Genomic DNA, 144,179 nt, shown 5'->3' with positions numbered 1-144,179 from the left:
ACTTTATTTTTATTAATGAATATTACTTTGAATATTCATTCGAGGACTTATGACTCGGTTTATTTTATTTGATTAATAATACTTTGAATATTCATTCGAGGACTTATGACTCGGTTTATTTTATTTAATGAATAATACTTTGAATATTCATTCGAGGACTTATGACTCGGTTTATTTTATTTAATGAATATTACTTTGAATATTCATTCGAGGACTTATGACTCGGTTTATTTTATTTAATGAATATTATTTTGAATATTCATTCGAGGACTTATGACTCCGATTATTTACTAAATAATATTCTTTATCTTATTAAAGAATAATGTTTCGATAATCAAACTTATTTTCGATTATTCAAATAAAGATAGTACTTTCGTATAAGTATATCTTTGGTTATTTAATATTCATTTCAAGTATGAGTTTTAAAACTTCTACTTCAAATTATTTATATAGAGATTATCCTTATGGGAATATTATTTAAATAATAATATTCAGATATTTTCTAATATATCGGGACTGATTTATGTCATTAAATCAGCATTACTCCAAACATTCTTAAAAGTTTTTTCGAGTCTTCAAAATGATTTTAAAAGTTAGAGCGGATCCCAAAACTCATTTTTATATTTAAGATCTTCCTTTCAAAGGGGATTTAAATACTCGCTCAAAACCTGAGGGATCCGGCTCTGTGGTGTATTTATATTTGCAACAAGATTGCTGTTTTGATAAATGAATTGATTACTTACCCAACGTTCGGGAAGTAAGTCCATCTATTGAGTCGGCATAAGCAACATGGGCTCAGTGGGCGTCCATGAAAGTGTAAGTGGCTCAGTGGGAGTCCATCAAATGCGTAAGTGGCTGAGTGGCAGTCCAGCATAAGGTCCTATTGCGGCCAGGGTGATGACCAGTGGGGAATTCGTCCATCTACTAGTAGAAAAGGTTACTTATTGTTATCTTTGCCTGATCAGCAAGATATCAGGTTTATGCCAAGGTTTTCTCCTTTCCAAATTCATTGGATATTACAACTCTGTTTATAATTTTCATAAAAGAGGTATTTAAGGAGTGTATGAAATGTATATATATATAGGTGTATATATATATCGGGACTTAATGAAGTATCTCGTAACTTCATTATTTATAATGATATTTCAAAGATTGAATCTATCCAAGTCTTTTCTTGTAGTCTCATCTATGTGATGAACTTTTGAAACTGATTATACCTTGAACGGTGGTAGTTCAAGTAGTATTGGGAAAAGATATAAGTATATTGGAGTATCTTGTAACTTCATCTTTTAAACTTATATCTAGTAAATGATTATCTTATGCATGTCAAAGATTTTCAGAAAAATGTTGAGACAAGATTAGATATATGAGATCACCTTGCAACGATATTTGTATACAGTTATAAACTGGAACTCTGTGTATATTATACATGTCAGAGGATTTCAAAGATTGTGAAAAGTATATATATATATATATATATATATATATATATATATATATACTGAATATTTTGCGACTTGGTCGCGTTAAGATAACAAACTTGGTTCGTTTCTTTTTGACCAAGACTTTCATGAGTACTATGAGAATGCTCATATATTTTTAATTATTATACATATTATTTCGGTGGGCTTGTTGCTCACCCTTGCTTTCTTCATTCATCACACAACAACAGATAGACAAGATGAACTGTAATAACCCCAATTTTTGGAAATTTTTGAAACCCTTATGAATAGTGTTTTTGCTGAATGGGAAAACTTTTCATATCACACTATGTAGGGGTTCTGGTATGGATATTCTGAGATTTTATTAGTACTTTATATGGGATATAAGTGTATGTAAAGATCATCAGAATCCAATTCCGAACACTTTGATTTTTCCCGGAAATCCATTAGATACGGAAAGAATTGAGTATAAGGTAACATGATAAAAAGGATTTAAATTAAAGGATTATAAGAGATGATCATAAAAAGGAATATAATATATTGAGAAAGGTTAAGGGAACCTAAGTAATAAGATCCCGGGTATGATCCCTCAAACGATAAACGAAAACGAAAGTTAAGCGAACCGTATAACAGATCAGCGGTCATTAGGCAAACAATTAGGAAGTTAATTAAAGGGATTAGAGAGGATGATGTCACCCAACCAATGAGAAGAGGATAAGGAGGGGAAGATGACATCATAGCATGACATAAGCATGACATAAGGAGGAAGGAGATGTGGATGGTTATTAACCACACAAAAATCAAGGTTAAATTGGTAATTAACCAAAAACAAATCAAACATTCAACCAACCAAGCCAAACAATTCATTTTTCATCAAAACAAGAACACAAGGCATTTTATTTTCTTCATGCTCTCGGCTTTTTACTATTTCAAAGAAAACAAAATTCAAAACTCAAGATCAAGGCTTCCTAAATTGGTAAGATAATTCCTTAGTCATCCTTATGCATAGTTATGGCTATCTTATGAGTTTAAGCCTTCAATTATTTCTCAATCTTCTTTAAGAAATAAATGAAGAAGACAATGAATAGTGACTTCAAGAATTTTAACTTGATTTTATTGTTTTTCCTTTAAGATCCAAGCTTTCCTAAGACTCCTCAAAGCTTCCTAGCTACTCACACCATTTCAAGGAAGGTATACCATCTCCAAACCCTAGCTTTAATTTGTATATTAGGTTGATTATGGTTGTGAGGGTAAAGAGTAGCTTGAAACTTGTTTGTTTAAGAGTTTGGGTTGGAATGGTGGTGATTGATTTGTTGAAATCTTAAGATTTGGTTAAAGAATGTAGTATAGTTTAAATTCAAGTTTTAGGAGTAAGTAAATGGATTATAATGAGTTGGTCTGGGGCTGTTGTAATGTATTTTGGATGGAGTTTGGATTGGGTTGTGAATTGGGGTTGAATTGTGGTTGTTTTGAGTTGGTTTAAATTTGGGAAATCGCGTAAACATAGTCGTCGTAATGTCCGATTTACTTTAGACTGCTTTTGTTCATAACATTTGGACCCGAGAACTCCCTGCTAGATTTTGACCATTTCCATGTTTAGATAGTTCATGTTACGAGCTTCGTTTTGATATGTGGTTCGTTGGATTCCGATGAACGGTTTAGGAGAAACGGCCGTTTTAAGTAACGACATTTCGCGAACGAACCCTTACCCCTCGCCTTACTTTGAAACATAGGTTAAAGACCTTAAAGGACTAATTGAAGTATGAAACATTTATGTAAGGTGTAATAGGCAGTTGGTAAGACACTCGCGAAGGAATCGCCTTAAAACTCGTAATGGTTAAATTATTAAAAATGGTGGAGCCGAGGGTACTCGAGTGACTTAAGAGAATCAGTAAGCGCAAAACGAGCGTTAGAGTCTGAGTTGGTTAGAGTATAGATTTACAAGTGACTTTGGTTTAATTCCAACTTACTTATTGATTATAGGTTACCAGACTCGTCCCGAGCCATTCGTAACCCTCAGTCGCTCAGGCAAGTTTTCTACCCGTTATACTGTTGTTGTGATGTATATATGTATATGCATTATCTTGTGATAGATGCATGTTGGTTAATTAGCAAATTTTGCGATATATTGAAGCATGCTGATATGGTATATATATGCATGCCTGTTTCGTATTCTTGCCATATATATCTGTTGGTTCAGTTGATAATACTTATGCTAGAGAATAGCGGTAATTTGCATATACCCTTAGTATAGGGACCCAAAGGTGAAAACATTTTCTAAAACCGGGAGTCGAGGATCCCGAGTAGATTATATATATATATATATTTATATATATATGGTTATAGTTTTTAAAACTATTAATCGAATAAGGTTTATTCGATAACTTTATTTTATTAATGAATATTATCTTGAATATTCATTCGAGGACTTATGACTCCTTTATATTATTTATTGAATATTACTTGGATATTCATTTGAGGATGTATGACTCCTTTATTTTATTTAATGAATATTATTTATAATATTCATTCGAGGTATTATGACTCAGCTTATTATTTAATGAATATTATTTCGAATATTCATTCGAGGGCTTATGACTCAACTTATTTTATTTATTAAATATTATTTGAATATTCATTTGAGGATCTATGACTCCGATTATTTGCTGAGATATATTCTTTATTTTATTAAAGAATAAGGTATCGATAATCAAACTCACTTTTGATCATTCAAATAAAGATAGTACTTTCGTATAGGTATATCTTTGGTTATTTAATATTCATTTCAAGTATAAGTTTTAAAACTTATACTTCAATTATTTTTATAAAGATTATTCTTTATGGAAATATTATTTAAATAATAATATTCAGATATTTTCTAATATATTGGGACTGATTTATTTTGTTAAATCAGCATCACTCCAAACATTCTTAAAAATGTTTTGTGAGTCTTCAAAATGATTTTTAAAAGTTAGAGTGGATCCCAAAACTCATTTTTATATTTAAGATCCTCCTTTCGAAGGGGATTTAAATACTCGCTCAAAACCTGAGGGATCCGGCTCTGTGGTGTGTTTTATATTCGCAACAAGGTTGCTGTTTTGTTAAATGAATCGATTACTTACCCAACACTCGGGAAGTAAAATTCTTGGAACAAGTCAATCCATTAACAGGCATCGCCTGGGAAATATCGGTGAGTTCTCCTTTCCAACTAGATACGACTTCTTGGTGGAGCCGTATCAACAAGTTTCTACTTGGGGAAAGGGGGAACGAGCTTTACGTTTCAGAGTCATGGATTTCATCTGAACTAGGAGTGGCGTAAGTGGTCGAGTGGCGCCGGCCCAGCCTTATTATATTGACCCAAATGGCCTGGAAGTTCCGCTAAGGCGGTCCATTCCTTAGGAGTTCAGTGTTCGGTTGACAAGTAAATCCGACAGGTTTTCCTCTACATGTAGAAAATGGTGGGGTTGCACTACTACGACTGATCATCGTAAGTGGTCTTCCTGGCGCGGCAAACTCCCGTAATGAGTTCATCATCCAATTGGATATTTCTGCAACACTACCCGGAGCACTTCGATAGAAAGGCTACGGTTGGGCGATTGTTGAGTGTTGGCAGGGTCAAGTTTTCAAAATGATGTTTGTATCAAATGAAGTATCTCATAACTTCATTTTATTTTGATGATATTTTAAAAGTTGAATCTATTCAAGTATTATCTTGTAGTCTCATCTATGTGATGAACTTTTGAACTAATTATAACTTGAACGGTGGTAGTTCAAGTAGTATTTGGAAAAGATATAAGTATATTGGAGTATCTTGTAACTTCATCTTTTAAACTTATATCTAGTAAATGATTATCTTATGCATGATAAAGATTTTCAGAAAAACGTTGAGACAAGGTTAGATATATGAGATCACCTTGCAACGGTATTTTTATACAGTTATACACTGGAACTCTGTGTGTATTATGCATGGAAGAGGACTTCCAATATTTTTAAAAGTATATATATATACTGAATATTTTGCGACTTCATCGCATTAAGATATCAACTTGGTTCATTTCTTCTTAACCAAGACTTTCTTGAGTACTATGAGAATGCTCATATATTGTAAGTTATTATAAATATTATTTTGGTGGGCTTGCTGCTCACCCTTGCTTTCTTCTTTCATCACACAACATCAGATAGGCAAGATGAACAGGACCAAGCTCCCAATTCACGAGCGGATAGGAAACGTTCTGCAGTTTCCTATAGGCGTTGATGTCGCTGTAGCTGAGGTAGGAACTACCAATAGGCTAGGCTTTCAACTTTTGATGTATCAGATTATGTATATTTATGAATTGTAATAATGGCAAAGAAATGTAAATTTATTCAGAAAACCTTTTAAGGTGTATTGGCAAATAATTGTGGAATAAAATGACTTGTGATTATTTTTGGATGTTCATCTCTGAGACTATAATGTGTGGTGTGTGTGTTTATTGTGGGGCACAGTACAGAGTAGTTGATTAATTATTAAGATTGGGTGTTATTAAGGGAAATGGAACTCGTGACAACCCGGATCCCCGACCCCGGATTTGGGGGTGTTACAGAAATGGTATCAGAGCTAAGCGTTATAAACCTCAGAGATGATGTGACGTAAAGATAATAAGTTCACTAAGATAATAAGAACTCTTGCCAAGTTCATAGTCGGGCTACCTAACGTAGTACTGACAGTTAAAACCCTTATGGGAACCCTTATAAATATCATGATAGAAGCGTAGTTCGTTATCATATATGGTAGCGGGACTCTGAACCCTGAGGTTGAGGAGTAACAGCGCGATGATGTTTTATTACTAATTGGAGATCGGATTGTGGATCCGATAGAGCGTCCTAACGCAGGATCGGATGATGTTGATATTGAGGATGTAGCGGTTGAGGATGTTGTCCTAGAAGGGATTGTTGCTGAGGAGGATCCCGTGAAGGATCCTGACAAGAATGAATAAAGGACCACTGAGGAATTGATTACCATGGTTAGGGCAACTCCCAGAGGTAGGATGGGAAGGTCACTACCAGAGGTTCGTTCAAGTTTGTAAAGATAGTAGCCCCTTTAACGCGGCTTACTCGTAAGACTGAGAAGTTCGAATGGACAAAGAAATGCGAGAACAACTTTTAAGAACAGAAGCAAAGGTTGGTGACGTTCCCTATGTTGGCGTTGCCGGATGGAAAATGAGATTTTGTGAAGTGTAGTGACGCTTCGCATAAGGAATTAGGGTGCTTCTTATACAGCACATCAAGGTAATCGCGTACGCGTCAAGACAATTAAGGGAATATAAAATTCGATATCCCCGCCCGTGAGCTTAGGCTCGTGGCAATAGTTTTACCCTAAAGATTGGAGGCACTACTTGTATGGAGAGAAGTGCGGGATTTACACAAACCATAGGAGCTCTAGTATATTTTTACGTAGAAAGAGCTCAACATACGCCAGAGGAGGCGGTTAGAGCTAATCAAGAATTATGATTGGGAGATTCTTTATCATTCGGGGAAAGCCAATATGGTGGCTGATGCCCTTAGTAAAAAGGAGAGACTCAAGATGATAATGTCTTTTGGAGAGTTTATAAGAGATTTTGAGAAAAAGGAAATAGAAGTGAAGGTAACCGAAGCCGGTACCGAAAAGCTGTTTGAGATTGCAATACAGACCGAATTATCGGAAAAGAACATATTGTGCCGGAAAAAGTGATGAATGAAGGCAGAGAGCCAACAATTAGATAAAAGATTAATACCGAGAAAAATGATAAGGGAATAATGAGGTATTCCTACAGAATTTGAGTTCCAAACGTTCAAGAGCTTAAAGATGAAATCTTAGATGAAAGCTAGTTTGAGGAATAAGATTTAGAGCAAACCCTGAACGTGATAGTCAGGGAGGTCGCCATCAAGATAAAAAGGAACCCATAACATAATGAAGTGGAAAACAAGGATTTTTAATGTATAAGATAACCCTGATTATGGGAGAAGGTTGAAACATTTCATACTAAGGAAACAGAAAGTCGAGTAAGGAAAGGAGACCCGAGACGGTACTCCTATACGGCAATTTATGGACCTGTCTAGACAGAACTTAGACTATTATCCCCAACCACCACCCTGAGGAAACAATGCGGTGAGAAATTCTTTCAGGACCTTTAAGTCGCTAAGCTCTCCGAGTTCTAAGGAACAAGCTGACCCAGTCGAGGCAAGAGCCTGGCTAAAGGAAATATAGGAATCATTTGAGATTCTATATGATTGACGAATCACAAAAGAGTGTTTTTGTCACTTACCCTCCTAAGAGAGAGACCACCCGCTGGTGAAAGGCCAAGGAAGGCACGGAGCAAGAGATTATAATAAACTGATTTAAGTTCAGTCAATTGTTTTCAGGAAAGTATTTCCCAAGGTTATGGAGATAGTGTAAAAGCTTTAGAGCCAGAACAAAGGCAGACGAGTATGATGAATTGTGAATCTAAGTTGTAAAAGTTGTCAAGATTCGTTCTAAGGGCACGAATCCAGAATGACGGGATGTTTCAAATCAATGCTTATGTTGTGTTGGTTCATGAAATAATGATAAGAGAAAGGAAAATAAAAAGAAATTGAAGTGGAAAGGAATATAACGGTAATAGAGTTTGAGGAATGATAAGGGAGTTGGGTATGAGGAAACCCTAAAGACTCATAGCAATAGAAATAGAAAAGTATGTAATCGTCAGGATGAGGGTGATTCACCATGAGTTAAAATTGATGGTTGAAGGCATAAGAGATACATATAGTTTACCCCCTGTAAGTTGGGAGGATTTGAGGAAACCTTGAGATAAATTGAAGGATAAATAATGAGACGCGGATAGACTGAGGAGACAAGGAAGTAAGAAATTAGGAAAATTGGAAGAAGGAAGTGACCTTCAAGAATGTGAAGTGAAAGACCGGTGGCTTTATACCCAGAAAGGGAGACACCAGGTATGAAAGATATCCCAACATTGAGGTAACTGTTGAGATAAACAACAAAAGTAAATAAGGAATTATTAAGAAGAAGATCACGTTGAACACGACCAATATCTTCCAGAACATCCTTGTTATCGTTACCAAATTAGGCAAGAAAAGCGGATAACCGTTGTTATCTTTTGAAGGCCATATGGGTTGACCTCAATTTGAATACAGATGTTATTGTGAAATTAGACATGTACTATCGAGGTGGGAATGATTGAATAAGACACCCTTATCAGGGATATATGACTTGATTTATCCATGGAAGGATGCATGTACCTTTTTAAAGGTAGGAAGTAAGGATAGAACATCGGTAACTTAAAATGAATCCTAGGGGAATGCATAAAGGTTGGCATTTCACCCTTAATAGGGACAGTATGAGTTTTGACAGTATGATTTGGAAAGGGTTAAGGTAACAACAACCTTTAAGGATCAGTGGAGAAATTTTTCAGAAGTATATAGACAATAATTCTGGTATTAGTAAATGGTGTTTTGATATGCCCTGTATCTAGGGAATACAGGAGGAACGATTCAAGGATAACCTTAGAGGTTTTACAAGGAAAAAGGTAATATTCAAAATTCTCAAGAATAAAAATGTTGATAAAGGAAATGTGACGTAATTATAATGATGCCAAGTGGGGCACGTGTTAAACCACGAGAAAGTATGGATCGAACCAGTAATGGTCGAAATTGTTCAGGGCAGTTAGGACTTAAGATAAAAGATGTTCTAATTATGACTGAGAGTCAGTCGTGATAGTGATTAACCTCTAAAGACTGAGGCAATAACTTATGGAAAAATGGTGATATTTTTTTTTACTCACCAGATTGTAAGGAAAACATCTTCACATAAGCAGTAATTGAAATGAGGTAGAAAATTTATTTGGAGGTGGTTAAAATGACATTGACTGTAAGGAAATTTTACTATCAGGAAAGGCCAAAGAGGTGGCCTACACTTTAAAGGTAAGAGGATAATTATAGGCGCTTGTGCCAAAGGAATACAGTGATGATGGTTAAAGTTATGCAGATTGTATTATGGTTTGGAAGATTGATATTCCTTCTGATGACTGTGCAATACCCAACCGTAATAGTAGTTGGTAAAGCTTTAATTCGTGTAATCGCCATGAGCGGGCTATCTATCTCAGAAGATACTATCTTGAGATAAGACAGGACCATGTTTCAAAAAGGACTAGACGAACCCTTGAGTTAAGTCTTCTATTTAAGGCATACGAGTAAGAATGGTATTAACGTGCTATCGTTGCTTTGATTGAAACTCTTCTGCAATTTTATCTGCTTCATGTCATGTATGTATGTCAGGATCAGGAGTGTTCTTCATGAATCATGAATGGTGATTATGTTACCTCCTTAGAAGAATTTTATACGACATATATGGACTCCGTATGGTTAGATATTAAGATTTCATGGAAAGTGAATGATGACAGTAGGTCAGTGGTGGACCATAGTAAGGCAGCAATGATTCTGCGAGTAATGAGCTGATTACAACCATGAGAGTTGTATTGGAATGGATGTTGAGATTAAGTACCGCTAATCGGGTTGTGGTAGTGTATAAGTTATCATTGATAGACTAATTAAGTAGAGTATCTACCTATTGAATATTTATTCCCTCTTATGAAAAGAGAGTCGTATTACTATATGAGGAAGGTTGCGGTGCAAGCTTAGGACTCTAGTAACGATGATGTCTAGAATGAGATCTCAGATTCGATTTTCGATATCGAGGGAGTTTCAAAGGTGATTGTGTATAAGCTCGAGGAAGAGCACGGGTCCATAGAATGATGGACGGAATAGCAAAAAATATTTAGGCATGTGAAATACGATGCTATAATACTTGATGTCGATATAAATACATATATGTTTTGTTCTCCTATGACAAACCTCTATAGTTCAGAGGTAGGTTCCAAGCCAGATATTTTGTGGCAGTAGATTTTTTTCATATATACAATTCTCTTCAATTCGTTCTTTTCTCTTCTTTTGATTACATGTAAGCTGAGAAGAACAACCCTTCCAGAAAGGGGAGGTATTGCCGAATGACTATCTATCTGTGTGATAGAAGCCTAGTAGGATACCATCTATTGTTTAATTGCTTGTCAAGTACTAAAGGCTGGCCACCTTCTGTACTAACTATGCGATATAACAAGTGTTCATGATCATAGTGATCTCTCAATAAATTCTTTTACTTCTATATGAAGGATTAAGCTTTCGAAAATAGAAACAGCTGAAAAAGGAGTAATAAAGTTGTGGTAGTATTCGGAATGGAAACACATTCGTGATACTAAGGTTGATGTGGTTATTAAAAGGTTATAGAACGCTAACGAGCAGAAGTATAACCAGTATAATATTAAGAACGGAAGGTAGTAGCAATTACGAACTGGAAAAGAATGGGTATTGAGAAGCAAAAGCTCTAATGCTAAAAGTTATAATGAGAGTCTGTGCAATAGACTTGAAAGAAATTGGAATGATCACTTAACACGGATTGAGTTTCTTACGACAATAGATCATATGTCAGCTATCGAGATGTCATCTTATGAGATTTTTGAGGGAAGACAATGTCGATCCCCCTTATGTTAGGATGAAGTTGTAGAGCGCAAGATGCTCGGACCCGCAGTAGTCCAAAGGACCAAGGATATAATAGACCTAATCAGAGGACGGCTGGTAGTAGCCCAAGATGGACATAAGAAGTATGTTGATTTGACACGAAAGGACAAGGAATAGGAAGTAGGGGACCTAGTGTTGTTATAGGTATTTCCTTGGAAAGGAAGGATGAGGTTCGGAAAGAAATGAAAGCTAAGTCCACGAATTGTTGGACCCTTGGATATATTAAGACGTATTGGGAAGATAGCATATGAGCTAGCCCTAACCCCGAACATGTAGCAGGTCGTAACGTGTTTCACTTATCGATGTTAAGGAAGTGTAATTCAGATGCCAGATAAATAGGGGCATATGAGCGCATAGACATGCAACCCGACGTAACCTATATGGAGCAACCAGGAAGGGTTATAGAGTGAAAAGGAACAAGTGCTTAGGAGAAGGATTATCAAGCTAGGCAGAGTTTGGTGGTGGGACCACAATGTGGGAAAATTTACTCGAGAGTTAGAAAGTGCAATGCTAAGAGAGTATCCCTATTCATTTTCTATCTGATTCCGGGACGGAATCCTTTTAAGGAGGGGAGACTGTAATAACCCCAATTTTTGGAAATTTTTGAAACTCTTATGAATAGTGTTTTTGCTGAATGGGAAAACTTTTCATGCCACACTATATAGGGGTTCTGGTATGGATATTCTGAGATTTTATTAGTACTTTATATGGGATATAAGTGTATGTAAAGATCATCAGAATCCAATTCCGAACACTTTGATTTTTCCCGGAAATCCATTAGATACGGAAAGAATTGAGTATAAGGTAACAGGATAAAAATGATTTAAATTAAAGGATTATAAGAGAGGATCATAAAAAGGAATATAATATATTGAGAAAGGTTAAGGGAACCTAAGTAATAAGATCCCGGGTATGATCCCTCATACGATAAAAGAAAACGAAAGTTAAGCGAACCGTATAACAGATCAGCGGTCATTAGGCAAACAATTAGGAAGTTAATCAAAGGGATTAGAGAGGATGATGTCACCCAACCAATGAGAAGAGGACAAGGAGGGGAAGATGACATCATAGCATGACATAAGCATGATATAAGGAGGAAGGAGATGTGGATGGTTATTAACCACACAAAAATCAAGGTTAAATTGGTAATTAACCAAAAACAAATCAAACATTCAACCAACCAAGCCAAACAATTCATTTTTCATCAAAACAAGAACACAAGGCATTTTATTTTCTTCATGCTCTCGGCTTTTTACTATTTCAAAGAAAACAAAATTCAAAACTCAAGATCAAGGCTTCCTAAATTGGTAAGATAATTCCCTAGTCATCCTTATGCATAGTTATGGCTATCTTATGAGTTTAAGCCTTCAATTCTTTCTCAATCTTCTTCAAGAAATCAATGAAGAAGACAATGAATAGTGACTTCAAGAATTTTAACTTGATTTTCTTGTTTTTCCTTTAAGATCCAAGCTTTCCTAAGACTCCTCAAGGCTTCCTAAGGCTTCCTAGCTACTCACACCACTTCAAGGAAGGTATACCATCTCCAAACCCTAGCTTTAATTTGTATATTAGGTTGATTATGGTTGTGAGGGTAAAGAGTAGCTTGAAACTTGTTTGTTTAAGAGTTTGGGTTGGAATGGTGGTGATTGATTTGTTGAAATCTTAAGATTTGGTTAAAGAATGTAGTATAGTTTAAATTCAAGTTTTAGGAGTAAGTAAATGGATTATAATGAGTTGGTTTGGGGCTGTTGTAATGTATTTTGGATGGAGTTTGGATTGGGTTGTGAATTGGGGTTGAATTGTAGTTGTTTTGAGTTGGTTTAAATTTGGTAAATCGCGTAAACATAGCCGTCGTAATGTCCGATTTACTTTAGACTGCTTTTGTTCATAACATTTGGACCCGAGAACTCCCTGCTAGATTTTGACCATTTACATATTTAGATAGTTAATGTTACGAGCTTCGTTTTGATATGTGGTTCGTTGGATTCCGATGAACGGTTTAGGAGAAACGACCGTTTTAAGTAACGACGTTTCACGAACGAACCCTTACCCATCGCCTTACTTTGAAACATAGGTTAAAGACCTTAAAGGACTAATTGAAGTATGAAACATTTATGTAAGGTGTAATAGGCAGTTGGTAAGACACTCGCGAAGGAATCGCCTTAAAACTCGTAATGGTTAAATTATTAAAAATGGTGGAGCCGAGGGTACTCGAGTGACTTAGGAGAATCAGTAAGCGCAAAACGAGCGTTAGAGTCTGAGTTGGTTAGAGTATAGATTTACAAGTGACTTTGGTTTAATTCCAACTTACTTGTTGATTATAGGTTACCAGACTCGTCCCGAGCCATTCGTAACCCTCAGTCGCTCAGGCAAGTTTTCTACCCGTTATACTGTTGTTGTGATGTATATATGTATATGCATTATCTTGTGATAGATGCATGTTGGTTAATTAGCAAATTTTGCGATATATTGAAGCATGCTGATATGGTATATATATGCATGCCTGTTTCGTATTCTTACCATATATATCTATTGGTTCAGTTGATAATACCTATGCTAGAGAATAGCGGTAATTTGCATATACCCTTAGTATAGGGACCCAAAGGTGAAAACATTTTCTAAAACCGGGAGTCGAGGATCCCTAGTAGATTTTATATATATATATTTATATATATATATGGTTATAGTTTTCAAAACTATTAATCGAATAAGGTTTATTCGATAACTTTATTTTATTAATGAATATTATCTTGAATATTCATTCGAGGACTTATGACTCCTTTATATTATTTATTGAATATTACTTGGATATTCATTTGAGGATGTATGACTCCTTTATTTTATTTAATGAATATTATTTATAATATTCATTCGAGGTATTATGACTCAGCTTATTATTTAATGAATATTATTTCGAATATTCATTTGAGGGCTTATGACTCAACTTATTTTATTTATTGAATATTATTTGAATATTCATTTGAGGATCTATGACTCCGATTATTTGCTGAGATATATTCTTTATTTTATTAAAGAATAAGGTGTCGATAATCAAACTCACTTTTGATCATTCAAATAAAGATAGTACTTTCGTATAGGTATATCTTTGGTTATTTAATATTCATTTCAAGTATAAGTTTTAAAACTTCTACTTCAATTATTTTTATAAAGATTATTCTTTATGGAAATATTATTTAAATAATAATATTCAGATATTTTCTAATATATTGGGACTGATTTATTTTGTTAAATCAGCATCACTCCAAACATTCTTAAAAATATTTTGTGAGTCTTCAAAATGATTTTTAAAAGTTAGAGCGGATCCCAAAACTCATTTTTATATTTAAGATCCTCCTTTCGAAGGGGATTTAAATACTCGCTCAAAACCTGAGGGATCCGGCTCTGTGGTGTGTTTTATATTCGCAACAAGGTTGCTGTTTTGTTAAATGAATCGATTACTTACCCAACACTCGGGAAGTAAAATTCTTGGAACAAGTTAATCCATTAACAGGCATCGCCTGGGAAATATCGGTGAGTTTTCCTTTCCAACTAGATACGACTTCTTGGTGGAGCCGTATCAACAAGTTTCTACTTGGGGAAAGGGGGAACGAGCTTTACGTTTCAGAGTCATGGATTTCATCTGAACTAGGAGTGGCGTAAGTGGTCGAGTGGCGCCGGCCCAGCCTTATTATATTGGCCCAAATGGCCTGGAAGTTCCGCTAAGGCGGTCCATTCCTTAGGAGTTCAGTGTTCGGTTGACAAGTAAATCCGACAGGTTCTCCTCTACATGTAGAAAATGGTGGGGTTGCACTACTACGACTGATCATCGTAAGTGGTCTTCCTGGCGCGGCAAACTCCCGTAATGAGTTCATCATCCAATTGGATATTTCTGCAACACTACTTAGAGCACTTCGATAGAAAGGCTACGGTTGGGCGATTGTTGAGTGTTGGCAGGTTCAAGTTTTCAAAATGATGTTTGCATCAAATGAAGTATCTCATAACTTCATTTTATTTTGATGATATTTTAAAGGTTGAATCTATTCAAGTATTATCTTGTAGTCTCATCTATGTGATGAACTTTTGAACTAATTATAACTTGAACGGTGGTAGTTCAAGTAGTATTTGGAAAAGATATAAGTATATTGGAGTATCTTGTAACTTCATCTTTTAAACTTATATCTAGTAAATGATTATCTTATGCATGACAAAGATTTTCAGAAAAACGTTGAGACAAGGTTAGATATATGAGATCACCTTGCAACGGTATTTTTATACAGTTATACACTGGAACTCTGTGTGTATTATGCATGGAAGAGGACTTCCAATATTTTTAAAAGTATATATATATATACTGAATATTTTGCGACTTCATCGCATTAAGATATCAACTTGGTTCATTTCTTCTTAACCAAGACTTTCTTGAGTACTATGAGAATGCTCATATATTGTAAGTTATTATAAATATTATTTTGGTGGGCTTGCTGCTCACCCTTGCTTTCTTCTTTCATCACACAACATCAGATAGGCAAGATGAACATGACCAAGCTCCTAATTCGCGAGCGGATAGGAAACGTTCCGCAGTTTCCTATAGGCGTTGATGTCGCTGTAGCTGAGGTAGGAACTACCAATAGGCTAGGCTTTCAACTTTTGATGTATCAGATTATGTATATTTATGAATTGTAATAATGGCAAAGAAATGTAAATTTATTCAGAAAACCTTTTAAGGTGTATTGGCTGATAATTGTGGAATAAAATGACTTGTGATTATTTTTGGATGTTCATCTCTGAGACTATAACGTGTGGTGTGTGTGTGTTTATTGTGGGGTCACAGTACAGAGTAGTTGATTAATTATTAAGATTGAGTGTTATTAAGGGAAATGGAACTCGTGACAACCCGGATCCCCGACCCCGGATCTGGGGGTGTTACATGAACAGGATCAAGCTCCCAGTTCGTGAGCGGTTAGGAAACGTTCCGCAGTTTCCTGTAGGCGTTGATGCCGTTGTAGCTGAGGTAGGAGCTACCAGTAGGCTAGGCTTTCAATTTTTGTTGTGCCAGACTTATGTATATTTATGAATTGTAATAATGGCAAAGAATATGTAAATTATTCAGAAACCCTTTTTATGGTGAAATGGTTTATAATTGTGGAATAAAATGACTTGTGTTATTTTTGGTATTCATCTCTGAGACTATAACTTGTGGTGTATGTGTGTATATTGTGGGGTTACAGTACGCAGTAGTTGGTTGACTGTTAAAATTATGTATTGATAAGGGAAATGGAACTCGTGACAACCCGAATCCCCGACCCCATATTTGGGGGTATTACAGAAATGGTATCAGAGCCAAGCGTTATAAACCTCAAAGATGATGTGACGTTAAAATAATAAGTTCACTAAGATAATAAGAACTCTTGCCAAGTTCATAGTCGGGCTACCTAACATAGTACTGACAGTTAAAACCCTTACGGGAACCCTTATAAAATTATGATAGTAACATAGTTCGTTCTCGTATAGGGCAGCGGGGCACCGAACCCTGAGGTTCAGGAGCATCAGCATGAGGATGTTTTATTACATATTGGAGATCAAATTATGAATCCAATAGAGTACCCTAACGAGGGACCGGATGAGATTCATATTGAGAATGTTGCGGTTGAGGATGTTATCTCAGAAGGGATTGTTGCTGAAGAGGATCCCGTGGAGGATTCTGACGAGAATGAAGAGAGGACCACTGAGGAATTGATGACCGTAGTCAGGGCGACTACCAGAGCTAGAATGGCCGCGAGGGTGGTATTAGAGAATGAAGAGTTACCAAGGGCACAAAGGATAATGAGGACAGAAGGAGTGGGGCCTTCCACGACACCAATTATACTAGTATCAGACCCTCTTCTAGAGGTTCCTGTAGACATCCATGAGGTTCCACCAATTCCTGTTCCCTCCCCTGTACAGAGTCCAGCACCTACTGAGGAAATGCCTCCTTTATCTCCTGCACCATTGTCACCTGATACCGTGCTTGGTTATCCATTTGGATCTCCTGGGTCTGCACCACCTGCACCCCATGGACTGCTAGATGCTACCACTCAGGCTTCTCTTATCGCCGATTATTATATGACTTTGGGTGGCCTGTCTGAGGCCCGTAATGTTAGGAGTGATCTGTTGGATCGACTTACTGCACCAAGGATTGAGGGCGGGGTACTTCCGGCAGGATTAGCTTATAGCATGGAAAGGATTGAGGCTACCACCCGAATTACAGCCAGAGGCCATCTTGAGGGTCAGATTGATCCAGCTCTACTTACGACTATCTTAGACCTCATCACCGCTTTAATGGAGCAGGTTAATTTGTCGTGCATGCCCGCATTTCTTGATCCATGGTAGTGTGCAGGGTCTGATCAATCAGACAAGAATTACATGCAGCACCACTTTTGGAGGATTAGCCTAAGTTATGAATGATTAAGTTTTTATTGACTAGATGATTATATGTGGTAGTACTTTTAGGATAGAAGCGATCAGGCCAAATGATGTAATTCTCTTTTATGTGTTTAGTTGTTGTACCCTTGAACAAATGGTTATGTATATATTCGTTCCTTTCAGTTCATATCAGTTTATTTGTGATGAGTTCATATTGTTAATTGCACTATTAACACTTAAGAGTGTCATGAAGCTTATAGAACTTGAGAATTCATAAATTGCGATCATGTAAGGACTGAACGAGGGAAAGGATTAAGCAAAGTAAGTAAGACAAATATAAAGAGATTCCCAAATTTTTTTTTTCAAGCATTATGCCCCCACGAGGAATAAGATTTAGGGCAAACCCTGAATGTGATAGTCAGGGAGGTCGCCATCAAGAAAGAAAGAACCCATAATATAATGAAATGAAAAACAAGGATTTTTAACGTATAAGATAACCCCGATTATGGGAGAAGGTTGGAACATTTTATACTGAGAAAACAAAAGTCGAACAAGATAGGGAGAACCAGGATGGTACTCCTATTGGGCAATTCATGGACCTGCCTAAACAGAACTTAGACTATTATCCCCAACCACCACCCTGAGGAAACAATGCGGTGAGAAATTCTTTCTGGTCCTTTAAGTCGCTAAGCTCTCAGAGTTCCAAAGAACAAGCTGACCCAGTCGAGGCAAGAGCTTGGCTAAAGCAAATATAGGAATCATTTGAGATTCTAAATGAGTTACGAATCACAAAAGACTGTTTTTGTCACTTACCCTCCTAAAAGAGAGGCCACCCGCTGGTGAAAGTCCAAGGAAGGCACGGAGCCAGAGGTTATAATAAACTGATTAAAGTTCAGTCAATTGTTTTGGGAAAGTACTTCCCAAGGTTATGGAGATAGTGTAAAAGCTTTAGAGCCGAAACAAAGGCGGACGAGTATGATGAATTATGAATCTAAGTTGTAAAAGTTATCAAGATTCGTTCTGAGGACACGAATCCCAGAATGACGTGATGTTTGAAGTAAATGATTAGTGAGTTCATGAAATGATTGTAAGAGAAAGGAAAATAAAGAAAAAAAAAAAGAAATTGAAGTGGAAAGGAATATAAAGGCAATAGAGTTTGAGGAATGATAAGGGAGTTGGGTATGAGGAAACCTTAAAGGCTCGTAGCAATAGAAATAGGAAAGTATGTAATCGTCAGGATGAGGGTGATTCACCATGAGTTAAAAAAATTGATGGTTGAAGGCATAAGAGATACATATATTTTATCCCCTTTAAGTTGGGAGGATTCGAGGAAACCTTGAGATAGTTCGAAGGATAATTAATGAGACGCGGATAGACTGAGGAGACAAGAAAGTAAGACATTAGGAAAATTGGATGAAGGAGTGACCTTCAAAAATGTGAAGTATAAGACCGGGGGCATGATACCCAGAAAGGGAGACGCCAGGTATGAAAGATATTCCAACATTGAGATGACTGTGAGATAAACAACAAAAGTAAATAAGGATTTATTAAGAAGGAGTTCACGTTGAACACGACCAATATCTTCCAGAACATCCATGTGATCATTACCAAATTAGGCAAGAAAAGCGGATAACCGTTGTTATCTTTTGGAGGCCATATTGATTGACCTCATTTTGAATAAGGATGCTATTGTGAAATTTTGTATAGACTATCGAGATGGGAATGATTAAATAAGATAATCAATCAAGGATATATGACTTGATTTATCCATGGAAGGATGCATGTACCTTTTTAAAGGTGGAATTAAGGATAGAACCTTGGCAACTTAAAATGAATCCTAGGAGAATGCATAAAGGTTGGCATTTCGCCCTTATTAGGGACAGCATGAGTTTTGACAGTATGAATTGGAAAGGACTAAGGTAACAACAACCTTTAAAGATCAGTAGAGAAATTTTTCAGAACTATATAGACAATGGTTCTAGTATTAGTAAATGGTATTTTGATATGCCCTGTATCTAGGGAATACAGGAGGAAGGATTTCAGGATAACCTTAGAGGTTTTACAAGGAGAAAGGTAATATTCAAAGTTCTCAAGAATAGAAATTTTGATGAAGGAAATATGACATAATTATAATAATGTCAGGTGGGCACGGGTTAAACCATAAGAAGTATAGATTGAACCAATGAAGGTCAGAATTATTAAAGCAAGAAGGGCCCAAGATAAAAGACGTCCTAAGTATGATCGAGAGTCAGCCATGATAATGTTTACATTTAAAGACTAAGGCAGTGACTTATGGAAAAAAATGGTAATTTTTTTTTACTTATTTTATCACAAGGACTTAAGAAAAGCATTTTCACATAAGCAGTGATTTGAAATGAGGTAGAAAATTTAGTTGGAGATCGTTCAAAAGATATTGATTATAAGGAACTATTACTATCAGGAAAGGCCAATGAGGTGGCCGACACTTTAAATGTAAGAGGATAATTATAGGCGCTCGTGCCAGAGGAATACAGTGATGATGGTTGAAGCCGTGAAGGTTGTATTATGGTTTGGAAGATTGACAGTCCTTCTGATGATTGTGCGATACTCAACCGTGATAGTAGTTTGGTAAAGATTTAATTTATGTAATCGCCGTGAGCGGGCTATCTATCTTATAAGGTCATATCTTGAGATAAGCCAGGATTATGTTACGAAAGGACTAAACGAACCTTTGAGTTAAGTCTTCTATTGAAGGCATGTGATTAAGAATGGTATTAACCTGCTATCGTTGCTTTGATTGAAACTCTTTTGCAATTTTATTTGCTTCATGTCATGAATGTACGTCAGGATCTGGAGTGTTCTTCATGAATCATGAATGGTGATTATGTTAACTCCTTAAAAGATTTTGATATGGCAGATATAGACTCCGTATGATTAGATATTAAGATTCCGAGGAAAGCGAATGACTACAGTAGGTCAGCAATGGACCATAGTAATGCATCAATGATTCTGCGAGTAATGAGTTGATTACAACCATAAGAGTTGTATTAGAATGGATGTTGAGATTGAGTACCACTAATCGGGCCGTGGTGATGTATAAGTTATCATTGATGGACTAATTAAGTCGATTATTTACCTATGAATATTTATTCCTTCTTATCAATAAAGAGTAGTATTACTATACGAAGAAGGTTGCGGTGTAGCAATGGATTCCAGTAACGATGATATCTAGAACGAAATCCCTTATTCGAGTTTCGATGTCGAGGGAGTTTAAAAAGTGAGTGTTTATGAGCTCGAGCAAGAGCATGGGTCCATGGAATGATGGACGGAATAGTAAATATTCTGGCACGTGATATGCGATGCGATAATACTTGATGTTGATATATATACGTATATGATTTGTTCTCCTATGACAAACCTCTATAGTTCAGAGGTAGATTCCAAGCCAGATATTTTGTGGCACTATATTTTATATATATATAATTCTCTTCAATTCGTTCTTTTCTCTCCTTTTTATTTTGTATAAGCTGAGAAGAACAACCCTTCCAGAAGGGGAGGTATTGCCGAATGACTATCTATCTATGTGAAAGAAGCCTAGTAGGATACCACATGTTGTTTAATTGCTTGTCAAGTACTAAAGGCTGGCCACCTTTTGTACTAACTATGTGATATAACAAGTGTTCATGATCATAGTGATCTCTCAATAAATTCCTTTACTTCTATATGATTGATCAAGCTTCCAAAGATAGAAGCAGCTAAAAAATGAGTACTGCAAATGTGTTGTCTCCAAAAATCGAAATGCGTTCGTGATACTAAGGTTGACGCAGTTATTAAAAGGTTATAGAACGCTAACGAGAAAAAGTATAACCAGTACAATATTAGGAACGGAAGATAGTAACGATTACGAACTGGAAAAGAATGGGTATTGAGAAGCAAAAGCTACAATGCTAGAAGCTATGATGAGAGTCTGTGCAATAGACTTGAAAGAATTTGGAATGGTCACTTAACACGGATTGAGTTTTCTTACAACAATAGATGGTATGTCAGTATCGAGATATCACCTTATGAGATCCTTGAGGGAAGACAATGTCGATCTCCCGTATATTAGGATGAAGTTGTAGAGCACAAGATGCTCGGACCCGAAGTGGTCCAATGGACCAAAGACATAGTGGATCTAATCAGAAGACGGATGACAGCAACCCCAGGATGGATAAAAGAAGTATGCTGATTTGACTCGAAAGGACAAAGAGTATGAAATAGGGGACCTAGTAATGTTAAAGGTATCCCTTGGAAAGGATTAATGAGGTTCGGAAAGAAAGGAAAGCTAAGTCCACAAATTGTTGGACCCTTGGATATATTAAGACGTATTGGGAAGTTAGCATATGAGCTAGCCCTACCCCTGAACATGTAGCAAGTTCATAACGTGTTCCACGTATCAATGTTAAGGAGGTGTAATTCGAATGTCAGACAAATAGGGGCATATAAGCGCATAGACATGCAACCAGACGTAACCTATATGGAGCAACCGGGAAAGGTTATAGATTGAAAAGGAACAAGTGCTTAGGAGAAGGGTTATCAAACTAGTCAGAGTTTGATGGTAGAACCACAATGTGGGAAAATTGACTTGAGAGTTAGAAAGTGCAATGCTAAGAAAGTATCCCTATTCATTTTTATCTGATTCCGGGACGGAATCCTTTTAAGGAGGGGAGACTGTAATAACCCCAAAATTTTAAACTTTTTGTAACCCTTATGAATAGTGTTTTTGCTGATTATGCTGAATAAGAAAACTTTTCATGCCACACTATGTAGGGGTTCTTCTATTGTTATTCTGAGATCTTATTAGTACTCTATATGGTATATAAGTGTATGTAAAGATCGTCAGAATCCAAATTCGAACACTTTGATTTTTCCCGAAAATCCACCAGATACCGAAAGAATCGAGTATAAGGTAACAGGATAAAAATGATTTAAATTAAAGGATTATAAGAGAGGATCATAAAAGGAATATAATGTATTGAGGAAGGTTAAGGAAACCCAAGTAATAAGATCCCGGGTATGATCCCTCAAACGATAAACGGAACGAAAGTTAAGCAAACCGTATAACAGATCAGTGGTCATTAGCCAAGTAATTAGGAGTTAATCAAAGAGGTTAATGATGATGATGTCATCACACCAACAAGAAGAGGACAAGTGTGGGAAGGTGACATAGGAAAATGACATAAGCATGACCAAAGGGAAGGAAGTGTTGGTTGATTATAAACCACACAAAATTTACCATGTTTAAAAGGTAATTAATCAAAACAAAAGCAAAACAACCAACAAAATAAATCACAAATCACAAAAACACATTTTCTCCACCTTTCCAAGCAAGAAGCTCTCGGCTTCTTCACTTTTTCAAAGACAAGAAAATCAAAATCCAAGTTCCAAGCTTTGTTAATTAGTGAGGTAATTATCTAAGGTTCCTTGTACATAGATATAGATATCCTATAAGTCTAAGCTTCAAATTCCTTTACAATCTCTTCCTAAAATGTATGGAAGAAGAGAGTGAATAGTGTTTTTCAAGAACTTGAAACTTTTGATCTTGTGTTTTTGTTTAGATATAGCTTTGGTAAGGATTTTCAAGGGTTGTTCCAAGCTCCTTAGTTACTTCTACTCACCAAGGAAGGTATAATCTCATACCCTAGCCCTAATTTTGAATATTTAGAGTTTTTATGCTTGGTTTAGTTCTTGGGAAGTATGACTCATGTATATTTAGAGTTGGGTTGGATTTATAATGAGTTTGGAGTTGTAAATCTTGATTATTGGTTAATGAACTTAAGTAAGCTTTTAGTTCATGATTGAGAAGTAGTATAAATTGGAGAACTTGAGGTGTTGGGGCTGTTGTAGTGTTGTATGGATGGAGTTTGGTTGTAGTAATGATTGTGGGATTGATTGTGGATTGATTTGGAGTTGTACAAATTTGGTAATCGCGTAAACATAGCCGTCGTAATGCCTGATTTACCTTAGACTGCTTTTGTTCTTAACATCAGGACCCGTGAACTCACTTTGAGGTTTTGACCATTGCCATGTTTAGATAGTTCATGTTACTAGCTTCATTTTGATATGTGGTTCACTTGAATCCGATGTACGGTTTAGGAGAAATGACCGTTTTAAGTAACGGCGTTTCGCGAACGAACCATTACCCCTCGCCTTACTTTGAAACCTTGGTTAAGGCCCTTAAATGACTAATTGGAGTATGAAACATTTATGTAAAGTGGATTAGGCAGTTGGTAGGGTACTCGCGAAAGAATTACTTTAAAATTCTTAATGGTTAATTTATTAAAAATGGTGGAGCCGAGGGTACTCGAGCGACTTAAGTGAATCAAGCGCAAAAGCGAATGTTAGGGTTCACTTGGTTAAAGTCTAGTTTCTTAAGTGACCGGGGATTAATTCCGACGTATGTTGTTGTTCATAGGTTATCGGACTCACTCTAAGCTTAAGTCTATCCGGGAGCACTCAGGCAAGTTTTCTACCCGTTATATTGTTGTTGTGATGTAAATATATGTATATGCATTATCTTGTGATAGATGCATGATGGTTAATTAGAAAATCTTGCGATATATTGGAGCATGCTGATATGGGATATATGCATGTCTGTTTCGTAATCTTGATATCTATCTGTTGCTTCCAATGCTTATAGTTGCATAATACCTATGCTAGAGATAAGCAGTAATTGTGTATACCCTTAGTATAGGTGACCCAAAGGTGAACATTTTTCTAAAACCGGGAGTCGATGTTCCCGAGTATAATATATATATATATATAGTTTTCAAAACTATTAATCGAATAAGGTTTATTCGATAACTTTATTTTTATTAATAAATATTACTTTGAATATTCATTCGAGGACTTATGACTCGGTTTATTTTATTTGATGAATAATACTTTGAATATTCATTCGAGAACTTATGACTCGGTTTATTTTATTTAATGAATAATACTTTGAATATTCATTCAAGGACTTATGACTGGGTTTATTTTATTTAATGAATATTACTTTGAATATTCATTCGAGGACTTATGACTCGGTTTATTTTATTTAATGAATATTATTTTGAATATTCATTCGAGGACTTATGACTCCGATTATTTACAAAATAATATTCTTTATCTTATTAAAGAATAATGTTTCGATAATCAAACTTATTTTCGATTATTCAAATAAAGATAGTACTTTCATATAAGTATATCTTTGGTTATTTAATATTCATTTCAAGTATGAGTTTTAAAACTTCTACTTCAAATTATTTATATAGAGATTATCCGTATGGGAATATTATTTAAATAATAATATTCAGATATTTTCTAATATATCGGGACTGATTTATGTCATTAAATCAGCATTACTCCAAACATTCTTAAAAGTGTTTTCGAGTCTTCAAAATTATTTTAAAAGTTAGAGCGGACCCCAAAACTCATTTTTATATTTAAGATCTTCCTTTCAAAAGGGATTTAAATACTCGCTCAAAACCTGAGGGATCCGGCTATGTGGCGTATTTATATTCGCAACAAGGTTGCTGTTTTGATAAATGAATTGATTACTTACCCAACGTTCGGGAATTAAGTCCATCTATTGAGTCGGCATAAGCAACATGGGCTCAGTGGGCGTCCATGAAAGTGTAAGTGGCTCAGTGGGAGTCCATCAAATACGTAAGTGGCAGAGTGGCAGTCCAGCATAAGGTCCTATTGCGGCCAGGGTGATGACCAGTGGGGAATTCGTCCATCTACTAGTAGAAAAGGTTACTTATTGGTATCTTTACCTGATCAGCAAGATATCAGGTTTATGCCAAGGTTTTCTCCTTTCCAAATTCATTGGATATTGCAACTCTGTTTATAATTTTCATAACAGAGGTTTTCAAGGAGTGTATGAAATGTATATATATAGGTGTATATATATCGGGACTTAATGAAGTATCTCGTAACTTCATTATTTATAATGATATTTCAAAGATTGAATCTATCCAAGTCTTTTCTTGTAGTCTCATCTATGTGATGAACTTTTGAAACTGATTATACCTTGAACGGTGGTAGTTCAAGTAGTATTGGGAAAAGATATAAGTATATTGGAGTATCTTGTAACTTCATCTTTTAAACTTATATCTAGTAAATGATTATCTTATGCATGTCAAAGATATTCAGAAAAACGTTGAGACAACGTTAGATATATGAGATCACCTTGCAACGATATTTTTATACAGTTATAAACTGGAACTCTGTGTATATTATACATGTTAGAGGATTTTAAAGATTGTGAAAAGTATATATATATATATATACTGAATATTTTGTGACTTGGTCGCCTTAAGATAACAAACTTGGTTCGTTTCTTTTTGACCAAGACTTTCATGAGTACTATGAGAATGCTCATATATTGTTAATTATTATACATATTATTTCGGTAGGCTTGTTGCTCACCCTTGCTTTCTTCTTTCATCACACAATAACAGATAGATAAGATGAACAGGATCAAGCTCCCAATTCGTGAGCGGTTAGGAAACGTTCCGCAGTTTCCTGTAGGCGTTGATGCCGTTGTAGCTGAGGTAGGAGCTACCAGTAGGCTAGGCTTTCAACTTTTGTTGTGTCAGACTTATGTATATTTATGAATTGTAATAATGGCAAAGAATATGTAAATTATTCATAAACCCTTTTTATGGTGAAATGGTTTATTAATAAAATGACTTGTGTTATTTTTGGTATTCATCTCTGAGACTATAACTTGTGGTGTGTGTGTGTATATTATGGGGTCACAGTACGCAGTAGTTGGTTGACTGTTAAGATTAAGTATTGATAAGGGAAATGGAACTCGTGACAACCCGAATCCCCGACCCCGGATTTGGGGATGTTACATGGATGCTCCTTTAAAGGAGGACACGCCCTCAAGAAATGGAATGATGAAAACAAAAAAATTCATGGGAGATTGATGCTCTTCCAAGGAGGACGCCCCATATGTCTGCTGATAAAACCGGACCGGCCGAGGATAAAATATATATTCCCATTGATAAGGATGATTCGAGCAAGTTCTTGAAGATTGGATCTCAACTAAGCCATGAGATGAAAGAAAAGCTCACCCAATTTTTGATAAAGAATCTTGATGTCTTTGCATGAAGTCATTTAGATATGGTTGGGATTGACCCAAGGGTAATGTGGCACCATTTGAACACCTTCCCTAATTGCACGGGCATACAATAAAAGCGTCATCCGATGAGTGGGTAGGGGGAAATTTCTTTGAAGGAGGAAGTGGATTGATTGCTGGACGTTGGGTTGATCAAGGAATCCTTTTATCCAGAGTGGCTTGCAAGTCTGGTGCTTGTGAAGAAACCAAATGGAAAGTGGAGAACATGCATGGATTTCACAAATCTGAATAAAACTTCCCAAAGGATAGCTTTCCACTTCCACGGATTGATCAGTAAGACGTGCAACAGCAGGGCATACTTTTCTTAAGTTTCATGGATGTGTACTCTAGCTATAATCAAATTCCCATTTACGGACCTGATCAGGAGCATACATCCTTCATCACTGATAGAGGGTTGTATTGCTACATAGGAATGTCATTTTGCCTGATCAATGCAGGTGCAACCTACCAACGATTGGTAAACATGATGTTCAAGAATCAAATTGAGAAAATCATGGAAGTTTATGTGAATGATATGTTGTTCAAATCTAAGGAGGAAGGTGATCATGTAAAATACCTGAGGGAGATGTTCAACATCTTGAGGAGATATCGCATGAGGTTGAACTCGCAGAAGTGTGTGTTCGGTATTGAATCGGCCAAGTTCCTTAGATTCATTGTCAATCATAGGAGAAATGAGGCTAATCCCAAAAATATCAAAGCACTGCTTGACATGAAGTCCCCCTAAATATGAAACAAGTGCAAAGCTTGACTGGATGTATTGTTGCATTAAATCGCTTTGTGTCCAAATCATCTAAAAAATGTAAAAAGTTCTTCAAAACAATCAAAGATTGGGGAAAGACTTTGCGTGGACACCAAAATGTTAAGAGACTTTCAAGAGGATAAAGGAACATCTAGTACATCCTCCCATGTTATCAAAGCCGGTAGATGGAGAAACTTTTATTTTCAACTTGGCCATTTATGATTATTCAATCAGCGTTGTGCTGGTAAGAGAAGAAGATGGACAACAATCACCAATGTACTATGTGAGTAAGAGGTTATATAACGCTAAGACTCGTTACACCAATATGGAAAAATTGGTTTATGCGTTAGTCCTTGCATCGCGGAAGTTGCGCCCATATTTTTACCTCACGAATTTGAAGTCCGCACAACATATCCACTGCGGCAAGTCCTTCATAAACCTGAATTATTAGGAAGGATGTTAAAATAGGCTGTGGAATTGGGGTAATTTGACTTGGAATATATGTCGCGTATGGCTATCAAAGGACAAGCTCTAGCAGATTTCTTATTAGAATTTGACTCTAAGATTAATAATAGAGCCCTGGTAGCTTTACATCCACCTTGTCCTGAAGGAAATTCTGACCTATCACCGAAAGAAGTGCTTATGCATCCTTAGTGGATTTTGCTTGTGAACGGTGCAGTTAATAATGAAGAAGAAGGTGTGGGCATAGTACTTGTATCTCCGGAGGGACATCATCTAATGTGTGCTATATACTTTAGATTTTGTGCAACAAATAACGATACAGAGTATGAAGCTCTGATCAATGGTTTGAAGATATCTTTGGAGATGGGCTTTATGAATTTGATCCCCAAGAGTGATTCATAATTGGTTTTGAACCAAGTGAATGGGGGATTCCAAGCTCGAGGACCCCGAATAGAATTGTACTTGAGGTGTGCACACCGGTTACTTGTAAAATTCAAGGAGGTAAGGCTGGAATGTGTACCACGAGATAAAAACAGCAACGCGGATGCTTTGGACAAAATGGGATCTCAACAGGAAGTTGTACTGCTATGCTCAATACCCTTGAAAATTCAAGAGGTTCTAAGAATTCCAGAGGTGGAAGTGATGCAAGTAGATGATACTCCTGAGGAAACATGGTTGACACCCATTCTAGCTTATATAAATAAGGAAGCACTCCTTGAAGAGAAGTTTAAGGCTAGACGAATTTGATATCAGGCTGCAAGATATGTGGTGTACGATGGAATATTATACAAAAGAGATTTCAATCAGCCATTTCTTAGATGCGTTGACGAGAAAGAAGGAAATTATATCTTGAGAGAAGTACATGAAGGAATCTGTGGCAATCACTCGGGGGATAGCTTGTTGGCAATGAAGATATTACGCCAAGGTTATAATTGGCCTACCATAAAAGAGGATGCTGTAAAATTTGCTAGAGCATGCGATCAATGTCAATGCTTTGTGAATTACTCATCTTTGCATGCAATGCTCTTGACATCTATGATGAGCCTGTGGCCATTTGTTATGTGAGGGATTGATCTTATTGGGTAACTCCCAAAAGCTAAAGGGGATATCAAGTATGCAGTGGTTGCGGTTGACTACTTCACTAAGTGGGTCGAGGCTATGCCATTAACAACCATCACTGCTAAGAAAATAAAAGAGTTTGTCTTTAATTCCATTGTATGCAGATTCGGGATCCCATACAAGCTTGTTTTTTATAATGGGAATCAGTTTGATAGCAAGGAGCTTCGAAAGTTATGTGAGGATTTGAAAATCAGGAAGGAGTTTTCGGCGATATATCACCCACAGAGTAAAGGACAAACTGAAGCTGTCAACAAGATCATAAAACATACTCTCAAGACCAGGCTTGGGGAACACAAAGGGAATTATCCTGAAGAACTTCTGAAGGTTTTATGGTCTTATAACACGATTCCATGATCCACTATGGGAGAATCTCCCTTTATGCTTACTTATGGATATGAGGCTAAGGTTCCCGTGGAAGTTGGTTCGGGATCGCTTCGCAGGGATTATTATGCAGAAGGAGACGCAGAGGTTAATTAGAGGCCTCACTTGGATCTCTTGGAGGAAGCAAGGGAAAACTCTCAACTGAAGCTTGCGGTGTATTAACAACGTGCAGCAAGGTATTACAACAAGAAGGTAAAGGGACAACAGTTGAAAGTTGGGGATCTAGTGCTCAGGAAAGTGATGCCAAATACAAAGAATCCTCATCATGGAGTAATTGGAGCAAATTGGGAAGGATCATACAAGATCAAATCAATATTTTGGAAAGGAGCTTATCATCTTGAAGACTTGGAAGGAAAGTTTGTTCCGCGAGCATGGAATGCGGAACACCTTCGAAAGTATTATCAGTAAGGTGCGGCTACAGCCCCTTACCTATTATTATCTATATTTCCTGTTGATTTAAGTAGGGCTATGCCTGAATACTAAACTAGAATTTTTAATCGCAGCGGAGGCATGGTAAAACACTTTTACACATATAAAATCCAAATAAAAGCATATAAATCGTGATTAAAACATATGAATCGATTACTAACCTTTAATAGCGATCCAAAAGCAACGATCGGAGATCCTTAGCAGCTGCTCCTCAAACGTGAAGCTCTCCACCGGTATCCACCAAGAAAATGACGTTAAGGAGGAGGAGGAGGTGGAGAGAATTAGGTTTTCTAAAAACTTTTGGGTTCGGGTTAGAATAAAAATAGGGTTTATAATAGTATATTTATAGGCAAAATTTTCAGCTGAAATTTTCCCATAAAATATTATTATTATTAACGCATTTATTATTCTCATTAATAATTAAAACACCTTTTAATTATTAATCCTTTTTCTAAACACTTTAGAATTAATTCTCTCTCTTGATTTAATTTCCAAAAATTAAATTCTTAATTAATAATATTAAGAACTTTTCTTAATTAATTTATAATCAATTAAATCTCATTTAATCAATTATTAAATTTGCCAATTAATTATTTATTTCATAAATAAATAATTATCAGCCATTATTAATTAATTCCTCCACCATTAAATCATTTTCCTTTTATGGTGTGACCCTGTAGGTTCAATATTAAGCCGGTAGTAGAAATAAATAATAATAAAACTATTTTATCATTATTTATATAAATTCTCTAATTTATTAAATATGATTAATTAATTAATCATATTTATTCTACATCGTGAGGGATACTTCTCAGCATATCGCGACTATCCGGATAATACGAATTCACTGCTTAGAATACCAAGAACCTATTCAGTGAATAGTTACCGTACAATAAACTCCTTCTACCCTACAATGTCCTGATTAAATACAAGGCATGGATCTCGTGTCAAGCCTATCTAATTTAATCACTTGCTTACCATTTACTATGCTTAGTTCTATGCAAATTAGAAACTCCTTTCTAATTTTATTCACTCTGGCCAGAGATTCCTGAACTAGCATAAGTGGATCAGCCTTGAACATTCGCTTCCTTCACTGGAAGGGGTAGATCCTTTATTGATCATACACTATCTTCGTGTACAAATTCCTATACCCAGTAGAGCCCTAATAATTGTCCCTGGAGACTAAGAACTAAACCAAAGCATAGTTCAGTGTACACAAGATAACTATGATGACCTCAAGTCTAAGGATACTTGTACAACTATCACTATGTGAACAACTGCTGACACGTGAGTGAACTACATCAGTTGTTCAGTTGTGCGAGTCATGTTCAGTGAACTTATTCTATAATAAGCACCTACATACGAGCTATAGTGTCACCACACAAATGTCTATGAGAACAGACATCCTTCATAATGAAGCAAGCATAGTATGTACCGATCTTTGCGGATTATTAATTACCAGTTAGTAATCCTATGATCAAGAACTATTTAAGTTTAGAGTTTTCATCTTTTAGGTCTCACTATTATGATCTCATCATAATCCATAAAAAGCTTTACTATAAACTATGGTATATCTTATTTAAACACTTAAATAGATAGAGCCCGTAATAAAAACAAAACAAGTCTTTTATTAATATCAATGAAATCAAAACAGATTACATAAAAGTTATTCCTAAATCCTAATACATGATTAGACTTAGGACATATTCCTTTCAATCTCCCACTTTTACTAAAGCCAATCACTCTGGTATCTATTACCCATCTAGTCTTTATGACGATCAAAGTGACTTTCATAAAGTAGCTTTGTGAGTGGGTCTGCTATGTTGTTATGTGTGTCAACTTTATTTCAATACAACACAAGAAATGTTATCGCGCTCCGACTAAACCTTTTGTAGACACATGGTTCATCTACGTTTTTCATAAAACCAAACTCTTTGATTGTCTCATCAAAACGGATGTTCCATCTACGAGATGCTTGCTTTAAACCACATATGGTTCGCAGCAGCTTACACACTAGGTTTTCATTTCTCTTGGAAAGAAAACCATCTGGGTGTGTCATATACACTTCCTCCTCAAGTTCCCCATTGAGGAAGGCCGTTTTCACGTCCATTTTCCAGATCTCATAGTCGTAGTAAGCAGCAATCGCAAGCAAAATCCGAATTGATTTTAACAGGGCAACAGGCGAATAGGTTTCATCAAAGTCAATCCATTGTCTTTGATTAAATCCTTTTGCCAGTAGCCTAGCCTTATAGGTCTCCACCTGGCCATCTGCTCCAATCTTTCTCTTATATACCCACTTGCACCCAATAGGCTTAACACCTTCAGGCGCTTCAACCAGAGTCCATACTTGGTTGGTATACATAGATTTCATTTCGGATTTTATGGCACTATGCCATTTCTCTGAGTCAACACTACTCATAGCCTTATTATAGGTCACAGGGTCGTCATCATCAATGATCGACAACTCATTGTCATTCTCAATGACAAGGCCATATTACCTCTCAGGTTGGCGAGACACTCTCCCTGACCTACGAATGGGCTGTTCCACAGAAGGTTGTTCAGTCAGAACAGGTGTTTCCACTTGATCCGTAGTAGTTTGTGCTTCTTGAACTTCATCAAGTTCAATTTTGCTCTCACTGTTTCCTTCAAGGATAAACTCCTTTTCCAAGAAGGTAGCATGTCTGGAGACAAACACCCGATGATCGGTATAAAAGTAATACCCTAAAGTTTCTTTAGGATATCCCATAAAACTACATTTTACGGATCGATATTCCAGCTTATCTGGGTCAACTTATTTGACATAAGCTGGACATCCCCAAATCTTAACGTGTTTAAGACTCGGTTTCCTTTCTTTTCATATCTCATACGGAGTTTGAGGAACAGATTTGGAAGGCACCTTATTCAGTAAATATGCTGAGGTTTCCAGTGCGTAACCCCATAGGAATACTGGAAGATTTGCATAGCTCATCATGGACCGAACTATGTCTAACAAAGTTCGATTTCTCCTTTCAGATACCAATCTGGAGGCGTCCACTGGGAGACTATACCATTTACTTTGAGATAATCCAGAAACTCTCCATTCAAGTATTCACCACCTCGATCTAATCGAAAAATTATAATACTATGTTTGGTTTGTTTCTCCACTTCATACTTATACTCTTTGAACTTTTCAAAGGCTTCAGACTTGTGTTTCATCAAACACATATCCGAATCTAGATCTATTATCCATGAAAGTAATGAAGTATGAAAATCCACCCATGGCTTGCGTAGACATTGGTCCACATACATCTGTGTGTACCATTCCTAGCAAATTTGCAGCCCTCTCTCCATGTCTACTAAATGGAGACTGCAGTGCCACAATGAAGTGAGATTTTCATCATCCCTTTTCTTTTATTAGTTTGTTCAATCTGATGTAAATTATGTCATATTTATACAGACCATTATTTAAAGTACCACGTCCATAAAGAATATTATCTCTAAGAATAGAACATTCATTATTCTCAATAATAAATGAAAATCCAGCCAAGTCTAACATGGGAATAATATTCCTCAAAATCGAGGGAACAAAATAACAATTATTTAAAAAACAATAGTCTTGCCCGTAGGCATATGTAAATGAAATGATTCTACATCTTCAGCAGCAACTCTTGCTCCATTTCCCATCAGTAGAATCACCTCCTCTTCCTCAAGAGTCCTACTTCTCCTTAGTCCCTGCAACAAATTGCAGATATGAGAACCACAGGTGGTATCTAATACCCAAGTAGAAATTTGATTTAATGACATATTCACTTCTATCATGAACATACTTGAATCAGAAGCGGTAGTCTCACTACCCTACTTCTTCTTCAATTCTGCAAGGTATACCTTGCACTTCCTCTTCCAGTGCCCCACCTTGTTACAGTGAAAGCAAACAACTTTGCTCTTGGGGTCTTCAGCTTTTGGTGGAACCGGCATTTTCTCACCTACTTTCTTCTTCTTGGAAGGGTTCCTCTTCCTTTTCTTAGGATTGGAACCTTCACCAATTAGAAGAACAGAACTCTTCTTAGGGGGAAAATTCGATTCCGCAGTCTTCAACATATTGTGGAGTTCAGGCAGGCTGACATCCAACTTATTCATGTGAAAGTTCACAACAAACTGCGAGAATGAACTCGGAAGCGATTGCAAGACCAAGTCTTGGCTCAGCTCCCCATCCATGGCAAAACCAAGTTGTCCAAGACTTTCAATCAAATTGATCATCTTAAGTACATGGTCATTCACAGATGATCCCTCAGACATCCTACAACCGAACAGCTCCTTCGATATCTCATATCGAGCTGTCCTCCCTGCCACATCATACAACTCTTATAGATGCATGAGGATAGTGTGAGCATCCATATGCTCATGTTGCTTCCGTAGCTCAATATTCATGGAAGCTAGCATGATGCATTGAGCAACATTTGCATCATCTACCCACTTACGATACACAACATGTTCATCATTATGTGCATCACTAGCAGGTTCAGTAGGCTTAGGTGAGTCAATCACGTATTCCAGCTTCTCAATCCTGAGAACAATTCTTAAGTTTCGAAGCCAGTCATCATAATTAGGACCAGTTAACTTGTGAGCATCTAGTATGCTCCTGAGTGATAGTGTAGAAGACATAATGTATATAGTAAATCTGTAAATGATAAACACATAACAACACTTAGCAAATATTCAATTTCATTTCAAAACACTATATGAATCGGGTCTTTATTCATAAGTGGCTCCCACTAGTTTATCTAATTTATTCAACCCCCTACGTGAAAAAATTAAGCATTCATAATGCTAGTGGGAATAGGGATCCTACATTCCATTACACAACCCCGGCTGTAGCACGAACCGCCATGTAATGTTCAATAGGCAGACAACTCTTGTCAATTACATCTTATGTTATTCCCTAATCAAACTTTAGCCTCTTGAATAATTGAGTCACGGCTGTGGCACGACAAACTCAATATTCTAAGTCAAGTCTAACCCAACATTCCGTACATTTGAATCAGTCTCCAACGGCCCACGGCTGTGGCACGTACCGACCTTTAGATTCTAATTCAACGTACACATCTCTATGTAATAGACAAGTATTTCTTATTTCGAAATCAAAGCCCTCGGCTGTAGCACGAACCGACAATGATTCAAAAATAAGAACTACTTTTCTATCATGTTGGAAGGCTATGACCGACACAAGCCCGTTGTGTCATTGGCCAATTACTACTTGATATTATTTAATTTTAGAGTGATTATATTACGTTACAATCATAATCATATTATAAAGAGATTCTTCCTTTTAAATTAAATATTTCAAATCAATAATCAATAATCAGATGATTCCCAGATCGGGTGGAGCATTGTCAAGAGGCGTCACTTAATAACCCTTTCTTACAGATAGAAATCTGTTGTTGACAGAATCATCCTTTCTCTCATATCGAAAATTCATATTCAATTACGTGTTTCATAAACACAAGAATCTCATGATTGTATTCATAATATTATTATTTAGGTTATGAAACAATTTCATTATACAAGATTGTCTAACAAGCGCCTTATGTTCATTTAAGTTCACCTAAATCTATCATCGCATGATAAACTAAGCATATATCACATATATCAACATGAATAAACATCAAGGTAGGCATGTTACATCATCTAGCATATTGGTCTAAGCATTATACATCTCTATGTATCACATGAAGCATTTAAAAGCAATTAAAACAGTTAAAAACAGCTTTAAAACACTTTCGAAAATATAAACAGTTCAAAACTTTTATATAAACTAATATTTGATCACTACATTAGATCCGTCTCGGAAAAATGAATCCAACGATATATTGCACGCCCAAAACGGAGTTACGAAACTCCCAAAAAATCAAATTTAATGTGGACAGTCGGTCTGTAACGCATTACAGGAACGCGTTACAAGCCCTGTAACGCATTCCGGTGATGCGTTACAACCCTTTTAAGCCTTTAAAAGGTGTATCGCATTCCGTGAATGCGCCACAGGGTGTAACGCATTCCCGGAATGCGCGACACCCCCGCGCGCGCGCGTGCGCCACACGCGCCTGCAACAGCCGCCTGACAGCTTCTTCTCTCGATCGCCGTGCAGCCGTACCTGACATCCTCTGCCGTGTCTATCTTCTTTCCGTGCAGTCCCAGACAGCCACAATCTTTCAACAGATGTATATATATACATACTAACAATTTATATATATATATATATATGATTATTTATTTACGAATTTAATTGCAAGATCTTCAAAAATTCATAATAAAAAATCTATACATCATATAATTATGAAAAAAAATACCCAGACGATCTACAACACTTGTAGAACCCAGATCAACATTCAAAATTATTCTGAGAAACGATTTGCTCATCAGACATAATTAATCCATAATATAACTTGTAAAAATCATAATTAATTCATACAAGCACATAAAATTCTGAAATTTTTACCACAGATCTATATGCATACAACCTATGCTCTGATACCATTGTTGGATTTTTAATCGCAGCGGAGGCATGGTAAAACACTTTTACACATATAAAATCCAAATAAAAGCATATAAATCGTGATTAAAACATATGAATCGATTACTAACCTTTAATAGCGATCCAAAAGCAACGATCGGAGATCCTTAGCAGCCGCTCCTCAAACGTGAAGCTCTCCACCGGTATCCACCAAGAAAACGACGTTAAGGAGGAGGAGGAGGTGGAGAGAATTAGGTTTTCTAAAAACTTTTGGGTTCGGGTTAGAATAAAAATAGGGTTTATAATAGTATATTTATAGGCAAAATTTTCAGCTGAAATTTTCCCATAAAATATTATTATTATTAACCCATTTATTATTCTCATTAATAATTAAAACACCTTTTAATTATTAATCCTTTTTCTAAACACTTTAGAAATAATTCTCTCTCTTGATTTAATTTCCAAAAATTAAATTCTTAATTAATAATATTAAGAACTTTTCTTAATTAATTTATAATCAATTAAATCTCATTTAATCAATTATTAAATTTGCCAATTAATTATTTATTTCATAAATAAATAATTATCAGCCATTATTAATTAATTCCTCCACCATTAAATCATTTTCTTTTTATGGTGTGACCCTGTAGGTTCAATATTAAGCCGGTAGTAGAAATAAATAATAATAAAACTATTTTATCATTATTTATATAAATTCTCTAATTTATTAAATATGATTAATTAATTAATCATATTTATTCTACATCGTGAGGGATACTTCTCAGCATATCGCGACTATCCGGATAAGACGAATTCACTGCTTAGAATACCAAGAACCTATTCAGTGAATAGTTACCGTACAATAAACTCCTTCTACCCTACAATGTCCTGATTAAATACAAGGCATGGATCTCGTGTCAAGCCTATCTAATTTAATCACTTGCTTACCATTTACTATGCTTAGTTCTATGCAAATTAGAAACTCCTTTCTAATTTCATTCACTCTGGCCAGAGATTCCTGAACTAGCATAAGTGGATCAGCCTTGAACATTCGCTTCCTTCACTGGAAGGGGTAGATCCTTTATTGATCATACACTATCTTCGTGTACAAATTCCTATACCCAGTAGAACCCTAATAATTGTCCCTGGAGACTAAGAACTAAACCAAAGCATAGTTCAGTGTACACAAGATGACTATGATGACCTCAAGTCTAAGGATACTTGTACAACTATCACTATGTGAACAACTGCTGACACGTGAGTGAACTCCATCAGTTGTTCAGCTGTGCGAGTCATGTTCAGTGAACTTATTCTATAATAAGCATCTACATACGAGCTATAGTGTCACCACACAAATGTCTATGAGAACAGACATCCTTCATAATGAAGCAAGCATAGTATGTACCGATCTTTGCGGATTATTAATTACCAGTTAGTAATCCTATGATCAGGAACTATTTAAGTTTAGAGTTTTCATCTTTTAGGTCTCACTATTATGATCTCATCATAATCCATAAAATTCTTTACTCTAAACTATGGTATATCTTATTTAAACACTTAAATAGATAGAGCCCGTAATAAAAACAAAACAAGTCTTTTATTAATATCAATGAAATCAAAACAGATTACATAAAAGTTATTCCTAAATCCTAATATATGATTGGACTTAGGACATATTCCTTTCATGTTACTTGTCTTTCAAGACGAGCCTTCTCCATTTGAAAGCCAATAATCTCAGCATCCTTCTTCTTGGTGAGAATGGAGATATGATTTTCTAGAGATTTAATCTTGTCTTCAGCTTGACATTTTGCATTGTCAGCACTAGCAAGGCGTGTCCTCAATCTAACAGCCATGTTTGCATTTTGCTTGAAGTGGAAGTGAAGCTCAGCTTCAGCTCTCAACAAAACCGTTTCTGTCTGTTCTTCAGTCGGGAAACTCCAATTTTTCACCTCTTCTTCAGTAAAATAACCTGTAAAGGACGCGCCCAAATGCCTGTGAACCAGTGAATATTCATCGGGAATGCTCCTCTGTCGCTTTGAGGACGCGCCCTCACTGTCGGGAATGTCCACCAATATGGTATCGATGATTTTTGGAGAAGGAAAAACATTGACAACAGGGGGATCTTTGGGTTTTGGGTCATTCTTTGTACCCACATGTTTGGTTTTACCCGTCTTCTGCTTCTTTTGTGCCCTAATAGCAAAACCTTTCGGTAAAAAACTCATTTCTGAAAATTAAACATGAAGAAGCTTAGTAACAGGCAGTGTTATAAAAATCAGAAATCATAATAGATCGGTTGAGGTACCGATTTACGATTTATTAGAAATCGGGGATTTATCAGAATATTAAATCGGATTAAAATCGGATATACTTTTAATAATATTTTAAATATATATATATATAAAATAAATATATGACACTGGCACATATTAAAAATTATAAAATTAGTGAGATTAATTGGGCTTCTTGGTAGGTACGGGCTTATGGCCCATGACATTTCTCTCGTGTATAAATTGAAATGTACTAAACATAATGTACTAGTACTATTATTGTTGTACTGCTGCAGTACTGCTTTACAAAACTCTGTATATTTTATTATTAACCGTGTCATTTCTATTAAACAATTATAAGTTTATTCTCAAGTCATCTTCTTCTTCTTGCTCCTCAGACCTTTCCTTTTTGTCTTCGTTGTTATTACTGTCAACTTCTTCTTCCTAATTTCTTTTCTCTCTTGTTTCATCCAACTTACTACGATTTCACTACAATTTCTTTTCGAATCTTCTCCAATTTTTCCGAAATTGACCGATTTTCAATGATTTTGACCCATTTTCCCGGAATATGTTTTTTCCGACGATTTTTCGTTATAAGATCATCAGCTCTCCGATTAGCGATTAATGGCCCGATTTATCGGACAAATCGCCAATTTTTAGAACCCTGGTAACAGGACGCATCCTACAACGAAGACATGCCCAACATGCAGAAAAGAAGATTTATAAAACAAAATAATAACGCACGATGTGCCTTTTATAGAAGACATGTTCCATATACAAAAAAAAGAATTATATGTTGACAGCAAATTAAACATTTAAAAGACAAATGCAGGTAAGATTATAAGACGCATCGTAGGAGGTAGACGTGTCCATATAAGCATATAGCATAAAAGGGAATAATATTTCAATGAAAGATGACATCAAGTATACCTATAATTAAAGAGTAAAGTGGGACACATCCAAGATAAAGACGCGCCCATTTATTAATAGTGTTACCTTGCTCTAGGTCAACCTTTTTGTTGAACATCAATGTGCACCAGCTGATTAACATCAAACCCATTTTTCTCCTCATAGTCTGGAGTACTGGATTTCCACTTATAAATTTATGATATTTACAAAGTGTGCCCACCCTTGCAGAAAGCTCACTAACCCTTTTCAGGTTGGCCTCAGTGATCATCTCCTTGAGATTAAAATTTTTCCCAACATACCTAAGGACTTTAACAAACCTTTTCTTTTTCTTCCCCGTGAGCCCTTTTTGAGTTTGCTTGTCTAATGGAGAAATGAAATAGTTTAATTCAAAGTAAAAAAGAAAGAATCAGAAGTTAATAAAAGGAATAGGGAACGTTCTATGGCTAGGACGAGTCATCGCTTACTTGGATCAGTATTGAAACGAACTCTACTTCCTTTTACATCATAAAGATAAAAAATGGCTCATTCCAATCCCTCTCATGGCTAATCTTTCCCTCGTTGAAATCATTATTATTGAGCCACCTGTTGGCAACCAAGAAATAATAGTCGGGGATAGATTTCCTGATGCTAAAGAAATAGCTAAACTTCTTCATGGAGGGTGTGCCCAGTTCACAATCGTGATACATGATGTAAAGAGCCCAAGTTAGTTTATATAAATTTGGAGAAAGCTGTATGGGGTCCACATCATACCATTTCAGAATTTCCTTGATATACTGATGCAAAGGTGCGCCCACGCCAAGAGAGAGGAGCTTTGGACTCAGTACCATTTTGGGGACTTTAAGATTTTCAATGTTGAAAATGTGAGGCCTCATTCTGCGAAGAAAGCACACCCAAATGCCCTACATGTCATAGTATATCATGCTTTAGCCAATCTCTAAGTCGGTAGTTGTTGAACTAAGACCAACACATGCCAATATTTTATCTTTCTTCCTCCAAACATTTTTCTCCGCCTTAGGAAGAGTAATTTCCAATTCTTTCCAGTCAAAATCAAGTTCTTCATTAGATGGTTCCCAAAGAATAAAAGAAGGATTAAAATGTTGAGGAGAGATTAGATGACGTGAAATAAACAACTCGCACACACTCTCTTTCCAAAAAAACCAATACCCTAAGCACTACACTTAGATTTATTAGATTTGTTGCTAAAATATCGGTATTAAACCTGAAACTCCCGGCGGACGGCCAGTGGCCTAAAGAAACGAAAGAATTGGTTACATTTTTCATATGATCTCCTCTTATAGATAGATGAGCTTGTTCTGTGGAACTTAGGTAATTTTAGAATGAATGAGATAGAATATGGGGAGTCGAATCCTAGTCGCATTGAGAACCTCAAAAGGGTTGAATGGAGAAGAAGAAGATGAGCCCTCGCCCTCCAGCTGAAAACAAAAAAAATGATGAAGGCGCGTCCATGATTTAAAAGAAAAAATAGATGCTCAAAAGGAGGACACGTCCAAAAGAAAGACACGTCTTGACTTATAAAAGAAAAGATGGAAATTATTTATACGAAGACGCGTCCTACTTAGCTACTATACGCGACGAAGCCTGACTTAAGGCACTATGCAGATAGCAGATATATTAATTAAGAAGAACAAGATGTGTCCTAGATGGTAGACGCGTCCATGCTGTCATTATTGTTGCAAGGAAATATAAATCGACTACAATCAATTTGGGGAAAGTTATCTAAACCCAAAAAATATACAATTAAGAATCAAGAGAGTAAATCATAACGACTAATCAGATACATACTGTTAGGTATGAAATACAACACAAAGGTGGGGGGTGAATGTGTTTTCTTGGATTTTAATTAACTGTGAAAGTGTTTGGCTATTTGGAACAAAACAGATGTATGAACTTGTAGTGATAATATGTTTAAATGTAAACACACGGGCAAATTATCAAAAAACTCACTTAATTTATTAAAATCAAATTTATTTTGCTATAAATATATGTTCTTAAGGATAAGAACTCAGCTACAATTGTTGAGAGAGAATATAAGATTTTTTCAAAATCTGTTTTTTTTAAAAAAAGGACCCATGACATGCATTATAGATCAACATGCACGGGTTTACAAAACTTGCACTAAAATGGACTAACACAGTTTCTAAAGCTCTTTTGTACATTCTCATTTCCAGTGTTAGCAAATCTGTGCAGAATCTATTAGGTATGTGACCCTCTTTTATCCAGTTCTTGGTCCTTGATCTTGTATTCTTTATGCTGCATTTGTAGGCTTTCTAATTCGGTGATAAAAATTTTATCGACTAATAATCTTGAATCTTCAAATTGTCTGTATTCTGAATTATGAGATGGTTTATCGAGATCTCTTTTGTTCTGTAGAGATGTCACATATCGATAGGTAAAATGACTCATCGATATCTTGAGTTCTCTACATATATTTTTGACTTGTCGAGGTCTCAAGTTCTCTACATGTAGAATAATTTGTCGATATCTCCAGTTCTCTATATAAGCTTTTTGACTTGCCGATATCTCTAGTTCTCTACATGAAGAATTGACTTGTCGATATCTCAGTTCTTTGCATGAAGACTTGTCTTGTCGATATCTCAGTTCTCTGCATGAAGACTTGACTTGTCAATATTTCAGTTCTCTACATGAATACTTGACTTATAGAAATATTGGTTCTCTACATGAAGACTTGACTTATCGATATCTCATGAGACTTCTCTACAAGTCATTTTATGGCTTCTCGATATACTTCTCGATATCCCTTGATCTATGACTTGTTGATATCTGACTTGGAGCATTTTTCTTAGAAAAAACTTATTCAACTCCAAGCTTCTATACTTTTCTCTGAGACATGATCATGATTGATCTTCTTTCAGAGTTTATTCCTTAGCTTTATGGCTGTTCACAAAAAAATTCCCCAATCTAATCTACTTAACCTTTTTACAGACTCAAGAAATACAATTACAGAATACAAAATTATAGATTATCAAATAACTTATCCTTAGGATTGTTAAGATGACTTAGTCTTGTTATGTACAGGCATGTCTTGCACAACAAACTCCCTTAACTTGTGAGAAGATTACTTGTCATGAATTCATGCCTGATAACAAGACTAACCCCAAGTTAAAATTAAATAAAATGATACTGATAAATTTATAAAGTACAACTTTTATACATTCTTGTAGTTACATTCAGAATTGAATTACATGACTATATGAACTTCGCATAACATGGTTGTTCTCTAGTTAGATCTTTGAGTCTGACTAGGACTTCAAGTTTTTCAATGATGTATGTTCCTCTTAGAGCTTCTACCAGCTTGAGCCATTCATTCAAGGAGTAACTGTCAAGATAGTTGATTCTGTACCTTGATAACTTCTGAGTCGCAATCCTTTGTCTTTCAGTTTATTTGACCTTTGCTCAAACATCTCAATCTCCTGAGCATATTTTTTATCATTCTCTTCCCTTTCAGCTCTTTCCCTTGCATGTCTTTCATTTCTCTCTGTCACACCCTTTCAGCCAACTCAGCCTTCCTCATCTTTTTAAATGAATCCCTTGTATTCATCAAACTTATTACCCTCTCAAGTTCTGCAGTTGAGTAGTTCTCAATAACTTTTATATTCAACAAATTGAAGGTGCCATCCTTGAAGTAGATCTTGACTTCTTCTAAAGAAATAACATAGACTTTGAATATTTCTTCATCCAGCTGTTTATAGTAGTCATCATCTGATATGTCTTCTAAAATTGATAGAAAGTCATTCTGATTAAAGCAATCCCAAAGTGCACCAACTTCAACTTGAATCATTTTAGTTTTTCTTCCTGCAGACTTAAAGTGAGTTTTGGTTGGAGGTTTGAATGAAGATGGTTTGGAGAGTTTCTTCAAGAAGGTTTGATTTGCTTTGATGGGTATTTTAAGTGGAGAATTTGCAGTTTGTTCGTACATGTATTTGAGCTTCGAGGTTTGGATATATTGAGATTTTGTTTGGCTATGTGTTTGTGTTTGGATTGGTGGGTTTTTGGATAATTGGGTTAATAGTGTCTTTCTGGTATCTCTCTCATCTCCTCCATCTCTCTTCTTTTTCTTGCCATCATTATTTCCCTTCTTTTCATCCTTCCCTTTCTTCTTGTCATTCACATGACTACCGCTGCTTTTAATTGATTGACTTGGATTTGAGCCAGAATTTTTATGTTCATCATTCTTCTGCTCATCATCATCCAAGTCATCATCTCGTTGATTGACTTGTGTTTTTGGTAGCATGGTTTCAGTATTCTTCAAAATCATCATCAACTTTATTTCCCATGACATATTTTTTGAGAAGTTGGAAGTGCTTGCATCTTTTAATGTTAGAACAGATGTAGGTCACCCCTTTGCTTGACTATAGATAGGCTTCAGGAAAAGCAGCTTGACCATTTTTAAGCTCATTAAGAAAAAGGGTGGTCTCTGAACTCATCGCCTTGACTCTGTTGATGAATATGTCCAGCTCAGATACCCTTCTTGATTGCGAGAAAGAAAGAGACACCTGTCAACTCCTGAATCATTGACATTCACAACTACCCTTTTTTCTCTGAAGTTTTGTTTTGTCACCAGCTACCCTCAGGAAATTGATATTCTTATCCACATCATTATTGTATATGAAATGATTGAAGTTGAGGGAGACTCTCAAGGCTTCTAGAAACTCAGCAAACTCCTTGTCAAGGAAAGGGTCTTCAGCTGCCATCTTGAGTCTTTCAAGTCCAATATCATCTTTACTTTTGCTTGATAGTTGACTGGATTTTAGCTTGGGCTCCATCATCCCCCCTTAGGCTTGGCAACAGGCAAGGTTGAGTGTTGAGGGATTTGGGCCGTTACCATTTGAGGTGTTTCCTGAAGGGGTACATTCAAAGCACCTATAATAGCTCTAATTGACACACTGGTCTGCATCTGAAAATACTTTTGGGAGTATATTAGGACTTGATGTCTTGTTGTTGACTTTGTACTAGAGAAGTGAGCTGAGAGACTTGAGTTGTGAGAGATGCATTTGAAGATTATAGTTCTGAGACTTGTTGTTGGAGAGCTTGTTTTTGAAGATTTGTGGAAGTAGAAGGAGTAGTCTGTAAACTGGATGAAAGATAGGTACCAAGAGAATTTTGTACTGCATTTCTGATCTCTTGTATGACCAAAGCAGAAGGATCAAACCTAGCTTTGTATAATTGATCCAACTTGAACTTGTTATCATTGTTGTTGGTGATTTGCTCTTGGATCATATTATGCAAGGAAATGAAGGAATCTTTTAGCTTCTTGATGCTTTCTTCAACAGGAGTGAGAGAAAGGGAGAGAGCGTATAGCTTTTCTGAGAACCTGATGTATTTTTTTTTCATATCATTTAGAGTGGGCATCAATTCATCAATTCTCATGTTAACCATCTTATTGACTTCATATTGATGACCATTCATAGTCTTTTCAATAGCCTTTCCAATATAATTTAAAGCTTTGAGTTGAGCTTTGTAGACCTCTATAATGGCATCATATACTTCTTGTGGAGTAAGCACTTTTGCATTGCTTACAAGGATTGTTATGTACTCCTCCCTAAATCTTGTGAGTGCCTCCTTCATATCTACAGAAAATGTCTTGGAGAGCGAAGCATCCATATTTCCATCTCTATCATCTTCATCCACAATCTTTTCTTGTTGTTTCTCCACTTCCTCTCTGTAGGTGAGAAGGATGGTTTGGTAGTCTTGATTTGACATGTCTGAGGTTAGCAGTTGCTGAGCAATATTTGAAAAACCTTCAAGTTAATCTACCAGCATCTTATCCACAGTTTGAGTTGGTGTTTGAGTGTCTTGCAGCTATTGGTGTAACGACCGAGGAATTACGCTTATATTATATTATAATAATGATAAATTATGTGTATTATTATGTGATTAAATATGTTAAGTCGTTAAACCCTAATGGTTATGTGTTATGTGTTGGTTGTTTTGATACCAACGTGTTTTGGATATTTATTGAGCGTTTTATCGTCAGTTATATATATTATATTAAAACCTGTACAGCTCAAAACTATGTTTTAAAAGCCCACATTTCAAACAAAATCATTGGCTCTATTTTATTAAAAATGCCTTATACCATATCGCTATTCTGAACCCCTAGACGTTTTACAAACTGACCTTTTTTGCGAAAAAAACGACTTTTCCGGACCCCTTCGGATACCAAAAACCCCACAAAAATTACATTTTATTTTTATATGATCATGAAATTATCATATATCATTTTTCTTTGTATTTTTGTAATATTCACAATTTTTGGGAATTTTTAGCATTTATTTTATATTTATTGGATATTTAAAAATTCAATATTAATACCCAAAAATTATAAAAATTGGGGCCAAATATTTTTATTAGGAGTGTAATTAGACCCTTAATTTTACTTAGGGGTATTATTTTCATAAATATAAATACCTGAGTTATTATTAATTAAATCAGTTAATTATACAGAAAAATCAGAAAAATAAAAAGAAAAAGAAAAAAGGGAATTAGGGTTAGGGTTTGTGAAGAACAGAGCAGGAGAATCAAGGTCGAATTTCATCGTGATTCCGGAGTCCAAATCAGTCGTGTGAGTAATCGTTTTGAAGCTTATGATCTCTAGTTTTCAATTATGTAATTGTTTTTCGTGTTTGATTGATCGAATTGAAAGTTGTTATTTCGGGTTTTAATTTCGAATTCGGGTTTTGATTTCTAGTTATTGTTTGATGTTATTGTTGTTAGAAACGTGTAGATCGTCGAATAGGGAGTCGTTTGGCACCGGTTTCACTGGATTTGGTGTCTGTTTCGAGCTCGTCGGAAAAACGGCGATGCCGCCGTTGTTCTTCGTTTCCGGGGACGACGTCGACGACTGGAGAAGAAGGAAGGAAGGAGAGGGTGTCTGTGTTGTTGTGCTTCAGAAACGCAGAAGAAACGAACTGGAATTGAGCGTTTTGGCTGCGTTTGGTTCGCCGGAATCAGCCCGCCGGCGTCGGGTTCTGGGGACGACCCGGTTTGCAACCCGGTTTCGACCCGGGTTCAATCCTAAAAACCCAAAAATCTGTTTCTGTTTTTGTGTTTTTGATTTAATTAATTATTTATTTATATTTTAATAATTAAAAATCAGTTTTAATAATTCTAAAAATTAATTAAAAATTAGTTTTAAATTCTGAAAAATAGTATTAATAATTTCTGAATTATTTTATTAAATTATAAATTCGAATTTATTTATTTATTTAATTATTTAATTATTTATCTAATTATTTATTAATTATCTAATTAATTAATAATTGTGTAATTTATTAATAATTAGGTAATTAATTAGTGAATAAAGATTAGAAATAATTAAGTAATGTGATTAATAATCTAATAATTAGTTAATAATGTGAATAGTGATTCACTAATTAGAATTATTATTCGAGCGTTAGTTATTCGAATAATATTGCGGTAATTATTCGTATCGTGTAATTAGTTATCGGTAATTATCTGTTTAGCGAATCGTACGAGTTTCAACAATAATATAATAGTTCGATAATTATGCGAGAATTGCGAGTAGCTCGTAGTTATACGAGTGATTAATCATTAAGTTAGTTTATAATTCGAGTAATTCGTAGTTATTCGATAAATAGCGTATCGGTTAATTAAATCGATTGATTATTTGTAAATAATCGATCTGAATGAATAAATAATAATAATTTGTAATAAATAGTAATAATTCCTAATAATTAGGGATTAATTATTTTTAAAATACAATAATTATTAATTAATTATTTAAAAATATAATTAAAGATTGTTTAATTATAATTAATTATTTATAATTAATTATTAATTAATTAAATCTTGTTTAATTCATAATAATTCAACCGTTAGTCCGATTTGAGCGAAACGAAGACCTCTAGACTCAAAAAAATGAGACGAATCCAATAAAAATAGTTGTAAGTTATAATTTCTTCCGAAAGAGAGTGGTTTGGTGATAATTGATAGTTTGTAGGTCCTAATAGGGGTATAATTGAGCCGAATAAATCCTGAAAAATTCTAATAAAATCAGATAAGACTAGTAATGCATGTATGAGTGTAGAATTGATTCTAAAAAAATAATTATAAGTCTAAAAAAAATGTATTATGTGTTTTATGTGCTACGTGCTTTACGTGATTATGTGAATATATGTGTTGTATAAATGTATGTGTATATATGCGAGTCAGATAGAAACGCATGGGTAGACTAATAAGGTTGCGTGATATCAATTCAAGATACACGTATATAGTAAGTTATCTAAACGACTATTTTTCCATGATTGGTTTAGTGTTAGCAAGGCAGAGCAAGTTAGGGTCAGAAGGCGGTGAGTTAAACCAGGTTAAGTACGCGCAAGGCAAGTTTTTCCCCTATTCTAAATTCAGAATAGTGATTTATATTTATTTTCTATCGTATCAATTCTCTTTGATAATCATTGTTCATATACACTATTACCCATTTATTATTGCTTGTTTCCAATTTCATTTCAATTCTTGATTTACCCAATTTATTGAATTCCCTGTTCATATTTCAATCCTTTTTACCCTTGTTACATATACTCTGGTATATCTTGGTGTTGGGATATATCAATAGCATTCTGATTGTTCCGGATGCTAAGCCTTGGACTGGATGGTTACTATACGGGCTGGGTTTTACCCAGACCATTATTTAATAGTCCATAGTTGCCTGAGTACTCCTTATGTTGGTTGGGTCTATGCAGTTGGGTATAGATCCGCACTATATTCTGACTGATCAGCAGGTTATAGTGCATATGTTGGTTCTTGTTTCCAGTCTTGTTCATTTGGTACTCGCCAGTATTGGCAAATTACTATCCTATACAGATTCAGTTGGTTGATCCAACCAGCAGCTTATTGGTTCACTTATCTCTCTTTCTTTATACTATATATATTGTTGCAGGCTTGTTGAGCAATTTTGGCTCATCCCTTTTTATTGTTACTCCTATTGTTTTACAGTTAAGGTAGAGAATGAAACTCATCAGGACCCGCATAGTCAAGAAGCGAGTCAAGCAGCGGGACCCTCTTATACCAAGAGTGTTCCTTCCTATTCCCGAAGAGAGCTTTGAATTGCCAGTTCATGTGTAGCAGAATAAGTAGTAATGTTGGGTTGAATAAAAGTATTGTGTAGTTTGAATAAAAGTTGTGTAGTGAGAGTGTAGATAGAATAAAGTTTTGTAACAAAGAGAGTTCTTGAGACAGATTTTATTTAGTTGGGTTTGTAATAAAGTGTAGTATGTGGTTCTTGTTTTCAACTCAGACCTTAAAAGATCCTGAGTAGAGATAGTTCGGGGTAATTATTATATTTGTATTCCGCTTGTGCAGGTTTAGTTGGTAATTGTTGTTTATAATGCCCCAAATCTATACCCCGGATATGGAGGGTGTTATAGTTGGCATCAGAGCTTAGGTTTGACCTTTGAAAACAAGAACGTTAGGGTTAAGATAAGATAGGAAAATGAGATAGGATAGAAGTAAGAGTGTTAGGATTGTCTGTTTATGTGATTAGAAGTTATGAGTTTTAGAATTGTGATTTGATTGTTTTTGTGTTATTATTTTTATGTATACTAGATGGCTTCTTTATCATCGTCTACGGAGAGGACCGAGACAGATCCAGTGGATGCACCGATATTAGCCCCAGTGTCAGAGCAGATCTTACCTCCTTTGCCACTACCTCCGTCATTGCCACCTGGACCAGCACCAGAGATACCACTTCCCCCAGAGGTACCAGGTTTTGCAGATTATTTTCCATATTTTGAGCCAGAGATACCAGATTTCCCACTTTTAGAGTTTCCGATGTTCGATATTCCTGACATGGTTGATCTTCCGCAGTGGGAGGATTTAGAGCCTCAGATTCCTATGCCACCGGTCGAGATTCCAGAGATGCCATAGATGGAGCCAGAGGCAGAGCCGCCAGTGTATGCACCTATGGAGTAGCCTGTCTTATTCCCTGCCCCATTAGCCATTTATGCACCTGTTCCTGGAGTTTATCAGTTTCCTCAGCCAGAGTTTATGGATGAGATCATGGTAGATGGACCATTACCTTCTCGAGGTTCCAGCACTGATCTTCGTGAGCATCATACAGTGACTTACCAGCGCTTTCAGGCTGAGAGGGAGGAGAGGAATAGATGGCAGAACCAGTGCAGAGAGATCCTTGGATTGTATGAGACGCAGGCAGATGGTCCTGTCAGAGCATTACAACCAGATTATATACTGAGAGAGAGGCTACATCAGATTCACCGGATTAGTTCTCAGCAGCTTATGGATTTGAGACAGCAGGATCTTAGTGCGGAGACAGCATATCGCAGAGCATTGGGACTTACCGAGGCAGTGCTAGAGGCATTGCAGGAGGAGTTGAGCCATGTGCCACCAGGATTTTGAGACTAGCAGATCGATGAGTGTTGTATTATGTACATTTTATAGATAGAGGCAGCATAGTATTGTATGACTAGTTTGTATGAGTATAGCTACTGACTTTGACTGATAGTAGTAGCAGTATGACTGTTATATCATAGGTTTTTGTATCAAGCACTGACACCTGCAGCTGGTGTTCTACCTATATATATATATGAGATGATCTTTTGCATATTTTCTTTATTTTATTTTTATTTATTTAAGCAATTACATTTATTTCATTACCATTGCATAATTACAAATGTTGTTTTATTTACGATCATGTTGTATCTTTAAGTTTTCAAAAAGATTTTAGAACATAAAAAAAATTATATTTACACATCATACTGTTTTATCTATTCAGTTATTTAATAAGCTGTTTTATTTTCCTAAATCAACTATTTTAATATATGTTTAATATACTGTTATTAAAGAAGACCCATTGTTTATTTACCAGAAAGATGGCACCCAAAAGAAAAGCACAACCCGACTCATCAAATGGAAACACCGAGGGCCAAAACAATAATAACCAGATGGATCAGATGTTTAATCTCATGCAACAGCAGATGTTGATGATGCAACAACAAATACAGCAGCAACAACAACAGTTCCAGCAACAGATGTTACAGCAAGCCGCTCATCCAGGACATCAAGTACCACCAGCAGCACCTACGGTCACTTTCAAGCAATTTCAGTCAGTAAAACCTCCGGAATTTATGGGTTCCACGGATCCTACAAAAGCGAGAGCTTGGCTGAAAGAGATGGAAAAGGCTTTTTCGTTGGTGAAAGTTGAGGAAGAACAGAAGACGGATTTTGCTAGCTACTTTCTGAAAGGCGAAGCTAATTACTGGTGGGAATCGAAGAAAATTTTGGAAGGAGAAGGTGTGGTGACCTGGGATAGATTCACTGATCTTTTCTTGGAGAAATATTTTCCTCGTTTTATGAAAAACCAGATGGAGATCAAATTCTTGGAGCTGAAGCAAGACAACTTATCAGTGGCGGATTATGAGACCAAGTTCACTGAATTGGCAAGGTTTGTTCCAGAACAAGTGGATACGGATGAGAAGCGGGCCAAGAGATTCCAGCAAGGACTGAAACTATGGATTCGTAGCAGGGTAGCTGTGTTTGAACTGACGACTTATACGGCTGTTGTTCAGAAGGCTATGATTATTGAAGGTGAAAGTGAAGCAGCTCAGAAAGAGAAAGGACCAGGAAATTTTCAGAATCGTTTCAACAAAAGGCCGGGATTTCAAGCTCGAGGAAAAGTAAATTTTAGGAGACCGGAACAAAACAACCAGAGGATGGGTAATCGACTTCCTACCCCAACTCAGCAAAGGCTTATTCGACCGCCTATACCTGATTGCAGAACGTGTGGTAAAAAGCATACGGGGATTTGCAACAAGCCAAATGTTACGCGTTTTAAGTGCAAACAAAGGGGACACTATTCTGGAGAATGTCCGACGGGAAAAGCAGAAGTTACTTGTTTCCAATGTGGGAGAAAAGGACATATCGCCAGAGACTGCAGAGGAATTACAATGGCCGCTAGTATTCCAAGAGTTTTAGCATTACCTCCACCTCCACTACCACAGCAAAATCAGCCTAGAGCAAGGACTTTCAATATGTCAATGAAGGAAGCGGTACAGAGTCCGAATGTGGTTGCAGGTACACTCCCTGTAAATTCTGTAAATGCTTTATTATTGATTGATTCAGAAGCTACTAGATCTTTTATTTCTGAAGATTTTATCTTTAAGATAGATTGTGAGGTTCAGTGGTTAGATGAAGTGTTAGTCATAAAATTAGCAAATGATGATCAGGTTGCAGTAGATCGAATATGCCCGAGTTGTGATATTGAGATAGGGAGATGTCATTTTTCAGTTGATTTGATACCTTTTAGGCTAGGGGAGTTTGATGTTATTCTAGGAATGGATTGGCTATCTAGTAATAATGCTCAGATTGATTGTGCGAATAAGAGAATGAAATTACAAACTGAAGAAAATGAAACGGTAATATTTAAAGGTGAGAAACAAAAGCAGAAATTTCTATCAATAATGCAGACGAGAAGATTGCTACGTCAAGGATGTCAAGCTTATTTAGCCTATGTACGGGATGCTGATAAGGGTAATCCGAAGATTGAAGATATTCTTGTAGTTTGTGAGTTTCTTGATATTTTCCCAGACGAACTACCAGGACTTCCACCAGATCGAGAAATCGAGTTCACTATTGACTTGACGCCAGGGACTGAACCAATTTCGAAAGCTCCATACCGAATGGCACCTGTTGAAATGAGGGAATTAGCAAAGCAGTTGCAAGAACTTCTCGACAAAGGAATCATAAGGCCAAGTGTATCCCCATGGGGCGCGCCAGTATTGTTCGTGAAAAAGAAGGATGGTAGTATGCGACTATGCATTGATTATCGTGAGCTGAACAAGTTAACTATTAAGAATAAATATCCTTTACCTCGCATCTATGATTTATTTGATCAACTAAAAGAAGCAGCATGGTTTTCGAAAATCGACTTACGATCGGGCTATCATCAGTTAAAGATCAAGGCTGAAGATATTCCTAAGACAGCGTTCAGAACGAGGTACGGACACAATGAATTTCTTGTGATGGCTTTTGGATTGACGAATGCACCTGCAGCGTTTATGGATTTGATGAATCGAGTATTCAAGAAGTATCTGGATAAGTTTATCATTGTATTTATTGATGACATCTTGATCTACTCCAAGACAGAAGAAGAACATGCAGCGCATTTAAGAACGACATTGGAGATATTACGAAAGGAGCAGCTTTATGCAAAATTTTCAAAATGCGAATTTTGGTTGAAAGAAGTGCAGTTTCTAGGGCATATCATCAGTAGAGAAGGCATTCAAGTTGATCCAGTAAAGATTGAACTGTATTGAACTGGGAAAGACCAAAGACGCCGACAGAGGTTCGAAGTTTCTTAGGATTGGCAGGATATTATCGAAGATTTGTTAAAGATTTTGCGAAGATAGCAACACCGCTGACCAAGTTAACTCGAAAAAGTGAAAAGTTTGAATGGAATAGTAAGTGTGAAGAAAGTTTTCAAGAGTTGAAGAATCGGTTGGTGACCGCACCAGTATTAGTACTGCCAGACGAGCAAGGAAATTTTGTTATATACAGTGACGCTTCGTATCGCGGGCTAGGATGTGTGTTGATGCAACATGGTAACATCATTGCCTATGCTTCGAGACAACTTAAACCTCATGAGCAGAAATATCTTACGCATGATCTGGAATTGGCAACAATTGTATTTGCATTGAAGCTTTGGAGACATTATCTGTACGGTGAAAAATGCGAAATCTACACGGATCATAAAAGTCTGAAGTATATCTTCACGCAAAAGGAACTGAACATGCGACAACGTCGATGGCTGGAATTGATTAAAGATTATGATGTTACAATCAGTTATCATCCAGGAAAAGCGAATATTGTAGCGGATGCGTTAAGTAGAAAAGAAATATTAAATCGGTTAACTTCATGCGAATAATTGGTTAAGGAATTCGACAAATTGGAAATCGAGATTCGTATTCCCCATGAATCTGCAGGAACTATCTACGCTATGACTTTTCAACCAGGATTGCTAGAAAAGATTCGCCGTTGTCAAGATGAAGTGATGAGTCAAGACGATGACTTAAAGGGAGAAGAGATTACAACTCAGAAAGATAATGAAGGAATTTTACGTTTTGCGTCAAGAATCTGGATCCCTAACATGGCAGAATTAAAAGAAGAGATTATGCGAGATGTGCACAATTCGAAGTATTCCATTCATCCAGGAAGCACGAAAATGTATCGCGATTTGAAGGAGAACTTTTGGTGGCCAAATATGAAGAAAGAGATAGCAGAATGGGTGAGTAAATGCTACACATGCCAGCGAGTTTAAGCAGAACATCAACGTCCGAGTGGGTTATTACAACCGTTAAACATTCCAGAATGGAAATGGGAACATCTGGCGATGGATTTCGTAGTGGGACTTCCAAGAACGAAAGCAAATCACGATGCAATTTGGGTTATTCTTGATCGATTGACAAAATCAGCACATTTTCTTCCGATTAACGAGAGATTTTCACTGGACAAGTTAGTGCACTTATATCTTAAAGAAATTGTGATGCGTCATGGAGTACCAATATCGATTGTATCGGATCGAGATCCTCGTTTTAATTCAAGATTTTGGAGATAATTCCAAGAATGTCTAGGAATGAAGTTGAACATGAGTACAGCCTATCATCCGCAAACCGACGGTCAAAGTGAAAGGACAATTCAAACGATTGAAGACATGCTACGAGTTTGTGCGATCGATTTTGAAGGCAGTTGGGATGAACATTTACCCCTAGTGGAATTTTCTTATAATAACAACTATCACGCCAGTATTGGAATGCCACCGTATGAAGCATTGTATGGGAGGAAATGCAGATCACCAGTGCATTGGGATGAAGTTGGAGAACGCAAGATTTTGGGTCCAGAATTAATTCAGCAGACAAAAGAAAAGATTGAACTTATTCGAAAACGAATCGAGGTAGCGCAAAACAGGCAAAGAAAATATGCAGACCAAGCAAGGAAGGATATGGACTATCAGGAAGGAGAACACGTATTGCTCAAAATATCGCCATGGAAAGGATTGACCAGATTTGGCAATAAAGGGAAATTGAAGCCACGATACGTTGGACCATTTGAGATTTTGAAGAAAATTGGGAAGGTTGCGTACGAGTTAGGTTTACCACCCCATATGCAGCACATTCACAACGTATTTCATGTATCTATGCTTAAAAAGTACAATCCTGATACAAGGCATGTAATAGAATATGAACCAGTAGAACTTCAGGCAGATTTGTCGTATGTAGAGCAGCCGATAAGGATTTTAGATCGGCAAGAGAAGGTATTAAGAAATAAGTCTGTATCATTAGTGAGAGTCTTGTGGAGAAACCCAGTAGTTGAAGAATCAACCTGGGAGCTTGAGAGTGAAATGTTAGAAAAGTATCCTCAGTTATTTGCATAGTGTGATTCTGATGACAGAATCCTGTTAAGGGGGGAGAATGTAACGACCGAGGAATTACGCTTGTATTATATTATAATAATGATAAATTATGTGTATTATTATGTGATTAAATGTGTTAAGTCGTTAAACCCTAACTGCTATATGTTATGTGTTGGCTGTTTTGATACCAACGTGTTTTGGATATTTATTGAGCGTTTTATCGTCAGTTATATATATTATATTAAAACCTGTACAGCTCAAAACTATATTTTAAAAGCCCACATTTCAAACAAAATCATTGGCTCTATTTTATTAAAAATGCCTTATACCATATTGCTATTCTGAACCCCTAGACGTTTTACAAACTGACCTTTTTCGCGAAAAAAACGACTTTTCCGGACCCCTTCCGATACCAAAAACCCCACAAAAATTACATTTTATTTTTATATGATCATGAAATTATCATATATCATTTTTCTTTGTATTTTTGTAATATTCACAATTTTTGGGAATTTTTAGCATTTATTTTATATTTATTGGATATTTAAAAATTTAATATTAATACCCAAAAATTATAAAAATTGGGGCCAAATATTTTTATTAGGAGTGTAATTAGACCCTTAATTTTACTTAGGGGTATTATTTTCATAAATATAAATACCTGAGTTATTATTAATTAAATCAGTTAATTATACAGAAAAATCAGAAAAATAAAAAGAAAAAGAAAAATGGGAATTAGGGTTAGGGTTTGTGAAGAACAGAGCAGGAGAATCAAGGTCGAATTTCATCGTGATTCCGGAGTCCAAATCAGTCGTGTGAGTACTCGTTTTGAAGCTTATGATCTCTAGTTTTCAATTATGTAATTGTTTTTCGTGTTTGATTGATCGAATTGAAAGTTGTTATTTCGGGTTTTAATTTCGAATTCGGGTTTTGATTTCTAGTTATTGTTTGATGTTATTGTTGTTAGAAACGTGTAGATCGTCGAATAGGGAGTCGTTTGGCACCGGTTTCACTCGATTTGGTGTCTGTTTCGAGCTCGTCGGAAAAACGGCGATGTCGCCGTTGTTCTTCGTTTCCGGGGACGACGTCGACGACTGGAGAAGAAGGAAGGAAGGAGAGGGTGTCTGTGTTGTTGTGCTTCAGAAACGCAGAAGAAACGAACTGGAATCGAGCGTTTTGGCTCCGTTTGGTTCGCCGGAATCAGCCCGCCGGCGTCGGGTTCTGGGCAGCCGACCGGTTGTTCTTCCCGACCCGTTTGGGTTGGGGATGACCCGGTTTGCAACCCGGTTTCGACCCGGGTTCAATCCTAAAAACCCAAAAATCTGTTTCTGTTTTTGTGTTTTTGATTTAATTAATTATTTATTTATATTTTAATAATTAAAAATTAGTTTTAATAATTCTCAAAATTAATTAAAAATTAGTTTTAAATTCTGAAAAATAGTATTAATAATTTCTGAATTATTTTATTAAATTATAAATTCAAATTTATTTATTTAATTAATTATTTAATTATTTATCTAATTATTTATTAATTATCTAATTAATTAATAATTGGGTAATTAATTAATAATTAGGTAATTAATTAGTGAATAAAGACTAGAAATAATTAAGTAATGTGATTAATAATCTAATAATTAGTTAATAATGCGAATAGTGATTCACTAATTAGAATTATTATTCGAGCGTTAGTTATTCGAATAATATTGCGGTAATTATTCGTATCGTGTAATTAGTTATCGGTAATTATCTGTTTAGCGAATCGTACGAGTTTCAACAATAATCTAATAGTTCGATAATTATGCGAGAATTGCGAGTAGCTCGTAGTTATACGAGTGATTAATCATTAAGTTAGTTTATAATTCGAGTAATTCGTAGTTATTCGATAAATAGTGTATCGGTTAATTAAATCGATTGATTATTTGTAAATAATCGATCTGAACGAATAAATAATAATAATTTGTAATAAATAGTAATAATTCCTAATAATTAGGGATTAATTATTTTTAAAATACAATAATTAATAATTAATTATTTAAAAATATAATTAAGATTGTTTAATTATAATTAATTATTTATAATTAATTATTAATTAATTAAATCTTGTTTAATTCATAATAATTCAACTGTTAGTCTGATTTGAGCGAAACGAAAACCTCTAGACTCAGAAAAATGAGACGAATCCAATAAAAATAGTTGTAAGTTATAATTTCTTCCGAAAGAGAGTGGTTTGGTGATAATTGATAGTTTGTAGGTCCTAATAGGGGTATAATTGAGCCGAATAAATCCTGAAAAATTCTAATAAAATCAGATAAGACTAGTAATGCAGGTATGAGTCTAGAATTGATTCTAAAAAAATAATTATAAGTCTAAAAAAATGTATTATGTGTTTTATGTGCTACGTGTTTTACGTGATTATGTGAATATATGTGCTGTATAAATATATGTGTATATATGCGAGTCAGATAGAAACGCATGGGTAGACTGATAAGGTTGCGTGATATCAATTCAAGATACACGTATATAGTAAGTTATCTAAACGACTATTTTTCCATGATTGGTTCAGTGTTAGCAAGGCAGAGCAAGCTAGGGTCAGAAGGCGGTGAGTTAAACCAGGTTAAGTACGCGCAAGGCAAGTTTTCCCCCTATTCTAAATTCAGAATAGTGATTTATATTTATTTTCTATCGTATCAATTCTCTTTGATAATCATTGTTCATATACACTGTTACCCATTTATTATTGCTTGTTTCCAATTTCATTTCAATTCTTGATTTACCCAATTTATTAAATTCCCTGTTCATATTTCAATCCTTTTTACCCTTGTTACATATACTCTGGTATATCCTGGTGTTGGGATATATCAATAGCATTCTGATTGTTCCGGATGCTAAGCCTTGGACTGGATGGTTACTATACGGGCTGGGTTTTACCCAGACCATTATTTAATAGGCCATAGTTGCCTGAGTACTCCTTATGTTGGTTGGGTCTATGTAGTTGGGTATAGATCCGCACTATATTCTGACTGATCAGCAGGTTATAGTGCATATGTTGGTTCTTGTTTCCAGTCTTGTTCATTTGGTACTCGCCAGTATTGGCAAATTACTATCATATACAGATTCAGTTGGTTAATCCAACCAGCAGCTTATTGGTTCACTTATCTCTCTTTCTTTATACTATATATATTGTTGCAGGCTTGTTGAGCAATTTTGGCTCATCCCTTTTTATTGTTACTCCTATTGTTTTACAGTTAAGGTTGAGAATGAAACCCATCAGGACCCGCATAGTCAAGAAGCGAGTCAAGCAGCGAGACCCTCTTATACCAAGAGTGTTCCTTCCTATTCCTGAAGAGAGCTTTGAATTGCCAGATCAGGTGTAGCAGAATAAGTAGTAATGTTGGGTTGAATAAAAGTATTGTGTAGTTTGAATAAAAGTTGTGTAGTGAGAGTGTAGATAGAATAAAGTTTTGTAACAAAGAGAGTTCTTGAGACAGATTTTATTTAGTTGGGTTTGTAATAAAGTGTAGTATGTGGTTCTTGTTTTTAACTCAGACCATAAAAGATCCTTAGTAGAGATAGTTCGGGGTAATTATTATATTTGTATTCCGCTTATGCAGGATTAGTTGGTAATTGTTGTTAATAATGCCCCAAATCTATACCCCGGATTTGGAGGGTGTTATAATTGGGATAGGATATGTGGTGATTGTGTAGAAGTTGAAGGTTGGTTAGGGTTAGATGAGGTTGATAGTATGGACGGTGAAATTATACTTGTGACAGGAGTCACACTTGAACTTACAGCGGGAGCTGTGGTTATGACAGTGTGTTGTTCACTAGGTAACTGAACTTTCATTTGAATTGGAGGGGATTTGACTAGGTTACTGTCATGTACCATGACCTCAAACCCTTGTTCCTTTTGCAGGAACTAGCACTTGAATGTGCTTGAGTACTTATGCTTAAGTACTTGCCTCCCCAATAGCTGGATCATTGATAATTGAACTCCCAGTTTTAATTGTCAAAGGAATTTCAGCTAGAGTTTTGAGGGGAGTTATTTATTTTATGAGAAACCTCCAATTGAATTGGAGATAATTTTAGTAGCTCCCCTTCAAGAGTACTACCATCAAACCTATCAGTCTATGAAGATTGTTATGCACATGAAGGTGCCTTGGAAACTTGCACAGGGTCTTAGTAAAAACTGATGAAACCTCTGTATTTGTGATGGTGTCATCAAGGTCAACCTCAGCATGTAGCCTCTCACCATTTAGAGATTGTGCATGAGTGGTGATCACAGTTTCATGAACTGTGTCACTTGATTTTGGAAAGGCTTGAGAAGATGATTCAAGCCCTTCATTAAGAAATTTTAGAAATAAGATTTGTGAGCTCATGCATGAGTGTTAGAAACTCCCCCTGAATAGATGAGGTAGTTTCAATTGATGTGCCCTCTAAGTGTGTGCCAGCCAATTGATTTCTTTCATCCTCTTGAGGGTGCTCAGGAGGGGGTACAAACTTATTACAGGATGTATTGAGGAGAATGCTTGATTCAATAGTGACACCTTGTTGAGAAGGTGCCGGTAGAGTCTGTTTATGCCTTTGTGTTACAGCTATATCTTTTGAGAAGATATTTAGGTCACTACAAGAAAACGGTCAATAGACATCACCCCTTTGACATCGGTTACATTAGTCACTGATGTTAAAAGAGTTTTTTACATCGGTTTTACTTAAACCGATGTTAAAGTATTTTATAGACATCGGTTAAAATTAAAACTGATGTCTCAATCACATTTTAAAAAATATAAAAAACAAGCGGGCGTGTCTTTCCCCCGCTTACTTAAGAATATTTCCCCGTCCATTTTCATTTCTCCCAACTTTCCCCTCTTCACTCAATTGTTTCTCACGTGCCTCTCTCTACTCTCTCTTTCTCTATCTCTCCCGTCTCTTTTAAACCTCACACTCCCAGACCCACATACAAACACACAAGTCCTAGATTTTCTCTTCAAACTAAAGCCCTAAACTGAAAGAAGATGGTAAATTTTCAATTAGGTGAAACCCTAACTTCTATTTTTTGTAATTTTCAAAATACACACACCCACACAAATCAAAGCACATCTCTCAACCTTTAGAACCCTAGATCTGAAAGAGGTCAACCCGATTTTAGTTATATACAAAACTATGGTTTTTATTTTTGTTCGAAATCGATGGATCTAAGTCAATTAAGCAAAATCGAAGTCTGAATGGTACTATTATCTTCAATTGGTACTATGTACTTGCAATTTGTAAGCATATTTAAATTTATTTTCAATTTTTATTTGATTTGTTCTTTCATATTGGAGCTTCATTTGACAAGTGTAAGTAAAAAGATTCATTCTTGAGTTTGTGTCATCTACAATTAGTAAGTGTTTAGCTTTTACATTTAATTCTTTTTTTCCTGATTTTTAATTCTTGAACAGAGCAATTTTAGTTTGTTTTTTTTGTTGGTCTGTTTTGGTGTTTAAATTTGTGTGTGTAAATGATGGTAAATGTTAAATAAGTCAAATTTATAGATGATTCTTATGTTTGAACTTAACTAGTATTTGTTAGTTTTCTGTTTGATTTTAGTGAATTGGATTTTTCGAAAAGGAATATATATTGGATTCTTCTGTTTATTTTTCTATTTTTCCTTGAAGCATATAAAAGCCGCTACAAATAACATTGATGCCATGAATAAGATTGGAGAAGGTGGCTTTGGTTCAGTTTATAAGGTACTTTTGTCGTATCTTTTGAACAGAAGTGCAGTCTGATAATAATTTATATATTTTGCTTTCATAGACTCTGAGCTAAATATGTTGTACAGGGTACATTATCTGATGGTAAAGTAATTTCAGTAAAGAAATTATCCTCTCAATCAAGGCAGGGGAATCATAAATTCTTGAATGAGGTTGCAATGATTTCCTGTGTACAATACCCAAATCTTGTAAAGCTCTATGGATGTTATATTGAAGAAGATCAGTTATTGCGGATATATGATTTTATGAAAAATAATAGTCTTACCAAAGCTTTATTCAGTGAGTTATGTTCTAGTTAAATTGTGTCATTTTATGTTAAATTAGTAGCTAATGCTTTGAACTTGCTGTGAATTTGTCGTTTAAAATACTTTTGTGTCATTTTTTTAATAGATCTATTATAGTACCTCTTTTTTATGTTGAGCTAATAATATCATTTTGAAGTCTGACATCTACCTTCCCCAGGTAAGGAGCACTGTCCATGCTGACCTTCACAAACAAGGCACCAGGTGCTGGCTTTCCATTAACTTTTTCATTGTTCTTCAAACTGGTTGCCAGTGTGTTTTTCCTGAATGATCTTATGGGCGGCCATCCAACTACATGTGCCCTGTATAAAAGACAAATAAGTATTCCATATTCTATAAATACTATCATGTTTTTCAAATCCTTTTATGTAGTAAGGGAAGTTCTTACTTTGCAGCAGGTGCACTAGTATTGTTGTTGGAACCATTCACTTTGCTAGCATTTGCAGTTTTCAAATGATGATATGCTTCCAATGCTTTCTGAGGAACTTCTTTAACTAAAGCAGCATGGGTCACAACTGACCCAGATGATAGCATTACATTAATATATGCACTGCCTGAAAACTTTCCAAGTCCCACAGGTTGTCCACTTTCAGAATCAGTTATGCTCGTGTTAAACATCCAATTTCCTTCGGCATTAGAAGGTCCTTTTATTTCTGAGATTTAAAAGTTTTAAGTCTGTGACTTAGGGAGTTGATTAGTGGCACATAGGTTTATACTGATATTAGTGGTAAAAGTTTTCTGCAATGGTTAATTTAGTTTCTTATATGATGAGATTTTTCTTACTGCCTTGGTTTTCTGATAGCTAAACTAGAACTACAAATAGTTGTCATAGGATGAGGTTACCTAGTTCTATATATTTTAGCTTGGTTTAGCAGGGGGTGCCTACTGCTTCTATTCTAATTGTTCGATGTTTAAATCTTAATGTCAAGCATTATAACATTCCAACCAATATAGTTTTTTAGGAATACATAAGTCGGGCTCTGTTCTTTGATTATCTTTCAGATGCATTTACAAATACTTCACAATACTATCCATTTTCCACAGGTTGCATTCAGAGCAAAAATGGGGGACAAATATAAACTTCATCCGGGGTCTGTTCTAGAAGAAAAATTTGGAGCGGTATATTGTTTATCTTTACTGCTTAGACTTTCAAAGATTTAAATTTCTCAGTTATATTTTACCCCCATTATGTCCTATTTCCGTGAAAAAAAATCTGAAATTTTGTTGTGCCATCTGCTATTAAACTCGTAACTGCCATTTGGTCCTTGGGTTTGAATAGGTGGAAGCATCAACTAATGTTTGTTACGTTGATTTGTTGACAGCCATACTTCAGGAGTTAGGTAAATATGGAATAACATTCAACTATGTGTCCTTCTCATGATGTAATATTCCTATAACAAGGAAGTTTTGTTGATTTAACATTACTGTAATATGGAAACTTTTGTTGCTGCATTTCAGGATCTTAAAAAATATAATGATCAAGAACTTGATGCATTCGGTGGAACTTCTAGCTGAAATGGTAGCATGTCGGAGGGGCTAGTTAATAAGTTGCATTTATAATAAAATTTTCATTCACAGAGACTGGTAAAAGAATTTTTTTGACTTGAAAATGTATATTTTAGATTTTTTTTTATTTTGTCAGTGTTGTATATTGGAATTCTTTGTACTATTTTGATAATGATAATCGAAATTTTGGTTAATTATATATGATTGATTCTGATTATTTTATTTTTGGTGCTTTTGGTATTTTTGGTGCTTATATATAAATAAATATTTTAAAATATAATAATTAAATAAGTAACCATAGACATCAGTTAATGACTGGTGTCTTAGTATGTGTAATATATTATTTTTATTTAAAGAAACGTTGTTCTATGAATCAATTAACATTATTTCTTATTTTTTACATCGCTTAACAACTGATGTCTTAGTATGTGTTAAACACATCACCTACTAATTGATGTCTCAGTTGTCTAATACATCAGTTATTTAGTTAAAAATGATGTATTATACAGTTTTTTCACATCGGTCCAGAACCGATGTCAAAAATAGGGACTTTTCTCTACACCTACCTAGACATCGGTTTTCAGAATTTTTTACATCAGTCCAGAATCGATGTCTATTGACGTTTTTCTAGTAGTTGGTGTCGGTTTGAGTGGTCAACTCAGCTTTCTTTGACTTCTTTGATTTTGTGACCAAGGATGACTCAGCTTCTGTTTTATCCTCACCACACTCGTTTACAACTACTAGGGTTGGTTGCTTCCTCTTCTTTTTACTAACTCCATCCTTTTGAGAGGATGAAATAGTTGGTTTCCTAGCATCTAGTGGTTGAGAAAAATGGTTGCAGCTGTGGTAGGCTCCTGTGGGTGTTCATGTTTGTGCTACTGCATTACCAGGTTCTATAGCTGAACTAGAAATTGTTGTGTTTCTCATGTCAGACATATGATAAGGATAGGTTCTAAATTTCTCCAACATAAAGTCAGTGATACTTAGTCGAACCTTAACCTGATTCTTTGTAATAAGTGATCCAAATAGAATTTTGAACACCTGTTTACAAATGTCTATTTGATTTCTATCTATACCATCTAGCAAATATAAGTCAGCTACTTTATGATTTAAAGTTGATATTATAAATCTAGGAAAGAAAATTTTCTTACCCCTACTTACCAAAGGCATAGTGAGCCTTGTGCTTATCTCCTCCAAGATTAAGCTTCCAACATTTAGGTGTTTGTTGTAGGCCATTGAATATACCGGTTTTTTAACACTGGAGATATTGGCATAGCCTGTCTTCATGTATGTAAAAGCCCTTATGATTGAGTCAAAGACAAAGGACCACTCCTTTCTCATATTCTTCTTGTTGAGACAAATAACTCAACCTACCTATTTACTCTAGAAAATTTATGACCATCTATAAGGCAACTATTCTTAAGAGTAATATAGAAAAAATAAGATTATTCCAACTTCGCAAGCTTATTAACAAACTCACTAGGAAATAGATCAGATCATGTCGAAGATAATTGACCGAGCTTGATAAAGTCAGGCCAACTTGTAGCACACATTCTCGTATATTTTTCGGCTCAAGATTTCTGAATATTAAAAATTGATAATTGCATTGATTATTCATCAAGAGTACATACACAAAAAACAATTATTAAAACTTATCAAAGCTTAGTATAAAAGTAACATAAACACATAATATCCTCATATAAAACCTATCAAAGCTTTTCGAATAATTCTCACAAATTCCTAGCTGCTAAACTTATATCATCTCTCTTGGAAAAGTGTAGACATATATGTTGATGCGTGTTTGTTTCCTGTAATATTGGAATATTAATTTTATACTTAAGGATGTGAAAAAGACATGCATATTTTTAAAAGATATAAAGTTCAAATACCATGTCTATCTTCAACATTCATCGAGGACGCTGGCAATTGTAATGGTATATGTTTGATGAAGACAATGCAGTAATATTTATAACATGATGAATTACTGGCACATTTTCTTCAAACCTATAAAAAAAATTAAAAATAGATGACAATCAGCGCACATTTTGAAATGTAAATTTTGGTACCTATAATCCTCTTTATCATTATATTGTTCTAATTTATACCTGTCAACTTTATGTTTTATAATCGTTTCTGAGAAGGAGAAATTTTATCATTAGGCTCATCAATCCCAGAATAGTGTTGGGCTGAAATAACTTATAATGTCAATACTTCAAACCCTCTAAATTTCCTGATGAACTGGAGAATATATTACTTTGCATATTGGAGAATAACCTGATATAGAAAATGTGGCAAGATGCAGAGCAATGAGGTTTGATCCTAGCCAATTTGAAGTATGCGTAGAGTCACCTATAAGAAGAACCTCAAAAACATCAAGGCACTACACAATTGTATAAATTTAATAGTTCATTGAAAATTTTATGCAAACCTGGATTACCATGAAATGCTAAACATTTAAAAAATTGAGATGAGTTGGATTTTTCTGAGAACTATCATAAACGTATGAAAGAGGTTCTTGGGTAGTCTGCTTTGGAGTGTTTTGCATATTGAGAGGTATTTCTGGGATTAAATAAAAATGGAATGAGTTTTTTAATCTTCATTTAAAAGGAAATATGTCATCAATGTGCTTATCTGATTCCTCATTTTATGATAGACACGGAATTTTATTGAACAATGCAATAAAATCAAGGAAATCTATACTTATAATCGGTGTGGTAGTATACCCAATGATATGAATGCAGAGAAAAAAAAACATGGCATGTAAATAAATGAAGACAAATTGGGATGGTTAGGTATACGGCTCGAATTTATCAGTCCCTTGCGTACTAGGATTTCTATATCCAGCGTTCAGATTATCCATTCTCTAGTGAATAAGATCAAACTGTTGACTTGATTTTGGATTCTCATAGGGTGTATACATTACACGGTGTCCATCTACATATTGCATTGTCTGTGTCTGGTTTTGCCTTGCTATCAATACAAATATTAGTATTAATACTGAATACGCTAATATAGATGGATATAAGAAACACTGAAAAATACATAATACATACAATTATGCAGCCTTGAGTATTTTTCATAATTGGAACCATCATCACTGGAATCGGAGCGGTGTTACATATGTTTTTTGGTCTGAGAAATCAAAGTAATTTTTTTATTAGTAAGATAAACCTATTATTACCTAAATAACTATTTAGTTTACAATTTTAAAAAAATACAACTGTAGTTTATTATGATCTTACAGTGATTCTCCTTTTCCTAGGGGCAGTGAAACATTTTGTGTAAATTGAGGAATCGGGCCTGAAAATAATAGATATAAAGTTAAACCTCGTTAAGTAAAAATCGTTAAAGTAATAATCTCGTTAAAATAATATTTTTTTCCGGTCCCAACATAATGGACACAGTGTATTTTTACTCCTGATAAAGTAATAAACTCGCTAAAGTAATATTTTTTCTCGGTCCCAACCCTATTACTTTAAAGAGATTTAACTATAATACCAATATTAAATACAATAATTAAATATGCATAATAGTAGAAACATTCGTATAGAATTTATACTACTATAAAATCAATCATACCTTGATTGTGAATATTTTGGTTTATTTGAGACATTGCAGTTGCTTTGAGTTGGCAATGATGACGAAAATTTCATTCTTAAACAATATTGTAAATGCAGTAGTATAAAATGTAAAGCATGTAAATATCCAAATTAAACAATCTTACAGTCAATCTCTTTCCCCGGTTGATGTGTATCTTTCTTCTTGATATAATTAGTGGATTCCATATGAATTGCAAGTATATACTCTTTCAGGATCACAACTTTAAATTATTAAGCATTGTTATATATTCTTCTTAATTGAAGAAGACATTTATATAGCGAAACCATCTTACTCTGATTATCCTTTTCGCTCATTTGTGTTTCAAAATGTTTATCTAAATTTTTTTGATCTGTAAACAAAATCACAATTTTGTTAAGTAGACATGTTTAAGTAAACATGAAGTGACATTTACAGGTGTTCTTCCATGTTTGTTAATAAAAATGTTCATCATTATCTTATGAGTAACAATCTTGTATGTTGGTAACAACTGGAGTATTGTCAAATCTATCAATGGGACACCACCATCGCTTGAAAAGTAATACAATAAAAAACTCACATATACTCAAGAATCACAATTTAACATATACATTACAGTAAACAACATCAATACTATTACAAAGAACATAAATTTATTTTTGAAGGAAGAACTCAATATAATTTTACAAAATTTTTTAAATTATCTCAAAAAATGTAAATAGTTATATTTGACCATATAATGATTTTGCTTAGTGATTCAATGAAGGCACCAAAAAAATCACATTCCCTGGTTCGTAGAAGGCGGACTAAATTCCAGATGTACTGGTACACACTTATGATCTAGAAAAACATATACGGGTGGTAAACGGCATACAATTTTATGATTCATCTAACCTTCATTTATTTTGAAGGATGGATCATGTTCCGGAATTTCATCCATATCTGCAAATCGTTAATTAATGTCTATCTGAAAGAAATAAACAACCATAATTAACATACGATTTTGGTCTCAATTAAAAAAATTGAGATTTTAGTAAAGAGAAATAGAAAGACAAAGAGGGAGAGATATAGAGAAGTAATTGAACACATTGATTGGATTTGAAATTCAAAACTCGGAATAATATTGATAATCTGCATATTAGGGATCTAAACACCATATGCCTCACATTACACACACAAACACAGTTTAATCAATTCCACAACCGGGTCGAACATAAAGTAGGGTTCAAAATAGTACCTCATCTACATGACGACTATAATCCAAAGTTGCAACACACTTAGGTTAAGAAAATGCAACTATAGGAACACTAACCAAATTTTGGATTCAATAATTTCGGTCATTGTATTACTTATCCAAATCATAAATTTTGAGAACAAAAAAATCAATCAAATATTTCATTTGGAACTTGAAACAAACATGTGAAGTACAAATACAAAAAACACATAAGTATATAAATTAAATCTATCAAATAAATACACAACAAAAAACAACACAAATATTAAGAAGTGATATAATTGAGATTAAATGATTATGAAAACCTTAAATTGAGCATCAGTGTAACAGTCCGCCTTCTCAGACTATTAATTCTAATTAAAAACTTAATAAAATACAATTTTATTTGATAAAATATCCACTAAAATCAAGCAGCGGTCAAACTTATTAAATCAAAATCATAAAATCGGAGACGCGGCTCCACAAATCTGATAAATAATTGTCTAACAGATAACTCAAATTTATTCGATAAATACGAGAAGTCTTTTCCAATAAATTGCATCTAAATCAAATAGCATCAAAATCCATGTAGTTCACAACTTTAGCTTCCAAAGCCCAAACCTGAAATATATTAAAACAATGAGCTGCAAGGCCCAACAAGTAACCATCGTTTAACGGCTCCAAAATATCTTTTTCAATAAGTTCAAAAATTCTGAATTTCTAAATCGATCAAATAATCTTTTACAGAACAAAAATATTTTATTCCCACAGTTCTAAATTACGGTCACACTATGCCAGCGACACGGCTCTATAATTCGATGGAGGCTAGTTTGCGCCCTCGTTAAGACAAACTCAACAAGGCATCTACGTGTTCCGGAACGTGCGCAAAACTAGTTCTATATTCTATGTATCCAGTGATCAGGTTCTATAATTCGATACGCAATCTAAAACTGGGGGAATTCTATAAAAATAATATTTTCTAAATTATATTTTTGATATCACGATGTTCAGAAATCATATAATCAAAATATTTCAAAAACAGAACAATTTAATAATTTAAGTGAGCAACGAAAAGTCACTTACCTCGAAGTCGACACCTAAAGTCCGAAAGTAATAAGACGAATAAATCCTAAAATTTAATAAGCAGAAAATAATTAATTGTTTATTCTATATAAAATAAACTCTATACAGCCCAAGTAACCATCCATGCAGATCACAGAAAGACTAGACATATCTCGAAATCAAAATCAAATTATATGCATCATATATCCAACAAAGATAATTTAATAATATTAAATTAAATTAACCAGTCACGACTCTGCACAAACAAATATTAAAAACAAAGATAAATGGGCCTTAAAAGCCCATCTCATGCAAACTGGTCTGAATTCAAGTACACTCTCCATGTGATTACCTCTGCTTTCAATTATAGCATGCATATTAATTAAATCAATTATACAAAATACTAACATGTCATATATTTACTTTATCTATCGATTTCTAATAAATAATTAATCAACTAATATGAAGCATGCACGCATTTATATAACTTAAACAAAAAAAATCAACTAAATCTAACCTCCGACCAAAACATAATCTATTATATCACGATATTGTTTCTAAAAAAAATTCTTTTTTTTATAAATAATTAACAAATGTAACACAAAAAAAATAATAACTTGATTTTAATAATTTATTAATATAAATATGACTTACCAGGAAGCACACATTAATCCTTGCAACAAAGATCATGACAGGAATAAGTTCATTCTTATAACCCACAATTAATCACAATCCCCCTTTTAAGATTTCACATGCAAGGCTAGCTAAAGAGGTTAATAATCATTTATTTATACATGCATAATCAGATTGGTTGGCAGGCACACAATCTAAACAAAAAAATTGGATGTGCACGCATATGGATATAAACAATATAACTCATATGCATGGGCATGGCACATACATATTAAAACTAACATGAAAAAGCATGCACAACAAAGCTACCAAACAGCGGACTAAATCGTACCTCCCTGCAACGCGACGAGCCTCTGTACGAGTCATATTATTGTCTAAAGGGGTCTTTATATAGATACACAAAACCCTAATTCTAATTAGGATATAATATAATCTCTCCAAATAAATTCCTAAAATAAAATATTTGACACACACAATTACCTAAACTAAAAAGATTTTGATTTTCTAAATTATTCTTACACTAATTTCCACAAATAACAAATCTTTTCCCAACTCAATAACTTACACAAAAAGTTTTCGGGATATTCTAATTTAAAATATTTATCTAAACGAATTAATATCATAATATCTAATAAATAAATTAAATATAAAATTACGGATTTTACATTCTTCCCTCCTTAAAAGAATTTGGTCCCCAAATTCACATAAAAAAAATAAATAAATTGAATTAAATAAGTCACCAAAGAAAAGATAGCATACCTTATTTATGATAGTTGTCATTTCCTGTGAGCTGAAACACACGTCCTTTTCCCATCTTGTTATCTGCTTCCTTTCTTGGTGGTGGATTGTGAGGACATTGAGCAATTCTGTGTCCGACTTCCCCGCAATGAAAACACGCGCTTCTGTTCCAACGACATTCTGTATGTGTGTGGTTCCCGCCACACCTGGTGCAATTTTCTTGATTTCCTTGACCACTACCTTGATTATACATGTGTTGTTTCTTGAATGGTCCCCCTTGAAATGATTGACCACCATCTTGAGTGAACCGTCTCTTATTCTAGCTTCCTGTTGCCTTTTCAGATTCTGACAACCCTCTCTCGATCACTAAAGCCTTGTTGAGCACAGCCTCATATGTCTGAAGTTCAAACGACGCCACTGAATTCCTGATGTCACTTCGAAGTCCCTCTTCCAATCTTCGTGCTCGGCTGCTCTCATCTGCTACTAAGGTCGACGCATACTTCGCAAGTTTTGCAAATTCTGCTTCGTATTCAATGACGGTTCTTCCACTTTGCTGAAGACGAATGAAGTCTCTCTCTTTCTGCAGACGAACTGTTCTCGGAAAGTACTTGTCCTCCAAAGCCTTCTTGAACTTTGACCAAGTGTACGGTTCAGGATTTTCTTCAAGATTTGTCGTCTCGTTCTTCCTTTTTTCCATGAGCCACCAGTCATAAGCACTTCCTTGCAATTGATACACAGCTGATAGGGATAAATAAATTATGATAGTATAATTAAATACTGCAAGGTGTGGGCTGCTAGGCCCAATAAAAAGATATATGATACTCAGACCAGAAAGGTTAAGCCTGATGGACCAGATCAGGCCTGATGGAATAAAGAAGGCCCAAAAGCCCTGATTATTAATTAATTTCGTAATTAATTAATAAGGGAAAAATCAGCTATTGAGAAGAGTCCCGATAAGGATATAAATCCTTATAGATTAGCCTCAAGAGGACCTAAAAGGATAAGGAATCAGTTTTCTACTATCTAGGACTCCAAAGTCCATTCTAATTATGAGACTTGCCCACCAAGTCTCCTATACCAAGTCCAATTCAAGGACTCCCAACATCTATATAAGGGGCCTCACCCCACAAATCAGAACTACGTTTTTTGGCTTGATTCTCTAATTCACAGAGATACGTAAGCATCTCGTAAAGGCAAAGTTGAGCTACGAAACACGAGAGCAGCCATTAAAGGCCTTGAGCTCCCGAATCTTAGTAATAAATACAGCAAATAATAACCTTAGTATTTTATCCATAACATTTGGCGCCGTCTGTGGGAAAGCACAACAACAACCATGGCGAGAACACGGAGAACAATTAGAGCTCTAAAGGAAGGAACACCATCAGAGACAACCCAGGTGATTTCGTCAACCGTGGAGGTTCCTCCCCATTCGACTTATGCATCTACTCAGGGGGAAGCCCAGATAGGGGCAACTCAACCTCAGCCACAAGGGACAACTCCCCCGACTATTCAAGGTACGAATCCTCAAGTTCAACAAGTACATATACCTGTGAATTCTCGACCCATCGGGTATGAATATTCAACTATTGTTACTACTAACCCCCCTTATGGGATGCCCCTTCACCCTGAGGTTGGAGGAAGCGGATATGCTGGGCGAAGCGAAGCACGAGGGCAGTCGCCCCCCTATATACGAGGTTTGGGTCCTATCCCTGAGGATCGGGAATTTTCTGGTCCTTACACTGAGAGAGACTCCGAATCTTCGGATGATGAAGTGACCCCGAGAAGGAGACGTCCTGGAAAAGAGCCAATGGCCGATGGAAGGCAACGCCCCCAAAGCACCCCAGGGGCGAATCCCCAAGAAGTGCAGGAAAGGATCAGGGCTCATGAGGCTGAAATCCAAAGGATGAGGCGTGATTTGGAGGCTCACCAGGCCACCAGACCCCAGATACCTCCTAGGGGGAGAAATCCTCCTCCTGTCATAGACCTGGATGGTCCGGTACGAAGAAGGGCTGCTGTCCCAAGAACTGATCCAAGCAATCTCCTTCCCCTTGGAGATCCTGATGATCCAACTCCACCCTTCACAGAAGAGATAATGAATGCCCATATCTCAAGGAAATTCAAGATGCCCACTATCAAAGCCTATGATGGCACGAGAGACCCCGCTAATCATGTTAGGACATTCTCTAATGCACTGCTGCTGCAACCCGTGAATGATGCTATAAAGTGTCGGGCCTTCCCTCAAACCCTGTCGGGTATGGCTCAAAGATGGTACAGTCGCCTGCCCCCAAATTCTATTGGATCGTTCAGAGAATTAAGTCAGGCTTTTATTAAGCAATTCATCAGTGGAAGAGTCCATGAGAAAAGTTCAGCATCTCTTATGAGTCTTGTGCAGGGAGCTAAGGAATCCTTGAGAGATTACCTGAATCGTTTCACAAAGGAGGCTTTAAAAGTCCCGGACCTTGATGATAAGGTAGCCATGATAGCACTGCAACAAGGAACTAGGGACGAGTTTTTTAAGATGTCCTTGGCCAAACGTCCCCCTGAAAGCATGTTGCAGCTCCAAGAGAGGGCAGGGAAGTATATCAAGGTTGAAGAAAGTATGAGGAAGACCGTAGTAAGTAATGAGCCCACTGGAGGCAAGAAGCGGAAAACTAATTTAGAATATATTGCAAAAGACAAATATCCTAGAACCGAACAAAACCCTGATTCAACCCCCAAGAGGGGAGGACCTGGGCAAAAGTTCACTGAATACGCTAAGCTGAATGCTCCTAGAAGTCAGATTTTGATGGAGATTGAGAAAGACAGAGATATTCGCTGGCCTAAGCCCTTGAAGGCTGATTCCGCCAAGCTAGATAAGGGCAAGTATTGCAGGTTTCACAAAGATGTTGACCATGACACCGATGAGTGTAGGCAATTGAAAGATGAAATTGAGTTTTTGATTCGAAAAGGAAGATTGAACAAGTATACTGGAGATGGAGGGGACAAAAATAATAATGGAAGGAAGAACTTTGAAGATCGTAGGAGGGACCAAGACGATCAGGGGCGGAATCCCCAACCTAGAGGGCCGGTTATAAATGCAATTTTTGGAGGACCGCGACGCCCTCGAGGGCCTGTGATAAACACGATCTTTGGAGGTCCAACTGCTGCTGGATTGTCCAAAAATTCCAGAAAGGCATATACTAGGGAGGTTATGCATATTGTTGGAGAAGCCCCGAAGAGGGCCAGGACAGAAGTAACATTGGCTTTTGATGATTCCGACCTAGAGGGTATGAAGTTTCCCCATGACGACCCGCTGGTCATAACACCGATAATAGGAAATAGCCCGGTTAAGAGGGTCCTTGTGGATAATGGTGCTTCTGTGGATATCTTGCTCCACGACACCTTTCTAAGAATGGGGTATAACGACTCCCAGTTGACACCAACCGACATGCCGATATATGGATTTACTGGAGTAGAATGTCCTGTGGAAGGGATAATCAAATTGCCGACCACCATAGGTACGGAACCAAGGCAAGCAACGCAGATGCTGGATTTCGTGGTGGTAAAGGCTAGTTCAACTTATAATGCTATCATGGGGAGAACAGGGATACATGCCTTCAAGGCAGTCCCCTCTTCCTACCATTCAGTCATGAAGTTTCCCACCCGAAACGGGATTGGAGAAGAGAGAGAAGATCAAAAAATGGCCAGAAGCTGTTATGTGGCCTCTTTGAGGGCAGATGGAGTCGGGGGCAGGTTCTTCCTATTGAAGATATGGATGTTCGAGAAAATGATGAGAATAGAGGAAGGCCAGCAGAAGAATTGGTTTCGGTTCCTTTAGACCCCGAGAATCCTGAGAGGATGACTTTCATTGGAGCCACATTAGAGGAGCCCCTTAGAGGGAAGTTAGTGAAATTTTTGCAAGAAAATAGTGATGTGTTTGCATGGTCAACAGCTGATATGCCAGGCATAGACCCGGAGTTAATTACTCACAAGCTAAACGTGGATCCAAGCCGGAAGACAGTGAAATAAAAGAAAAGAAATTTTGCCCCGGAAAGACAAGAGGCTATAAAACAGGAAGTAGAAAAGCTCTTAGAGGCTGGTTTCATTGAGGAGATTCAATTTCCGGAGTGGTTAGCAAACCCTGTAATGGTGAAGAAGGCTAATGGAAAGTGGAGGATGTGTATAGACTTCACTGATCTGAATGGTGCATGGCCCAAAGACTGTTTTCCGCTGCCTAGAATTGATACTTTGATTGATGCCACTGCTGGACATGAGATGCTGAGTTTCATGGATGGATTTAGCGGATACAACCAGATCAAAATGCATAAGGATGACATTCCAAAGGTATCATTTATCACTGACTTTGGTGTTTATTGTTATCTTGTTATGGCGTTTGGTCTCAAGAATGCAGGAGCCACCTATCAAAGGTTGGTGAATAGAATTTTTAAGGATCTTATTGGTAAGACTATGGAAGTCTATGTTGATGACATGTTAGTCAAGAGTCTAGTAAAGACTGATCATATAGCCCATTTAAGGGAAGCTTTTGAGGTCCTGAGGTACCACAAGATGATGTTGAATCCTACGAAGTGTGCTTTCGGAGTAGGATCTGGAAAATTCTTGGGACTGATGGTCTCAAAGAGGGGAATTGAGGCTAACCCGGATAAAATAAAGGCGATCCTGGACATGGAACCACCAAAAACTGTTAAGGATGTTCAGAAGCTTACACGAAGGGTTGCTGCGCTAGGACGATTCATCTCCAAGTCGGGGGACAAGTGTTTGTCATTCTTCAAATCGCTAAAGAGCATCAAAGACTTTGTATGGACCGAGGAAAACCAGAAGGCATTTGAAGAGTTAAAGAAGTATATGGCCCAGGCCCCGTTGTTGGCCAAGCCAGTTCTGAGTGAAATTTTATTCTTGTACTTGGCTGTTTCAGAGAGCGCCTTGAGCGCGGTGTTGGTTAAGGAAGAATTGAAATTCCAGAAACTCGTATACTATGTCAGCAAAATTTTGTATGGTGCTGAGTTGAATTATTCAACTATTGAGAAATTCGCTTTAGCCTTGGTAATGGCTTCAAGAAAGCTGCGTCCTTATTTTCAAGCTCACCAGATTGAAGTGCTAACAAATCAGCCACTGAGAAATATCATTCACAGTCCCAAGGCAAGTGGGAGACTGATTAAGTGGGAAATAGAGTTGGGAGAGTTCGATCTCAAGTATAAGCCACGTACGGCTATAAAAGCCCAGGCACTAGCTGACTTCGTGGTGGAATGTACCATACCCAACCAAGAAGTCGGGGGGCAGGAAGATACCATACCTCAAGACAAGGGAGTCGACAATGGGGACATCGAGAAGGATGATAAGGAGAAAGAATATTGGGTTCTCTATTTTGATGGAGCATCAAAAACAAATTCCAGTGGAGCAGGGTTGGTTTTGCAAAGCCCTGATGGATTCTTAATTGAGTATGCTATGAAGCTAGACTTCCCAACCACAAACAATGAGGCAGAGTATGAAGCCCTGATTGCTGGCCTTGGTCTAGCTGGGACACTTAGAATCAAAAACTTAAAGGTCCGTGGAGACTCGAAGCTGATCATATCCCAGGTAAAGGGAGAATTTGAGGCAAGGGATGATACGATGGCTAAGTATGTTCGCCTAGTAAGGGCTGTGATGACCCAATTTAATGAATGCCATGTTGAACACATTCCAAGGGAAGAAAATGCTAAAGCAGATGCGCTATCAAAGTTTGCTTCATCTGAGATTGAAGAAAGTTCAGGAAGTGTGTACTTCCGTGTTTTGAAGACACGAAGCATAGATGTTAAGCTTGTGGCTCCCATAGGCTTGGGGACGTCATGGATTGATCCCATCAAGGCTCACATTCAGACCGGTTGGTTGCCAAGCGATGCAACTGAGGCACGGAAGTTAACTATTCGAGCACTAAGGTACTCCTTGATAGATGGAATTCTGTATAAGAGATCTTTCGTGGTTCCTTACTTGAGGTATCTCAGGCCCGACGAGGCACGCTTGGCTCTTGAGGAAGTGCATGAAGGTATTTGTGGGCAACACTTGGGGGTCAGGGCCTTGGCTCATAAGATAACCCGTTTAGGCTTCTATTGGCCAGAAATGATGGCTGATGCCAAAGAATATGTGAAGAAGTGTGATCGCTGTCAGAAGCATGCACCAGTTGTTAGACAACCCCCCGAGATGCTGACCTCTATCAACTCACCTATTCCCTTTGCTATGTGGGGGATGGATATTCTAGGGCCTTTTCCTATGGCCACGGCACAAAGGAAGTTTCTGATTGTAGCCATTGATTATTTCACCAAGTGGATCGAAGCCAAACCCTTGGCCAAAATCACAACTAAGCAGGTTGCACAATTCCTGTGGGAAAACATTATGTGCCGATATGGAATTCCCCGTATCCTCGTCACTGACAATGGAACACAATTCAACAATGAGGAATTTAAGAAGTATTGTGAAGAAAATGAAATTGAGTTACGATTCACCTCTGTGGCTCACCCGCAAGCCAATGGGCAAGCAGTGGTAGCAAATCGGATAATCCTGGATGGACTAAAGAAGAGGATCGAGAAGTCAAGAAATAATTGGGTGGATGAAATACTTCCAATATTATGGGCCTACAGGACTACCTGTAGAGTCACGACAGGAGCAACTCCCTTCATGTTGGCATATGGGGCAGAAGCAGTAGTTCCAGTAGAGATATCACATTCCTCTCCAAGGATTCAGGCTTTCAATGCAGAAGAAAATGAGGAAGGGCAGAGGTTAGCCCTGGATTTAATCGATGAAGTGCGAGATAAAGCACATGCAAAGATAGTAGAATATCAGAAAAAGGCTTCATTCTACTACAATCTAAGGGTTAAAGAGAGGTTTTTCAAACAAGGTGACCTAGTCTTGAGAAAAATAGAGGCTTCTGGTGTCGGACAGAAAGGAAAGCTTGCCCCAAATTGGGAAGGGCCGTATAGAGTCAAGAGCGTTCAGGGTAGAGGAACCTACAAGCTGGAGACTATGGATGGTTTTGAAGTCCCGAGAACCTGGCACGCACAAAACCTGAAGGTTTACTACGTGTAAGATGGTCGAAGTACGATTCTCACTTGTCATTATGACAAGTAGGTTTAAAAGCACCTTGAAGCTTTGTTTGCATAGGATTTTTATTTTTTAGCTATTATAGATCAGGGTCGAACCCATATTATGTAAGGTTTTGGAAAACCAGACTTGAAATTGAAGAGTTCGAAATTATTTCAACCTATGGATGTTTGAGTTGTGATAATACTTGTGTGGCCCATTAAGCCAAGTTTGAATATTAAAGTATCGGAAAAATAAAGGAGAGAATGCAAATAAGGAAAGTAGCATATAAAATAGCCCCGGAGGGTAATAAGTTTTAATACAAACAAAAGTCCAGACATAAGTTAAGGATAAAATTACATAATAGAATAACTACTCCTCCATGCGGGAGCCTTCATTCTCTTGCTCCTTATCAGCGCCTTCAGCATCCTTCGCAGGAGAAGCGGGAGGAGAAGCAGTGTTAGGATCCAAGATGCGATCATCTGGCTGAGGGGAGTTGAAGAGGGCATCTATGCTGTCCTCCGACTCAGCCTGTTCGGGACTTATAAAGTCCTTAGGGTCGACTAAGCCCGGGTGCTTCTCAGAAACCGCCTTTACGGCCGCATCCCATCCCTGAGTAAACTGTAGGGAATAAAGACCCTCATCATGAATCTCCATGAGATTCTTAAACTTGTCAGAATCCATGTAGTCATCAATGAGCTTATCCTTATCGCTCCTAAGTTTCACCAGCTCGGAATGAGCCTTAGCCAGCTCCTCTTTCTTCGTGTCCAGCTTCTTCTCCAGGACCTTGGCTCTCTCTTCCCATTTCTTCATCTCCTTCTCAAACCCATCTGAGTTACCCTTCCAGGATCTAGCCTGGTGGAGGGCCGCCTGGAAGTAGGTATTACTCTGCAAAGAAATATGTATGAGTTAGCACAAGTTCGTTGAAATATGAGAAAGTTGGGATTCAAAGAAAAAGAGAAAAAAGAAAGTTACCGCAGCTTGGGCTTGAGAACCCAGAAGCTCAATAGTCTCGATATCACTCCCCGTAACAATGTCAGTAAAGTCATGGGGAGTGATGGAATGGTACGACCAATCCTTAGCATGTTTGGTAGATCCAACCACTGTATCGCTCCTCCTGAAGCCCCAGTTAGGCCTGAAGGAATGTGCCTTAAGTGGAGGATCCACATCGTCCCCCAACTCGACCACCGGGACGTGGGGCTTAAGAAAAGAAGGACCGTCAGGTTTGCTCCTGGGGTCCTTGTTTAGCTTGGCCCTCTTCTGGCGGCCTGACTCCCCTTCCTTGGGCCTGTTGACATTATTGATGGCCTCGCAAGCTGAAAAGGAAAGATAGAAAGAATATTAAATTGCAGGAGAGATAAAACGTTACAATTAAGGGAAGGAAAAATGGTTATCCAGTTATAAATTTACCCTTATCACTGGCCTGAGAGAGACCAACTTTCTTCAGAGAAAACTCCTCTAAGAGGGTCCAGGTGTCTGTTTTCCCATCATCTGAAATTAAGGCTTGGTAGGCCATCTCCTCCTCATCAGATAATCTGATGCTACCTGGACTCCCATCTGACACTTTGCAAAAGGGCCTACGAAAGAGTGTGGCCCAATCACCCCCAGCCCAGGTCAGCCTCACAAACTCGTCCCTCCATTTGGGGTTATTCTCAACTATGGAATTACTATCGAAGATATGAGGGATTTTGGGCCGTTGACGAATTAAAACCCAACCTGGTTGACTCATGGCGCTATTATAGAATTGGAAAACTTTCCTAAAGACAGCTACGGAAAGAGGAAAATTGTTTCTAAGACAAAGGACCATAAAACAGATAATGTTCCTCCAAGCGTTAGGAGGGAGTTGACAAGGGTTAATTTGTACATCTGCAAGTAAGCGAGGAATAAATTCATGGAATGGGAACCTGAGACCCGCGGTCAGGGCTCCTCGATAGATAAACAAAGTATCCCCCTCCCAATTACAAGTCCTATCCCCAGGGGCGGCTGGAGTAATCCTAAGGTGGGGTGGAAGTCTGTACAGGGTGTTCATAGACTCTATCCTACCATCTAACTCATGAAAGGTGTTACCATGATTATACGAATCTAACTTAGATAGAGAGGAATATTCATCACCTCTCGAGTTAATCATATCAAGTAGGGAAGTATATGGAGATTGAATTTGAATGTTTGTACCTCTCTTAGAGACATTCATCTTCTGCAAACGAGCCAAGTCACGATCCGCCATTGATATGCTTCGGTTGAAGGCTTGAAACCCAGAAAAACCTGAGAAAGGTGGAGCTGCGGTGGCTGAGGTCGCCGGAAATCGCCTTCTCAAAGGGAGAACTCTAGAGAGATTTTTGAGAGAAAATGAGAAATGTGAAGTGAAGTGAGGATTCTCACTTCACACTACACTTATATAGGCGAAAAGCTCGGAATACGAGGCGTTTCTAGGCCCATTTAGCCAGGCCCAACCTAAAAGCCCATCTACTAGAAATATCAGGAATAATCTAGAAGCTCCTATGGAAAATGAAGGGTCGAAAATCGACCAGAATTTTAAAATGGTTCGATCAGAGTCCTAATCGACAAAGAAGAAAATCCTAATCGACACTTCAATCGATCAAGAGGGAAGAAACCTATTAAGTTCGATCAGAGTCCTGATCGACGCCAAACAGTATCCTGATCGATACCTCATTCGAACAGGAGGAAATAAATCCCCTAAGTTCGATCAGAGTCCTGATCGACCCCAAAAAGGATCCTGATCGATATCTCCTTCGAGCAAGAAGGAAGAAAACCACTAAGATCGATCAGAGTCCTGATCGACACAGAAGAGGATCCAGATCGATATTTCATTCGATCAGAACGGTAGAAAGCCACCTAGTTCGATCAGAATCCTGATCGAAATCGATCAAGAATTCTGGTCGATTATGCCCATGTTTCAGTCGACTAGAGTGTCACTTTGAAGGCCAGTTCGATCAGAGTCCTGATCGAAATCGATCAGGAATCCTGGTCGATTCCGCATAGATCCTGATCGAAGATTCCATCGACCAGAATGTTACTTCCTGAGCTAGTTCGATCAGGATCCTGATCGAAATCGGTCAGGAATCCTGATCAATTTTTTATACATCCTGATCGATTTTTTATACATCCTGATCGATTTTAAGGCAGAAAATTAGGGAAAAATCCAGAAATTAAGGATAAATCCCAGAAAATTAGGGAAAATCCAGAAATTAAGGATAAATCCCAGAAAATTAGGATAAATCCCAGAAAATTAGGGAAAAATCAAGAAATTAAGGATAAATCCCAGAAAATTAGGGAAAAATCCAGAAATTAAGGATAAATCCCAGAATATTAGGGAAAATCCAGAAATTAAGGATAAATCTCAGAAAATTAGGGAAAATCCAGAAATTAAGGATAAATCCCAGAAAATTAGGATAAATCCCAGAAAATTAGGGAAAAATCCAGAAATTAAAGGGAAAAATCCTGGAAATTAGGGAAAAATCCCGGAAATAAGGGAAAAATTCCTGGAAATTAAGATAATTCCTGAATAAAAGGAAAATTCATTGTAAATGTGTAGGTCGCTCCACACTTTACGCGAAAACGAAACCCTGTAAGGGAATAAACAGACTTAACTTCTGCGAAACCTAATCAATGTTTCCCAAAAGTTGGGGGGCAAATGATAGGGATAAATAAATTATGATAGTATAATTAAATACTGCAAGGTGTGGGCTGCTAGGCCCAATAAAAAGATATATGATACTCATACCAGAAAGGTTAAGCCTGATGGACCAGATCAGGCATGATGGAATAAAGAAGGCCCAAAAGCCCTGATTATTAATTAATTTCGTAATTAATTAATAAGGGAAAAATAAGCTATTGAGAAGAGTCCCGATAAGGATATAAATCCTTATAGATTAGCCTCAAGGGGACCTAAAAGGATAAGGAATCAGTTTCCTACTATCTAGGACTCCAAAGTCCATTCTAATTATGAGACTTGCCCACTAAGTCTCCTATACCAAGTCCAATTCAAGGACTCCCAACATCTATATAAGGGGCCTCACCCCACAAATCAGAACTACGTTTTTTGGCTTGATTCTCTAATTCACAGAGATACGTAGGCATCTCGTAAAGGCAGAGTTGAGCTACGAAACACGAGAGCAGCCATTAAAGGCCTTGAGCTCCCGAATCTTAGTAATAAATACAGCAAATAATAACCTTAGTATTTTATTCATAACAACAGCTAAGGTCACCTTCTGCTGCTCATTGCTCCCAAGAAGTCTGAAGGCATTTTCCATCTCTTGGATCCACATCTCTACAATAGCCGGGTCTGTAGCTCCATCAAAAGTTGGCGGGTTCAAACGATTGAACTGAGAGACGATGTTAGGCTTCGGTTGCTGATTCACAAGTACAGCTAGAGTTTCAGCCAGCTGGTCAAAGACGTTTCCTTCTTCACCATTGTTGCCCTGATTGCCATTGTTGTTCTGATTCTCATTGTTGTTTTGATTTTCATTATTGTTTTGGTTATTACCGTCCTCCCCGTCCATCTTTTCTAAAACCCACAAAAAAAAATTCTAAACTTATAGTCAATAATCAAAAAGCACAAAAGTCAAACATATCAAATAATAACACAAATAAATATCTAAATCAAATATAATTTCTTAAGACCTATACGATAGTCTACAGGATCGCATTCTAGGGAATGTACTAGTCCCATACCTAATACACTCCGAAGAACAGCCTGCTCTTGATACCAACTGTGGCAGCCCGCCTTCTCGGACTATTAATTCTAATTAAAAACTTAATAAAATATAATTTTATTTGATAAAATATCCACTAAAATCAAGCAGCGGTCAAACTTATTAAATCAAAATCATAAAATCGGAGACGCGGCTCCACAAATCTGATAAATAATTGTCTAACAGATAACTTAAATTTATTCGATAAATACGAGAAGTCTTTTCCAATAAATTGCATCTAAATCAAATAGCATCAAAATCCACGTAGTTCACAACTTTAGCTTCCAAAGCCCAAACCTGAAATATATTAAAACAATGAGCTGCAAGGCCCAGCAAGTAACCATCGTTTAACGGCTCCAAAATATCTTTTTCAATAAGTTCAAAAATTCTGAATTTCTAAATCGATCAAATAATCTTTTACAGAACAAAAATATTTTATTCCCACAGTTCTAAATTACGGTCACACTATGCCAGCGACACGGCTCTATAATTCGATGGAGGCTAGTTTACGCCCTCGTTAAGACAAACTCAACAAGGCATCTATGTGTTCCGGAACGTGTGCAAAACTAGTTCTATATTCTATGTATCACACTAACCAGTGATCAGGTTCTATAATTCGATGCGCAATCTAAAACTCGGGGAATTCTATAAAAATAATCTTTTCTAAATTCTATTTTCGATATCACAATGTTCAGAAATCATATAATCAAAATATTTCAAAAACAGAACAATTTAATAATTTAAGTGAGCAACGAAAAGTCACTTACCTCGAAGTCGACACCTAAAGTCCGAAAGTAATAACACGAATAAATCCTAAAATTTAATAAGTACAAAATAATTAATTGTTTATTCTATATAAAATAAACTCTATACAGCCCAAGTAACCATCCATGCAGATCACAGAAAGACTAGAAATATCTCGAAATCAAAATCAAATTACATGCATCATATATCCAACAAAGATAATTTAATAATATTAAATTAAATTAACCAGTCACGACTCTGCACAAACAAATATTAAAAACAAAGATAAATGGGCCTTAAAAGCCCATCTCATGCAAACTGGTCTGAATTCAAGTACACTCTCCATGTGATTACCTCTGCTTTCAATTACAGCATGCATATTAATTAAATCAATTATACAAAATACTAACATGTCATATATTTACTTTATCTATCGATTTCTAATAAATAATTAATCAACTAATATGAAGCATGCACGCATTAATATAACTTAAACAAAAAAAATCAACTAAATTTAACCTCCGACCAAAACATAATCTATTATATCACGATCTTGTTTCTAAAAAAATTCTTTTTTTTATAAATAATAAACAAATGTAACAAAAAAAATAATAACTTGATTTTACTAATTTATTAATATAAATATGACTTACCAGGAAGCACACATTAATCCTTGCAACAAAGATCATGACAGGAACAAGTTCATTTTTATAACCCACAATTAATCACAATCCCCCTTTTAAGATTTCACATGCAAGGCTAGCTAAAGAGGTTAATAATCATTTATTTATACATGCATAATCAGATTGGTTGGCAGGCATACAATCTAAACAAAAAAATTGGATGTGCACGCATATGGATATAAACAATATAACTCATATTCATGGGCATGGCACATACATATTAAAATATAAACAATATAACTCATATTCATGGGCATGGCACATACATATTAAAACTAACATGAAAAAGCATGCACAACAAAGCTACCAAACAGCGGACTAAATCGTACCTCCCTGCAACGCGACGAGCCCCTGTACGAGTCATATTATTGTCTAAAGGGGTCTTTATATAGATACACAAAACCCTAATTCTAATTAGGATATAATATAATCTCTCCAAATAAATTCCTAAAATAAAATATTTGACACGCACAATTACTTAAACTAAAAAGATTTTGATTTTCTAAATTATTCTTACATTAATTTCCACAAATAACAAATCTTTTCCCAACTCAATAACTTACACAAAAAGTTTTCGGGATATTCTAATTTAAAATATTTATCTAAACGAATTAATATCATAATATCTAATAAATAAATTAAATATAAAATTACGGATTTTACAATCAGCATTGTTCTCCTAGCATTATAATATTTAAATTTATCGTATAATTAATGTTCAATCTACAAATTGCCTGCAATGAAAAGATTAAATGAGAAAACTAAATTGAAAGTATCATTACAATATAGATCCTTAAATTGAATACATGAAATAAGAAAAATATAATCGACTTTGAAATTTAATTCAAGTTCAGAGAGAGAGAGATGTATCCATTTATTTGAATTTAAGATAAAAGAGGGGGGTTTCAAATCAGATTAAAATTTGAATTATCAAAACTGGGTACATGTGTTTGTAATGAAAAGTGAGAAAGTATATGTATATATACACATATAATGTATTAACATATATGGTACACGTATAAAATTATAATATTGGCAATATACAACACTTTTATTAAAATTAGGAGGACATCTTAGTCATTTAAAAGTAAAAAAGCCTTCAAGCTTTATACTCTTAAGTGTGTGTATACACACACATTTCATGTCAAGACGTAACTTTATTAGCTAACTGCATGTCCCTCCACAATGAATTTAACAATATTGTACGAATATTTTTAAATGAGAACGTTGGAATTGTACCGGGATATTGTTGATTTCGTACATCAAGTTTCAATCACCTTAAACTCTGATTATGACATCATTCAATGCGGTTACGAGGGCGACAGATATCAGAACTACACATATTACAATGAACACCAACATATCTTTAACTCATAGTCAAATATAACAAAAATATTTTTTCATCACAAGAATCATCGATATCTAAAAAAAATCTATAAATATTGGACGAATACCGTTACTCAATAATCTAAACGATCAATGAGTATAAGTTGCTTACGGTGATATTTTTCGCACACGTTGATTAAATTATCAAGAATTATAGACTTTATTTTCTAACAAAACCAGCAAAAGTTGAAATATCAAAAATTATAGAATATTCACGGGCTAATATGCTAATTTCTAATTTGAACATACTTTTTAATTTTGTTCTAATTTTATAGTTTTCACAATTTAGAAAACAATAAAATTTGTTTTCCACAATTTTTCAAAGTCAAGTTATAATTCAATAAATCTTGTTTCCACCTTTCCAATTTTCAATCAAATAAATATGTACTTTGAAGGTATTTTCGTTTTTTTTAGGAAAAAATTGAAGTGGGTCTGAATAAATTTTTAATTTTAAAAAGCTAAAACTACTTTATCAATTTCATCTCAAAAAATAATTTTGTTTTTCATTATTTTATTTTTTTGAAACTGTTTTTCATTATTTTATTTTTTTGAAACTGTTTTTCATTATTTGTAAAGAAAAATGATCAAAAATCATTAAAAACATTATTCTAGTCATCAAATATAACGACAACCTAATTAGAACAGCAGCCAACAGAGAAACCTAGTTTCAACACAAGACATCGTTCTTGCGCAGTCAGTCTTATAAAACTACTTTTCTTTCTGATTTTCACCAACCCATTTCAATTTGGTATGTTCTTTAATCCCTTTAATTTATGTTTGTTAATTAGCTTTTAAATCTCATGTTCTTTTTGTGTTATGTCAATTTTAAAGCTTTTTTTTGTTTATTGTTGATTGTTGCAAGATGGGTTTTGTTTTAAATTGAATCATATGGTTATATTGATTGTATTGTACAATAAAGATCAAGTCTTGTTGGTTTAATTTTATGGGTTTTTGTGGGTTCTTGTTTAAGCTAATACAGATTAATAGTTTATTTAAGTTGCAGAAACGTTTATGGATTCTATCGTAATTAGAAGATATGATGGAGCTTACAGATTAATAGTTTATGTAAGTTGCAGAAACGTTTACGGATTCGATCGTTATTAGAAGATATGATGGAGTATACACATATATAGTTTATTTAAGTTGCAGAAACATTTATGGATTCTATCGTAATTAGAAGATATGATGGGGTTTACAGATTGATAGTTTATGTAAGTTGCAGAAACGTTTATGGATTCTAAAATAAGGCCAATTGAACTAGGAGTTAGGTTGGGAACTTTTCTGTTAAGCAAGCTAAAGAATTATTTGCAAATGTTTCGTGTTGGAGAGGTGAGCTGATTTTTACTAAGTTGGGAAATTATATTTTTGAGGAAGATTAAAGCTTGACTGGGTTTCTTGATGTTTTATGTCAACAATTGGCAACTACTTTGTCGTCTCGTATTTGTTATGAAAATTTGCAAAAATTGTTACGAAGTAGATGTTTGTCAAGATGCTATGTCTTCCCCGTTCCCTTATCAGATAATCATTATGTGGTATAAAACATTTACACCCATATACGTGTTTTGTGGAAACAATTGAAAGTGATTTTATAGTTTCAACTATTATGCTATAGAGGTTGTTGCACGATTGTTGTTTCTCAAATTACTTTGTGACTAGACATCAAGAAAATGTAAAATGAAAGAAACCTATCGGGGTCTGCAATAATCACACTGTTTAATTTTTTGTTAAACTTTTTAACTCAGTGTTGGTTAATTAATAGTTCAGAATTGAATACACGTGAGTAGAAATCATCATATTGGAGATGGGATTTAAAGATGTTTAACAGAGATATCAAGAAGAGATTGGGAGGGTTCCACGGGTAGATTAAAAGGGGAAATGGATATCGAAAAGGATTTGGGAGAGAATCATATTTTGTGAGGTAAAAGATAGATTTTTTTTTTGTCCAAAGAAAAAAGATGGAACCAAATTATTGTACGCTGTTGTAATACAATCACATAACACTTGATGCAGGAGAAGTATAAACACTATTAACATAGTTCAGTTAAAACATGATTGGAATGTTTATAGAAACTTAACCTTAATTGGCACTCTGCACTAAATATGTTTATTCATTTTTAACAAGTTGTAATGGTTAAGTCATTTATAATGAAGTATTGGAGAACGTTGGTCAGCTCTCTGAATGTGACGTATAAAAAGTAACAATGTGCGTAGTGGGGCTAACTGGTGGTGTTGCATTAACGTTCACACCATCGAACTTCCGATGTTCTCATTCAATTTCTTCTCCACTTTTATTTTTGATTTAGTGACTCATGGGCACCCCTGAGACCTCTCGTGAACCTTGCCCTGATCGTATACTCGATGACATTGGTGGAGCTTTTGGCATGGGAGCTGTTGGAGGTGCAACTTTCCACTTTTTGAAAGGAATTTATAACTCGCCTAAAGGTGAACGCTTCTTTGGAGGTACTCAAGCAGTGCGAATGAATGCACCTCGCGTAGGAGGTAGTTTTGCTGTGTGGGGTGGCCTCTTCTCCACTTTTGACTGTACGATGGTCTATGTACGTCAAAAAGAGGATCCGTGGAATTCAATTATTGCTGGTGCGGCCACCGGGGGTTTCCTGCAGATGCGTCAGGGTTTTGGAGCTGCTTCCCGATCTGCAGCATTTGGTGGAGTATTGCTTGCTTTGATTGAAGGTGCTGGAATAATGCTGAACAAAGTAATGAGTGCGCAACAAAATTTTCCTCCAATGGAAGAGCCTTTACCTAACATGCCTGGTATTCCTGGATATCAAATGGGACAACTTCCTGGTCAAGCGCCAATCAATATAGAGGGCATGGGTAGTGGAGCATCATCGACAGCTGCAACATCGTCATCTTCTTCCTCATGGTTCGGTGGGATATTTGGTGGTGAAAAGAAGCCGGAGACAAGTTCAAGCAGTGGAAGCAAGACAGAGGTTCTGGAGAGTTTTGATGCTCCAAGCCCACCATCATTTGAGTACAAATGAGAGTGGCAGTCTACACTTTGGTGTTGGTGAGTGTCAAATAAATTTTCTGCTTTTAGTGTCCATTAATTTTTCTTTTATCATTGAATTGTTGATTTGCTTGTTTTCTTTTTTTCACAGTTCTACATTCTCTCTGTAAAAAATCACACCAATATATTAGTGCTAATTTCTGTCAAGATCATTTATTACTTTGCTAAAACACGCACTGGGGTTTTAGAGAAACTCTTAATGCATGTGATAGTTTACAACTTTCTGTTTAATATTTCTCTTTTAGTTTAAAGAAGATGATATGTGGATATTTTTAGTCTGAATAAAAATTGCAATAAACTGTTGTGCTAGTGACCAGTGTCTACTTTTATGCTTTCACTTACTCAGTTACTCATGTTCGATTTCAGGTCTCTGTTATGTTCACTCATCTATCTTCATCTATCCTTTAGCCACTTTAGTGTGGGCATGTCTTAATAACAAGTTGATTTGAGAGTAGTTTATCTTTGTGATTGTGTAGGAAGGTTGGCAGTTGTATCAGATACCAGCATAACAGCATTAGGAAGATAGCTGTTTAAATTTTGTCAGCATAAAGTTTTGGTTGTTCACTGCTCTTTGTTTATGGTGCAACAGACTTTCTCTTTCAGAGTTACAAACAACCATTATGGACAAGTTCAAAGTTTGTAATCTTGTGTATGATAATATTAGATCTATCTTATAATCTTTGATCCGTGTCAATACATGGGCAATTTCTTTGTGGCAATTTTGTCCGACATTTACCGTTAGCTTTTTACAGCTTCAGCAAGAATGTCTGAAGTAGAAAATATACTATTTTCTTTTCAAGTATATATAAATATGTTACCATTGCCAATATGTTTTGGAAAGATTATTATGTGCGACAACTCGCGCCCGAGCTTCAATCAAAGATTTTGGTTTCCCCAATCTCAGACCCAGCTCGAACTACAGTTTTCGGTCCAACTTGCATTATCCACAACATGCCCCAAAAAAATCAAATCTAGTACACTAGGTAATTTTACTTGCCTTATTTTCTGATTTGTTTGTCATTTATTGTGTGAAACATTGTTGCTGGGTAACAACCTACAGTCTTGTGAAAGTGCCCTGGAGGGACTCATCGTAACTGAACAGTAGACCCTAATTTTAATACCGCGCAATCTATTTGCAACATTTTATTTTTACGACGATATCTATTTTAAATATAAAGTTGGAGGATAATGCAACTACTCAGCTACTCATCCACTTCTACAAAACCTTTGTTGCATCGCATCTTGTTGTAATGGCTGATGGAAACACAAGACTTTACACCACAGTTAGCTTCTTGAAATGTCAGTTGAGGATATATTATGATAGTGAAAGCCTCGGTTAAAAAATGGCTTGTTGAATATAAGCTTCTGTAAACTGCAGTTCCAGCTAATTGGAAGAATGAGTCGGTATATGTTAGGCAGCGATAAATTCAACGGCTAGCTTTCATCAGAGAGCTTCACAGTAGCTCCATTGGCAAATAGAATGTGAAACATCAACCATTACCTTTGTTTTTTGTATATCATTCATGGTTCATCTATAACCACAACACTAAGAGGATGCTTGTATGCATGATGTTAATGGGAATTACATGTAAACGCGAATGAGAATGATATGAAATCTCAATGGTATGGAAGAGGGAATTAGTTCTCAATCTAAACAACCAAATTGCTAACCCAAACAGATAGCTTAATTAAGTCACAGATGCACAAATTTTGTTATCATTTTTTTATCGTACGCAATAACCTGTGGAGGCATAATGATAAATTCATAAATTTTCCTCCCGTGGGATTCGAATCCGTAACCAAGAGAATAGTTATCCACTTTTTAACCAACTGAGCCAACCCATGTGGGCTGTTATCTATATCGAATGATACAAAATTTAAAAATGATACAAAATTTAAATTGAGACGGCCGGTCATTAATATAAATTTTAGTTTGAATCAAATGATACCACGCTGAAAATGAGAATCGTATAAGTGCATGTTTTGTTATTTAATAACCAGCTCAATTACGATATTTTTAGCAGTAATTCTGAACATTTTACAGCTGTATTTAGATTTTTAAATCTCCGACTTTGATCGAACAACACCCAACTTTTTCTATATGATGTCTAGAACATCATTTTTTTTTATTCCCTGACACGTATCCGTATCCGGTAGGCGTCAATGACAAAACACATGAGAAATTAGAACTAACTACTTATCACTACATCAAATGGCAACTTTTACCAGACATATATTAAGACGAGGTGGTGTTCAATATTCTTTCAGCCAGTAACAAATCATCTGGGGTTGTAACCTGCAAAGCACAAGACAAGTTCAAAATACTAAAACAATACGAGACAAATCCAGGCTAGGGTGTGTATGTACTTTGCAAGAGAAAACCGGATCACTAATTTTACAAATGATTATAAGGAATCCTGTTGTGACAAAATCACTCGAGCAACTACACTAATATTAACAGTAGTTTATTACCTTGATGTTTGTGTACGAGCCTTCTGTGATGTAAACTGGAAGTTTTAGGTGCTCCACGATCGACACATCATCTGTGACTTCCAAGCCTTCCCTGTACGAATGTAAAAATGCTTGTAATTAGTTTGGATTAAATGAACAGGGAAGCGAAAGAACCCCGTGATGACACTCCTATCAGTTTGCGCTTATTGTAAATATACAATATTAAAATTCATGACAAACTAAAATAATATCTATTGAATAAATGATCATAAACTTGAAATTTTATGATATTTTGATTATAATTTGGAGAAACGAATTCATGCTTTATCAACTTAGTATATCCGTTTTTCACCTGTACATGAAATAAAAGAATATAAATCCTTATAACTAGTTGACTTCTTGTAGTTGCAAATCCTAAAGCCAGTTTGCGAAGGTAATAAATTTTTGACTTATTTTCAGGGTCCAAACCGTCTTATGATTAAAACTGCGAGAAAGTAAACCCAAAAGTTTCTTAACCCAAAAATCTGTTGGTTTTATTACAACAGAGGCATCTAAACACAGTTTCATATGCAAATTTCAATTATCTGGGTAACATTGACTCACTTAGTGAAGTTTGTTATTCTAATTCTAGTGAGCCAATATGCTGCCGTGTGAAGTTAACTTGAGATCATGACAGGTAACTGGCTAGGTTGCTTGAACACATTAACATTTAGCTTTTATAATCAACATAATGTTTGATTACCATCAGTTTACAGGTTTCTGTATATATATTAAAAGATTTAAATAACTGTAAATAAAATACTAGACCAACATATGTATGCAGTACCTGTTGACAAGCTCAAACCCCCTTTTCAGTATGTCAGGCTTGATCACCTGTGAAACAAAAAAAAAGACGTTCTCAAACCCTTTCAAGCAAATAATTGTTTAAGGCTGCAAATTATCGTTCACAAAACCTGAGGGGTTTGCATTTCCCAGAGTGTTTTCCTGTCCAGAGTTTTTACTACAAATGACGCGGTGTTTGCCTGCACAGTTATATGTGTGGAGTCAACCATTAGAAACATCTTAAACTAAAGTAATTTGTGATGACTTTGATAAATTACAATATCGTCGAGTGGTTTAAAATAAAACTACCAGCAGAAAAATTTCAGTAAACAAATTTTACAGTCATTATGGAATGGATTGTATGCCAATTTTTAGACGGTACACTATGCAATACAGTGGTCAGTAGGATAATGCAAAATTTGGTCTCTGGGACTAGTGGGACACGTTATGCTCTCTCTATATTAAGACACTGAACTGGAAAGGGATGGAGAGAACAGTCTGTGTACATTGCAAAGAGATACACAAGTTGTTTGGATAAGTTCTAGATGAAACTTCCATTTGACTTGTTAAGAGAAGGTTCACAAAAGAAATAGTCAGTATAACAGGAACAACCTGTAATGACCTTGACACCAGATACAGATAATGACCTAATCTAAAAACAACCTTTTTAGTCAGTGATTCTCAAAGTTGACCGCGACAAAGATGCTTCATGAAATCCTTGGTAGTGGAACGCACGAAGTTTAGATGGAAATTTACTGAACCATGTACACTACGGAAATCAATGTTCTCAGCAGAAGGGACCAGCTTATATATAAATTGCAGACTATGCCTGGAAAGATGCCTCAGATTTACAAAGCAGATGCTTTGAGCTTTAAGATAATTTATTCCATCTTGTCAAGAGAACTAAATGGACACATATCGAAGAAGTATTGCAAACATTACATCTCTTAACTTCATTTTTAATAACACGAGGCCCAACTTGAAATCCTCTTTACTTAATATTGCCACATGTGAATATTAACTACTCACTTCTCTTTCATATATGTTTCTGTATAAGAAATAGAACCAATACAAAGACTGGATAGTTCTGCAATAGGTCCGCTGTTCCCTTTTTGTCCTAATATTTTTGTACTTAATCATTATCATGTCACCTAAATATGTATATTTGAATTTTTTATATATATGGTCCTAGAAAGAACGCCATATCTTGATAATGTTATTATTTGCTTCTCATGTTTCTCAAAACTACAATATGCACTAGAACAAAGAGCACCATGCAAATAGATAGCTAAGAATATAGATGTAGCTGCATAAGAGTAGTGATTAACAGGGTACGATATAAGAAATTTAGCCCAACTCTATCAATGTATGGCACTGTAAAGGTCAAATTTCCGACTAAACTGATGCTTTTTCGAATTATATATAAGTTGTAACACACAATATTTTCTCGAAATTATCAGAACAATATACTTGAATTATTCTATATGAATGATTCTTTCTAAAACGAATAAACAGATTGAGAAAGTGCACTTAATAACTTGATATTAACATAAGTAATTATCTTTCTTAGTCTTTAAGTGCCAAAAAAGGATTCCTTTAAAGTCAGTTCTGTTTAAAATTGGACATCTTCCAAACTTTGATAGCTTAAGGAAAATTAGATGAGTATTTTCAGATTGCAGTTGGTATTCAGAATAGTAACATGGGATCATTACTAGCACCTCTTTTATTGTAGCTTTTGCATGTACACCAAGAACAGCTGCCCCAATCAGCCAACCATCTATCAGAACCTGAGAGGAAACCAGTTCAAGAAATTTCAGATGCTCTTATTTCATTGGTAATTGAGGCCACAGCTTGATTGTTATATTAAATATGTCCAAAACCTTATTCTGATTACACAAACCGCTAACGAGAAATTAGATAAAAAAAATTAGTAGTTTATTCTGATAGAACTTTTCAACTACCATCATTTTCTTGAAATTAGTTTAGAATATGCATACATGTGCTTTTTGCTATGTGACCGCTATCTTGATAAACTGCGAAACAAGAATATATTATCACTCTTGAGGATCATGAGATTTTCCTGCATTTTTTGTTGTTCGACTTTTGCTCATGTCCATCAAATATAAAACAAATCAAAATCTCCTCCTGCTGTTGAAAGTATTCAAATTAAGACAATATAATAGTTCGATAATAAAACAAACCTTTTTTGTATCTATTGATGACACCAGAGGTCTTGCAGAATCATGGATGCACAAGAGTGTAGACTTTGAATCAACTGCCTGTACAAAATCTATTCTATCACTTGACTTGCCAAACAAATTGCAAGGAAAAAGAACCGAGTACCAATGCCATAAATGAAAAGGTATAAAATATTACACATCTTCAAGTTGATCTAATTCTAATGTAGATTGACGTATTATTATTAGCAACTACATTTTTTTTATTGTTTACATTAAATATTCCAACAAAAAAAGTACTCAGAATTTAAAATTGTTATATAATACATGACCTATTAAAGGCCTTACTCTATCATCTTAAGGTTTTAAATGAGTTTGTTAATTAACATGGTATCAGAGCCCAGGTTCTCGGGTTTGAGTCCTCTCCCACTTTATTTATTTAATTTAATTGTTTGATTCAGGAACATATATGTTTGTTCAAGTAAAGAATATCACACAGCAAACAAAAAATGTATAATATCAACGTTATAGGTAGTCTTATACCATTCGAAATCAAAGACAATGCAGGAACATATCTTTGTTACAATTAACTATAACAGATGGAGTGAAACTTACCAAAAAACATAGCTATAAGTGTGTTGATTTACCATTTATATTCTTCACCAAGTCCTCTTTCAATTCACTATGTTAATTACTATTTGAAACTGAATATAAAATAAAATCCTTTTCATCGGAGATTAAAGAGAGGAGTCAAGGGTACAATAGTCAATTCAGTAGACCTATTAGGGGTATATTAGTAACTTGAACATTATGATTTGAGTCGGTTAGGAAAGTTAGTTACAGTAGCTATATAGCAGGCTATGTAACAGATTGATGTGAAGGTTGAATATTGTGTTCTAGAGAGATGAAGTTGGTTTATCCTTGATTACAATCACTACTGTATTTTCTTTATGGTATCAGAGCAGTGATTCGAGGTGATCTTTGATTTATCTTCGTTGCTCTTGTAGAACATGAAGTAAAAACAACCGTAGTAAAGCTTGATTTCAGCAAATTTAGAGCTTATTAACAGCAATTTCTGTAAGAAAAGGCTCAAATTGTGTGAATCAAAGCATAGTGATGGCAACTGGAAGTCGATTTTCGTTTGCGGATATGCAGAATCCATTGTTTCTGCATCCGAGTGATGGTCCGACGTCCATTAATGTAGCTAAACTGCAAGGATCGGAGGATTATCGGACGTGGCGACGATCGATAGAAATTCAATTGGCGTCAAAGCGAAATCTAGGGTTTGTGACTGGATCTGAAAGGAGAAGCACAACAGATGCTACGGATGGTGTGCAATGGGACACTAGCAATAATATGGTAATTTTGTGGCTTCATAATAATATTTCTGAGTCTATTAAGAAATCGATTTTGTTTGTTAATTCTGCTGCTGACATATGGAAGTCGTTAGAGCAACGATTTCAATTAACGAATAGATCACGAAAATATAAGTTGAATAGAGATTTGTTTAGCATAAAACAGAACGGATTGCCACTGGTTGAATATTTTACAAATTTAAGCACAATCTGGGAAGAGATTGATGCTATGAATGTATTACGTGCAATTGCTAATCTCACTGATGAAATTAGAGCGTTTTTACGAGCATTAGAGGTACAGAAGCAAGAATCTAGGCTTTTTCAGTTCTTAAATGGTTTGGATGATTTTTATGCTCCACAGAGAAGTCAGATCTTAATGACTGTACCTCTGCCAACTATTGAAATGGTGTGTTCATTGATACAACAAGAGGAATCGCAGAAAACTGTTCTTAATGGTAGTTAGGGACATGATATTAGTGTCATGTATAGCAAGGTTTTTAATACTTCTAAACCTATAGGATCTGTTGTAGTATGTACTGAATGTGGAAAGAGAGGTCATGATAGTGCTGATTGTTGGAGTGTCATTGGTTATCCAAAATGGCATACCAAACATAGGAGGTCTGGAGTTGTCTCTCAGAAAGGAGGTGGATCTGGTAATACTGTGAAATGGACTCAAAATAAAGGAAATAAGATGGTGAATGTTGTGCAAACTTGTGATGCTGATCAACAACATGATAATGTTGTTTTATCTGCAAAGCAATTGGAGCAGCTGCTTAAGATGTTACCAACCACTTTTTCTGCTAATAAGTCTGAGCAAGAAGAACTGGATTCTCCTTTTTCTGGAATGGTCTCTTCTACTGGCATGGCTGTGTGCTACAATGTACAGAGTTCTCAACAAGAATGGATAGTAGACTCTGGTGCGACTGATCATATGACATCCAATCTGTCTTTGCTGTCAAATGTTAAGTTGGCACCGGAACAATACACAATAAGACTACCTACTGGAGACAGTGTTCTCATCTCACATATAGGTGATCTTACACTCGACAATGGATTGAAGCTGCTAGGAGTACTTTATGTACCAACTTTTACTCATAATTTGCTTTCAATTCACAAATTATCCAAGGATGATGCGTGTACTGTCATGTTCTTACGAGACAAGTGTGTGATTCAAAATGCACAGTCAAATACTGTCCAAGGTGTGGGAATTCTCAAGAATGGTCTATATTTTCTTGTCAATGGTGCTATTAAAGAATGTCATAATTTTGCATATGGAGCAAATGGGTGTGATCAGTCATGGAACACATATGAGCTTTGGCATAATCGCCTTGGTCATGCTCCTGCAGCCAAGATCAAACTCATTTCACAATTGAAAAGTCTTGTTAATTTTGAAGGCTCTAAAGTTTGCTTGACATGTCCTATGGCCAGGTTTACAAATCTATCTTTTCCTCTTAGCTCATCTCATGTTGAACAGATGTTTGACTTAGTACATGCTGACACATGGGGGCCATACCGGGTGTGCACAAGAAATAAGTATAAATATTTCTTGACTCTAGTAGACGATTGCACTAGGTTGGTTTGGGTCTACTTGTTGCATACTAAATCAGAATTTTTGACTGTGTTTAAATGTTTTGTGAGTCACATTGCCACTCAATTTTCTGCCAAAGTCAAGATCATTCGAACTGACAATGCCTTGGAATTCAAAGATAATGCATGTTTACAGTTTTATAACTTGGCTGATATGGTTCATCAAACGTCATGTGTATACAAACCTCAACAGAATGCAAGGGTTGAGCGTAAACAAAGGTATATCCTAGAGATGGCTCGTGCTTTGAAATTACAGTCAGGTCTTTCTCTAGCTCATTGGGGGGAATGTATTCTTACAGTTGTTTATATAATCAATAGACTTCCATCTTCAGTGCTACATAATATTTCTCTATACGAGGTTCTTTATAAGAAATCTCCAGATTATACTGAATTTAAAGCATTTGGTTGCCTGGTGTTTGCAGCTTCCACTGTAGTTACCACTGACAAATTCAGTAGCAGGGGGATTCCATGTGTGTTTATTGGGTACCCTGCTACACAGAAAGGGTTCATATTGTTAAGCTTACTAGATCAGTCGATCATAGTGTCCAGAGATGTTATATTTCAGGAAACCGTTTTTCCTTATAATCGTACTATTTCTCAGGCCAGTTACTTGGAACCTCTCCCTGTGCAGATGCCAACTGGAACGTGTACAGATTGGGATGATATCTACATCCCTCAGTCTTCTACTCTCACCACTTCTGCTTCTCCATCTGATAATTTTGATTCTTCTATTATTGTTACTGCCGATGTTCAATCACAACAGCTTCGAAAATCTGCTCGTTTACGCAAGAATCCTGCTTGGATGGAGGATTATGCTTCCAATTGTGTCCAGCAGGATGTCTGTGAGATTGTTGATAAAGTAATTACTCCACAATTCTCATGTTTCTTGACAGCCCTCACTACATCAGCTGATCCAACCTCATTTAAGCAGGCTGTCAAATGTCAACACTGGGTTGATGCCATGAATTGTGAGCTGGAGGCACTGGAACGAAATGGTACGTGGAAAATTACAGTCCTTCAACCAGGCAAGATTGCCATTGGTTGCAAATGGTTGTATAAGACCAAATTTAAATCTGATGGCACCATAGATCGTTTTAAGAGCAGATTGGTGATTTTGGGGTGCAAGCAAAAAGGAGTGGATTATGGTGAGACGTTTGCAACCGTTGCAAAAATGGCGATTGTGCGTACTCTATTGGCTGTAGCAGCTGTTCAAAACTGGATTACAATTCGAATGGACGTTACGAATGCATTTTTACACGGTAATTTGGACGAAGAGGTGTATATGTGCTTTCCTCAAGGGTATACTGGTATGGGGAGCCGAATTGGAGCATCAACTTCAGCTGTTCCTGTAGGATCTAGTCACCGTCTTGTTTGCAAACTTATCAAGAGTTTGTATGGTTTGAAACAGGCACCACGGTGCTGGTTTAGTAAGCTTACCAATACTCTCAAACAAGATGGTTATGTTCAATCAAGGGCTGATTACAGTTTGTTGACAAAGGTTGAACACAACAAAATCACTTTGGTCTTAGTCTATGTCGATGATCTTCTTATTGCAGGGGATTCAGCTGCTCACATTGATGGTTTGAAGCTCATGTTTAAAAATTTCCACATGAAAGATCTTGGCAATATTAATTATTTTCTTGGACTTGAGGTTTATAGGTCCTCAAATGGTTTCTTTTTATCACAGAAAAAACATGTCATGGACTTGCTTAAAGAGTACCATATGGTGGGTGTCAAACCCTGTAAGTTGCCTATGCAAACCAAGGTTAAGCTTCGTCCTGATAAGGGTGAACCTTTAGTGGATCAACAACCCTATCAACGTCTTCTAGGTAAACTTATTTACCTGACAGTTACACGTCCTGACATTGTGTACCCTGTTCATCTTCTCACACAATATATGCAAGCACCTACCTCTGATCATATGCAAGCTGCTAAAAAACTTTTGAGATACTTAGCTAGTAATCCTGGTCAAGGAATCCTTCTCTCTAGCCAATCTGCAGCACCTGGTCAAGGGATCCTTTTCTCTAGCCAATCTGCAGCACAGCTTACTGCTTATTGTGATTCTGATTGGGCTAGCTGTGAATTTTCTCGAAAATCCACCTCTGCATTCTGTTAGGAGCCTCTCTTATTTCTTGGAAAACCAAGAAGCAATCTGTGGTTGCTCGGTCCAGTGCTGAGGCCGAGTATCGTGCCATGGCACTTGCTAGTTGTGAGGTTACTTGGTTGCGCACTTTGCTTAATGACATGGGCCTGCCTGACTGGCCACCAACTATACTCAATTGTGATAACAAAGCTGCTTTGGCGATCTCGGCTAATCCTGTCTTGCACGAACGTACAAAACATGTGGAGATAGATTGTCATTTCATACGTGACAAAGTAGCTGCTGGTCACATTATCACTCGTCATGTTCCCTCCTATGCTCAACTCGCAAATATGTTTACTAAGCAGCTGTCTTCTTTTCAGACTGCTACTCTTATGAACAAACTTGGTGTTCTGCCCTCTATTGGTCATCCCACCACGTTTGCGGGGGAGTAAAGAGAGGAGTTAAGGGTACAATAGTCAATTCAGTAGACCTATTAGGGGTATATTAGTAACTTGAACATTATGATTTGAGTCGGTTAGGAAAGTTAGTTACAGTAGCTATATAGCAGGCAATGTAACAGATTGATGTGAAAGTTGAATACTGTGTTCTAGAGAGATGAAGTTGGTTTATCCTTGATTACAATAACTACTGTATTTTCTTTAGAGATCATGATATAAATTAGTGGAAATAATTATATCACCGGTTCCCAATATTTAGAAAAGTAGCTGAAATGTCAAACTAGATAATTATATACATACTGTCAGTTAACATATTCTTTTCTGTATATTTTTGAATCGGTAGGTATATCATATTCATCTTTTTAACTATCTTGTACGATGAGGCAAATAGTTTAATCTCATTGATCAATCTTTTATTCTTGAATTAGTAGTATAGCAGATTCATCTTTTTAAGTACTTTTCATGGGACGGCAATGTCAATGAACCAGTCGCTCTAAAACCTCACGGTGTTAGAGGAAGGCTCTTTCCATTATATTACACTCCCCCTCACTCGAAAGCCTATGGGTCGAAGAGTGGATCACGGGCGCCTATCTTTCGTGCATAACTTTGCCTTTCGTGCTCATAATAAATTGTGAGAATTTTGGGGTTGCAGCGAGTCGAACCTGAGTCCTCCCGCCAGCCTGAGCTCTGATACCATGTCATGGAACTAGTCGCTCTAAAACCTCAAGTTGTTAGAGGAAGACCCTTAAGGTGTTAGAGGAAGACCCTTTCCAGGATCTTATATTGGTATTCTAACATGCAAATAATTTAATCTCAAGGGTCCATCTTCCGTTCAATTTTTTTTTATTCACTACTACTATAAATTTAGCTCATATATATATATATAAATATATATACATTTATGTATTGACGAATATCAATATCTATGATGCATCACACAAGAAAATTAATTTGGAGACGACTAGAGAAGATGGTACAGGATTGAAACATAAATATACCTACTTTACAACCTATGTAAAATGGCCTAGAAACAACTTCACTGATGCTTATATCTATATCACATACTTAAACTACTTAGATTAGAAAGGCTGATGCATTATTGAAACAAAATTCACACACCTGAAATCCACTGTAAACAGAATCTTGTCTTTCCTTTCCAGGCAATGCAAACTTTAGGTTCACTTGAATCTTTTCTTTTGCATCTGGAAGACAAGAAGCAAGTTATATAGTTATTATCTCTCAGGAGTCTCAGCCAGGACCACCAACCAGTCAAAACAGAAACTTTGCAATGTCAAAAAAAAAAATCACATTTTCGAAAGAATAGGAATTAGTGAATTTAGATGCATGTGCAAATATACATTTGTTGTATAGAATGTTAAAAAAAAAAGAATCTGTTGACCTTCAAAGATGTCACGGTAAGAAGGATCACAAACCACAATAATTTCCCTTACTTCAGGCATAAGCGAGAAAGTGTAGAAACTGCACAGGAAACATCCAATGAGATTCAAAAGTACTATATAAGATGAAAAGAGGAGGGGCGGAACAAATGACACTGGTCTGCTTTATATATTTTTACCTTTCCATTTTGTAATAAGCTACAATTAATAAATTTGTCTTAGCAGACCTTTACACCGATGCATAATCAGATGAAAATTCTGAAGAATTGCAAGTCATATACTGTAAACACGAAACATGACTTCTTCCAATAAGAGCTGAAAATTGTTATTCACAAAGGGGCAGTTTTTTGCTTTGTAATCCTTTGTGGTAATCATCTCCATTGACGGTTGTTTAAAAATTGATAACAGAACTTTTCATATTCCAGATCCAGAGTTAAATACACAAGATATTTTTCCACTGGCATAATATATCTTACAAAAGATAAGGAACTTATACAAGAGATTTTTGGCCTTGTGGTGGCATAAAAATGTTCTATTAATATAAGTATATAACAATTGATACGTACAAGTCCCAAAATAAAGAGCACTATCAACCATTTAGTGGAATGGTTTTATAACCAATACAAACCATTATTATAGCAAATTAACGAAAACTATAAACGCAACAAAATATTAATGTGAAAACTCAATCTTCATTAAAATACATGACACCACTTCCTATTCATATGTTCTGACAATACATGACCTTCATTTCACTTACATAAGAGAAGGCTGGATTGTGGAGATTGTCAGGATGCAAAGTAACTTGAGTTTAACAAGTTGGATGAAGATTATTGTAAGTAGAGCTTATATATAAATCTACCTATATAAAGCAATTGGCTGCCCCAAAAGTGGAAGGTACTGCTTCGGCATGCTCGCCTGTATCACAAAGTATGAGAAAACCATTATCTGTTAGATGAAAAGCAATTTGCTGGAAATAAATAATATGGTTAATAGATACAGAAATTCACAGGTAAACAACATATATGCAGATGGACAAGATGCAAAAAAGGACTTTCTAGTTGACTCAGCTTTAAAGTAATGAGTAGAGACCCAAAAATATAGCATTTGAAAAAATAAGTTCAGTAAAAACAGCTTACAAAGATATAACTCCCATGGGACAATTTTCATCCAGTATGGAAAAATTAACCCGCCAAAAGTATACCTGAACTGTTTGGACCATATGCATAGTAATATACACTCAAAAAAGACAGACACACAAGGCATAAAAATCTTACACTTAGAGAGACTTACACCCATTCTTGTTCCCTTTCCTCCTGCCAAAAGAATTACTGAAACGCTTTTATCTTCCACTCCTTTTGCTTCCAGAGATTCATCAGAGCCCTATTAAAAGGAGAAAGACTTAATATGTAGATGATGCTTATAGTATCAATAATTCCCCACACGCTTTAAGGAAAAATACAACCTTATTGTCCAAATTAAAATTATGACTATATTTGTGTTCCTAGTATTCGACCGATTGACACTCGAGACCGCAATGTTAAAAGAACTCTGATATCATATTAGGAAGAGAGCTTAATTGTACCATTGCCTCTACAAACCTCTACACCAAAATTGTAGAGCTTAATTCTAATTTCTACACAAATTGTGGATTAAAAGAAGAGCTTTATAAATTAAAGGAATCATGATTTCACAACCTGTGTACATTGCTTATTAGCATATTTTAACAAACAGACAAAAGGAATCTATACAAGAACCTAGTTAAACAAAAGGGAATCTTTTAATTGTGCAGAACTAAACAAAAAATACAAAATGTTTTAATTCTGACCTTGGTAAGCTGAGAAGCAGCAGCAGAACACTTGAATCTTGAAGCATTTGTAAAAGAAATGATTTTAGGATACTGGGTAGTTTTAAAACTTGAAATCTTGGAGTTAGAAAGCAAAATCTTGGAGTTTGAAAGAGAAATGAATGATTTAGATGGGATTTCAAGATTAGAGAGATAAGAAGAACAAGAACAGGAAGAGAAGGAAAAACCAAGAATACTCATATTTCTCTCTGAAAAAACTGACAAGCAATTCAGTTGTTGGCAGTTGAAATGTAAATAGTGGGCGTGGGCGCCTGACAGAGAGTGTCTTTGGTAAGAATTTGTACTATTAATCAACACACCACTTGGTAATCTGCTTATATAGTCAGTAGAATTTTGGATTGGCCATTTTTGACTCTTTTTTTACTTATATTTATTAAATTTTAAGATTTGCATATTCTCAAATTAAAACTATTCAATTATAATGTATAAGAGTCGAGTGATGGGGAGTAGGAGGACTTCTCAAGTCCATATCTGTTCTATGAATAAAATATTATAAAGCATATTATTTCGTAAAGCATATTTTATAAATATTATTATTTTAATAAAAATCTTGTAAATTTCATAAGTGGAATATTTAAAACATGTAACATTAATATGATTTTTCTGCAAATTTGACATATTATGTGAAACAATATGCAATATTTTACTTATATAATATATAAAATTTATTAAATTGTTATTAAAATAATGTTATTTGCAAAAAATAATTCGCACGATAATAAATTTTGTAATATTTTTACGTAATAAGTTACTTGTATAACATATATGAACTCTACAACTTCAATTAAATAGTGGACTTTTGATAGAATTTTTGTATAATTTTGAATTAACATTCGGCCATTTTGATCAATAAAAGTAAAAATATATTTGAAGATAAATGTTAGAGTTCTCAAGCCGTTGGTTCATAAATGATAATACGTCAACTAACCATTCATCATTCTCTTATACATAAATTAGATTATACGTGAATTAATATAAGTACGTCAATTAAAATATGCCAAGTACAATTCGGGAAGAATTTGAAATTCATTTTGATACCATAACTCATTTGAAATGAGATTAAAAATATTATAATTTTATGAGTAATGCTCCGTATCCCGAAAATAATTCAAAAAAATTTCTAAATGACATGTGGCGTATTTTTATTTGTGGACTCATGCACGAGGGGTTCATAACAATTATTGTGAAATAATTAATAAAATAATGACAACTAATTATTTGTCATTATCAAGTTGTGAAAAAGAATAATTTGTGCTAATTATGAAGTATTTCTCTAATTTTATTGTTCCAAAATTGTGAAAAAGAATAATTTGTGCTAATTATCAAGTTGAATCAGGGTTATAGACTTACAGTGCAGTTCCTTTAATCTCACACTGAAATTTTGGTATTGAGATGAGTTAATACATTATAATCGTCTTGAAAATAATAATTGTATCAATATGCAAGTGGTAAAATTTTCCCAACAAACCAGCCATGTATTCAAATGTGTATACTCCTGGGAGTATAAACTTGACATTTATGCCAGCAAGAGCAACATGAAAATCATGTTTTGAACAATGCATGTCTCCAATTGAATTTGTTTTTTTTCTGTTAATAGTAATAACAATGTGAAATACATATATAGTCCCAATTTAATTTATAAACTAATTTTAATTTGTATTGTCCAATAACTTAGTGGGCTGTAAAGATATTATGGGCCGGGCATAACAAAATTGGGCCTGCAATAAACCCATTCCAATTTAAACATCCCAAACAAACAAACACTCACATTTCCAAAATCTACATCTTCATTTTACTTGTCAACACAAAAAAACACACACACACACACACACTGTGTGAAAATGGCGAAACAACTGGGCCCCACAGGAGAGTTCTTCAGGAGAAGAGACGCGTGGAGAAAACACCCAATGCTATCAAATCAGTTCCGTCACGCAACACCTGGGCTTGGCATAGCTCTTGTAGCTTTTGGAATATATGTGGTGGGTGAAATGGCTTATGACAAGATCTACGCGCCTTCTCACTCTCATTCTGCTTCTGAATCTCACTCTTCTCACTAAAACAGGTCATTTTCTACAACCCCTTTTGGTTAATTTTGTTCGTTTCGTGTTTTGAGGTGTTGATTTGGTGGTTCCCCCAATTTTATTGGTTTTTAGGGTTTTGTTATTTTGGGTTGTGATTGGGTTTTTTGAGGTGGGTTTTGTGTGTTCTTTCGTGGGTCGATGTTCGTTTTTAGTATTTTTGGTCGATTGTGTGAATTTAAGTCCAGTGCTTGTCATGTTGTGTGTATATATGTGGAATGTGTTGGGTCTGATTTTGTTGTATTTTTGGTGTTGATCAGTTTATGTTACTTCTGGTAGCTGGCTGTGGTGGATAAATAACTAAACAGCTTGTTTGAGTTGTTTGTTGGAGCTAAAATGAGGAGAAAAAACTGTGTACTGTTAATGCTTTCATAAATTTGCAGTCACAAGTCAGAACAGCATTTGAAATATTTGGATCAATGAGTAGGAAGTGTTGTCTTGTTGTACACTATCATTGGCCCTGCGGCTAAATGAACTTAGGCTATGTTTGTTTGGAAGGATAACGATCCCTACATTATAGTCCCACCACTATAGTCCCTTAATTTTGGATCTTTTAAATAGTCCAGTTCTATTTTGCATATGATTATTTTAAAGACTAACTTTTGAAGCCATTCTGTCCTCCAATTAAATAAGTGTAGGTTAAGTTAAATATGTAAGGGTTTTTTAGGCCATTGAGAGTTAGTCCCTCATAATGCCAATTAATATTTAATCGTCTCCTTTAGTTAATGTTTTTATCCTTTGTAATTCCTGGACTCCTAGTACAATATCATGGGGGTTAAATAATTGAAAGGGTTATAGTCCAATCCCTGACTTAATTGCATTAACAAACATAGCCTTTCCTTACAGATTAAAGAATGTTATCATTTGTTAATATCTCCTTCTTTGCAGCAATAACTTTTTTTATATTATTGTTTATTGTACATTGAGCTCTTAACCTGTTTTAAAAAATGACTAGAAGTTAAACTCGACAGAAGAATAATAGGTTAAACTCGAGGTAGGGTGAAATGTTTAGCCTTTGGTATCCCATATTGGACTAGAAAAGTAAAAGGGGAATCAGATTGAAAGAAATAGGCAGTTCCTTCCTCAAAAATTGAGTGGTTTACAGTAGGTCCTCAGATTGAAGTTGTCTTCTCTGCATTGAATCTAATTTTTATGCAGACATTTTTACACTTCCCTTTGAATTCTGAAGAAATATCTATGGTCCAATAAATTGACATTCTGGGTACCCCCATGTCAGAGTTTCTTATTCTCTAGTTAGTTTACCCATAGATATGGACTCCACTAATAATTTTAATTATGAAGGGTGGGAGAGAAGATGCATTAGAGAACCAGGTAACTTTAGTTGCAATCAATTGCCATAGAACTGTTCAGTTATTTTAAAAATTTCCTTTTAGCCATAGTTCCTTGTCTTTATTGCTGTTTCTGTTATAAATCATATTTTTTTTGTCATGTCCTTGATGCCGAGACTTAATTTTTTGCCTGAATTTCCTGTAACTTCTTCTTAAAATTGAGCAGCAACTGCTTGTTCTATAGTTTTCCTGTCATAGCTATACTCATGTCCACCTGAAGCCGAGGATGGCACATCACATGACCCTCCTGATTTTGGAGACTAGTTGTACATTTCACAGAAATATACTCAAGATTGTATTCTAGAGCTGGCTGTGGTTGGTGTCTTGTTATTTAGGAGTAGATTTAAGCAGAATTTGTTATAAAGCATAATATATTGGATAAATAGTTTATTAAAAATAATTTGGAAGTAGTTCAATTTCCTTATTACTAGTGTTCTTGTTATTAGGATTCTACTTGATGTTTATGTTTTGTGAATATAATCCTGCTTTAGAAGTAATCTTTTATATCTGAAGCCTTTGTTTGATATTGATAATTGTTTCTCACATTATGGGTTGCCGTTCTATGAAATTGTACTCAGAAGGTTGAGAAATCCTGGGGGCACTAGTTCTTGTGTGGTTGAATCACCTTAGAGCTTGTGGGTTTACCGTGGTTAATCCGCAAACTTCTCTTTTTCTTTGTTTAAATTCCTTATCTTGCATCAATAGCGAGTAGAACTCTTGGCATACACAAATTTATAAACGTAATTATTCAATCTTATCATTCCAAGTTCCTTGTTGATTATTCTTTGTTTACCGCAACGAAATTGTGCACCTTTTGTACGGAAACCTGTCCTTGCCACTGCTTTTTTTTATCAGCTTGTGGGTTTTTTTGGTAGTATGATATTAAACTTCCTTTAGGTAGTGTGATATAGTCTTGCCCCTGTAAATCCAGGACACAATTGCTTCCAACAACATTAACCAATATCTTCAGCTGGCACCGTTGCCTTCTGTTGCTCGCAACAACCAGATTCTTCACTTGAATATAAGTGGGTCTGTTTAACCTTGTTTCTTCGGATATGTATGTAAATATTTATGGACTGCGGGGTACTGTATGTTAAAAGTGTTATCCACGTTTTACAAACTAAAGATTTAAAATGGGTAGGCAAATCAGATGTAAGCAAGTAATGGGTGTGTAGTTACTTTAGATAATATTTATGTTAATTATTAATTTTCTTGTTGCTTGATCATCATTGTGTAATTGTGTTGTGACATTCTTGTTTATATTTTGGTTTTCTTGTCCAACCAAAGTTCTTATTAGGTATTTGTTTCTTTTCTGATTAGTAGTGGATTGTGCAGGTGAGTGCTGATGACATGAAAGGAGCTTCAAGTGAATTGCAGCATTGTGTTTCCCCCCATTGTTGTTAAATAAAACATGTTTGAGTTAAAGGTGTGAGATTTGGTGGCATCTTTAGTAGTGTTTCTTTAAAGACCTGTTAAACCATAACTCTTGTGAGTTGGATGAGGACTTGTAATGAATCAAAAATTTGGAATATGAAGAAGTCGTGTGAGTGTTTTACGAAAAAATGTGCAACTTATTGAAATTGATACCATCTTATAGCAACAAGGTTTTTCGTTCCTATTTCATTCTATCCATTTCGCGGTGGTGTGTATTTTCTGAAAACACAAATAGGAGAACATAATTTACTGAGAGCTTTTTGAAAATTTATAGTTAGATTCCAAGGGGCAAGGAGGCCATTGACATTTCGTAATGAGAGATTCGCAGGAAGTCGGAAAAATGGTGATTGGAAAGTAAAAACAGACTAGAATGAATATAAGTACTAAATTATAAAATTTGCCGGATCAAGTAAATTGATCAATTGTGAATCTAATACTTTTCTGTGGAAGGTCAGCAAAATTATTAATTGGGAATCAAATACTTTGCCAGAATTAAACTATGAGAGTTTGTCTGTAAAAAAGATAATGATCGATGCCCCTGTTAGTGAAATACTCAACAAAATTCAGTCCTTCCAAAGTACGGGCAAGACTGTTGTGTTGAAGTGTCCAAGACAAAATGACTGATTTGAGGAGTGAGTTAGAGATCTGTTAGCAATAATTATAGATATCATTTATTTTATTTTTTATATTTGTTCATCATGTAGTCAGTAGTTTTCAGCACAGTTTTGTGCCATATTTAAACTCGTAAATACATACTTATTATTTATATTATATTTAATGTATATGAATTAAAATTCTTATTTTTATATTTAATATTTTTAACTTATATAATAGTAAGTGTAAAAATGTTATTTTCTTATAAACCTAATTATTTTAACATACAATTGCATATTTATAAAAAAATACTAATAAATCTAATATCATAAAAAATAACATAACTATATATTTTATAATATATAAAATATTTTATTAAATTATTTTATTGTCATATTTGAATGTGTTATATATTATGAATTTTAGTATTCATTAAATTGAAATTATATTCAACATCCTTTCAATAAATAAATATATATATATATTAATTATTTACATTTTATTGGATTAAATATTAAATAAATGTATTTTATTATTAAAAATATGTATATGAGAATTTGAAAAATAAGAATAAAATAATAATTTTGAATATAACTAAATAACTTTTGAGTACATGTTACAGATTCAACAAAAAAATTTAGATGATCATAATTTACCAAACCATTTTAATTATTGTGATTAGATTACTGCCTTTTTAAAAAGTAGCTGAGGTTGAAGATTTTCGACCCCGCCAACAAGGAAAATTTTGTTGAAACTGCCGGGGACTCCGAAATGTTGGAGGGATCGGCCAGACATGGTGTTTTTGATGCACAAAGAGTACAGAGGCTTAAAAAGGTAATTAAATCATTTTCCTCACATCACTTGCATATACAAAGGTAATTTATCACAATAATAGAGTGGTATGGAATGGAAAGCTGCAAGAAAGGGAGCATAGATACTTGACTTGAAAGCTAATAACAAATCCATACATCATACATGACATCCCTCTACAGCTCCTGCATATATCATGATCTAATTATGCTGCAAATGTTGCAGAGCGTAGTACTAAGGATTATAAGCAGCAACATGACAACTGTTCAAGTTGTTTATTTAATTGGAATCTGATGACTATAATTTTTGCTCATTATCTTATTTTCTTACAATCAGGACAACCTTTTTTTTTATCCAGGTACAGTCTTTACTTCTAGTCCTAAGCTTATTTCTGTGTGAACCCCAGCTTTTGAAAAAACCGATTCAAAAAGAATTCGAAACAAATGTACTTGCTTTTTTGATCCAATAGAACACTCGTGAACCAACAAATTGCAGAAGCCAATTGTAAAAAGTTTAAACTTTTCACTATTTCGTAATCACCCTCTCATATCCATAAAATGGTCGCCGCATAAAATACATACATGAGGGGGGAGGATAAACATGAAAGTTCATGAGAACTGACGGCAAATGCTGAATATCAAACTTAAGCTCATCTATATTATCTTCTAATTTTTTCCTCTGTTTTTGTCGACTTTGCACACTCTCCCAACCACAAAAAGCGACCACCTTTATGCTTACGCACAGGAGCCCTTTGTTTAATCTGGTGACATAAATAAAATTGGAATTGTCAATGTATTGTGTTTTCAAAGGAACTTTTTAGGTAAGAAAAAATAAATTATGCAGCCTACCTTCCCCTTTGTATGATGTTTGTGGTTATTCCAACAGAAAAGCCCACTGCAACCTCCAGCTCCTGAGCTTGATTCATACCCCCTGGCACAATTGGTTTCACATCAAGATCGAAATCAATACTTTTTGTAAATTATAGGTAAGTACTAGTGCAATATATTACAAACAATTTCTTCCAGATCATTGCAACAGATTCAAACTAACACTTACAAAAGTCATATTATTTCTGAAGAACTTGTTTTAGCCAAGTTCAGCATCAGAACACACATTTACTCGAAAGAAAGTTTCCTTAAGCCCACAAAAATCTACTCTTACGTCTGTGTAAAATTAGTCTCTAATATTTATGCCTTACGAAGTATTTAACTGACTGAATAAATTTAAATCACACAATTGCATTATGAAGAATATTACTTGAGAGATAAAGAATCTTTATACTTACATGGTCTCCTTACTGAAATTGCTGTTATAGCTGCTATTGTGCAATAAGCTTGGCGACATCGGATAATGATCAATTTTTTTTCCAACTTGACCTTTCTGGGCCTCTTTTCCATTATACATCTTCAAGGCACTAATTTCATCTTTCAACTCATCTTCCCAATGCTGAGAGGTCAAGGTTTCAGGATTCATGAAATCCATCTCATTTTGATGGTAGACGCCATCTTGAGGCAGGACTTGATTCCTCTCGGGCTTTGAACGATTCAGCATTCCAGGAGTGCCTTTTTCTGCAGTCTGCAACCATGCAGTTTCTAATCTCTGTTCATGTATAATTGACTCTATTCTCTTTGCAGGAACTACATAATCTCTTTCTTTTGATCCATTTATTTCATCATTCTCATCAACCAGCAGGGATGGTGATTCTGAAGTTAACTGAAATTTTCCAGCCAGCATTACATCAGTATCGTTGAAGCTTCCTCTTGGTAGCTTGAATGGGACCTGGTGTGAATAGGGATTAGTATAATGTCTAGTTTGCTGGAGTGATAATTTTATTCTTCCTATTAATTACCTGAGTTTCGTGCCCCTTGACCATAGGATCGACCAAAGCCAATTGTCTTTCACTATTTATGCACGGATCATCTTCTCGTAAAAGTACAATTCTAACCTCTACATTGCGTCGCAGAACAATTTCCAATGAATTTGTGATGCTGCTAAGAAATCTTTCAGCTCTGAGTTTTATATTGCTATTCGTGAATGCAATATATGCAACAATAGCACCTGCAATCAAAACATACCAAATTTCAAAAGTAGCACATTTTAATACACTGAAAAGATATTATATACTTTAACCTTAATAAGGTGGGGACCTTAGAAAAATAATTAGCAAATGTAGTCATAATCACTGCATTAAGTGTATCATACTAGCTAACTTTGCATTACAAAATATGGCGCAGATAGTTTGAGTTTGACGCACAAACTGGAATTCAAGGTTAACACTACAACTATAAAGATAATAGGAAACCAAATAAATATTTGTCCCATTGTGTAGCCATGGAAATGATAATATATATTATCGTATTGATGCTTCTAAAACGTATTAACTCAATTAAAAATGTTAACATATTACAGAAGAGTGAATTGCAATTAGATAGCGAACTTCCTGACAGTGAAAATTAAAACTTTTAATGACTTATGAGTAATGCCGACGTCAGGGAAACTCTTGAGCATGTTAATAAATTAATAAGTTAGGGACTAAATAACTAAATTTTCTAATCTGCATCAGGAATCAGTAAGTAATACTTAAATGTGCATTAATATAGAAGTACCTTCAGCTTCAGAGATAGATACAAGCTTGCCATAATTATGAAGTAATTGCCTCAGCGTCTTCGAATGGCACCTTTCAATGCATCGGTTCCATATATCGTCCAACATATTTGACTTTGTTGTTTCAGCCACCAAATTTTCATGTGAGGTACTCAATGAATCAGCTTTCAAATATTGCCTCTGAGCAGGCTTTGAATTGAGAATAAGTGGATCATCTTGACTGGCTGAATTTCGGTGAGCGGCTTTATGTAAGGACATTGGAGATGTTGACCTCCGAGATGTGTACAGAGTATCAGGCTTTAGCTTTTGGGAAATAGCTTCTTTAGAAGTACTTGATGGATCCTCATCAGTTCTAGAACTCTGTCTCCTACTACTTACTGACTGAGTGGCCTCTGGCGAAGGTACAGACCCTAGCTGCAATAGGGTTGCAGTGAACCATGTAGATCTTTCACTTGAAACCCTCAGATGCTTCTCAGCCTCAGACAGAAGTTTTAAAGCATGTTTTAATCTCTCCAGTTCAGCTTCATTCACTGCAGAAATGTTCTCAAGCATATGTTATCATTTTTTTAGAAAAAAAATATCTTGTGAAAGGAGGAATGAAATCATTGTACATAAATGACTACAAGGCTGTACTAAACCAATATGGTATCATTAAAATAATACTGTATCAAATAATGATATGCGAAAATTTGGCACTCGATAAAACTTTTTGTGGGTGTGTGCTAATGGAATATTTTTTAAGAAAAATATGTCAAATTGATGTATTTGAAAGAGACTAAAAAATAGTACTCCGCTGGAGATGCTCTAAGTGTTTGGTTCACTATTATGTAACTAATTATTACATCTTTAATTTTGGTAAATTATATCAACTAATAAGTTAACTAACAGGAAACTAATTCACATCGGAATGTAGTATAGAATTCTCGAATTACTAAGGTCAATGTACAGTGTACACAAATTTCTGCATGCATTCAGGAGAAGAATGTAGATTTTGGAGCAGCCACTATTAGATAAATAATGTTTTAAAATTCAGAGATAGTCGAAGATTAACAACCAATATGGCAAATATTAAAACTAAACAAACATTATCTTTCACATATACAAATCATACAGAGACGTGTGACACATGCATGTTGAATCTATCCCACATCATCTTTGGAAAGTAGGCAAATGTAATAACAAAAATTACAATTCTGAAATAACAAATGGTTATTTGTAACAAATGAGGTAGCCGCTTCGGAATGCGGCATCCCATTTTGTACAAGTTGCGCATTCGGAAATGGGGTATCCTAAATATATTTGTTATAATCACTTGTCAGTGGAGTATCCTATACACTTTTCTTTTTCCAATACCCAATTTCCAAAGTAGTATACACATTGGTATTCCAACTGTTTGAAACAACCACCTCATCAAATTTTATTTTTGTCAACTTTCACCAAAGCAATATTATTTTTAGCAATTTTAGGATATTTGCCCCTTCCCAATCTTACTAACCACACAGGACAGTTAATTTTCAAACACAGATACTAGTACAGTACACACAGCTCAGATAATCAGCAGAATGCTGGCACTTCATTTTTTGTTACCCAGACTATCTGATTTTGTTCTCCCACCCGTGTTGACCGGACTTGATATGGGTGATGGATGTGAGTCTGACACTTCACTTTGTAGCAATATAGTTCTAGATAAAATATAAGGCCTCCTAACAACTTTTTTTAGAGAGCAAGTTCCACAGAAGTATTTGTTCTTATGTTTTATTCTGACTTCATGCTATAAACTGGAAATATTAGTGGGAGTAAACACTTTAAAAAAAAATTACACTGAATTTAAATTGTATAAAAGTTTATGTGATATATTAACATGCCGAGTCCCTGCACCCATGTCCAGTTCCGGATCAATATTAAAAAATCCATTTCTTTTCAAATAAGAATCTTACACTTGGATACACACTTGTGCCAACCCCAAACCTCAGTCCCGGTAACATAGCTTCCTATTATTAAAGATGATATCAACAATCATTTATCTTTTAAGGAAGACGAGTTGATTTTAAAAGGTTGAAGTAAAAATGTGCTTGTTCTTTAATCCTCGTGGATTGGGAATTTATTATGTGTCCATCAAGGTATCAACAAGGTAATTCCTAGAGAATATTATATGTTTCATATATTCGAGGAAAAACAGTGGCAAGAGTAGCAATAAATTTATACCAAACAGTTTCTATAAATGAAAATACATAAACAGATTAATTAGTACTTTAGTAGTATACTTTACACATCATCAACATTTAAAGGATTATTAAGAGATGAGATAGGGGAATGAAGAACATACATCATTTAAGGCAAGAAACAATATCTACTTAAAAACATCGTGGTGCTTATAAAGTAATTTACTTACAACTTCTTCCACCGATGAACGAGTCAATTCCTTTGGCATCAACAATGTGGTAAGTTCCAGCTATTATATCCATAATAAGGGCGGCCAGCTGGGACATTAATAGCATCGGATCAATTCCCGAGTCCATCATCTCTCTCGCTCTTTTTACCGTTTCTGCTGTATCAGATGACATGGCTAACTCCAATAATTCAAGAAGCTTCTCATCAGATACAACTCCCACCTATAAAAACAAGAAATCACACATGCAAGCTTGAATCATTAATAAATATTCTGTGTTATTAACTACTTGCGAAAGATTTGTTACACTTCGCTATCATGTAAGCTATATTGCACATAAGGTAATTAAAACAAAGTAGACCAATCAATTGATAACACAGGCATGTCTATTAGAAAGAAATCCAACAAAGTACGATTAAGTTACACACTTAAAGGAACAAAGGGCAGTACAAAGTATAAACTCACAAGTTCATTGACCAGAGATGTGGTGATCCTTTTTCCCAACAAAGTCAACTGGTCTAACATAGTTTCTGCATCTCGAAGTGAACCATCTGCATTCACAGCAATCAGATCTAGTGCATCTGGTTCAACATCTAGGTCCTCTTCAGCTGCAATCTTTTTCAACCTCGATACAATGTCACCATCTTTGATTTTATTGAAAATATACTTTTGGCTCCGTGACAGAACAGCACGTGGAACATTGTCAATATCAGTTGTTATAAATATGAACACAACACGTGGAGGTGGTTCTTCAAGAAACTTTAGGAAAGTTAACCATGTCTTTGCGGGTAATAAGTGACACTCATCAATTACAAAAGTTTTATAAAGGGATAAGGATGATGGGGGGCCCGCAAACAAGGTTTTCAAGAGATACCTAACTTTTCCAATGCCCTTCTTATTGGAGCTATCAACCTCTATGAGATTCTTAATCTTTCCAGAAACAAAGTCGGCACAACTCCTGCAAACCCCACAAGGCTTATTTTCATCCTTGGCAAGGCAACTCAGAGCAGCGGAAAAAATTCTTGCAGTCGACGTCTTCCCCGTACCACGAGGACCTTGAAACAAATAAATAGGGGCAATCCTTCCCCTAGGAATCGCATTCATAAGAGATTGGATAACTATATTCTGGCCAATCAATTCTTCGAAAAACACTGGCCTGTACTTCTGGCTCAGGCTTCTAAGATTCTCAGGAGTGCTTTCTGATTCTCTGTCCCCATTTAGAGCTACTAGCTCCAACCCTTCTTCACTCCTGCAGCTTGCTGACCATCTCCTTCCATCCAAGCGACTCAATGCCTCTAGATCAAGCTCTCCGTAGTTTGTTGAGAGCTCATCATTGCTATATCCTAGTGATGACCCACCCATGCCCTCACCACTACTACTTAACAAAGGAATCAGGCCTTGAGCAGTCCTTGATGCTCTCTTCTTACTGGAACTTATAGAAAATCCATGACGTCGCCTACTATACATACTTTGGCTTCCACACAAAATGTTGTTTCCTTTTCTTCGTAGAGTATCAGAAAGCGATGGTGAATAACAACTCCTGCATGTCCCTCTTTGCTTTGGCATGCTCCTTTTAGACCAATAACATGGTATCCCACATCCTTGCTGACCCGCCAAGTCGAAATTATCATCGAGCTCATCATCCCCATCATTATAAGACTCTGTAGTACCATCCCAAGACCCAACAGTGCTTGGATTCCTAACACCGTACAAATTTAAAGAACGTGCAGACATTGCTGGTGTACTATATGAGTATACAGAGTCCTCTTTTCGACTGCCTCTCAATAACTTTGACGACTTAAGCCGTGCCAGCAACGGTGACTCTGCTGAGTACTGTCGTAAATCCTCAGAATTTAAGTATTCACCTGTATCATCAGACTGATCAACTAAACTCACGGAGTCATCTCGTCTCAAATTTAAAGGCGCAGGCCCTGATCCCGGCTTCGAACTCTTACTAAGCACATTCTGCTGCCGATGGCGTTTCCACAAAGCAGCAGAATGTGCACTCTTCACTTTTTTCTTCACTGAATTCCTCTTACCCGATGGTGTTAGATTCGTATTTCTATACTTGTACAATATCGAAGCATACTTTTCCCCTACATAAGTATCACTCTTTGAGTCACCCCCACCATTCCGAGCATCACTCACACTATTATCAACACTCTCTCCCAACACCGAAGACAAACCATCACCATCCTCACTCTCATCATCATCTCCCCTATACCTAGCTTTCCGATCTTTTAATTCTAAACTACTTTCGCGCCCCGATTTCTGAGCTTTCCAATTATACAAAAACACCCCTTTCTCCTTCCCCTTATTACTACTAACATTACTAATTCCAACTTCCTCAAAATTATTATCATCACCATTAATTACATTACCATTACTACTATTTCTATGATGATGATAATAATGATTATTAGCAGCAGACAAAGATATCGTATTCGTATTCGCAACAACAGACAAAGATCTACCTGAACTCAAAGGAGACCTCCAAGTGGAAGTTGTGCCAGGATCTTTAAGTGTCTTTGAAGCTTTCCTGATTTGAGTAAGTTCTTTCTTCAAATGAAGATTGCTTGGATCAAACCCACCATTTCTTCCATTCCCACCACTCATTTTTTACATAAAAATCCAATCTTTTCAAGAATTTTTGAAAATCACTTCAAAAATCAAGAAAATCAGCTCAAAAATAAAGAAAATCAACAGCCCATTTAATTTAAACATATACCCAGATCATATTTATGATACATATACTAAAAAGTTATGATTTTGAAGTGATGCAAGTGAAGAACAGATCTGAACTAGGTACACATTTTCAAGACTATAAGATATATGTGTGTTTAAGATAAGACAATTATTATAGAGACAAGGGTTGTTTTGTAAGCATAATGTAAGAATGTGAACTAGTTTATAAGTAAAAAACTAGGGTTTAAGTTGGGAACAGAAAGATGTAAGAAGGGTTAGAGAGAGAAAGGCAAGAAAATGGTAAGAGAGAGAAAGTAATCTCCCTCCAGAGCAGGCTCTATAAAGGATACTTTCAAGCCTCAAAAAATTCTGTCTTGTAATATTGTTGGAGCTTTTCTTGGGAATTTTACTATTTACCTTTTGTGTTATTTCTAAATATGATTGCATGGATTTCAAATTGTTTACTAGATTATAATAGTGAATTGAATATTCCAACAACAAAATGAGAGAGAACTTTAATATGATGCAATTAAGTTGCCTTAATTTTTGGCAAAAGGCCACAAATGTACTATATCAACATCACTTTTGCAGCAATTTATTTACAATTCAAATCTTGGGATTTTTTTGTCAAAAAACAATTTTGGAAATTTGATTCATATTCAATAGATTATTATCCTTTTCACTCCACGATCAAGATCTCAAATCACTGTTATTTAATAAAAAAACTACTGGAATTGCTAAAGGTTTAATTTAATTAAGAAATATTGGAGCCTCGATGTTCTATGCAGCATGTACATGAAAAATGGAATATGAGAACAAGTGTCTAAGATTTTAAATTTTAATATATAATTAAAAGAATTGTTTAGTACTGTATTACAGAATTGTTTAAGTTTACGGTATTTAGATTGCTAGTATTACGTTCTCAAAAAATAACGAAGTTATAAACAAGCGAGTTCAACAGAATACAACATATATCGCAATAAACAAGATGTATCGCGAAATTTCTCTTAATCGCAGATTCTAATGGTTAAAATATGTGTTTTAAATATAGTATTTTAGATTTTAATACTTTTTATTACTCCAAATGAATAACTATAACAATAAGTTCTCTCGAGTTCTACTTATAACCAGACCAACTTATATTCCGTGCGATGCACGGTTTTTTAAAATTTACTTTTTTAATTTTAAAATTCTTTTAATATATATATATATCGTTATTTCTGACGTTGTTGTAATATTATTTTTATTTTTGATAATTTGTTATAATATTGTTGCAATAAATATACATATTTTGAAAATATACGGATGATAAATTGAATTACATTTGTATATAACACAATATCTTTTTTTGAAGCCATATATAACACAATTTCTAACTATATGTTAGCTACTATTGTATTATTATATCATATTTTGGTGTTTGAATAGTAGTAGAATAATTGAATCTTTTTATATTTATGATTGGTTATATCTCTAATGATATTCTGTTTACGATTGTATTATGATTTTATATCGCAATCGGTATATGAATAGTTTTAGAACAATGTAACCGTTTTTTTATTTATGATTGCATTAAAAATATACTTATTCTAAGAAGATATAATTTTAACCCTCTATTTTTAATTATATCAGATCAATGGTTAAGATTGTTTAGCGGAACATGATCAAAATTTTGGATAAAAAATCTTTTGCGCTTATTATATATAAAAGATATAATAGTATATATTATTCTATTTTATGATATAGACTTTACAGGAATTGTTTTAGCTGGAAGAAGTAGAATTGGTAACGTGCTATTGTTGTTTGATTTCATTTTTCTATTATAATTTGATTAAGTTTAGTAAAACTTTTAAGTAAAGTTTGGATAATTCGGTAAATTCAGCGTGTATCAAAGAAAAATACCGATGATCAAACTTTTAGTATTTCGTCTATTATATAATAGATGAAATGTTATATATAATTCGGTCCGCTTTGATCGTTAAAAATCGATCAAACCAACTGTTGCACAGCCTTAGATACATGTTATCCGAAAAAGAAAATAACTTCTCTTGGTGCAAGGCGCCATTTTTCCACTTTCTCTATTCTATCTGTCAAACGAGTTTTATATATTTGGAAATGTTCCAAAGCTTCCAATTTTTCATCACATAACCAATGACTCAATCTTGTAATACACGCCGGAACGCCGGTCACTAATCTTTCAATGCAATACTCAATACATTTAGCACCGAAAAAGAAGTATATTTCACATATTTAATTGATACAGTGTGAAGTTTTTTAATATATAAACTAACGTATATACATATAAATGGCAAAATACATACAAGTGACTGGATATAGAATTTTTGGAAACAATAACCAAACCCTAGTCGTGGGTGTGAATCAACAAAAGTAGATTTGGCGGTGATCATATAGAGATTAGTGTTTGAATCACCTAAGCCTTCTAACTAAAATCTTTTATACACCCCAAAATTAACTAAAATCTTTTATATACCCCAAAATTAGGATACCGGTTTCTATTATGTATCAAATAAAAAATCAGCAAAATACATGATTTAAATTCACTATGGATAAGTATATTAGTCTTGTTTAATTTAATATTTATCACAAGTACTAATAACAAACTCTAATAGGAAATACTGATATCATCAATTATATCTAATAGAAGAAATTCTGAAAATACATTTAAATCTTGAACAAGAGCTAATTGCCAAATGGAAGGAATCTAGCGATGCAGCAAGCAAATTCACAGTTCTTGAAGGTGTTGAATCCTTCTACGAGGATGCTTTGAAAAGAGAGAAAAAGAAACTTGAAAAAGATGATTTTAGTGATAATTATGCCTCAACTAATAATAATTATACAGTGAAAGAAGAGAAAACAAGGGATAAAGGTTGAAAGAGAATATCATTACTTGCATGTTTGGCAAGTTAAATGAAAATGATGAACTGGTGAGCAAAAATTTTGTAAAAAGAGAAATATAAAAACCAAAAGGGTTGAGCAAAACATCATAGGTCATTTGTTCAACAAGAAACCAAAGGATAAGTTGGAACCCGAAATGGGGAACAAAAGGAAGAACAACATCAATGACAAAGTAGGGATTAATAAGCTCATCAACTACAACCCTGACAAATATGCTCAAAGGAAAACTTGTGTCAAGTGTTGTACCGCTAATCATTTATCTACTAGTCGTAAAACTGTTTAGTCAGAACAGTAATGACATGTTATTCACTTCTAATCCTTATTATTCTGTATTTAGGATGTCATGGAATATGCACGGAATGAATGATATGTTGTTTTCATCTTCATTTAATAACATATCTTCTTAATCTTTTACAGCTTACTCATACGCTAACACTTTTGCTCAAAAACCAATACCAAGGATATAAGTGGATTTGAATCCTCCAAAATCTAAGGCAACAAATGATCAAAAAGCAAAGAAGATATTTGGCGAGATAAGACCCAAGAAAACTTGGATACTAAAATCAAATTGAATTGATTTTGTTGTGTGCAGGGAAAATGGAGGATTATCTGATTTATAGACAGTGGCTGTTCATGTCACATGCCTGGTGATTCATCCATGCTCACTAAGTTTGAAGAGAAAACTGGCTCAAGTGTCACCTTTGGAGATGACAACAAAGGCTACACTATGAGATATGAGTTGATTTTATTTAAAAATGTGATCATTGATGATGCATCTCTAGTTGAGGGACTTAAGCACAATTTGTAAAGTGTTAGTCAACTGTGTGACAATGGCTCTAAGGTCATTTTTTATAAGGAAATCCGTGTTGTCATTAACAAAGTGACATCAAGGTGCTTTTATCTGAAAAGAGAAAAAGAAACATGTATGTAGCTGATTTCAAATCAACTGATGTTGAATTAATGGTTTGTGTGCTTAGTAAGACAAACCAGTATGAAAACGGGTAAGGGCACAATGAGCTGTCTCACGTGAATCTCTCAAAAAAAAATAATTTGATCAAGAAGGACCCAGTAAGAGGAATACCATAATTGAATTTTTTCAAATATGGTCTCTCTAATATTTCTCAACCTGATAAGAAAAAAAGGGTCTCAGTCAAAAGGAAGATAGAGTCATCATCTGACAAGCACCTGCAATTCCTTCATATGAATTCATATAAACCTCATTTCTAATCATAACAAATTATTTTTTCAATATAAACCTCAGGTGCCAAGTCGAGAAACAAACCACTTGAAAATTTTGAATATATGTATTTAATTTTATTTCCCAAATACGAATTACTGTGAAAATTTTATTTTATATTTAACCGCCATTCTACAAATTAACCAAATTTGATTGTCACTGAATAACACTTATCACAACAGATCACGAGTTAAAACTTTTAAAATATAAAAAAGAGCATCTACATATTATAAAAAACTTATAACATGCCTAATCACGAAGCTGTTTGTAAATCGACATCAAGTATTAACATTAATTTAGAAATTCTCTACATCAAGTATTAACATTAATTTAGAAACTCTCTACCACTTTTCTACGGTGCCAAAATATAATTCTTTTGAAAAATATAGCCACTATTTTAAAGGTAAGTGTAAAGTAAATCATTACAATATCATTTGCACTTTAAATATGCTAGTCAACCGTGAAGACTTAAAGGAGTTGAGTACAACCATTTTTAAAAAAGAAAAGAAAGGTTGACCACTATTTTCAGAACTAAAAATCTGACCACTATTTTAAAATCGGTATAAAATATGATCAGCAATATATAATTTTCTCTAATTTATTCCTTATAACTTTACTCAATAAACGATTGTTATTACCTCTGATTTTTTTATTTTGACCTAAATGTCTTTATTTAAATATCTTTTAAATTTCCTAGCTCCTTTGGCTATATTTTCAAATTTACTCTAAATTATTATTTCATTTGGCTACATTTGCTTATTTTAGCCTAAACTATATGCTACTTATTTTGATTGGATTTTAATTTAGAAAATAGAATAATTTTTAATTGTATAGTTATATTATAACTTAATTTCTTTAATTTTGTTGTCTTATATTTTAGGTTTTGTGAACTGAATTGTTCTCTTCTCATCATTAAAATTTTAATATCTAAATTTTTGGATACATCTTTGCACTAATTTCAATTAGATGATAAATTTTCTTGATTAAAATTTTTTATTGATGCAAATATTACATTTCGATACAATTCATAGACAAGTATGTCAAAATAAAAATATTAGTATGTAAAAATTCTAAATAGTAAAATCCAACCCGTGATTTTTATTACATTTTAAAACTATATATAGGAGTGATTCAATGTACAATTTCTGAATGTGTACAGTGAAATTGTATATATATCAATGTCGGTTTGGTTAAGAGAATATCCAATTCAAGTTTGGTTATGCAATTTAAGTTTCCAAGTGAAAATGTTTGATATTAACATGTGCATGGAGCCATCAATGCATCGCAGCAGTATGTATGTGATAAGAGAGAATATTAAACATGTAGGTTTGGTCTGTTCAGCAATCTGTATGATATTAAACAATAACCTTTGTAAAAAAAGGATATTAAACAACAAAAAATAAAACTCAGTTAAAAATGGAACATGTGATTGAAGTATTATATATAAATGAACTGGAATGAGATTGATCTCTGTTATCCACTATAGTATATAATGTAGAAAAAACACAAAGGCCAACCAAATGCTGCCACAAACAGCAAAGAATGCCCAGTAAAGTCAATTCACAAGCAATTATAAACACATACTACAATTATTTATCCTTTGTCAACATCTGTATTACACATGAACTAGATTGACACTGCTGATACAATGATCTTGAATTATTATTCTTTTTATAAATTTATCTGCATAAACACTGCTAGGTGTATAATCCATATCCAAAGGGTTTTATTATGCATAAACAGATAGTTTGAGATCCATCTAGAATGGTCAAAGTCCTAGCATGATGTTCATAAATTGATGCATATATTGAATGTTACCTGGAATACTTATACAATCAGAAAATGTATCTGTCTAAGAATGTGGTCAAGAAAATTTCTCCATGGTGCTCTAAAACAAATCAACAAGCAATGCCTCGCGGAGGTTGAAGGCCTACGGGTCATGAACTTCTTTCACCACTGTCATTTTCAATTGTTTCACAGGATATAATATTTCAACTTTGTGAAGCAAATGCATTCTAATAACTAACATACAAACAGAAAACATGATTAAACCAGCATAAGACTCTGATAATGATTGATACATTAACAGATAATGTATGAAGAACCTTGTGCAAATGGTCCCAAAGCAATACAAACAAGAGTCCAACAGAAAAACAAGCAATTGCTTGCATCGCATTGGGAAGCCTATGCTAATGGAGTCTTCTTAGAGCAACCAGAATGGCTAGACATGGCATAAAGCAGCTTATGCTCATTGAGCCTTCATGCAAACAGAAACCCTGATTATACCGACATGAGACTTGGACAATGATTGATACATCAACAGATAATGTATTAAGAACTTTGTGCAAATGGTACCAAAGCAAATACAAACAAGAGTCCAACTGAAAAACAAGCATAATGTATTAAGAACCTTGGGCAAATGGTCCCAAAGCAAATACAAACAAGAGTCCAACTGAAACAAGCAACGGCTTGACATCGTATTGGGTACCTTATGCTAATGGAGTCTTCCTAGACAACCAAAATGGTTAGACATTGCATAAAGCAGCTCATGCTAATCACAAAGCAACAAGAAGGCCCACACACGCAGAATTATTCTGCAAAGACTGGCAAATTTTCATAATGGCGTCACTGAATATGAACTTGACATATGGGACAGATCCTTTCTCGAGTCTAAAAAATTAAAGTACAAGAGGGTAGAAGTAGGTTCTAGAGAAGTTCTAAAATTAAACTAGTACTAGTATCACTAAGAGCAATGGTTAGATGCTTTCATAAGTTTGTTTGAACTCAGACCAAATGATAGATACATTTCTTTTTATGACCAATGGGTAAACACCACGCCCAGTTGAAAATTAAGAAAAAAAAGTTGAAAATCAAGGGGCGGGTTGCCAACTTCCTTGAGCAAAGCCTTTTTATCCACATACTAATGACAGTAGCTTCTATATACAATGTGGATATAAACAAGCCATACTTCAACATAAAGTTCAGCCAAGAATGAGACTAATTTGATAACAAAGTTATCATCTCCCAAGTAATAGGTTTGTAATCTATTTATAATGCTTTAGTGGCAGAAATGCAGGTAATACGTTTGTAATCTATTTTCAATGTTTTAGCGGAAGAAATGCATTACATTTGATTCGCTTAATCTCATCGACGTGAAAATTTGGATATCATGTAAACTACAAAAAACAAAACCAAGGCGAAAAGAACCACATGCACAACATGGCTAGACCCACTCTGAACAATACTCTTGTTCAATTTCCTCACATTGTTCTTCACTCCTGCTTGAGCTTTGATGAGAAGCATTTGCTGTTTAAAAAGTAAAGACGGTGTTATAAGCAAGCAGTCATTGACTTAGTCTTCTTTGAACAGGATGGATAGGAGAAGACCCTAACGACAAAGCAATATCATCATGCAAATTGTTAGATATATTTTATAATGTCATGGCTAATATGTTTTATGTTTAGCTTTCAGATCTTACGTGAACAGGATAAATCAGTACTTAACTGTTGATCAGTACTTATACTGGAAGTCAGGACTTAAGGATATCAGTACTTATATTATCAGGAGATAATCATCAGAAGATAGATATCAGAACTTAAGTGCTGAAGGACAATCAGATAAGGACAGTAGCTGATTAAAGGAAAAAAGATCGAGATAAACATAAGAAGAGATATGCATGAAGAAGGAATTCCGTGAAGAATGGAATACTTGGAAGAAAAGATATCTGATTGATATATTTTGGGAAGCAGAATTATATTCCATATCAATTAGCGATTATCTTGTAACTGTGTAGTATATAAACACAGACATAGGGTTTACACTATAAGTGTTATCATTATTAGAAAAGATTATTCATTGTAACCCTAGCAGCTCTCGTGATATTTGTTCATCACTGAGAGGTAACAGTTCCATACTGTAACAGAGTTTATTGTTTCAATAAAGTTTGTTTTCTGTTACTTAAGTTCTTAAAGTTCGATTTAAGTGTACTATACACTGTATTCACCCCCTCTACAGTGTGTGTGTGACCTAACAATTGGTATCACAGCCTATCTGTTAACTTACATACAGTTAAAGATCCAAACACAATCATGTCGGACACAAAAACTCCAACTAAGCCTACCACAACTGAGGAACCACCAAAGACACAAATTCAGAGTCGGTATGAGACCATCAGAGTCCCCATACTGAGACCATCTGAATATCCCATATGGAAGGTAAGGATGACCATGTTCCTGGAAGCAACAGATCCAGAATACCTGGATATAATCAAGGAAGGTCCTCACAAACCAACCAAACTCGCAGTTGCAGTTGCAGGTGAAGCAGCAAAGACCGTACCAAAGGAGAAGAGTGATTATACTGCTGAGGACATAGCATCAATTACTAAGGATGCTAAGGTACGACACTTACTGCATAGTGCCATTGATAATGTAATGTCAAACAGGGTAATCAACTGCAAGACTGCTAAGGAGATATGGGATGCTCTGGAAACAAGGTGTCTGGGAACTGACACAATTAAGAAGAACAGGAAGACAATACTCACTCAAGAGTATGAACACTTTGACTCAAAGACTAATGAGTCATTGAATGATTTATATGATAGATTTGTCAAACTTTTGAATGATTTATCATTGGTTGATAAAGAGTATGATCTTGAAGATTCAAACCTTAAGTTCCTGTTAGCTCTTCCTGAATGCTGGGATTTGAAGGCAACGACAATAAGAGACAACTACAATCTTGATGAAACAACTCTTGACGAAATCTATGGAATGCTCAAGACTCATGAGCTGGAGATGGAACAAAGAAGCAAGAGGAAAGGAGGAAAGTCAAGGACAGTTGCTCTTAAGGCTGAAGAAGAATTCCCCAAAGCAGCTTCCTCAAAGAAAGACAAGGGTAAAACTCTTTTCATAAAGTCTGATACTGAGTCATCAAGTGCTGAGAGTGATGATGACTCAGATTCTGAAAGCTTGCCTGAGACTGATGCTGATGAGGAGATGATGAAGCTGTGTGCTCTTATGGTGAAAGGAATCACAAAGATTGCATACAGGAAGTTCAGGAAGGGAAAGAAGTTTTCCAGGAAAAGCATAAGTTCTGATAAGAAGAATTTCAGAAGATCTGAAGGCAGAGGAGGAAAGTCTGACAGAGGAGATTACACCAATGTTAAATGCTATAACTGTGGTGAGAAAGGCCACATATCTCCTGACTGCAAGAAGGTAAAGGGTGACAGAGGCAAGGCTCTTGTCACAAAGCAGAAAAGCTGGACAGACACCTCAGACTCTGAAAGTGAGGAGAACTATGCATTGATGGCAAATGCTGATAAAGAAAGTGCTGAGAGCAGTTCTGAAGCTGCTGAAACAAAGGTACCTCAGACTACTTATGCTTTTCATACTGATGATATTAATGAGTTGAGAAGATATCTTAAAACCATGTTTGTTAGCTATAGAGACCAAACTTTAACATGTGAAAGATTAACTTCTGAAAATCTTGCATTTAAGAAAAGGAATGATTTCTTAGAAAAAGAGTTAGTCATGTTCCATCAAACTCAGAAGGATAGAGATGATGCTTTTTATGTTAGGAATGAAGTGCTAAAATTAAATGAATCTCTAAAAACTGAGTTAGAAAAGGAAAGAGAGATTATCAGGACTTGGACTTACTCTGGCAAAACAACTCAAAATTTGCTAAGTAGTGGAAACTGGAAAGAGGGCTTAGGTTATGGAGAAGATAAGAATGATAAAGGAACCGAAGAAATTAAGCCTGTTGTTAAGCAAAAGCCAAAGTTTAAACCTATTAAGTTTGTAACTGTAAAGTCTGAAAATGAGAAATCAGAAGATAAAGAGGAATTAACTTCTGACAAACTAAAACAGGAAAAGACAGCTGAAGTGAACATAGGCTTAATGACAAAGAAGCAGCTTAAACATAAGCTGAAAGATGTCAAGAATGCAAACAAGGTAAAATCACCTAGGAAAAATAGGAATGGAAAGGAAGGTGTGAATAAAAGCAATGATTATAAACCTGTTCCTGATGCTCCTAGGAAAACATGTCATAACTGTGGAAGTTCTAACCATCTGGCTTCTTTTTGCAGGAAGAATAAGAATATTAACTCCTTACCTTCAAAATCAGGAGTTAAGAGTCAGTCTGTTAGATACAAACCACAAAATCCTTATTTTCATTGTTGTAGTTTATGGCATTCCATTTATACTTGTAAGGAATATCATAGTTTGTACTATGATTATTATCAAATAAAACCTTCTTTGAAGAAAGTTTCCATTGTTCCTTCTAGTGTAAATTCTGATTCAAAGTCTGATAGTGTAAATTCTGATAAGAAAAATGTTAACATAAACTCTGATGCTAAATCCGCTGCAAATGTTAACAAACTTAATAAGGCCAAAGGATCCAAGCAAGTCTGGGTCCTTAAAACTAATAATTAGTGGTCTTTGTGATTGCAGGGCAACAGGAAAAATATTCTAGTTCTGGACAGTGGATGTTCAGGACATATGACTGGAAATAAGGCCCTGCTATCAGACTTTGTGGAGAAAGCTGGCCCAAGTGTTTCTTATGGAGATGGCAACATTGGAAAAACATTGGGATATGGCGATATCAATCTTGGAAATGTCATAATTAAACAAGTAGCTCTGGTCTCAGGACTTAAACACAACCTACTGAGTATAAGTCAAATCTGTGACAGAGGTTATCATGTTGATTTCTTTGAAGAACACTGTGAAATTGTGAGTAAATCTAAAGGCAAAGTTGTTCTGAAAGGATACAGACGTGGTAACATTTATGAAGCTAAGCTTTCAACAAGTACTGATGGTTCTGCAATCTGTCTGATAAGTAGAGCATCAATTGAAGAAAGCTGGAATTAGCATAAGAAACTCTCTCATTTAAATTTCAACAATATAAATGAACTGGTCAAGAAAGATCTTGTGAGAGGATTACCAAACACAGTATTTGCTCCTAATGGTCTTTGTGATTCATGTCAGAAAGCCAAACAAAGAAAATCTTCATTCAAGAGCAAAACCGATTCATCAATTCTTGAGCCTTATCATCTTATACATGTTGATCTATTTGGTCCAGTAAATGTCATGTCTATTGCAAAGAAGAAGTATGCGTTGGTCATAGTGGATGAGTTCACCAGATACACATGGGTGTATTTCTTGCACACAAAAAGTGAAACTGCATCTATCTTGATTGATCATGTCAAACAGCTGGATAAAATGGTCAAAGATTCTGTGAAAATTTTAAGGAGTGATAATGGCACTGAGTTCAAGAATTTGATAATGGAAGAGTTCTGCAAAAGCCATGGAATAAAGCAGGAATTTTCTGCTCCTGGAACTCCACAACAAAATGGAGTTGTTGAAAGGAAGAATAGAACTCTCATTGAAGCTGCACGTACAATGCTTGAAGAAGCAAAGCTTCCAACCTATTTCTGGGCTGAAGCTATGCAGACTGCTTGTTTTACTCAAAATGCAACACTCATTAACAAGCATGGAAAAACACCATATGAGATGGTGAAGAAAAAGAAGCCAAATCTGAAATATTTTCATGTATTTGGATGCAAGTATTTTGTTCTCAAGACTCATCCTGAATAGCTATCAAAGTTTGATCTAAAAGTTGATGAAGGAATCTTTGTTGGATATCCACTTTTCACAAAAGCCTTCAGAGTCTATAATTTGAGAACAAAAGTGGTCATGGAATCTATCAATGTCTCTTTTGATGACAAGAAGATCACTGGTCTTAAAGATTTCATTGACCATGATCAGCTGAGATTTGAAAATGAAGACTCATATTCTGATACTGAAAATCCTGACAATCTAAGTCCTGATACTGCAAACTCTGATGGATTAAACTCTGATGTTATTGAAACTGTGGTGACTACGTTAAAGGAAGATGCACCTATGCAGGGGGAGCATACTCAAGATCCTACCACATCTCAAGAAACATCCGAACATGCATCTGGCTCTTCAAGTTCTGATTCGTCAAGTTCTGATAAGCCAAGTTCTGATAGTGCTGAAAATCTAAATACTGAAGAATCCAACTCAGAGAGCATAGTTTCAGGGGGAGCATCAGAAAATGAAAATGAAGATAGCATGGATCATGGGGGAGCATCCAGTTCTAGAGAAAACCTTCCATCTGCAAGGAAGTGGACAAAATCACATACACCTGATTTGATAATTGGAAATCCTGATGCAGGTGTCAGAACTAGAACAGGTACTTCAAATGAGTGTCTTTACAATTCTTTTCTCTCTCAGACTGAGCCAAAGAAAGTGGAAGAAGCTCTTCAAGATGCTGATTGGGTGCAAGCAATGCAGGAAGAGTTGAATGAATTTGAAAGAAACAAAGTCTGGACCCTAGTACCAAGACCAAAGAATAGATCTGTTGTTGGTACAAAGTGGGTATTCAGAAACAAAACTGACAGTGATGGCATAATTATAAGGAATAAGGCAAGGCTGGTTGCAAAAGGATATTCTCAACAGGAGGGAATTGATTATGATGAAACATTTACACCAGTTGCTAGGTTAGAAGCCATAAGGATATTTTTGGCTTATGCTGCTCACAAAAAGTTTACTGTCTTTCAAATGGATGTGAAAAGTGCTTTTCTCAATGGAGAATTGGAGGAAGAGGTATATGTTGAACAACCTCCAGGTTTTGTAGATACCAAACATCCAGACTATGTCTACAGACTTGACAAAGCACTTTATAGACTTAAGCAAGCTCGTGGAGCATGGTATGAGACTTTAGCTCAGTTTCTTCTGGAAAGTGGATTCCACAGAGGGACAATAGACAAAACACTGTTCTACCTCAACCATGGAAAGGAATTACTTCTGGTCCAGATTTATGTTGATGATATCATTTTTGGATCTACAAATGACAAACTTTGCAAGAAGTTTGCCAAACTAATGCAGTCAAGATATCAGATGAGTATGATGGGGGAACTTAGCTATTTTCTGGGCCTTCAAGTCAAGCAGAATGAGGAAGACACTTTTATTTGTCAAACCAAGTACACCAGAAACTTGCTAAAGAAATTTGGAATGCAAGATTGTTCAAGTGCATCCACTCCAATGGCCACTGCAACAAAACTGGATAAGGATACCGGTAAATCAGTAGATATTACTGACTACAGAGGTATGATTGGCTCTCTACTCTATCTAACTGCTAGTAGACCTGATATCATGTATGCTACCAGTCTTTGTGCAAAATTTCAAGCAGATCCAAGAGAACCTCACTTAACAGTTGTAAAAAGAATCTTTAAGTATCTTAAAGGAACAGCTGCTCTGGGATTATGGTATCCTAGAGAATCAGATTTTAAACTAATAGGTTACTCAGATGCAGATTTTGCAGGTTGCAAAATTGACAGGAAAAGCACAAGTGGAAGCTGCCAATTTCTTGGAGGCAGATTGGTTTCTTGGTACAGCAAGAAACAAAAGTCAATTTCCACATCAACTGCAGAAGCAGAGTATATTACTGCAGGAAGCTGTTGTGCACGTATTCTTTGGATGAAGAATCAGTTACTGGATTATGGGTTAACATATTTCAAAATCCCTATTTACTGTGATAATCAAAGTGCTATTGCTATGACAGGTAATCCAGTTCAACACTCAATGACAAAGCACATCAGCATCATGTACCATTTCATCAGGGAACATGTGGATGAAGGTACAGTGGAATTGCATTTTGTTCCCACAGATCAACAATTGGCAGATATCTTCACAAAACCATTATGTGAAGCTACTTTTACAAGATTGGTAAATGAACTTGGAATGGTTTCAGGTTCTTTCTCTAAATCTGCTTAGACTTGTTCTATGAATCAGACTTCATGCTCAGTATTTACAGAATTAATCTCATTGTATATTCTGTGCTTAATTGATAAATGTCTTTAAGTACTGACTGTTGTCTGATATATGTTTCTAAACTATGATAAGTGATATGTTTGTTCTAGTACCTATTCATTCCTATGAGGATAACTGTGCTAGATACTGACCTAGTAGTCTTCAATAAACAAATGATTCCATGGAAGAAGTAATTATTTCAGTGGAAATCTTATGACACTAGCAAATTCTGATAACTGAGCTTAGTTAAGTTTACTTTGTATATCTTATTACTAAGTCACAAATTAGAATAATGCTACTCATCTGTTAAGTTCTGATACTAGTAAAACTGTTGAATGTACTAAGTGCTGATAAACCTCTCTTATCAAAAGAAAAAGCAAAAAGATCAAAGATTAAAATCAGGTACTCCTTTGAGATCTAGAGTAAAAATATGGAAGGGACGACCCAAGTGCATTGCTGGTATTAAGTAAATATGCATCAGAAAAGCAAAATATTTTCTTGGTGACTTTTCACACTCTATGATTACTGGAGAAATACTCTGAAAATAGCATAAATTCTGATAAACAGTCGTGACTCACTTACACTGAGAAGCCACTGTAAAACAGAATTGCAAAAGATGCATAAAATTAGCACAAAACAGTTGAGATGGACTCTAGCATGAACTCATTCATCAGTAGGTTTCAGGACAATGACAGATCTTTAGCAAAATTTTAGTTATGCCTTATTTCTAAGATGTACTGAAGTAAATCAGACTTTACTCTTTGTCTATTTTTAGCTTAATGCACACACTAATCACTCCATCTGAATGATGAAAATTTATGTGGTGGTCTATGTTATTTTAGATAAACAGTCATTGTGTCATTATTGCACAAATTCTGAGGACAAGTTCTAAGTTACACGTCCTGATGATTAAGTTCTGACGTCCATAACTCAGAACTTGTATGAGTATTTACTAAGATGGGCATTCCTTTTTCGAGTTAAGAAATTATGTTCTGATGACTGTTAAGTTCTGGTATAGGTCTAAGTTCTGATTTCTCAGTCTAATCCTTTACTTGGCTTATCTGTGAATAAAATTTGATAACAGTCTCAGTTCGAACTCGAATATGTTGAAGTGGAAGATTAATAGTCACTATGCTAAGGATTAATGGTATTTGTACTTGAACAGTCCACTGTTTCTTGTGTCTTGTGCGGTCTAGACCATGATTCCCCTTTCCAATGACTGTTATTCTTTTTCAAAGTCTAGGGAGACGAGGTAGAATTAATTCTACCTGTCAGCATTAAATATCTTTGCGTCTCTTGGCATTCTCTTGCCTATATAAGCAACCACTTCACATCAGTCTTTCCATCACATTCTTCTCACACACTTATCCTCCTTCTTCTATCAAAAACACAATGGTTCGATACAACATGTTTTTGAACAACCAAACCTTCACTATGGAGCTAAGTTGTGCCGAGTGGCAGCAGGAGTGGCATGTAACAGCCATTCCTGAGGAGATCTGGGATTCCGTCCCACAGGAGGTGCTAACTCACCTTCTATTCTTCTATATGGATTACCATCGCCATCTAGAGCGATTGGAGGAGGAAAGGCGGGAAGCTATCCGTCAGCAAGAGCGAATCATACGACTCGCCATCTTGTTCGTCGAAGATAGGAAGAGGAAGATGACTTAATCTTGTCTTCTTCCTGTTCTTCTTCATCCTCAGCTTTGTCAGGCTTCTTAGCTAGGACTAAAGCTGTTGATGTTAGGATTAGGAGCTTAGGGAAAATCTTGTATAAGTATTGATGTAATTTCCATTTCATAAATGTATTGTCTTGATATATTAATGAAAATTGTTTTTACTTCAAGATTTTGTCTCTGAGTTATTTTATCTTGTGTTGATAAATCCTGATTGATATTCAGATGACCGTATAACTTTTGTTTTATATTAAGTTCTGATTCATTTTCAGCACTTATATATCTAATTTATCTTGGTCATTTTCATGTGATGTATTTTCAGAATTTCAATGATGCAATGAAAAATAATTCAATCAGTGCTAAGGGTTTAAATTTTGAATTAAAACTGTTTCTCTTGATAAATGGAATGGTTTTTCCTTGAAACTAGGCAACTGGGTAAGTAATGATTCCTGTTTTCTCGAGCCCAGTAACTGTCCGTTATTACTGCATGTCTGACAGGTGTCCAACGGTAACATTTTTGTTCAGAGTATAAGTACAACAGAGAGAAGATTTCTTTAATCTTTTATTTTCTTTATACTTTATCTCTCTCCTTACTTTTACTCTCCTTCTCTTCTTTCTCACGTTGGTTTTTCATACAGACATTATCTCAAACACCTAACAGGCATCCTTGAAACTCAATATTTTTTTTCACATGGCACCAAAGGATTTAATCATTGATGGAGCAAAGTTTGTTCCAAACAACTATGCTGCAATTCTTGATCATGCTGACGCTCCATCTGAATTGCACTTTGTGCAAGATCTTCTTGCACATAGTGAGGTTGGGTACGCCTTAACTCAGCCTGAATTATTTTCAAGTCAACAAGTTCTGAGGTTCTGGAGGACTGGAGTTTTTGATGATGGTGGTAACCGTGGAACTCCCAGTATTATCTTCCAAGTGGGTGATTCATCCTTTGTAGTCACTCCTGGTACAGTACGCAGGGCTTTACATCTTCCAGAGGATTGTACTTTCTCAGTTCCAGAGGACTCAGCCCTTCGGGAGTTAATGGCTGAATTGGGATATGAAAAGAGTCTGACGAAACTTGGACAATTGAAATGGGCTAATATCAGAAGAGAATGGAGTTTCTTCTTTGATTGCATCACCAAAGCTTTTGGGAACAAATGTTCAAATTTTGATGCTATCCCAATTCTGAGTCAGCACATAGGGTATGCTATTATCCATCAAACTCATTTTGATTTTGCAACTGGAATAATTGGTTTTATTGGGGATAGGATGACAGAGGATCGAGATGTTGTTTATTTTGCTAGATTCTGTCAACTTATTTACACTTACTGTACTGATGAACCTCATTTAGTCAGCACTCAAACCCCACCTTTTAAGGTTGCAAAATGATACTTTAATGACCTGGTAAATGCTGATACTAAGAAGAAAGTGGTTAGACCATTACAGATTCCTAAGTCTGTGAAACAGATCCTGGTAAATGCTGATCCTGATACTTATAGATCTGTTTACTCTGATGTCCAACCACCTCCAACCACCCAAAATCCATCAACCTCAGTACCTACCTCTCATTCTACTCAACATACCCTCAGAACTTATCTCAAATCCTATCTCTCCAATTCACAGACTGCTCAACCTTCTTCTTCAGCACCTACTATGAAGCCTACATCCTCTAAGCCAAAGAGAACAAAGACTGTTCCTCAAACACCTCAAAAGAGGAGGAGAATTACTTTGAGAGATGAATCAGATTCTGAGGAACAGATTCCTTCTTCAGAACCTGTGGTGGTTGAAGCTGAGAAAGCAACTTCTCAGAAGGATTCTGAAATTGGGGGTTCTAGGCTTCTCAAGAGGCTTAGACGTATGATAGTTCCTGAAACTCCCAAGGAATCCAAATCAACAAGGAAGTACAAGAAACAGAGGGCACAAAGGCCAGTTTCAGATGATGAGTAGGAAACAGCTAAGGAAGGGGATCAGGAATCTCTGATCTCACAAGACAAGGAATTTGCTCCAGTCACTTCTTCTCCATCAACTCCATCTCAGGAAGCTGTATCTGACAAGGCTAACTCACCATCTGTGTCTCTTGTTGATCCAGGCACAAGTGCTGAAATTGATATTCAGAACCTGGTTGTGCCTACAATACTTTTCTTAGAAGCTCCAACAGCAAATAATCCTTCCACAACACCTGTTACTGATGCTGTTCAAACTCCAGAGTTATCAACAACACCTTCTCTGCATCAAGATGCTGATGATCAGATTTTAGGTGAGCATCAGGATATGGCTGTTGATCAGAACTTAGTATCAGATCAGCAATTAGAGGATGCTGAAGCCTCCATTGCTACTCACACTGTTGTCTTATCAGAAGATACTGATTCTTTAAGTTCTGATGCTGCAAATGTTGGAGATACTGGTGAAGCTGCTACAACTGTAGATGCTGATGAAGCAGGTCCTTCGGGACATACTCCTCCACCGACTCTTCCTAAGTCTGAACTGGTAAAGGAGTTTGTTATCAGGGATGCACCAGTGCCTTGGAGTGAAACTCCTGCAGGTCAGGAGTGGACTAAGGAATGGAACTCAGTTTCATGTGTTCCAAATGCTTTACATCTTGCTGAGCACTTGACTAAAGCTGATGGAATGTTAAATTCTGATGATTTTAAAACCCAGCTTAGAGTCGCTGCATTGAGTACTAAACATCTACAAGGTCTTCATTCCAATACTCATGCAGAGCTACACAAGATTCAGGAGAACTTTATCAAACAGGAACAAGTTTGGAAAATTGATAAGAAAAAGTTCTTTCAACCTACCATTGACAGGATTGCTTATATTGAGAAAACTCAAGAGAAACAACAAGCTCAGATTGATCAAATTCTGACAAATCAAGCTTCTCAGCAATCGCAACTTACTGAAATCCAGACCTCAGTGGAACTACTTATCTCTCTTTTATTACCTGCTGATGCCAAAAAGGGGGAGAAGGTAATTAAGTCCAAATGCAAAACCAACAAGACACTGCAAGGAAAAGATGATGGAAAAGATGACCAAGGAAACTCTGGAATGAGTAGTGGTCATAGTCAAGGTAGAAGGTTTACATCAAGACAAGCTAGTCACAGAACAAGTTCTGATACTGGGAAAAGAATAAGTTCTGCTGCTGGTAAAAGGATAAGTTCTGATGAACTTCTAGATCTTGATGAGGAAATGTCAAGACAGTTATTTCTTCAAGAAAATCCAGGGATGGACTTGGAAAGTTTAAAGGAAGAAGAAGCCAAACTTAAATCAGAGAAAGTCACATCTAAATCTGAAGCTTCTAGTAAAAAGTTACTTCCAAAACTTAAAGGCATTGTGATCAAAGAAAGGACACATACTGAAGCAACATTGGCTAGATCACAACCACAGATAGATCCAAGATCCAAGGGTAAAGAAAAGGTTGGTGAACCTATCAAGGCTTATGTACCTCCTGAGGAAGAAGAAATTACTGATGGAAAAGATGATCTTGCTCTGACTTCAAGAAAAGTTCTTAAAACAACCTCTGACATGGCTCAAGTTGTTCAGAGTCAAGAAATTGTAAGTTCTGATATTCAGAAGAAGCAAGTAACCTCTGACAGAGCTCAAGTTAACTTGATATCAGAAAATAGATCAAAGACACTCCTACCAGGATTCACTAAAGCAAAACAGACTCAATCTTTGAAGACTACTGCAAGTGGTTTTGAAGCAAGAGTAGTTACTGGAAAGGAAGCTAGAGATAAAACTGGATTGGGAAGTGCTGATGAAAGAAGAGTACACAACACTACCAATGATCCAACTTCCTTGAGTGAACCAGGTATTGGAGCAACTCCTGAGAGATTGAATCAACTGGAATCTGTACAGATGGTTTACCATACCTACTTGAAAGAATACATCATATTGTATTTCATGACAGATGGTAGGGTTTATCATATAAGACAAAATGCCATTCCTTTGAAGTATTTTGAAGAATTGGAGCATGTACTTTTCTTACTTCAAGTGGATGACTGAATAACAGAGACTGCTGCAAACTACTTAAAAGAACAGATTCAGAGACAGAAAAGGCTTTATTCTGTTAAGTCTGACAGCATATATGTTCCAAAGTACAGAGATCACAATGGTGATATTGTTGATATGAAGCCTAATACTGCACAGATCAGAACGTATCTTGGTATTAAGGGACTTGAATTCAATCTTGAGTCTGACAAAGCTTATGTCATAAGACTAGATCAGGAGTTGAGAAAAGCAAAGATTAATGATCTCAGAGCTGCAATCTTTCAAACTGGTGAAGATACTGCAGAGCTTAAAGGTGTTAAAAGGAGAATGATTGATGAACTAAGATATGCTGAGAAATGTTTGTTGAAGAACTATCTCAGAACAACTCCTGACATCAGAGAGATCAGAAAATGAAGAAGCCAAGTCGAAGATCTACAACTGCTTAAATTCTGATATTTATACAGATTGAAGTTGTTATCAGAAGTTGAAATTGGTAAAAACTTTAAGGACTGTAAGTTGTAGTTATCTAGTCTATTTCTCATGCATTTGTACTTAATGTTTTTGACATCATCAAATATCTGTTAAACTTGTATATTTTGTTAATATACAAGTTGGGGGAGATTGTTAGATATATTTGATAATGTCATGGCTAATATGTTTTATGTTTAGCTTTCAGATCTTACGTGAACAGGATAAATCAGTACTTAACTGTTGATGAGTACTTATACTGGAAGTCAGGACTTAAGGATATCAGTACTTATATTATCAGGAGATAATCATCAGAAGATAGATATCAGAACTTAAGTGCTGAAGGATAATCAGATAAGGACAGTAGCTGATTAAAGGAAAGAAGATCGAGATAAACATAAGAAGAGATATGCATGAAGAAGGAATTCCGTGAAGAATGGAATACTTGGAAGAAAAGATATCTGATTGATATATTTTAGGAAGCAGAATTATATTCCATATCAATTAGCGATTATCTTGTAACTGTGTAGTATATAAACACAGACATAGGATTTACACTATAAGTGTTATCATTATTAGAAAAGATTATTCATTGTAACCCTAGCAGCTCTCGTGATATTTGTTCATCACTGAGAGGTAACAGTTCCATACTGTAACAGAGTTTATTGTTTCAATAAAGTTTGTTTTCTGTTACTTAAGTTCTTAAAGTTCGATTTAAGTGTACTATACACTGTATTCACCCCCTCTACAGTGTGTGTGTGACCTAACACAAATACATATTAACAACATGGATCGTATGAACAAGTAGACTTTTCTGTAGGAACTAAGCGGTATTCTGACAATCAGTTCATCTCAGAAGATATGCAGTCACCCAAGAATTAGAGAATCATCTATCAAACAATACTAAAAAAGCACCTTGCTTGGTTGAGAGTTCCTCAGGTAACCTTATGGATCTTTATTCAACGTTTAAAATTAAAGAGGTGATGGGACTAGTTAAGATGAACACAATTACACAAATAACCAATATTTAACAGACATTTTTCAAACAACAAAAAGGACCGTATAATTTGAGTAATTTCATTTTATAATTGAAAGCACATAATATGATTTGATTCTAGGCATGAAAAAGTGCTGATTTTCTATATAAATTTCCTTCTAAGAAATTAATAAGCTCTTGGTCACGAAAAGGGAATCTAATCTGACATTTGCTACACTAAAAAGGCTGGGCATATTAGACAGAAGGAAAAATTACCTAAACATTCTTTAATTTCAAGATTTAAATCAGATTATTTAGCAGGAAAAAAAAGAAGAATCATATTTCTGGACGCGTAAAAAGAGCCAATTTTTTTTTATTAAGAAAAAACCCATTCAACCACAATATCGTCAAATAGGCAGATCTAAAATTAAGAAGTTCTTTTAAGAATCAAAACAAGAACAAGATATATATGTTTCAATACCTTGATAGAAACAAGATATAAGTACCAGGTGAGACAAATCAAATCAAGAGTTTGTCATTAAATAAAAAGAATATAAAGTTGATGGTATACCAGCTGATTGATAGCATCATTCTGAAATTTTGCTTCTGAATGGATCTCTTGAGCAACCTGCGTACTAAACTTCAGTTAAAAGGTTAATGCAAAAATACGTCTTCTATTCAGACAATATTATAGAACAAAGACACATACACATGTACATGCCATCGTTTCGGATCCGCGACCCAAAATAGAAGAGAGACCAAAAATAAAGCTTTTCTAATTGTTAATTTTAAAGCAAAGAAGGGAACAGAAAAACAATTTACAATTGCACCTGCTTAAACTTAAAAGTCTAACCAACCATTCTACTTCTAATTCTAAAATTTAAGAAACTACCAATTTATAAGCCACATATAAATACTAACTGAAAGCTTCATAACAAAATACCAACAGAACAAGTGATTAAAGATACCCATAAGCACACAGTAATTCTTTCCGAAATACTCATTATCCTGCAAAACCTACCAGATTCCATATATTCAAATAAAGGTAAATAATAACTCATACTACCACAAATTCGTCAACTTCTTCCTTTGCCTACATTTTCGAAAATCACACCTGACGCGAACTTCATAAATATCAATAAAATAAATCACAACATTTAGCAACAATACATACAACAAATTCAATAACATTTTCGACAGTCTACCATTCTTCGTAAGTACATAGTTTCCAACTTTCATCATTATATTCACATTAAACTTGATACACAGAAATGAAAAAAAAATTAATACATAAATTCAACAACAGTTTCGACATTCTACCTTTCTTCGTAACATATATTTTCTAACTTTCAATCATTATATTCACATTAAACCAGATAGGCAGAAACGAAAAATAAACATTAATAATAAATTCAACAACATTTCCACATTTTACAATTCTTCCGTCGTAACTACATAGTTTTCATATTTCATTGTTATATTTGTATTAGACTAGATACACGGAAGAAACTGAACAATAAATATGAATAAACAAATTCCAAAAACAATATAAAAGTATATTATAGAAAATGAAAAATACATACATTTCTGAGCTGTTTAACTTGTCCACGAAGGCCAGAAATGTGATCATCCAACTCGCCTTCCATCAGATCAATACACAATTGAATCTCATCAGAGCTACTCGCTACTGTTCTCGTTGTTAATCCTTCTCTACACATCAATTTCAACAGCTAATTAACCTAACTATACGAAATAGCTTGTAATTGAGCGAGATAGAGAGAGAGAGGGAGAGAGAGATAGAGAGAGAGAGTACACATAAATTTATAATTGAAAATTGCAAAACAATATCTTGTAACCGAGAGAGAGGGAGAGAGAGAGGGACAAAGAGGGAGAGAGAGAGCAGACATATATTTTTATTTGGAAATTACACAGCAATATTATTGTAATCGAGAGAGATCGAGAGAGAGAGGGAGAGATACCTGTATCTGTAAGGATCAACGCGGCCTCTGTTAGAACTAGTAGATGCTGCCATGTCGAAAATTGGGAAGAGCTTGATGATGAATTCGATTTTGAATTTTGGTAATGGATGATAACCTAATTCTCGAGTTTTGTAAATTAGGTACAACCGAATTAAGTCAACAGGTTTTAGACAAAAATTGCAGTTGGGTGACTTTGGTTCCTATTCCCAAACAATCGTGGGACACGCAACACATCATTCAACGGCAAAGATTTTTTTAAAAAAATTTCACCCGGTACGTGTTTATTATCCGCTGAAAGGAGAGTTTTCACATATATTATGCGCGGAACGACTTTCTAGCCCACGGAAGCACCATACTTGCAGTTTAAAACCCTTAAACGATCACACTTTCTTTTTTGTACAACTTTTGTCAAATTAGAGAGCAAATTTGAGGGATTTATTACTTTTATTCATCCTTACTCACTAATTTCCATTTGGAAAGCTAAATTTCTTGCTTTTTCTTGTTTTAATCATGGATAAGATGTTTGTTAGGTTTGAAGGTAGAAAAGTTTTGAAAAAAAGTGATAAAGTGTTTCATAATGATGTAAATAGTAAAATTATTGATGTTAGTGGTAGTTGCTTGCGTAATGATAATGTAGATTATGTTAATCTTGCTGATAATTGTGATGAAGATGTTTTTGTTAGTGAACATAAATTTAAAAATGAAGATTTGTATGAAAATAGTGAGTTTATGCATGATAGTAGTGAGACAAGGGATAAGAGTGTTGTTGGAGAAGAAAATATTGTAATTCCTTTCTTGAGTCAAAATTTCACTAATTTAGTAGCCGCCGAAAATGTAATTAGGGCTTACGCTTTGAAAAATCAAGATCCAAAATACACAAAGGCGTGTGGACAAATTAATATATGCCCGTACTGATGTTTGAAATTTAGCGGGAGAAAACCGCGATAAAGAACCCGTTGAGGATGAAAAAGTTTTGATAGGAAGTGTTGGTAGTGGGAAGAAGAAAAGGTATAGAGATAAACTTCCTAGAAGTGGATGTAAATTTAGGATTTATGTGATTAATAGGCGAAATGCAAGGCATTGGGAGATTACGTCCTTGGAGTAAAATCACAATCGCGATGTTGTGTCATCATCTAAGATGAGTTTGATTAAAATGGAGCGACATGTAACCGCTGCCCAAAAGAATTTAATTAAAAGTTTCCATGTTTCGGGTATCATACCTAGACAACAAATAAATATATTTGGAAAAATGCATGGAGGAGAGGAGTAAGTAGGGTTTCATGCCCAACATTTACGAAATGTCGTGTGTGATTTTAGAAAAGATAATTTGGGTGTGAATGATGCTCAAGCGGGATTAGATTTGTTACATCGGTTAGAATAGGAAATTGAAGGAATTTTTTTATTCAAACTCTAATTGATGAAGAAGGAAGATTGAAGTGCCTTTTATGGGTTGACCCTCAGTCGTTGTTGGCCTACAAAAATTTTGGTGATGTGGTTGCATTCGATCCAACATATCGAACAAATAGGTATGCTATGCTGTTTGTGCCTTTCACCGGGGTGAATCATCATTATCCTTCGGTTCTCTTTGGATTTGTACTAATGCGTGATGAATTGAAGATTACATTTGAGTGGGTTTTGGGTACTTAGTTCGAGGCCGTTGAAGGAAAAGCACCCTTGGCTATTATCACAGATCAAGATCAAGCCATGGCGGGGCAATTCAATCTCAACTACCGAACACGACACATTTATTATGTTCGTGGCACATTAGTAACAAATTTCCGGAGAAGCTCTCAACCTACTATGCAAAGGAAGAATTTAAAGGTGACTTCTATAACGACTCGTGTAATCTTTTTGAATTATTTAATTATGCAATTATGGAAATTATTAATTAAATAAAATACGTGTCTTGGTTTTTGGCAGCAGTATGTTGATATATACTATTTTTCTGTGATTTATGGGTGTAAAGGGTTGGAAGGTGTAGATAAAGACTTAGATATATTGTTCTATTTTACTTTTAAAGGTGATTTTATTGCAGTTTTAAATCCGTAAATATTTGGGTTGTCTCTAAAATTAGTTTTATGACTTTATAATTTCAATAATTATTTTTGGGATTTTACAAAATTTAGAAATCAATATTTTATCAATTATTTAACCCTGTATGATTTTCTGATTTCATTTATTTGTAAAATCTGTATTTAATTCTAGAAATCTTTAAAAATTATGAAACTCATATTTATTTAAGTTTAGAATATTCTGAGAATTTTAAAATTATTTTGGAAATTTTCGGGATTGATTTCAACCGCACGTTATTTCGTTGATTTGTTAAAAGTGGGTGTAAGTTGCGTTTCAGAAATTATTTTAAAATTTCAAAATTTATGTTTTTATGAACTTCAGGATATTTGTAATATTTTAAAACTATTTTCGTAATTTTCTGAATTTGTTTTAAGTACAACTCGGTTTGTTAATTGTGAAATGCGGGTATAATTTGCGTCTCAAAAATACTTTTAAAATTATGGAAATTTTATTTTTAATAACTTTGAATTATTTGTGATATTTTAGAATCAATTTGGAATTTTTCGGGATTATTTTATTTATGCGATGATTCGTTAAATTGTAAAAATGGGACAAAATGGGGCTGTGAGAACAGGAAAAACGGACACGTGGCAGTGTCCTGTTAATCTATTGAAACGTGGCGATTTCTGAATTCACAGAAAGAAAAAAAAATAAAAGAGTAAAAAGAGAAAGAAAAAAAAGGGAAAAACAGAATACAACTGAAATCTCTCTTTGTTCTCCTTTGTTCCTGCAATTGTTCTCGGCGGTGGCGAGTTCAGATATCGTTGCCCTGTTCCTCCGGTTACTTCGATTCACTACTCTGGTTGCCGGCGTTCAGTTCGCCGCCGTGAATCTTCCGATTTGCTTCTGTTTTCTGATCATTGGCAGCGGTTCAATTCTTCTTGTTTGGTATATACATATATACATCCGTATATGTGTGTGTGTCAGTTAGTTGATGTTGTGATTGCTGTGTTTATTTTCCCGACTTGCTTTCCGGCCGCCGCCGTGCTCCGGCCGGCGAGGTGGCCTGCACGTTTAGTGCGCGTGCCCTGTACTATGCTGCGTGATTTCAGTTCTGTTGGTCTCGTATTTTTGGTTCAGTTTACTTGTTTTCTGCAGATAAAGTATTTGAGTAAACTTCGTGATATAAAAATATTGTTTGCGGGAAATATGACTTAATTGGCGAAATTCCGGCTGGAAACCCGTATGGGCACCGTTGGATTTATGCCGCCGTCGGCAATGAACTCGTTGAGTCGACGGATTATTGGCAATGATGATTCTTGAGCCAAAATAACAATGTATAATTATTTGGTAATTTTCGAAAAAAAAAATATAAATAAATAAATGTAGGAATTAAATATCCGGTTGTAATGTTGGTTAGATTATGTGATTGGATTGATTGTTGGGTTAAACTGAGGATTGGAGTTGTGGTTATTATGAATTGGATTGTCGTTATTGAATTGACGTCGATTGATGTTTCGACGGGTAATCCGATAAACAAAGGGGACGCTGCCCGATTTCCGAGAAAATTGAACTACGGAAATCCGGGAGCGTATCCGAGGATTATCGGGACGTTGAGCGAGTATAAGTAAATACATATACGTATGTTTATACCGAACCTGATTGTATGTTGTATTGTATGTTTTGACCAAAACACAGTAACCCTAATTTCGTAAAATGACGAGTATACGTATTTTCTGAAAATGAATACTGGATCGATTTCGAGAATGTGGACCCTAATTGTTTTCTGTGTTATTCTAATATGAATAATTACGAGTCGGGTTTGAATATCGTTGGGTAAGAATTAGTATCGAGGATATGTCAAGCATACCTAGACGTCTAACATAGGGTATTTTGACCCTGTAGGTTATAGTCGAGAACCTGAAAGTGGACGATGGATTAAAGATAACCTAGTGGTCAGTCGACGAGCTCAGTAGAGTTTCAACAGGAAGACCTGAGTGTCGAAATCGAATCCAGTGGGATCTAGTGGTTGGACATTAGAGCCTGAGCAGCAAAGTCGGCTCAGAGTTGATCAGTAATAGTTGTAAAGCCTTGTAAGGCAAGTATTTCTGAACTTTTCTTCAAGATATATTATCAATGTTTTCGAACTGTTTTATAACATGTCGTTATTATTCAAAATAACTCTTGTTTACATTGCAAGTGCATTAAATTATTTACCCTTGAATCCTTGATTTTTCTTGATCTTAAGCCGTAAGCCTTGTTCTTTGTAAACCATCCTTTGTTGATCCTCAGATACCAAATCACACCGACATGATACTACTCCCCAAATGTTAAACTACCAAACACCAAACACTGGAAGAAAATTGTTTGAAAACACAGAAACTTTTATACTTTAACCATTCTTTAAAACCTCAAAGAACAATACCTTGAAAAACCATCATTTGTCTAATACCTGATCCTTTTACAGGTTGAAAACTGTTTCTCGTACATACCTTGATATACCCTTATGACACTGATGAAACGCGTTACGCTTTTGTACAAATGCTTTATCAATGTGGATTATGATCTTGCTTATTGAATTACATTGTTTATTACACTGAATTGTTTTAGAATTAGATAGTTTTCTTATACGGACAGATTCGTGGTCAGACCAGATTCGTGGTCAGACCAGATTCGTGGTCAAATTAGGCCAATGTGTGCCTTGGATCCAGTAATTAGAGCAGTGTTGTGTGCTTTGCTCGGGGTTAGTGCGTGACTGATCAGCAGCCTAACCTTGTTTTTTTTAAAGCTTAAAATGAATATCCAATTCTAATGATTAGTTAAAAAAAGAAACTTGATTCATCTGAATCATCTCATTTGATCCTTGTTTAACCTCAGTTATCGTTATTATGACTTGCTGAGCTAGTTAGCTCACTCTTGCGAATCTTTTTATGTATTCTACAGTTAAAAAGGGATACAGTTGATAGCGAGGTTTCCCAGTTCAATGTGCGAGCTAGGATTCCAGATTGAGTTGGATCGAGCTAGCAGAAGCTTATGGAGATAGTAAGATTGTAAGAAATTTTTTTTATTATCAGTTGTAAGTTAAATTAGTTGGGATTTGGTACGTTGTAATAAAAATTAAGGATTGTGGCTTGTTTTCATACTTAAACCTGTTGCGATCCATGGTTATATAGAGCAGGGTCATTTCAATTAATATTTTATATACAGGTTGAGATATTGTGTTTGTGTTGTGGACCACAAACTTCTGACCCGAGTTTGGAGGGCGCCACAGGTTGGTATCAGAGCTACAGGTTATAAGTCACTGAAACAAGCCTAGATTGTCGGGACTGGGTAGAGGGTTAGGATTAGGATATAGAAAGCTAAGACGTCGTAAGGATGAGTGCGATTACATAGTAGGTCACCGGCACGGTTCGTGTTGCAATTCGGGATTCTCAGTTTGCGACGTGATTTCCAGACAACGGAAATGACGGATCTTGATTTCCCAGTGTCATTTGATCATTTGGAGCTTTTTGTTCGAGGATCGTCATCTTCTCTCAGATTGGATTGCACCTTGTTCCTCCGCCAGCATTACTTGTACTACCTTCGGTTGTGACAGTTGCACCTCTTCAAGCTATTCTACGCTATTCTACTACCTTTTTATACGAGACTGCCTACTCAAGAACCTCCATCTGTTTAATTTTGTTTTACTGGACAATTGGTTGTGAGTATATCTCTTCAGTTTACCCTACACCCTGTTCTATACCCCCATTTTAGAACTTGTCCTATGAAGCGATTGTACCTAC

At 35.5% G+C, this 144,179-nt stretch overlaps 6 protein-coding genes and 1 long non-coding RNA gene across 11 annotated transcripts; 3 read left to right on the top strand and 4 right to left on the bottom strand.

Moving 5' to 3' along the window:
* The first annotated feature begins 59,652 nt into the window (after positions 1-59,652).
* LOC141661396 (uncharacterized) lies at positions 59,653-62,549 on the top strand. Of its 4 annotated transcripts, none has more exons than XR_012549934.1 (7): positions 59,653-59,812; positions 60,452-60,526; positions 60,619-60,829; positions 61,013-61,493; positions 61,897-61,971; positions 62,132-62,192; positions 62,311-62,549. It is a non-coding gene; the product is annotated as an uncharacterized LOC141661396 (long non-coding RNA). The 4 variants fall into 4 exon arrangements; XR_012549932.1 differs by having other exon boundaries at positions 59,653-59,828; XR_012549933.1 differs by having other exon boundaries at positions 59,653-60,022; positions 61,013-61,430.
* Positions 62,550-69,899: 7,350 nt separating this feature from the next.
* LOC141660289 (uncharacterized) lies at positions 69,900-81,150 on the bottom strand. The gene is made up of 2 exons (XM_074467262.1): positions 80,822-81,150; positions 69,900-70,266 (listed from the first exon to the last, which is right to left on the bottom strand). The coding sequence occupies exons 1-2, from the start codon at positions 81,148-81,150 to the stop codon at positions 69,900-69,902; spliced, it is 696 nt and encodes a 231-aa protein (XP_074323363.1).
* Positions 81,151-84,763: 3,613 nt separating this feature from the next.
* LOC141724341 (mitochondrial import inner membrane translocase subunit TIM17-2-like) lies at positions 84,764-87,862 on the top strand. Of its 2 annotated transcripts, none has more exons than XM_074526459.1 (3): positions 84,764-84,903; positions 86,459-87,183; positions 87,660-87,862. In XM_074526459.1, exon 2 carries the CDS (start codon positions 86,465-86,467, stop codon positions 87,155-87,157), a length of 693 nt encoding a protein of 230 aa, XP_074382560.1. In that variant the 5' UTR covers positions 84,764-84,903; positions 86,459-86,464; the 3' UTR covers positions 87,158-87,183; positions 87,660-87,862. The 2 variants fall into 2 exon arrangements, with proteins under 2 accessions (XP_074382560.1, XP_074382559.1); XM_074526458.1 differs by having other exon boundaries at positions 87,550-87,862.
* Positions 87,863-89,149: 1,287 nt separating this feature from the next.
* Positions 89,150-101,674, bottom strand: LOC141724340 (2-C-methyl-D-erythritol 4-phosphate cytidylyltransferase, chloroplastic-like). The gene is made up of 11 exons (XM_074526457.1): positions 101,342-101,674; positions 100,807-100,896; positions 100,376-100,431; positions 99,516-99,595; positions 99,236-99,318; positions 92,658-92,735; positions 92,175-92,243; positions 90,588-90,656; positions 90,461-90,507; positions 89,656-89,746; positions 89,150-89,479 (listed from the first exon to the last, which is right to left on the bottom strand). The coding sequence occupies exons 1-11, from the start codon at positions 101,558-101,560 to the stop codon at positions 89,420-89,422; spliced, it is 942 nt and encodes a 313-aa protein (XP_074382558.1). The 5' UTR covers positions 101,561-101,674; the 3' UTR covers positions 89,150-89,419.
* Positions 101,675-103,162: 1,488 nt separating this feature from the next.
* Positions 103,163-106,423, top strand: LOC141724339 (NADH dehydrogenase [ubiquinone] 1 beta subcomplex subunit 3-B-like). The gene is made up of 2 exons (XM_074526456.1): positions 103,163-103,442; positions 106,143-106,423. Exon 1 carries the CDS (start codon positions 103,222-103,224, stop codon positions 103,435-103,437), a length of 216 nt encoding a protein of 71 aa, XP_074382557.1. The 5' UTR covers positions 103,163-103,221; the 3' UTR covers positions 103,438-103,442; positions 106,143-106,423.
* Positions 106,424-108,076: 1,653 nt separating this feature from the next.
* Positions 108,077-115,717, bottom strand: LOC141724338 (protein STICHEL-like). Its single transcript, XM_074526455.1, has 7 exons — positions 113,104-115,717; positions 112,642-112,861; positions 110,252-110,779; positions 109,495-109,703; positions 108,931-109,424; positions 108,494-108,575; positions 108,077-108,405 (listed from the first exon to the last, which is right to left on the bottom strand). Exons 1-7 carry the CDS (start codon positions 115,252-115,254, stop codon positions 108,304-108,306), a joined length of 3,786 nt encoding a protein of 1,261 aa, XP_074382556.1. The 5' UTR covers positions 115,255-115,717; the 3' UTR covers positions 108,077-108,303.
* Positions 115,718-122,620: 6,903 nt separating this feature from the next.
* LOC141660288 (bet1-like protein At1g29060) lies at positions 122,621-138,437 on the bottom strand. Its single transcript, XM_074467261.1, has 4 exons — positions 138,385-138,437; positions 137,989-138,115; positions 136,977-137,033; positions 122,621-122,782 (listed from the first exon to the last, which is right to left on the bottom strand). Exons 1-4 carry the CDS (start codon positions 138,435-138,437, stop codon positions 122,621-122,623), a joined length of 399 nt encoding a protein of 132 aa, XP_074323362.1.
* Positions 138,438-144,179: the final 5,742 nt, after the last annotated feature.

The sequence above is a fragment of the Apium graveolens genome, chromosome 5 (genome assembly GCF_009905375.1).
Source record: "Apium graveolens cultivar Ventura chromosome 5, ASM990537v1, whole genome shotgun sequence".
NCBI classification, from domain to species: Eukaryota; Viridiplantae; Streptophyta; class Magnoliopsida; order Apiales; family Apiaceae; genus Apium; species Apium graveolens.
The sequence above is the reverse complement of the archived record's forward strand: the minus strand, read 5'-3'. Positions and strand labels throughout refer to the sequence as shown.

Bases quoted from the DNA above. Each gene is read 5' to 3' on its own strand.
- LOC141660289 (XM_074467262.1), bottom strand. From the start codon at position 81,150: ATGGACGGGGAGGACGGTAATAACCAAAACAATAATGAAAATCAAAAC. The intron at 70,267-80,821 runs GTTATTATTTGC...CATGGAAAAAAG, and splicing joins GTTATGAATAAAATACTAAG to GAAGAACGAGACGACAAATC.
- LOC141724341 (XM_074526459.1), top strand. From the start codon at position 86,465: ATGGGCACCCCTGAGACCTCTCGTGAACCTTGCCCTGATCGTATACTC.
- LOC141724340 (XM_074526457.1), bottom strand. From the start codon at position 101,560: ATGAGTATTCTTGGTTTTTCCTTCTCTTCCTGTTCTTGTTCTTCTTAT. The intron at 100,897-101,341 runs GTCAGAATTAAA...TCCTTTTAATAG, and splicing joins CTGCTTCTCAGCTTACCAAG to GGCTCTGATGAATCTCTGGA. The intron at 92,244-92,657 runs GTTTGTTTTATT...GTTTCCTCTCAG, and splicing joins CATCAATAGATACAAAAAAG to GTTCTGATAGATGGTTGGCT.
- LOC141724339 (XM_074526456.1), top strand. From the start codon at position 103,222: ATGGCGAAACAACTGGGCCCCACAGGAGAGTTCTTCAGGAGAAGAGAC.
- LOC141724338 (XM_074526455.1), bottom strand. From the start codon at position 115,254: ATGAGTGGTGGGAATGGAAGAAATGGTGGGTTTGATCCAAGCAATCTT. The intron at 112,862-113,103 runs GTGAGTTTATAC...TTGTTTTTATAG, and splicing joins CATCTCTGGTCAATGAACTT to GTGGGAGTTGTATCTGATGA. The intron at 109,704-110,251 runs GTACTTCTATAT...TTTTGATTGCAG, and splicing joins ATCTATCTCTGAAGCTGAAG to GTGCTATTGTTGCATATATT.
- LOC141660288 (XM_074467261.1), bottom strand. From the start codon at position 138,437: ATGGCAGCATCTACTAGTTCTAACAGAGGCCGCGTTGATCCTTACAGA. The intron at 138,116-138,384 runs GTATCTCTCCCT...ATTGATGTGTAG, and splicing joins GTTGATCCTTACAGATACAG to AGAAGGATTAACAACGAGAA. The intron at 122,783-136,976 runs GTATACCATCAA...CTTTTTAAACAG, and splicing joins ATGATGCTATCAATCAGCTG to CAAATGCTTCTCATCAAAGC.